A 144,179-nucleotide genomic window follows, 5' to 3' on the forward strand; every position below is an offset into this window, starting at 1 on the left:
ATATCCTATAAGAGACCATAGGGCTTCCAAATATCTCTCCTGATTAAAGGAAACAAAAGCAAAAAATAAACTATTGACACTTTATCAAAAGTGTCTTTTAAAAGCCTTCTGCACAGTCAAGGAAACAATAAAACCAAAAGACACCTATTGATTAGGGAATGACAACCTATTTGCAAATGACATATCTGATCAAAGTTAGTATCCACAATATATAAAGAACTGATACAACTCAACACCTGGAAAACAAACAAAAAATCCAGCCATTAAATGGGCAGAAGACACAAATAGACATTACCGAAGAAGACATACAGTTTGCCAACAGACATATGAAAACATGCTCAACATCACTCATCATCAGGGAAATGCATTATCAAAACTATAATAAAATATCACCTCACACCTGTCAGAATGGCTAAAATGAATAGCACAAGAACCAACAGGTGTTGCAAAGATGTGGAGAAAGGGAAACACTCTTACACTGTTGATGGGAATGTAAACTGGTGTAACCAGTATGGAAAACAGTATGGAGACTCCTCAAAGAGTATGGAGACCCCTTAAAAAGTTAACAGTTGAAATACCCTGCAATCCAGCATTTGGTGTTTACCTCAAAATATAAAAACAACAATTCAAAGGGAAACATGCATCCCTATGCCTTTTGAAACATTACATGCAGTAACCAAAGCCACCCCAGTGTCCATGGATATGAATGGATAGAGAAGATATCACACACACATACACACACACATGATTTAGCCCCCCCACCCAAAAAAAAGAAAGAAAGAAAGAAAAGAAAATCTTGCCATTTGCAACATTTATGGAACTAGACAAATACTAGATTTCACTCATTTATGGAATATAAGACACAAAACAAAAAAGCAAAAGAAAAAAAAAGAAAGTGAGATAAATGAAGGTATAGACTCTATAAAGAATAAACTAATGTTTACTAGAGGGAGGTTTGCAGGGATGAATAAACTAGGTGATGGCATTTAAGAGCACACTTGCTGGGATGAGCACAGTATGTTGTATGGAAATGTATGGAAATCAATATTGCATGGAAATTAATATTGAATTAATATATTGCACACTTGAAACTACTATTATGCTATATGTTAACTAGAACTAAAATTTCAAAAATTAATTAAAAAAAAGTTTCAGGTAACTAGATAGTCACAAAGAATGAAAGAGGTTGGGGCTAAGATGGCACAGAAGTAGGAGACACTGTTTCAACTGGTCCCCTAAAATGAACTGATTATCTACCAGAACACTCTGAACACACATGAAACCACCGTGAGATGTAGGATTATATACTTCTGGATCTCTATGGGGGCAGAAGACACCAGTGCTGAGGTAAAGCAGTGGAGTATGAATAATCAGACTGATAAACAGGATAAACAGAACAGGGAGGGAGCCACCAGAAGCAACCACTGGAAAGTAATACCCTAATTCGAGAGTGCCCTGTGGTTGGGGACCAGCATTAACTTGTAGTCTGGCTAAAAGGAGCAAAAGAGCTTAAGGGGCAACTGGTGGAATCAGGTGGTCATGGGCACAGGCTTGCTGGGTGGTCACAGGCACAGGCTTAAGCCCATGGACACAGGATAGCCACTGCCAGTGACCACCCATGCCAGAGAGAGTGAGGTGAAGCCTCCAGGGCTTGGGCCCTATCTGCTGGCATGCATGAGAGAGTCTGGGTTCTCTAGAACCACAGCCTTTTGCAATCTGCATGAGCTCTGCGGGACCAGGGCCTGATCTGTGCTCCACATGCTCCCCTGAGAGAGGTCCATGTGAGCGCTAGCTGGTGGTCTCTGGGACCCAGCCAAGAGTTTGAACTCTCCCAGCCCAGGAAGGCATGAAAATCTCAGCACCCTATCGCTGGTTGGGATCTCTCCAGTGGTCTAGACCTACCCAGACAGCAGCCCCACAAAGGCAGTCATGAAAGTCTTGTTCTTTTTAATTTGTTTAAATTTTTTAACCTATTTACCATCACAATGAGAGGTTCAACACAACAAATTCCATAATAGCCTTTTAACTTGAACTTTCCCCATACATATACCTGTGTTTTTCTTTTGCTTTTCTATTATTTTAATATTCATATAGAGATAAGCTCTAAGGTAATCCTCTTTCCCCAATCAATACTACTACTATATATAAGCCAATTTTAATCCCCCTTTACCATGGAAAAGTTGAGTCCTTTAACAAAGATATCAAGATACATCCAGGAAGAATCAAAACACCCAGCAAGAATCAAAATAACACTGAGGATTTATCACCACTCTCCAATCCTTTTCTTCTGTCAGTGTTTTTGTGTATGTGTTTTTGTTCTGGTATTATATAAATCTTACACTTGCGGTTCATTTTGACTGGGTTATCTTTTTCTTCTCATTTACTTTTGTCAGTCTTTTTGTTTGTCCGTTTTTGTTTGTATACCTTATAAATCTTACCTCTAGGGCCCATTCTAGATGGGTCTTCTCTTTTATTTCTTTTCTGCCTCTTTCTCTCTTTTTATTTTTTCTTTCTTTTTGATGGGGCCTCCCAATTGCTCCGATGGGTTCCAGGGTGCACCTTGCCTGGATCACAGTTGATACATTCAGCTACACATCCCCTCAGCCACCTCTCACCAAAATGACTAGGAGGAGGAATGCCCAAAAGAGGAAAAACTCAGAGACTGTGCCCTCTCCATCAGCTATTGGATATGGACATAACAGTATGTTGGAAGGGGAATTCAGGCTAACAATTACCCAGGCAATGGCTAGGTTGGAGAAAACCATTAATGACAACATGGAATCAATTAGGGCAGAAGTGAAAGCCACCGGGGAAAAAGGTAAAAATGCTATCAATGAGTTCCAATCTAATCTAAATTCTCTAACAGCTAGGGTAACTGAGGCAGAAGATAAAATTAGTGATTCAGAGGACAAACCGATAGAGAAAAAGGATCCAAAGGAGACCTGGAGCAAACAGCTTAGAAGCCACGAAAACAGAATTAAGGAAATAAATGATGCATGAAACATTCCAACGTCAGAATCACTGGAATCCTTGAGGAGGAGGAGAAAGAAAGACGACTAGAGGATATAATTGAACAAATTCTCCATGAAAATTTTCCCAGTCTGGGGAATGGAACCAGCGTTCATGACCTAGAGGCAGAAAGGTCTGCCCCCAAGATCATAGAATCTAGAAAGACCTCAAGACACCGGATTGTGAAACTGATGAATCATAATTTTAGACAGGAGCTCTTGAAAGCAGCTGGGGGAAGAGCTCTCTATGTACAAAGGAAGGCCCATCAGAATAACATCAGACCTGTCCGTAGAAATCCGGCAAGTCAGAAAGGGCTGGCAAGATGTATTCAGGGAACTAAATGAAAAGAACATGCAGCAAAGAATACTTTATCCTGGTGGTGGGTATTATGGAGAGCATGTATTGCATGGAGCACTGGATGTGGTGCATAAACAATGAATTCTGGAACACTGAAAAAAAAATTAATTAATTTTAAAGGATAGGATGTGGAGAAAGGGGAACCCTCTTACACTGTTGGGGGGCATGTAAGTTGGTGCAGCCACTTTGGAAAACAGTGGTGAGGTTCCTTAAAAAAAAATAAAATAGAGTTACCCTATCACCTTGCAATTGCACTACTGTGTATTTACCCCAAAGATACAGTTGTAGTGAAAAGAAGGGCCATATGTACACCAATGTTTATAGCAGTTATCAAACTGTGAAAAGAGTCAAGGTGCCCTTCAAAGGACGAAAAGATAAAGAAGATATACAATGGAATATTATGCCTGCATCAGAAAGGATGAATACCCAACTTTGGTATCCGCATGGACGGGATTAGAGGAGATTATTATGAATGAAATAAGTCAAGGAGAGAGAATGAATTATATAGTTTCACTTACTTGTGGAGCATAAGGAATATCATGGAGGACATCAGGAGAAAGAAAAGAGAACTAAAGTGTGGTAAATTGAAGGGGGAGATGAACCATGAGAGACTGTGGACTCTGAGAAATAAAATGAGGGTTTTGGAGAGGAGGGAGTTGGGGGTTTAGGCAAGCTTGGTGGTGGGTACTAAGGAGGCATATTTCGCATGAAGTATTGGGTGTGGTGCATAAACAATGAATCTTGGAACACTGAAAATATAAAATTAAATTAAATTAAATTAAATTAAATTAAAAAAAAAATGAAACCAGAACACTTCTGCAATGATGGTGCTCTATAAAGCGGTGCAACTCCTATGGAAAATAGCATAGTGGTACCTCAAAATAAATTAAAATAAAAATTCTGTATGACCTAGCACACCTCAGCATATGTCCAAAGAATTGAAGGAAGAGTCTCAAAGAGACACTTGAACACCCTTGTACACCCACATTTATAGCATCAGTTTTCATAGCCAAATGACCATATATAGATGAAAGGATAAACAAATGTGACATAGTCATTAAACGGAACATTTATTTGCTGTAATGTAAAGAAATCCTGTTACATTGTATCCCATCTATGAAATGTTAGGACATTATGCTAAGCAAATTAGGCCAGTCACTAAAAGAAAAAATACTGTATAGGTTCTACTTATAAAAGCTACCAAAATTAGTCATATTCATAAAAAAAAAAAAGGTAAAACTGTTGTTTACCAGGTCTGGGGGTAAGAAGAATAGAGGGATGTTGTGAAAGACAGTTTTTTTGTTTGTTTGTATTTTAAAATGAAAAAGTTCTGGACATCCACTGCATCACAGTGTAGATATACTTAACACTCCCCAACTATCAACTTCAAAATGGTCGTGATGCCAAACAATGTGTTTTTTACCACAGTACAAAAATGCACTGTTCCAATTATTGCTGATCCAAAAGTAAAAAGACTTATAGTGACAAAATTAAATAGAAACATTAAGATAAAGAGGGAAAAAATACCGTTTCTTTCATCTGGATTTGATTGATTTTTATCTTGAAGAGTTTGTGTTTGAAATCTTCATTACAAAAAAATTTGTCACCATCTTCCACATCTTTGCCTTTGGGATTTTTGATGAGAACTCTAGCTCTGCCACAAGCTAATGACTGTAGAGTTCTTCTTAGTTCTCTATCCTCTGAAGGAGAAAAAAAATGTTTAGAACTTTTTTGAATCACAGATTTAAACAATTACAACCAATACTTACCTACTCCAGTAGCCGCCTTAATTTCTTCTAAGCTGAACTGATCTCCTTCGTTAAACATCAACAGCACCAATGCTTGGAAAAGGGTCACCTGAAGTTCTTTTTTGCCCTGTTAGAAGCAATATTATATTAACTTATAGAAAAAAGCACTGTATTAATGACTCAGGATTTTAGCTGCATAAAATACTCTATTTGCCATATTTAAAACAGTAATATAACTTGAAAGATGTGTCCTATGGAAATCAAAATAGAGCTAAAAGTAGGTGAATATTAATAGAAAATAATTGAATTCACTATTTCCACAAATAAAACACACTTTCCACCTTAAGAGTTAGAACATATTGGATATCCAAAAAAAAAACCCAGAAAAATATTTGTCTAATTATCTATTCATCAACAGGTATTCACATTAACATAACTCTGACTAATTAATTTCCCAATTCTGTCTTTCAGTTACAATGCCCTGATAGTAATTATGAAGATTACAAAGTTGTACTCCTATTTTAGACCATTCAAAACATTAAATTGATATCAATTACATACTCAAGCATGAGACTTGAAGCTTTAAACATAAGGGAAAAACTCTTTTTTGGGGCGGGGGGGGGAAACTCTTTGACACTGGTCCTGACAACACCTTTTTGGCTATGATACCAAAAATAAATTACCAAATGGGACCGCATTATAGAAGGTTTTTACACAGGAAAGAAAATACAAGAAATTTATTCATAGTTCATTTCAACAAAATGAAATGCATCCAAAAGGATGGAAGTAAATATTTGCAAACCACTTATCTGATAAGAGATAACACCTGATCTGAGTACACATACTCAACAGGAAACAAACGAACAAACAAAAAGCCAAAATAAAAGCTAGTTAAAAACAGGTAAAGCAGAAGCCTGGGTTGATCAAGTCAATCAAGTGTCTGCCTTCAGCTTGGGTCAGAATGCCAGGGTCCTGGGATCCAGCTTTGCATCAGATTCCTGCTTCTCCCCCTCTGTCTGCCATTCCCCTTTGCTTGTTCTCTCTCAAATAAATAAATAACATCTTAAAAAAATTAAAAAAGGACCTCAGTAATCATTTCTTTTTCCAAAGAAGACACACAAATGGCCAAAAACAACATGAAAAGGTGTTCAACAACATTAGTCATTAGGGAAACTGAAAACAAAACCAAAATGGAAGTTTCTCATAAAATTAAAGACAGAACTATCATATAATACAGCAGTTCCAGGTCTGGGTTTGTATTTGAAAGAAAGTAAATCACTGTGTCAAAGAAATATGTGCACCCCTCTCCCATGTTCTTTGCAGCACTGTTTACAGCAACCATGAGACAGAAACAACCCGTGTCTATGAAAAGAATAATGGATAAAGAAAATGTGACAGATTAAATTGATACACAAATAAGATAGATATATAGAAACATAAATACAGTGTTTGCATATATTAATTACCCAGACATAGACACAATGGAATACTGATTATCAAAAAAAAAAAAAAAAAGGAAGGAAATCCTACATTTCTGATGATGATGATGGAACTGGAGAGCATGAGGGTTAAGTTAAAAAGGTAACAGAAAATCAAATACTGTATGACCTCATAATGTTTTCCAGTGTTATACCAATATACATTCCCATCAATCTCTCAGAGCACAGTCAGTGCCCAACTAACATCTCAATGCGAAGCCCCATCTGCCCATAACTGCCAACAGCTGACCTGTTCAGTTACCTTACGTCTTTCCCTGACAAAACCAACCTGTAAAATCGATAAGAGGGAACTTCCTATTCAAATGTGTAGATTAGGAATCAAGGATTCAAGTGAACTTGCCTACCTCCCAAATGATACTAACAAGGAAATAAACTGTCAACCAAGAATGTTACTTCTAGGAAGATTATTCCTTATAAATAAAGATGGCATAGATCTTCCCAAACAAAAGCAGATGGAGTTCATCACCGCTAGACCTGCCTTACGTGAAATGCTACAGGGCAATGTTGAATCTGAAATAAAACCATGCTAATTAACATCATAAAAAGATATGAATTTATGAAATGCACCTGTATAGAAAATATTTTGCCAAAGAAAATCGAGTATTTTAATGATGGTGCATAATTTAAAGTTCTAATTTAAGGGGTTGCTGGGTGGCTCAGTTAGGCAATTTTAAATACAGATGTAGCCAACATTTAGTTAGAAGCACCTAACAATGTAAAGCAAATATACTAACAACTAAAAGGAGAAAATTAAGCAGTGACAAGATAGTAGTTAAGGATTTTCATGCACCATTCTCAAAAAAAGACTGTTTATCCACATACAAAATCAGTTAGGGAATACATCTGAAAAATACTATAGACTGAAGCAAACAAAAACCCTTTTGTAGAAAAGATCACATATGGCATATAAATAATTCAAAAATAGAGGATGACAGAAATTATATCAAGTCTCTTTTCTGGCCACAATTGTATGAAATTAGAAATCAGGAACAGAAGGAAAATTCACAAATACATGGAAATCACATGACACAAACCTGAATAACTAATGAATCAAAGAAGATTTTTAAAATATTCTTAATTACTTGAAACAAATGATAGTGGAAATAAACATAACAAAACTGATGGGGTATAGCAAAAACAGCAGTTAGAGGGAACATTTTAATGGCAATAAATGTTTACATTAAGAAACAAGTATTTTCTCAAGTTAACCTAATTTTACACCAGAAGGAACTAGAGAAACAAAAACAAACTAAGCCCAAGTTAGTAGGAGGAAGTAACTTACATCAGAGCAGAAACACGTGAAAAATAATAGGAAAAAAAATAACAGTAAGAAAACTAAAAGTTGGCCCTTTGAAAAATAGGTTTGACAGACCTTTACACAGACTAATCAAGAAAAAGGACACAAATAAAATTAAAATGGAAGACAAGACTGCAATAGAAACTACAGAAATTCAAAAAATCAGAAGAGACTACTATAAACAATTCTACACCAAGACATTAGATGACCTAGAAGAAATAACTGAATTTTTAAAAATAACAACTTACCATCATAGAAACATAAAGAAATTAAAAACAAACAAACAAACAAATTTGAACACAGCAATTAGGAGCAAGGAGACTGAACAGGTAATCAAAAACCTTTCCACAAAGAAAAACCCAGAACATAGTAACTTCAACTGGGGAAAACCATTTAAAGAAGGATACCAACTCTTCTCAAACCCTTTGAAAGAACTGAAGATGAGGAAACACTACACACCTCACTTTAGTAGGCTAGCATTATTAAACTTATAATACCAATTCAGATAAGGACATCACAAGAAAACACCAATAGCCCTTGAATATATGTGCATAAATTCTCAGCTAAATACTAGGTAACTGAATTTAACAGAACCTTCAAAAGATTTCCTACCATGCTGAAATGGGATGCATCCCTGCGATACAAAGATGAGTCAAGAAATGCAAATCAATCAATGTGAGATATCACATTAACAGAATGAAAGATGCAAATCATCTCAAATGATCTCAGCAGTTGCAGAAAAAGCACTTGGAAATAGTTAATGTGAATTCATGACAAAAACTCTCAACAAAGTGAGACAATGAAGGCCTCGAAATAATGAAGGCCACAATGACAAGCCGACAGCCAACATTCAATTCAATACCAGATGTTAGAATATAGTCTTAACTCAATGGTTTCAATAGCAGGCTTATATTTTTATTTTCTCCATTTATTTCCCACCAATTTTCTTTTCTTTTGGCTTCAAAGTTAGATATCTCCATTCCTCCAACATTAAGCCCTCTACTTCTTATCAGTGTCCTCAGTCTTCTCCATTACCCTGAATTCCCTGTTTTCCAATTATCCCCTATCTTCTAATGTTTTCCTGCGGAGTTTAGACTTTGGTCCATTGACAGGAATGGATCCAGCTTTTGTGGAATCTAAATCTTCCACAATTTGTAGAACATCCTCTATGAAAATAATGAAATTAGAAATATAAAGTAATACACTAAGTATGTACAGAAAATGAGAAATAAACTATGTTTTCACTGAAAAATAAGATACTGTAATTGTGTTATCAACATTACAACTGATTATGACTTTATAATTTGCAGTCACAGCTAACTATTGATTAAACCTGTTATTGAATGTTTTTTAACTGTGTTTTTATTGGTTTTCTCCATGTACATATGCATCATCACGTTTTCAAGAAAAGTGTTATTCCCTTGATAAAATGTCTATACTGCCCAGAGCAATCTATACTTTCAATGCCATCCCCATCAAAATTCCACCGGGATTTTTCAAAGTGCTGGGACAAAAAGTCCTAAAATTGTACGGAACCAGAAAAGACCCCAAATTGCTAAGGCAACGTTGAAAAAGAAAAAAAAAAAAGACAAAACTGGGGGCATTACGTTGCCTGATTTCAAGCTTTACTACAAAGCTGTGATCACACAGACAGCATGGTCCTGGCACAAAAACAGACACACAGACCAGTGGAACAGAGCAGAGTGCCCAGATATGGACCCGCAACTCTATGGTTAACCAATCTTTGACAGAGCAGGACAAAATATCTAGTGGAAAAAAAGAGAGTCTCTTCAATAAATGGTGCTGGAAAAATTGGGCAACTCTGTGTAGAAAAATGAAACTCGACCATTCCCTTACACCATACACAAAGATAAACTCGAAAGGGATAAAAGACCTCAACATGAGGCAGGAATCTATCAAAATCCCAGAGGAGAACATTAACCTCTTTGACATCAGCCACAGAAACTTCGTTCAAGGTGTGCCTCCAAAGGCAAAGGAAACAAAAGTGAAAATGAACTTTCGGGACTTCATCAAGATCAAAAGCTTCTGCACAGCAAAGAAAACAGTCAACAAAACAAAGAGGCAACCCACGGAATGGGAGAAGATATTCACAAATAACACTATAGACAAAGGGCTGATATCCAAGATCTATATAGAACTCCTCAAACTCAACACTCAAAAAACAGATAATCTCTCAAAAAAAAAAAAAAGGCAGAAGATATGAACAGACACTTCTCCAAAGAAGACATACAAATGGCTAACAGACTACATGAAAAAATGTTCATCATCATTAGCCATCAGGGAGATTCAAGTCAAAACCACAATGTAATACCTTATGCCAGTTACAATGGCCAAAATTAAGACAGGAATCAACAAGTGTTTGAGAGGATATGGAGAAAGGAGAACCCTTTTACACTATTGGTGGGAATGCAAGTTGGTGCAGCCACTTTGGAAAAGAGTGTGGAGATTCCTTAGGAAATTAAAAATAGAGCTGCCCTATAACCCTGCAATTGCACTACTGGGTATTTACCCCAAAGATACAGATGCAGGGAAAAGGGCCATCTGTACCCCAACATCAATAGCAACGATGGCCATAATCACCAAACTGTGGAAAGAACCAAGGTGCCCTTCAACAGACACATGGATAAAGATGAAATGATCCAAAACAAAACAAAACAAAACAAAACCCCCAAAATACAAAAAATGCAAAAAAAAAAAAAACAAAAAGAAGAAGAAGAAAAAGGTATGGTCCATATATATACAATATAATACTACACCTGCCTCATAAAGGATGAATACCCAACTTTTGCATCAACATGGACGGGACTGGAGGAGATTATGCTGAGTGAAATAAATCAAGGAGAGTGTCAATTATTGCATGGTTTCACTTACTTGTGGAGCAAAAGGAATAACACGGAGGACATTAGCAGAAGGAAAGGATAAGTGAATTGGGGGAAATCCGAAGGGGAGATGAACCACGAGAGACTGTGGACTCTGAGAAACAAACTGAGGGTTTTGGAGGAGAGTTAGGTGAGACTGGTGGTGGGTATTGAGGAGCGCACATGCTGCATGTAGCACTGGGTGTGGCGCATAAACTATGAATCTTGGAACACTGAAAAAATAAAATAAAACGAAGGAAAAGTTATTTCTTTTCAATGTCTTCAAATAAAGCAGTATACAGTCATAAATTTTTAATACCTATAATTTTTCATATTATCCTGAATGCAGATAAGAGGTTTCTAGGGAGAAGGATATATTAATTATTAATTCCAGCAAAAACTGCACTAGTTTCCTTTTATCCCAACCCATGCTCATTCTGGGATAAAACTTTGAAAAAAGTACTGGGGTGTGTGCGTGAATATGGAACCCAGGAACTATGAATCTGAGAACCTTATATATACAATATTCTTTACCCTACATCAAGACAGGAAAAGAAACAATTACTTCCCAATGAACATTAATTTTCCTTGATAATTCTATTTGGGAGAGGAGTAAGAATCAGAAACCTTAACAATTTTGGAACATCATGGTATTCCCAGGCTAAATCCCTGCTTCTGAAACATGAAACATGACTCTACAGAAGTAATACATTCCTATGTAATCCGGCATCTTTTAAGTTTCAAGCGTTGTTCTTTGACCTTTTCTTAGTGAAATTTGTTCAAAAAGGTCTAACCATGCAGAAAATTATCTATATTTTCTCTATAGTAAATTAATTTATTTCATCTTTTATAAGGCAACTCTTTTAACATACTCTGAATATCTGCTCGCTAAGGATTCCCTTCAACTCTTTCCCAAGTTGATGCCAATTCCTGTATTGTGAGATCCTATGGTTTACTCACTTATTTTGATGCAGCACATTTCCTAAAGTTTCCAGAGAGACAATAAATGGGAATTATATTCGTATGATTTTTTTGTGCATCCTATGTGACAATTTCATGTATATACTGAATAATTATTTTGTTAGCACATAAATTGCACCTGGAAATCATTTTCTCTGAGACAGCAGAAGACACTTGTTTCCTGTCACATACCTATGAGTTTTAGTTTCTCATTCTCTCAAGGCTTTCAATTTTTTTTTTGCTTCTCTTCCTTATCTAAGATTCCATCATGATAAACTTTGATGGGATCTATTTTATATTTTTCAATTATATTCTCACAGGAAGTCTTTTGCAAGGTATAAATTCACATTCAATTCTGAACATTTTTATCAAACTATTTCTCTGATAAATCTTTATTTCAAACACTTCATTTTCTCTATTCTTGTTTTCTCCTATCAAATGCCCCTTGGTCAGAGTTTCTAACTTCACATCTTTTAATCCTATTTAAAAAGAAAAGCATGTGCTGGGGGGAGGGGGTTCGAGTAAGGGGGGTGGGTTATGGACATTGGGGAAGGTATGTGCTATGGCGAGTGCTGTGAAGTGTATAAACCTGGCGATTCACAGACCTGTACCCCTGGGGATAAAAATATATCATATGTTTATAAAAAAATAAAAAATAAATAAAAAATTTTTAAAAAAGAAAGAAAAGCATGCTCTTTAATATGCATAACTTAATTTCATCTTATAAAACCAGATCAAAATGTTGTAAAAAGGCAGCTTGAGAAAAGTTCCAGAAAAAAAGTCATTGAAAACTTACAATAATGTACTGTAATGAAAATTTCCTTAGGAAATTTCTATAGGAAATGAATTTTATTTACAATATTACAAGAAGCATGAAAAATAGGCTCTAGAACTTCTAGTCTCCATGTTGCTTTTAGAATCTTATTGTATATTACTCATATTTTTTTTTTCAGTTGAACTTAGAAGAACATTAAAGGTTTACTCCCTAACACAGCTCTCAAATTTGACTAAGATTACATGAACATACAAAGTAATTAAGAGGAGCTGATTTTTTTTTACATTATTAGAATATGATGAAAAGTGTTCCACAATGATGAAAGGTATTTCCCTAGTAAAGACTCCATTATGTGTAATTTGCTAGATAAGGAAATATATATATGTACATTTTTACTGGGAGAAAAGTAACTCTTCTGAAAATATAATGTATTTGCAAAATTTTGAAGTAAATATACATGTGGAATTCAGGTGGAACACAGGATTTTTATGGCCTTGAAACTATTCAGTGTAATACATGTCATAATGCCTTGTCCAAACCCTTAAAGTGCAACACAGCAACCTTAAGCACTAATATAATGTATGGATTTTGGAAGATAATGATGTGCCAATGGAGTATTACCAACTGTAATAAATATACCATTTTGATGGGGGCTGTAGATCATGGGAGACCGTAATTTCTCTTCAGTTTTGCTATGAATCTTACACTACCTGATAAAAACAATTATGTGTACATTTTAATTCAGAATTGTTTTAATGAAAGGAAAACCTGTTTTGAAAACATGTTGCTTTCTCAAAAATTTAAAGCAAAAACATACAAGTCCCAGCAGCAAGAAGACTGTTCCTGTCCAACTCAATCGGGTTTTATCATCATATAAAATACTCAGGAAAATATTACATCTTTCTTGATTCCCTTTCTAAACATATTACAAACGTTACTATTCATTATTAGTTAGTTTTTTTTCCCCATGTGATGAAATTTGATATATTAAAAATGAGGACACCTGGGTGGGTCAGTCACTTAAGGATCTGCCTTTGGCTCAAGCCATGATCCCAGAGTACTGGATCAAGTCCCACATCAGGCTCTTTGCACAGCAGGGTGTGTGCTTCTCCCTCCACCTCTGCTGCTGCTCTCCCTGCTTGTACTCTCTCTCAAATAAGTAAAATCTTAAAAAATATTAAGAAGAATCACAAGAGAGATTATTTAAAAATTGTATCTCCTATATTAACTTGTATGCTCATAATGAATCCACAGGGGCATAAAAATAAGTGCGACATGAACATTAGTGATCTCCAAAATTAGTAAAATTGGAAAAATTAGTAAAACTAAGTGTTGTATGTTTGCATCAACACAGAAAACAACATGGCAGGATACAAAGTTCTTAGTTCATTTTAGCCTTCCGAAGTGAAAAGAATATGATTAAATTTGTCATTTTAAATCATATCTCTGTACTATCTGACATGTTCTCATAGGCATAAACTGGTTTTTTCTTGTGTGTAAGCACCAAGAATAATAACAGATTCCTACGTATACATGAAAAAATTAGTTGTGATTATCCATCCTTCAATAATATTAAATATTTAGATGTAACCTGAGCATTTACATCATCTGGGTTCAACTCAACCTTCAGAGATCAAGAGACTTCACATTACCCTGAGAAATTTAAGAATCTGACTGCCATCACTCCTGGAATGTAAACTTCCCCTCCACCCCCATGCTCGGGTCAAATGTAAGTTATTACCTTCCTGTCAGGCCTTCCTTAAACTGGCAGAGGCAGAATTAAAAACAAAGTCTGTCTTCTCATCCCTTAATACTTTGATCACTAAGCCACTCAATTCATACACTTAAGGAATGGGTTTGGTCTCTTTTTTTAAAGGCTGAGAGGAACATGTTGGACATATTTATCTTTGGACTGTCAATGCCTATGACTTCTATGAAAAGACAAAAAAGTGTCATCAGGAAAGTGCTTTGGTGGATAGATATATGACTTCTTGTGACTTCTGTAACAACTTACCACAAACAGTAGCTTAAAGTGACCTAAATGTATATTCTCTCACAGTTCTGAAGGTCAGAAATTCACATGAGTATCACTGGGCAAGAATCAAGGTGCAGCAGGGCTATACTGTCTTCAGTGAGTTTATACTATCTTCTAGCCTCCAGTTCCATCTTCACATCCACTTTCTGTTCTCCTTCTCTGCGTGTGTGTGTGTGTGTGTGTGTGTGTGTGTTTGGCAGTGGAGGATAAGGGGATGAAGGAGGTATTGTGTGTGTGTGGGGCGGGGGGTTATGTGTGTAAGCTTCCTGAACCTCTCTGATAATGAAAGGTCATATGGCATTTAAGACCCAGTCAGATCACCCAGGATGACTTCCTTCATCTAAAGGTCTCTTTAGGGGGCTAAAAATAAAGGTCTCTTTAGTTCCAGAGAAGAGGAAACTGATTATCTTGAGGGCCAAATTTTCAATGTACCACCCAGGACTGGAGTTAAAAGTACTGGATAAGAAGACAGAGTTGGGAGGCGCCTGGGTGGCTCAGTGGGTTAAAGCCTCTGCTTTCAGCTCAGGTCATGATCTCAGGGTCCTGGGATCGAGCCCCGCATCGGGCTCTCTGCTCAGCAGGGTGCCTGCTTCCTCCTCTCTCTCTGCCTGCCTCTCTGCCTGCTTGTGATCTCTGTCAAATAAATAAATAAAATATTAAAAAAAAAAAAAGAGTTGGTCAACTCCTTTGCCGTCATTTCAGAAGTTCAGACAAGGAATCGCACTGGACACACAAGCAGTTCATTGCCTATTTTGTACAAAATAGTTTCCTAAGTCTTGGGCATCAAGAAGTGATCTCTGGGAACTCAATCTACATTTTACATCTTCACTTCATTTATGTCACTGCATCAGGTATGTTAATGTATTACTCTATTGCACACAATCCAAGGAGCATTGGTGCTGGTTTTTTTTTTTTTCCTTTAATCTTGAGAGGTACTTTCAATAAACACTTCATGCAACTATTTCATGACTGTTTCACACTGTGGTGATTATACTCAGTGCATGATTCTATCAGCCTTGTAAGGCCAGAGTGATAAATGGCCAGGGCTCTAATGATGGCTGATGTGATTTTGAGACATCAGAGAGCAAAGGCTCACAGAGATCCAAATGTAGACAAATTGCATGTTTTAAAAATTGATTTATACAACAATGACTCATAGGTCAACATATTCAAAATTCAAATACTCCATCGAGTGTTTTGATCACTTTTACATAAAAAAGAAAGTATATATTAAAAGAATTAATCAAGGTAAAATTTTTATAATTTAAAAGTAAAAGTAAACACTATTGTTCAAAATTATTTGCTTGCCTTTTTAAATTCAGCTTTAAGAACACAGTGTCCAAGAGTTGACTGCCACTGAAGCTTCCTGCCACTGTGTTTGCTTAAGTAGAAATTTTTGAAATTTTCCTGAAGTTTTTCCATCTGGAGGAAAGAAGTAAAGAAACATTATTGATAAAGTATATGCAAGTAAAGTCACAGTTGTAGCCCTAGACTATTATATTTACAATTATATATCACCATCACACACAGGACTATGTAAGGGACTTCTGTGGGGAAAAGACCAGGTGAGAAAAAATGGAGTCCTGACCCCTCAAGATCAACAAATGCAAAAGACCTCAAGGCACTTAATTGTGAAAATGATAATCATAACTTTAGACAAGAGCTTCTGAGGGTAGCTAGCGGGGTGAAGGAAGGTCCATCAGAATAACATCAGACCTGTCCTGTCCACAGAATCCTGACAAGCCAGGAAGTGCTGGCAAGACATATTCAGGGCACTAAATGAGAAGAGCATGCAGCCAAGAATACCTTACCCAGCAAGGCTGACATTCAAAATGGATGGAGAGATAAAGAGCTTCCAGGACTGGTAAGGTTTAAAAGAGTATGTGACCACCAAGATGGCACTACAAGAAATATAAAGGGGGGAGGTTGTCTGCTATAAAATAAGAAAGAACTGAAGAGTGACACAGAACAGAAATTTAGAGACACTCTATAGAAACAAGGACTTCATAGGTAATACAATGTCAATAAAAACATATCTTTCAATAATCACTCTCAACGTGAACAGCCTGAACACTCCCATAAAACGGCATAGGTTAGCAGACTGGATAAAACGACAGGACTCACCCACATGCTGTCCACAAGAGACCCATTTGGAAACTTGGGATACATCCAGACTGAAAATGAAGGGATGGAGAAGCATCTTTCATGCCAACAGGCCTCAAAAGAGAGCTGGGGTAGGGATTCTCATATTAGCTAAATTAGATTTTAAACTTAAGACTGTATCAGAGATACAGAAGGACACTAGTGTATCCACCAAGAAGATCCAACAACTGTAAATATTTATGCCCCCAATATGGGAGCGGTCAACTACATAAGCCAACTGTTCATCAAATAAAGGGTCATACTAATATGAATACATTAATTGTCTTAAGACGCCACTCTCAGTAACAGACAGGTCATCCAGGCAGAAAATCAATAAAGAAACAAGACCTTTCAATGACACATTGGACCAGATGGATCTCATAGATATATACAGAACATTCCACCCTAAAGCAACAGAATACTCATTCTTCTCAGGAGTGCATGGAACTTTCTCCAGTACAGACCACATACTAGGTCACAAAACAGGGGTAAACTGATAACAAAAGATTGACATTATTCCCTGTATATTCTTAGACCACAGTGTTTTGAAACTGGAACTCAACCACAAGAAACAGTTTGGAAGGAATTCACACACTTGGAAGCTAAAGAGCACCCTGCTTAAGAATGTTTGGATCAACCAGGAATTCAAAGTAGAACTTAATTCATGGAGACCAATGAGAATAAAGATACACTGGTCCAAAACCTATGGGATATGGCAAAGGTGGTCCTAAGCTACCCCAGCTTCACTCAAGAAAGAAACAAAGAAAGAAAGAAAGAAAGAAAGAAAGAAAGAAAGAAAGAAAGAACGAACATCCCGAATACAACAGCTCCCTTTCCACCTTAAAGAACTGGAAAATGAAAAACAAATTAAACCAACCCCATGCACAAGAAGGGAGATAATCAAGAGTAGAGCAGAGATCAATGATCAAAGACACAGATGAAGTGAACAGAAGGGTCATCTGCACCCCAGTGTTCATAACAGCAATGGGCACAGTCACCAAATTGTGGAAAGCGCCAAGGTGCCCTTCAACAGATGAATGGATAAAGAAGAGATGGTCTATATCTACAATGAAATACTACCCCTGCATCAGAAAGGATGAATCCCCAACTTTTGTATCAACATGGATGGGACTGGAGGAGATAATGAGTGAAATAAGTCCAACAAAGAGAGTGAATCAATTATGATATTGTTCACTTACTTGTGGAGCATAAGGAATAAGACAGAGGACACTGGGATTTGGAGAGGAGAAGGGAGTTGGGGGAAATTGGAGTGGGGAACGAACCATGAGAGACTCTGGTCTCTGAGAATCAAACTGAGGTTTTGGAGGGGAGGTGGTTGGGGAGCTGGGTGAGCTTGATGGCTGGTATTAAGGAGGGCATGTAATGCATTGAGCACTTGATGTGCTGCATAAACAATGACTCTTGGAACATTGAAAAAAATTAAGTAAAAAAAAGAAAAATGGAGTTCTGAAACAAGAAAAGTGTAATTTTTCTTCTAGTTCAATACAGTAGGTTCTATAATTTACATGTGTTCCTGAGGAAACTCACCAACATGGCAATATAATTACAAAAATTAAATACATGCAGAAAGACAGTAAAGATAATAGCAATCAGGTTGCCAGTATTAGTAAAAGGAACAACAAAAAGACAATGGGTAATTGACTTAGCAGAGAAGAGAACGCTAAAACCAAAGCTGCAAGCTGAAAATGGGTTGCACCTGGAGGCAAGTTTCCATGCTTACTAAGTGCAACAATGAGTAAAACAATGTGATTACTTTTTCCATCATATGTTTATGTGATACATGAAAAAATAGTTTGTATTAAAACACGGTAAGAAAAATATATGCCAATACCAGTAAATGCACAGCCTAAAACAAAGGAAGCCAGGCTGGTATATTTAAAATCTACATCTGACTACACAATAAGATTATTTAAACAACTGAATTACTTGAACACTGAACTTTTTAAACTGGTTGCCCTCCATTCTAAACATGAATAACTACCTTTCAAATGGAAAACATTAAGGTGACATTTACATTAGCATAAAGCATGGCATAAAAACTTAAAAGGTCACATTAAAACCAATCTGCTAGCGGCGCCTGGGTGGCTCAGTGGGTTAAGGCCTCTGCCTTCAGCTCAGGTCATGATCCCAGGGTCCTGGGATCATGCTCCGCATCGGGCTCTCTGCTCAGCAGGGAGCCTGCTTCCTCCTCTCTCTCTCTCTCTGCCTGCTTCTTTGCCTACTTGTGATCTCTGTCATATAAATAAATAAAATATTTTTTAAAAAATCTGCTATAGCATATATTATAGTCTTAAAACAGTGAATTTCTTACCTCTGGGGGTAACTGGATCTCCTTAGGAATATAGGCTGGCCAAAAACTCGTTGTCAGAATATTTACAGTTAATTCAATGTTTCCGGGTATATTGTGATTCTGCATATACTGCAAAATATAAGGATGCAATGAAATAATAAGAATCTTAAAACTCTTATATGGTTATAAATCTATAATAGGAATTCATTACTAAAAATAACCTTAATGATAAATTTCTCACTGAAATTAATAACCTGCTTTGAAAATGAAATGGACATTAGTATTCTGATAAAATGCTCTTAAGAGCATTTTGAGCATTAAGAACTGGCTGCCTAAATTAATTAAAGTGAGAAGTAACTTTCCATTGTATTTTTTAAAATAATCCATCTTACATCAAAAAAGATATGAGGCATGTTATGAAAATGATTACACACACTGCCAAAAAAAACTTAAACTAATATATGAAAGCAATGGAAAGCCAAGTATGACTAGGAAAATAAATTAAAAATAGTTATTTGAAATATGTTATGTAGTTCTTTGAATATGCAGTGGGAAGGTTAAGTGTCACTGAATTTCCTTTCAAAAAACACAAAGTTGGAGTCATAATTTGAAAATAATTTGCTTTACCAGTTTGCCTCCCTATCTATTTTTATCTTATTTTTCCTTCCCTTCCCATATGTCCATTTGTTTTGTTTCTTAAAGTACACATATGAGTGAAATCACCAGCAACAGTTTAGGGAACAAACTGAGTGTTGCTATAGAGGAGGGAAGGGGGGATGGGATAACTGGGTGATGGACTTCAAGGAAGGCACACGATGTAATGTACACCAGGTGTTATAGGCAACTAATGAACCACTGAACACTACCCCTGAAATTGGTAATACAGCATTTAAAAAAATGAATTTAAATAAAAATTTTTAAAAATAAATGATTTAATATGACTCAAGTATTAATCTTAAAAGAACCAAACCATTTAAACACTTTACATTAAAAACAAAACTCCTTTAGATGAGAAATACCTGTTTTAACTGAATCATGATATCTCTGGAAAGCTCCATGTCTTTAAACATTCCTTGAAGTTTATTAGTGAAAGCAGTTCCACATTCTGTAAAATATTTTAAAACAACCAATTATAGGTACATAAGAGACAACCACAGGCAGGGAACTCTGGGAGTCCATCTCCCTGAAATAAACACTGAGAAATATATATGTGTCAGAATCTCTCTTACCAAAATTCTGAGAGACAGGCGAAGGTTTTTGTAAAAGGTAACTGGTATAAAGGTAACATGAATACAAATATGCAGTATTTTTACCTCACTCCAATTCTACCCACTTTCCTGTGGAAGTGGATCTTGTTTCTGCGTGATAGTTTAGGCTCCCAATGTGAATACCTGGTTCCCAATAAACTGTGTTTGTTTGGATTGAATTCAGGTCTTCCAGAGTAAATGACTCACTGCAGACCATCTCCACAAAGTTCCCCAAAAAATTCAAAGACAAATAAGAAAGATTTTCATGGCTAAAATACAAGTAACAACTGGATTGCGGGGGGCGGGGCAGAAAAAGACAGTCAACAGACTGGGAGGAGAAGCCACAAGGTACAATTCTCAGGTATAAGAGGTTTGAAAAGCACAGGCAAAGTAGGGAATCTAGTGAGCCCATTAGGGCTATTTGTAGGCCCAAATCAGGAAGCATTTTAGAAAAAATGTGTCAAAAGTTCTCTCCTATTTAAATTTAGGCTCTGTGAAAACAAGAAGCAAAGATCAGTAAGACAAAATTGTACATACCTAAGAGTACAAAAAAAATAACCCAACACAGAACCAATTTTAAAAGATTAACAGTTTTGTTTTTCTTTATTTTCTTCTGTGTGTGTGTGTGTGTCTGTGTGTGTGTGTGTGTGTGTGTGTGTTTATTTTTCTCATTCCAAGAGTTATAGAAATTCCGCCAGGCACTGGTACTACTGAGGTACTGTAAAGGAGACTTTATTACCGCACACAAGAGGAAACACATTCTGAAAGAATAGTTGGAAAAAGTCCCTAAACAAGTGAACAATTTCAGCTCACAAGCAACAACAAATGCTAGACAGAGAGAATATCTGCTTTCCAGAGTTGTCTTTTATTAATAAAAATGTAAAATGGCTAACATAAGCCTAAGCTAAATGTACAAAGACTTTAGAGATCACACATTTAAAAAAAGAATAATGTTTTTATTAAAACAGGAAGAATGGCCAGTTTTTAACAAAAGCTTCAAGACATACAAAAAAGTATAGAGATATGGCAATTCATAAGAAAAAGAGAAATTAACAGAGACTGCCTGAGAGGAAGCATAGACATTAGACGTACAAAAAATTACTTTAGATCAACTATCTTATACATGTTCATGGAAACAGGTCAAATAAAATTATCCAATCTGTAGAGAAGGAAGAAAAACAAAGAAACATAAGCAGAAACTACATATATTGGCACATGGACAACTGTGTCAACATACAGTTCCTAAATTTCTAAGAGAGTGGAAAAAATAAAATGGGAAAAATAATATTTGATGTGTATATTAAATGACAGACAATAATCTACACATACAAGAAGTTCAATGAATTCCAAGCGGATTACATTCAAACAGTTCTACACCAGGGCACATTATAATAAAACAGTCTAAATACAAAGATAAAGTTAGAATCCTGAAAAGACCTAGATACAAGTGATTTGTCCATAAAAGAGACTCTCAGTAAAATTAGGGGTATTTTCAAAAAAGAGGGACAGTGGTACAATATACATATAAAGTGCTGAAACGGAAAAAATCTCAAATACAAAATCTATATTCACCAAAACAATATATCAAAAATGAAGGAGATATTAAGGAAACAAATGATGAAGGAGTTAGATTCGATTACCTCTATCCTACAAGAAATCTTACCAGACAGGAGATCAAAGCTCTAACAAGAAATAAAGAACATTGATAACATAATATTCTATATTTATAAAGATAAATATAAATGAACAGTTTTATACTTTTGGTTTGGAAGTCCTCTATCTCCTATTTGATTCAGTAACAAAAGATAGATATACACACACATACATATATATATATGCCATATTAATGTTATGTATATACATAATTCTACATATAATATGTACACATGTGTACAGTTACATGTACAATGTATACTACATGTAACTTACACATATATTATATATTGCACACATAATAAAAGGATGTACATACACATATCATATACATACACAAAACAGCACCTATCACATATTAGTATACATACAGATACATTAGACATGGTACAGACAACATACATATATAATATGTATATTTTACACATACTATGTCATAATGAAGCAGGAAGAAATTGACAAACTGAATAGACCGATAACTAGTAACGAGACTGAAGCAGTGATCAAAAACCTCCCAAAAAACAAAAGTCCAGGACCTGATGGATTCCCTCGGGAATTCAACCAAACATTCAAAGAAGAAATAATACCTATTCTCCTGAAGCTGTTTCAAAAATAGAAACTGAAGGAAAACTGCTAGACTCATTCTAGGAGGCCAGCATTACTCTGATCCCAAAACCAGGCAAAGACCCAGAAGATGTGGTATATATGCACAATGGAATACTATGCAGCCAACAAAAGAAATGAAATCTTGCCATTTGCGACGATGTGGATGGAACTAGAGGATATTATGCTTAGCGAAATAAGTCAATCGGAGAAAGACAACTATCATATGATCTCTTTGATATGAGGAAGTGGAGATGCAATGTGGGGGGGTTGGGGGCAGGTAGGAAAAGAAAAAATGAAAAGATGGGATTGGGAGGGAGACAAACCATAAAAGACTCAATCTCAAAAAACAGACTGAGGGTTGCTGGGGGGCGGGGAGGATGGGAGAGGGTGGTGGCGATATGGGCACTGGGGAGGGTATGTGCTATGATGAGTGCTGTGAAATGTGTAAACCTGGTGATTCACAGACCTGTACCCCTGGGGATAAAAATACATTATATGTTTATTAAAATAAATTAAAAATAAGATTAAATAAATAAATAAAATAAAAAGGCAAATAAAAAAAAAAGGAGGAATTCAGACCACTATCCCTGATGAATATGGATGCCAAGATTCTATACAAGATCCTAGCTCACAGGATCCAACAACACATTAAGAGGATTATCCGCTATGACCAGGTGGGATTTATCTCTGAAATGCAAGGTGGTTCAACATTTGCAAATCAAACATTGTGACAGAACACATCAATAAGAGAAGAGACAAGAACCACATGGTCCTCTCATTTGATGCAGGGGAAAAAAAAGCATCTGACAAAGTACAGCATCCTTTGCTGATTAAAACTCTTCAGAGTATAGGGACAGAGAGAACATTCTCAATTTCATTAAATCCATCTACGAATAGCGAATATCCTTCTCAATGAGGAAAAGCTGAGAGCCTTTTTCTTAAGATCAGGAACACAACAAGGATGTCCACCCTTACCACTATTGTTCAACATAGTACTAGAAGTCCTAACAACAACAGACAACGAAAAGAAATCAAAGATATTCAAATTGGCAGAGAAGAAGACAAACTATCTCTCTTTGCAGAAAACATGATACTTTAAACCAAAGACTCCACCCCCAAATTACTATAACTCATACAGCAAATCAGTAATGTGGCAGGAAACAAAGTCAATGCACAGAAATCAGTTTCTTTCTTACACACTAAAAATGAAACTGTAGAAAGAGAAACTGGAGAACTGATTCCATTTACAATAGGACCAAAATCCATAAGATACCTTGGAATAAACCTCAACCAAGAGGTAAAGGATCTATACTGGAGGACATACACTCCTGAAAGAAACTGAAGAAAATACAAAAAGATGGCAAAACATTCCATGCTTGTGGATCAGAAGAATAAGCATTGTTAAAATGTCTATGCTGTGCAGAGAAATCTATATTTTCAATGCCATCCCAATCAAAATTCCACCAGCATTTTCCAAAGTACGGAAACAATCCTAAAATAGGTATGGAACCAGAGGAGACCCTAAATCACCAAGGAACTGCTTAAAAAGAAGAACAAAGTTTGGGCATCATGTTGCCTGATTTTAAGCTATATTACACAGCTATGATCACCCAGACAGCATGGTACTGGCACAAAAACAGACACACAGACCAATGGAACAGAATAGAGGACCCAAATATGGACCCTAAGCGCTATGCTCAACTAATCTTCAAAAGAGCAGGAAGAAATAGCCAATGGACAAAAGACAGTCTCTTTAATAAATGATGCTTAGGAAACTGGATGGCCCTATACGGAAGAATGGTACTCAACCATTCTCTTACACCATACACAAAAATAAACTCATGATGGATTAGAGACCTCATTGGGACACAGGAATCCATCAAAATCCTAGAGAAGAACATAGGCAGTAACCAACATCGACCACAGCAACTTCTTTCGAGACACATGTCCAAAGGCAAGGGAAACAAAAGCAAAAACAAACTTTTGGGACTTCATCAAGATCAAAAGTTTCTGCACACCAAAGAAAACAGTCAAAAAACCAAAGAGGCAACCCACAGAATGGGAGAAGATATGTGCAAATGACACTAAAGACAAGGGGCTAGTATCCAAGATCTATAAAGAACTTCTCCAATTCAACACCCAAAAAACAATCTGATCAAAAATTGGACAGAAGACACGAACAGACACTTCTACAAAGAAGACACACAAATGGCTAACAGACACATTAAAAAAATATTCATCATCATTAGTCATCAGGGAAATTCAAATCCACCTAACTGCAGTTAGAATGGCAAAAATCGAGAAGGTAAGAAACAAGTGTTGGAGAGGATGTGGAGAAAGGGGAGCCCTCTTACACTATTGGTGGGAATGCAAGTTGGTGCAGCCACTTTGGAAAACTGTGGAGATTCCTCAAAAAATTAAAAATAGAGCTACTCTATAACCCAGCAATTGCACTACTGGTTATTTACCCCAAATATACAAAGGTATGAAAATAAGGGCCACAGGCACCTCAGTGTTTATAACAGCAAAGTCCACAATAGCCAAACTGCGGAAAGAGCTAAGATGCTCTTCAGCAGACGCATGGATAAAGAAGATGCGGTCCATATATACAATGGAATATTACTCAGCCATCAGAAAGGATGAATACCCAACTTTTGCATCAGCATGGATGGGATTGAAGAGATTATGCTAAGTGAAATAAGTCAAGTAGAGAAAGGCGATTATCATATGGTTTTACTTATTTGTGGAACGTAAGGAATAGTATGGAGGACATTAGCAGAAGGAAGGGAAAAATGAAAGGAGGGAAATCAGAGGGAGAGACAAACCATGAGAGACTTTGGACTCCAGACAACAAACTAAGGGTTTTAGAAGGGAGGAGGATGGGTGAGTCCTGTGATAGGTATTAAGGAGGGCATGGATTGCATGGAGTATTGGGTGTTATATGCAAATGATCAGTCATGAAACACTACATCAAAAATGAATGATGTACTGTATGGTTACTAAGATAATTAAAAAAAATAAATAGGTAAATTTCAACAGAAGATTTAAAAGACCCTCAAAAAACAGGAATCAAGGCTCAATCAAATAAACAAAATAAAACTCAAGAAATCAACCAAAAGAACACAAATCAAAAAACTGTAACAAATAATTTAAAATAAGTGATGTAAACATTCTCAATGAGTTAAAATGGGTAAAAACTAAACAAAATGAGAAAAAAAAATGCATGAATGAGAACATCACCAGAGAGATACTATAAAAATGAAATAAGCAAAAATACTCAATTTCAAAAATTAAATAACTGAATTCAAAAATTCCTTAGAATGGTTCAAAAAAGAAGTTATCGTGAGAAAAAGGAAAGACTCAGCAAGTACGAACACAAGATCTTTGAAATCACTGAGTCAGAGGCAAAAAAAAAAAAGGATGGAAAAGTGAAGGCAGCATAGGAGACCCATGAGATTCCATCACACCTAAAAATGTATGTAGTACAGGAATCCCAGAAGGGGAGAAAAGAGGGACAGAGAGCTTGTTTAAAGAAATAATGACTGGAAGTGGAAGTATCTAAACCTGTAGAGAAACTGAACAAGCTAATATCTAAATAGACCCAGACCAAGATGAGGCACATTATAACCAATCAGCCAGAAATCAAAGGCAAGAAAGGTGGCAATCCTAAAAGCAGCAAGAAGAGATCAATTTGTCTTACAAGAAAACTTCCCTAAAATAATAAAGGATTTTTCTTAGGAAAATTTCAGGCCAGAAAAATGTGGATGGACAATATATTCAAGTTGATGAGAGAAGGAAAAAAAAAAAACTATATCCAGCAAAATTGTCACTTAAAGCTGAAAGAGATGAAAATTGAGGAAGTAAATTACCATTAGAACTGATATATGTAAGTAATGCTAAATTGAGTGCTTTAGGATGAAATGGGAAAAAATGTGAGGCAGCAACATAGGAAAGCGTAACATAAAGTTTGAATAAATAGTAACTTATAAAACAGCAACATTGGCATATAATTGACTTGTATTATTGTATACAATTGAACGATAAACAAGGAAAAATATACAAATTAATGGGTATATAATATATAAAATGTAACTGGTGACATCAAAAACATAAATTAAAGGTAGCTAGAATGGTAAAGGAACAGAATTATTGTGTGGAACTGAAATTAAGTTGTTGTAGTTTAACAATATGTTATAGTTTTAAGGTATCTTTTGTAATTGGAATGATAACCAAAAGAAAAGGTCTACAGAATATATATACAAGTAAGACAGCAAGAAGGCAATGCAGCAGATACCGGTTTGCATGGTGCCACAAAACAGCTCTGGGAAAGTTCCAGGGTCTACCTGGGAAGTTCCAGCAACACAGTGGGGAAAAAACCCTGAGAGTCATTACACTCAAAAAGAGAAGGAAGACAGTTTCATTTTGCTTGTATCATCCCCTTCCCCAAGACAATGAAATACTCACTAGAGTATTTCACTATTTAATGCCAACAATGGAATACTCACTGGAAGGAGTTCCCCTCATCAGAAAATGATGGCAGATGAGGGACCAGATTCTGCAGCATTTCAGGGCACTGGGTAATGACCCTGCTTCATTTTTACCCAACCAGAGAGGCAAAACTGGGAATAAAGGGCTAAAAGGAGCTGGCTAGGTTCAAGGAAGAAAACGAGGTGTCATTATTAGCAAACATGGAATAGTATATATACAATTCAGAAGGATCTCTTCTGCAGAAAAACTCAGCCAATAGACATCACAGCTGTTTTGGATCTCTTTTATAACAAACATCTTCAGCTCCAGAAGAACAGGTATTCATTGACTCTAGCCATGTCTAAGTCCTTCCCTGTTCTCTTTCTTTGTCCTTTCAAAAGTCCAGAAACTATATAGCAGCAAGCCCAGGCCTTGTTTCCAACTATACCACCCCAAGCAGATCCCACAACCATACCTGCAATCAGGGCTAGACAATCTACCTAGGTACTTTTCTGTTGCCTTTTTGACACCCATTATGAACCTCCACGGCTGCATGCATGCCCAGGGATAGCGAGAGCTGCCATAGGAGAGCACACTTACAGCCCAGTTCCCACAGGTACTGGTGAACATGCTTTGCTTGAAGGTCCTTACTGTGGCCTTGGACCCCCTCCCCCATCCCATCCTGTGTGGGTCTGAAACTGGACCCTGTGTACACCCTGAAACCTGTGTAGCACAAACATCTGTAACTGGCTGCCACGGCAGAGTGCACAATACACTCCCTGGCGCCCAAACTACCTGACCTAGTTTTTAGCCAATGTACCCAAACAGTCGTTATAGCCACAGAAACCCAGTGCTTACCTACCGTGGACATCAACTTTAGGAAATGACACATCATACACCACACATGTTGATCTAACTATGACACCGAAGTTCATAGCGCAGTCCAGTGTGTTCCCACCCAAGATCTTTTCCTACTGCAACCACTCCATTAGGCCTGAAAGAGGTGGCTGCTTCATCAAAGGTACAAAAAACGATGCAAGGCTACCAGAATCCCAAATAAGGAAGGAACACGAGCGATCAAAAGAAGGCAGTAATCTCCACTAACATACCCCAAAGACATATTAATTACCTGGAAAATAATTCAAAATATTTATCCTGAGGGAGACAAGATGGCGGGAAAGTAGGAGGAGGCGCCTTTTCAACCTGTACCCTAAAGTGAGCTGATTACCTACCAAAAAACTCCGATCACCCATGAAATCAGCCTGAGATCAGAATTATACACGTCTGGATCTCTACAGGGGGCAGAAGACGCCAGTGGGCAGGTAAAGTGGAGTGGGAACATTGGACTGATATCGGAAGATAAACAAAAGGGAGAGGGAGCCACCAGAGGCGACCGAATGGAAAATAATACCCCAATACGAGAGTGCCCTGCGTCTGGGGACCAGCATTAACTTGGAGTCTGGCTGAAAGCACTCAAAAGAGCAAAGGATCGCGGGGGGAAATTGTGGGAATTGGGGCGGCTAGGGACAGGGGCTTAAGTCCCCAGACCCAGGACAGCCTCCCCTGGCGCTGAGCCAGAGAGTGCGGCGGAGAAACCAGGTCTTGGTCCCTGAGCCGCCATCGCACCCGACAATGAGTGGAGTCCGGCTCCCGTGAGGGGCTGGGAGCCACACCGGACGGCAGAAAGTGCACCTTGCCTGAGATACACGCGAACGTGTGCCTCACCCTCCCCTGAGAGGGGTGCACAAACGCCCAGCCTGGTGCTCTGGGACCCCCCCGCCGTCCCGCACCCCACAACCTCCCCTGGGAGAGGTGCGTGCAAGCCCTGCACCCTTAGACCTGGAAAGACCAGGCAGTCCCAGCCCCGGCCAGCGGGAAAATCTCAGTGTGTGATCGCTGCTTGGAACCTCTCTGGCAGTCTGGAGCTGCCCAGACAGCCACCGCTGCCTTGGTTTTGCGTACAAGCAGGAGATCCTGCATCCCCAGGGACCGCGACTCAGAACCTGCTCTGCCAGCGGCCCAGCGGCTGCAGCACCTGCAGGGGAGCAGACTGAGGCTTCTCCCTGAGAGGGAGGTCAGGGTGCAGTTTGTTTTCCTCTAAACCTCCAAAAACCATCAAAAGCTGTCAAGGCGAGAGAAAAGAAGTGAACAAACATAAAAACCTCCAGAGACCAAAAGCCTGAAAAAGCTGTTTTCCTCAGAGCCCAAGCCCTTGAGGGGGGCTGGAGGACTTAACTCAGGGAACATCACTGACTGAAAACTCACATGGCAGCCCCCTCCCCCAGAAAACAAATCAGGAAAGAAAAAAAAAAAAAAGACTACAAGAGAACAACCACCACTACACTTCATAGATACAACTTTTACTTTTAACTCATTCCCACTATTCTGGTTCATTTTTTTTTCTTTTCTTATATAGATTTATTTTTACCTATTTACCATCACAGTGAGATGTCCAGTACATCAAATTCCATAATAAACTTCTAACCTGAATTTTTTGATACATACACATGTGTTTTTCTTTTGCTCTTTTATTTTTTTAAAAAAAATTTAGTTTAGTTTAGCCCAGTTTATTCCTTTTTTATTTTTATTTTTTAATATTCATATAGAGTTAAACTTCAAGGTAATCCCCTTTCTCCAATCAATGCTACCCCTATAGGTAAACCAATTTTTAATGCCCCTTTTATCTTAGGAAAGTTGAGTTCTTTAACAAAGATATCAAGATAACATACAGGAAGAATCAAAATAACCTTCCTTGCCCACACTGAGAATCTATAACCATGCTGCCATCCTATTCTTCTGCCAGTGTCTATGTGTATTTATGTTTGTCCTGATAGTATAAAAATATTATACTTGGGGTTCTTTTTGACGAGGTTCTCACTTTTTTTGCCTATATATATATTTTTTCTCTCGTCATATACTTTTATCAGTCTTTTTGTTTGTCTGTTTTTGTTTGTATACGTCATAAATCTTACCCTGGGGCCCATTTGGGCTGAACCTTCTCTTTTATCTTCCCTTTTTTTCCTGTCTCTCTCTCTCTCTCTTTTTTCTTTTTCTTTTCTTTTTTCTCTCGTTTGGGTGGGGAATCCTGAGTGCTCAGAAGCGTTCCAGGGTGCACCTTGACTGTACCACGGTCGATACATCCAGCTACATCTGTCCAGTCATCTCTCACCAAAATGACTAGGAGGAGGAATCCCCAACAGAAGACAAATACAGACGATGGGCCTTCTGCAACAGAGCTAACGGCTATCAACATAGACAATATGTCGGAAAGAGAATTCAGGCTAACAATTATCCAGGCAATAGCTAGGCTGGAGAAAGCCGTGGATGACCAAACGGAACTGATTAAGGCAGAATTGAAAGCGACCAGGGATGATGTTCATAATGTTAGGGCAGAGCTGAAGGCCACCAGGGATGAGGTTCACAACACTCTCAATGAGTTCCAATCTAATCTAAATTCTCTAAAAGCTAGGGTAACTGAGACAGAAGATAAAATTCGTGATCTGGAGGATAAAACAGAGAGAAAGAAAGGATCAGGAGGAAGCCTGGAACAAACAGCTTAGAAGCCACGAAGACAGAATCAGGGAAATAAATGATGCCATGAAACATTCCAATGTCAGAATTATTGGAATCCCTGAAGGGGAGGAGAAAGAAAGAAGTCTAGAAGAAGATATAGTGGAACAAGTTCTTCATGAAAATTTTCCCAATCTTGAGAATGGAACAAGTGCTCATGTACTAGAAGCAGAAAGGTCTCCCCCCAAGATTATAAATTCAAAAAAAACATCCAGGCACCTCATAGTAAAATTGAGGAATCATAATTGTAGATACAATCTCTTGAAAGCCGCTAGGACAAAGAAGCTCCTTGCATACAGAGGAAAGCCCATCAGAATAACGTCAGACCTGTCCAGAGAGACCTGGCAAGCCAGAAAGGGCTGGCAAGATATATTCAGGGCACTACATGAGAAGAACATGCAGCCAAGAATACTTTATCCAGCAAGACTGACATTCAAAATGGATGGAGAGATAAAGAGTTTCCAAGACCGGCATGGCTTAAAAGACTATGCAACCACCAAGCCGACACTGCAGGAAATATTAAGGGGGGTTCTATAAAAGAGGAAAAACCCTAAGAATAGCACTGAACAGAAATATAGAGACAATCGACAGAAAGAAAGACTTCAAAGATAACACAATGTCAATAAAAACGTATCTCTCAATAATCACTCTCAATGTGAATGGCCTAAATGCGCCCATAAAACGACACAGGGTTGCAGACTGGATAAAACGACAGGACCCACCCATATGTTGTCTACAAGAGACCCATTTTGAACCTAAAGATACACCCAGACTGAAAGTGAAGGGATGGAGAAGCATCTTTCATGCCAATGGGCCTCAAAAGAAGGCCGGGGTAGTGATTCTCATATCAGATAAATTAGATTTTCAACTAAAGATGGTAGTCAGAAACACAGAAGGGCACTACATAATTCTTAAAGAGACTATCTACCAAGGTGATCTAACAATTGTAAATATCTACGCCCCCAATATGGGAGCAGCCAATTACGTAAGAAAACTATTAATCAAGATAAAGAGTCATATTGATATGAATACATTAATAGTAGGAGATCTTAACACGCCTCTCTCAGAAACAGATCATCGAAGCAGAAAATCAATAAAGAAATAAGAGCATTGAATGACACATTGGACCAGATGGACCTCATAGATATATACAGAACATTCCACCCTAAAACAACAGAATACTCATTCTTCTCAAGAGCACATGGAACCTTCTCCAGAATAGACCACATACTGGGTCACAAATCAGGGCTCAAACGATACCAAAAGACTGAGATTATTCCCTGCATATTCTCAGATCACAATGCTTTGAAACTGGAGCTCAATCACAAGGAAAAGTTCAGAAGGAACTCAAACACCTGGAAGCTAAAGACCACCTTGCTTAAGAATGCTTGGATCAACCAGGAGATCAAAGAAGAACTTAAACAATTTATGGAAACCAATGAGAATGAAGACACTTCAGTTCAAAACCTATGGGATATAGCAAAGGCGGTCCTAAGGGGGAAATACATAGCCATCCAAGCCTCCCTCAAAAAAATTGAAAAATCCAGAATACACCAGCTGTCTCTACACCTTAAAGAACTGGAGAACCAACAACAAATCAAACCAACCCGTAAGAAGGGATACAGGAGAACGTATCAATGAAACCAGAAGCTGGTTTTTTGAAAGAATCAGTAAGATCGATAAACCATTGGCCACACTAATCCAAAAGAAAAGAGAGAAAGCCCAAATTAATAAAATTATGAATGAAAAGGGAGAGATCACAACTAACACCAAGGAAGTAGAAACAATCATCAGAAGTTATCAACAGTTATACGCCAATAAGCTAAGCAACCTAGATGAAATGGATGCATTCCTGGAAAACTATAAACTCCCAAAATTGAACCAGGAAGAAACTGACAACCTGAATAGACCGATACGTAGTAACGAGATTGAAGCAGTGATCAAAAGCCTCCCAAAAAACAAGAGCCCAGGACCGGATGGATTCCCTGGGGAATTCTATCCAACTTCCAAAGAAGAAATAACACCTACTCTCCTGAAGCTGTTTCAAAAAACTGAAGCAGAAGGAAAACTTCCAGACTCTTTTTATGAAGCCAGCATTACCCTGGTCCCCAAACCAGGCAAAGACCCTACCAAAAAGGAGAATTTCAGACCAATATCACTGATGAATATGGATGCCAAGATTCTCAACAAGATCCCAGCAAACAGGATCCAACAGCACATTAAAAAGATTATCCACCATGACCAGGTGGGATTCATCCCTGGGTTACAAGGATGGTTCAACATTCGCAAATCAATCAATGTGATAGAACAAATCAATAAGACAATAGAGAAGAACCACATGGTCCTCTCAATTGATGCAGAAAAAGCACTGGACAAAATCCAACATCCGTTCCTGATTAAAATGCTTCAAAGTATAGGGATAGAGGAAACATTCCTGAACCTCATCAAATCTATCTATGAAAGACCCACAGCAAATATCATCCTCAATGGGAAAAAGCTTGCAGCCTTACCATTGAGGTCAGGAACACGGCAAGGATGCCCACTCTCACCACTCTTGTTCAACATTGTATTAGAAGTCCTAGCAACAGCAATCAGACAACAAAGAGAAATAAAAGGTATCCAAATTGGCAAGGAAGAAGTCAAACTCTCTCTCTTCGCAGATGACATGATTCTTTATATGGAAAACCCGAAAGACTCCACCCCCAAACTTCTAGAACTCATACAGCAATTCACTAACATGGCAGGATACAAAGTCAATGTACAGAAATCAGTGGCTTTCTTATACACTAACAATGAAAACACAGAAAGGCAAATTAGACAATCGATTCCATTTACTATAGCACCAAGAACCATAAGATACCTCGGAATAAACCTAACCAAAGAGGTGAAGGATCTGTACTCGAGGAACTACAGAACACTCCTAAAAGAAATTGAAGACGACACAGAAAGATGGAAGACCATTCCATGCTCTTGGATCGGAAGAATTAACTTTGTTAAAATGTCTATACTGCCTAGAGCAATCTATACTTTTAATGCTATTCTGATCAAAATTCCACTGGTATTTTTCAAAGAGCTGGAGCAAATAATCCTAAAATTTGTATGGAATCAGAAGAGACCCTGAATTGCTAAGGAAATGTTGAAAAACAAAAATAAAACTGGCGGCATCACGTTACCTGATTTCAAGCTTTACTACTAAGCTGTGATCACCAAGACAGCATGGTACTGGCATAAAAACAGACACACGGACCAGTGGAACAGAGTAGAGCGCCCAGATATGGACCCTCAACTCTATGGTCAAATAATCTTTGACAAAACAGGAAAAAATATCCAGTGGAAAAAAGACAGTCTCTTCAATAAATGGTGCTGGGAAAACTGGACAGCCATATGTAGAAGAATGAAACTCGACCATTCTCTTACACCGTACACAAAGATAAACTCGAAATGGATAAAAGACCTCAACGTGAGACAGGAATCCATCAGAATCCTCGAGGAGAACATAGGCAGTAACCTCTTTAATATCAGCCACAGCAACTTCTTTCAAGATATGTCTCCAAAGGCGAAGGAAACAAAAGCGAAAATGAACTTTTGGGACTTCATCAAGATCAAAAGCTTCTGCACAGCAAAAGAAACAGTCAACAAAACAAAGAGGCAACTCACAGAATGGGAGAAGATATTCAAAAATGACAGTACAGACAAAAGGTTGATATCCAGGATGTATGAAGAACTCCTCAAACTCAACACACACAAAACAGACAATCATATTAAAAAATGGGCAGAAGATATGAACAGACACTTCTCCAATGAGGACATACAAATGGCTACCAGACACATGAAAAAATGTTCATCATCACTAGCCATCAGGGAGATTCAAATCAAAACCACATTGAGATACCACCTTACATCAGTTAGAATGGCCAAAATTAGCAAGACAGGAAACAACGTGTGTTGGAGAGGATGTGGAGAAAGGGGAGCCCTCTTACACTGTTGGTGGGAATGCCAACTGGTGCAGCCACTTTGGAGAACAGTGTGGAGATTCCTCAGGAAATTAAAAATAGAGCTTCCCTAGGACCCTGCAATTGCACTACTGGATATTTACCCCAAGGATACAGATGTAGTGAAAAGAAGGACCATCTGTACTCCAATGTTTATAGCAGCCATGGCCACGGTCACCAAACTGTGGAAAGAACCAAGATGCCCTTCAACGGATCAATGGATAAGGAAGATGTGGTCCATATACACTATGGAGTATTATGCCTCCATCAGAAAGGACAAATACCCAACTTTTGTAGCAACATGGACAGGACTGGAAGAGATTATGCTGAGTGAAATAAGTCAAACAGAGAGAGTCAAGTATCATATGGTTTCACTTATTTGTGGAGCATAACAAATAACATGGAGGACATGGGGAGATGGAGAGGAGAAGGGAGTTGAGGGAAATTGGAAGGGGAGGAGAACCATGAGAGACTATGGACTCTGAAAACAACCTGAGTGTTTTGAAGGGGCGGGGGGTGGGAGGTTGGGGGAACCAGGCGGTGGATGTTAGGGAGGGCACGGATTGCATGGAGCACTGGGTATGGTGAAAAAACAATGAATCACACTGTTACACTGAAAAGAAATAAAAAATTTAAAAAAAAAAGAAGATATGGAAAAATACATGGAAGCAAATGAAAATGAAAACACAACAGCCCAAAATATCTGGGATGCAGCAAAAGTGATCGCAAGATGGAAGTATACTACAATACACACCTTCTTCCAAAAGTAAGACAATTCTCAAATACACAACCTAACATTACACTTAAAGGAGCCAGAAAAAGAATAGAAAATGAAGCCTAAAGCCTGCAGAAGAAGGGAGATAATAAAGATTAGAGCAGAAATAAATGATACACAAACAAAAGGTAGAAAGGAACAATAAAATTAAGAGCTGATTTCTTGAAAAAATTGATGAAATTTATAAACTTCAAGCCAATTTATCAAAGGAAAAGAGAAAGGACCCAAATAAATAAAATCATGAATGAAGGAGGAGAGATCACCACTGGCACAACAGAAATATAAACAATTATAAGAGAATACCATTTAAAATTACATACCAACAAACTGGACAATCTGGGAGACATATAAACAAACAAACAACAAAACTCTACCAATACTAAAATGGAAAGAAACACAAAATTTAAACAGACCAATAACCAGCAAAGAAACTAAATCAGTAACCAAAAATCTCCCAATAAACAAAAATACAGGGCCAGATGCCTTCCTAGGGGAATTTTATCAGATATTTAAAGAGGAGTTAATATGCCTATTTTCTCAAACTTCCAAAAAATAGAGACAGAAGGAAAACTTCCAAACTCATTCTATGAAGCCAGCCTTCCTTTGATTCCAAAACCATACAATAATGCCACTAAAAAGGAGAATTACAGGCCAGTATCCCTGATAACCATGGTCATAAAAATTCTTAACTAGATAGTAGCAAATTGAATTCAACAGTACATTAGGAGAATTATTTACCATAATCAAGTGGTATTTATTCCTGGGCTGCAGAAGTGGTTCATTATTTGCATACCAATCAATGTGATATACCACATTAATAAAAGAAAGGATAAGAACCATAAGATCCATTCAATAGGATCTTATGCAGAAGCAGCATTTCACAAAGCACAGCAACCATCCTTGGTTATAAAAACCCTCAAAAAATTAGGTTTAGTGGGAGCACACGTCAGCACCATACAGCCCAAATGAACAATCCACAGCTAAGATCATCCTCAATGGGGAAAAACTGATAGCTTTTCCTTCATAGTTAGGAACATGACAGGGATGTCCACTCTGATCACTGTTATTTAAAACAGTGCTAGAAGTTCTAGACACAAAAATCAGACAACAAAAAGATATAAAAAGCATCCAAATCAGCAAGGAATTAAGTCAAATTTTTGCTCTTCTCAGACCACATGATGCTCTATTTAGAAATCCCAAAAGACTCCACCCAAATATTGGTAGAACTGATACACACATTCAATAAAGTCTCAGGGTACAAGATCAACGTACAGAAATCTGTTGTATTTCTATACAGAAAAAATGAAGCAGCAGAAAAATCAAGGAATCAATGCCATTTACAACTGCACCAAAAACAAGATACCTAGAAACAAACCTAACTAAAGAGGTAAAAGGTCTGCTCTCAGACCTTCTCAGAACACTGATGAAAGAAACTGAGGACAGAAGACATGGAAAAGCATTCTATGTTCATGGACTGGAAGAACACTGTTAAAATGTCTATACTAACCAAAGCCATCTACATATTCAAAGCAATCCCTATCAAAGTAACAACGTTTGTTTGTTTTTTTCACAGAGCTAGAATAAACTATCCTAAAACATGAATGGAATCACAAAAAATCCCAAATAGCCAACATAACACAGAAAAGGAAGTCAAAACTGGAAGCATTATTACTCCAGACCTCACGGTCTATTACAAACCCGTGATCATCAAGACAATATGGTACTGGCACAAAAACAAACACATAGAGCAATGGAACAGAAGAAACAAACCAAAATGGACCCACAACAATCTTATCAACTAATCTTCAACAAAGCAAGAAAGAATATCCAATGGAAAAAATATACCTTCAACAAATGGTTTTGGGAAAATTGGACAGCCACTGTGTCCAGAGTACACTGTGTCACTTTCTTACACCATAAACAGAGATAAACTCATGGAACAGAATAGAAAACCCAGAGTGGACCCACAGTGATCTGGTCAACTAGTCTTCAACAAAGCAGGGAAGAATATTCCATGAAAAAAGAGAGTCTCTTCAACAAATGGTCTTGGGGAAACTGGAGAGCCACATGAAGAAGAATGAAATTGAACCATTCTCTTACACCACACACAATGATAAACTCAAAATGTATGAGAGACCTCAGTGTGAGACAGGAATCCATCAAAATCATAGAGGAGAATGCACACAGCAACCTCTTCAACATCAACTTAACAATTTCTTACCAGACACATCACCAGAGCCAAGGGAAACAGAAGCAAAAATGAACTTTCTGGACTTCATCAAGATAAAAAGCTTCTGCGCGGAAAAGGAAACAAACAAATCTAAAAAAGACAACTTACGGAATGGGAGAAGATATTTTCAAATGCCATACCTTACAAAGGGTTAGTATTCAAAATCCATAAAGAACTTATAAAACTCAACAACCAAAAAAACCGTGATAATCCAGTTAAGAAATGGGCAGAAGACCTGAACAGACAATTTTCCAACGAAGTCCTACAGATAGCTAACCAACACAGGTAAAGATGCTCAACATCACTCATCGTCAGGGAAAGAGAAATCAAAACTACGAGATACCACCTCATACTTTTCAGATTGTCAAAAATTAACAACACTGGAAATAACATATTGGTGAGTATGTGGAGAAAGGGGAACCATCTTACACTCTTGGTGGGAATGCAAACTGGTGCAGCCACTCTGGAAAACAGTATGGAGTTTCCCCAGAATTGCTCAAAGGATATAAAAACACATATTCAAAAGGGTTACATACCACCTGATGTTTACAGTCACATTATCAACAATAGCTAAACTATGGAATGATCCCTAATGTCCGTGGACAAATGAATGGATTAAAAAAATGTGATATATTGGGGTGCCTGGGTGGCTCAGTGGGTTAAAGCTTCTGCCTTCGGCTCAGGTCATGATCCCAGGGTCCTGGGATCGAGCCCCGCATCAGGCTCTCTGCTCAGCAGTGAGCCTGCTTCCTCCTCTCTCTCTCTATCTGCCTCTCTGCCTACTTGTGATCTCTGTCTGTCAAATAAATAAATAAAATCTTTAAAAAAAATGTGGTATATATATACAATGGAATATTACTTGTCAAAAAGAATACAATCTTACCATTTGCAATAACATGACTGAAGCTAGACAGTATTGTGCTAAGCAAGTTAAGTTTGTCAGAGAAAGACAAATAGCATATGATTTCACTCATATGTGGAATTCAAGAAACAAAACAGATGAACATAAGGGGAAAGAGAGACAAATCAAAATGGAGTTTTAACTCTAGAAACTCTGATGGTATCCAGAGGGGAGATGGGTAGGAGGATGTGTTAAATGGGTGTTGGGAAATAAGGAGAGCACTTCCTGTAATGAGCACTTAGTGTGTATACAAGTGATGAGTCACTAAATTCTACTCTTGAAACATATATTACCCTGCATGTTACTTCACTAGAATTAAAAAAAAAAAGGTTGAAAGAAAAGAAAATAATAAATGAGAGCTTCTAATGTTGTTTCAAACTCTTCAATAATTCTTCTGCTTGTAGGATATAAAACAGTATCACAGACAAAGTCTCCGAGGTCAAGCAAAATCTGATTCTGGTTAACTTCCTAGTTCAGCTTTTAGGACAGCTGCTATATGTTCGTCCTCTCTGATTATTCTGACTTCCCAGCTGTTCAAACTCTGTAGCATGAACTATACCTCTGCCTTCATTATCAGAATTTCTGAATTTTCATATCTCATTTCAATTATGCTTCCCTAAGAAACTGTCCTCAATTTCCTGAGTAGGTAAAGCCTTTATGCTTCTCTCGCTCTCTCTTTTTTTTTAAACTTTTATTTGCTACTGGGGCGCCTGGATGGCTCAGTGGGTTAAAGCCTCTGCCTTCAGCTCAGGTCATGATCCCAGCGTCCTGGGATCGAGCCCCGCATAGGTCTCTCTGCTCAGCAGGGAGCCTGCTTCCTCCTCTCTCTCTGCCTGCCTCTCTGCCTACTTCTGATCCTCCTCTCTCTCTGCCTGCCTCTCTGCCTACTTCTGATCTCTGTCTGTCAAATAAATAAATAAAATCTTAAAAAAAAAAACTTTTATTTGCTACTGATCCCAGCTTAATGTACAAAGTTTAACCAATATAATAAATTTGTAAATATAAAATTAAAATATCTCTCCTGTGGGATCACAAAGGTGAGAAAGCTACAAATATATGCACATATTTGAATGATCACATTAATGTAATAGCTTTGAAGGTACTAAGTAAACTGATATGTAAAACAAACTGATACACAGAGATGAAGTCACTGTTTTCCATGCAGATTCATGAAGTACAGAACCCCCAAAATGACTGAAATAAACACTATACATGTCAAGACACATACCTTGTTTAAGTTTAGACAGCATTGATTTTTCTGCATCCACTGAAGCACTCTTGCCAAGTAAAAGACGTTTGGCTAAATCTTTTTTGTAGAAGGCTTCAAAAACATCTTTCCCTGTAATATTTAAAGAAAAACACCTTAAGGCAGACTCGGAAAATATAAAATGATAATACCAGATGCCAATTAAATGACATATTATAACCAATAATATCTGAAATCATGTAAATAACAGCAAGTGAAAAACAAGTGGTCACATTACCTGATTGCATTTATATGAAATATCTCAAAGTACATAAATTTATTTGAAACAGTCAAATTGTTGGTTGCCAGAAGATGAAGGCAAGAAGAAAATGACAAATGATTGCTTAATTTGAATGAAGTTTATGACTAAAAAGTTTTAAACTAATTGTGATGTCTGTCCAACACAATGAACATACTTGCTGTCGCTGAATTTTAATTTTTTTTTTAAGTTATCACTTTTGGAGGAGGAGTCAAGATGGCAGAGAAGTAGCAGGCTGACACGACATCGGGTAGCAGGAGATCAGCTAGATAGCTTATCTAACCATTGTGAACACCTACAAATCCAACGGGAAATTGAAGAGAAGAGGAGCAACAATTCTAGAAACAGAAAATCGATCACTTTCTGAAAGGTAGGACCTGCGGAGAAGTGAATCCAAAGCGAAGGGGAGATAGACCCTGGGGGGAGGGGCCGGCTCCTGGCAAGCAGTGGAGCAACAGAGCACAAAATCGGGACTTTTAAAAGTCAGCTCCACTGGGAGACATAGCTCCAGAGGCTACACCGGAGGAAACCCAGGCAGGGTCAGCATAACCCCAGGTCCCGCAGGGTCACAGAAGGACCAGGGATGTCTGAGTGCCGCAGAGCTTGCAGGTATTAGAGCGGAGAAGCTGGCTACAGTGACAAAGCCTCGAGGAGTGAGCTCTCAGCCCGGGGTTACCTTGTGCCAGTCGCAGGCTGGGTGGGCTTGGAGCGCGGCCGGAGGCCATGGAGACGGAAGCGACCGGGCGCTTTTCTCCAGGTTCCAGCAATTGACTGCTTTCCTCAAGGCATGACCGCAGGCCAGGGAGGTGGGGTGGTTGGGCGCTTTTCTCTGAGGCACACTGAGGAGTGGAACCCCAAGCTCTCGGCTCCTCCCGGCCGAGAGATTGGGAGGCCGCCATCTTCATTCCCGTCCTCCAGAACTCTACAGAAACCGCTCAGGGAACAAAAGCTCCCGAAAGCAAACCCGAGCGGATTACTTAGCCCGGCCACTGGCAAGGGCAGTGCAATTCCGCCTGCGGCAAAGACAGTGGAGAATCTCTACAACAGGCCCCTCCCCCAGAAGATCAACAAGAAACCCAGCCAAGACCAACTTCGCTCACCAAGAACAGCGGAATTCCACAGCAGGAGAAAGCAAATCTTATCTGGACAAAATGACAAGGCGGAAAAACTCACCTCAAAAAAAAGAACAAGAGGCAGTACCGAAGGCTGGAGACCTAATCAATACGGGCTCGAAAAAGGCATAGAAGATATTAGAGAAACCCTCTCCGGAGAGATAAAAGCCCTTTCTGGAGAAATAAAAGAACTAAAATCTAACCAAGTGGAAATTTAAAAAGCTATTAATGAGGTGCAATCAAAAATGGAAGCTCTCACTGCTAGGATAAATGAGACAGAAGAAAGAATTAGTGACATAGAAGACCAAATGACAGAGAATAAAGAAGCTGAGCAAAAGACAGACAAACAAATACTGGACCACGAGGGGAGAATTTGAGAGATAAGTGACACCATAAGATGACACAACATTAGAATAATTGGAATTCCAGAAAAAGAAGACAGAGAGAGGGGAGCAGAAGGTATATTGGAGACAATTACTGGAGAGAATTTCCCTAATATGGCAAAGGGAACAAACATCAAAATCCAGGAGATGCTAAGAACGCCCCTCAAAATCAATAAAAATAGGTCCACACCTCGTCACCTAATAGTAAAATTTACAAGTCTTAGTGACAAAGAGAAAATCCTGAAAGCAGCCCGGGAAAAGAAGTCTGTAACATACAAGGGTAAAAATATTAGTTTGGCAGCGGACCTATCCACAGAGACCTGGCAGGCCAGAAAGAACTGGCATGATATATTCAGAGCACTAAATGAGAAAAACATGCAGCCAAGAATACTATATCCGGCTAGGCTATCATTGAAAATAGAAGGAGAGATAAAGAGCTTCCAGGACAAACAAAAGCTGAAAGAATTTGCAAACACCAAACCAGCTCTATAGGAAATATTGAAAGGGGTCCTCTAAGCAAAGAGAGACCCTAAAAGGAGTAGATCAGAAAGAAAAAGAAACAATATACAGTAACAGTCACCTTACAGGCAATACAATGGCACTAAATTCATATCTCTCAATAGTTACCCTGAATGTTAATGGGCTAAATGCCCCAATCAAAAGACACAGGGTATCAGAATGGATAAAAAAACAAAACCCATCAATATGCTGCCTAAAAGAAACTCATTTTAGACCCGAAGACACCTCCAGATTGAACGTGAGGGGGTGGGAAACAATGTACCATGCTAATGGACATCAGAAGAAAGCTGCGGTGGCAATCCTTATATCAGATCAATTAGATTTTAAGCCAAAGACTATAATAAGAGATGAGGAAGGACACTATATCATACTCAAAGGGTCTGTCCAACAAGAAGACCTAACAATCTTAAATATCTATGCCCCTAACATGGGAGCAGCCAACTATATAAACCAATTAATAACAAAATCAAAGAAATACATCGACAGTAATACAATAATAGCAGGGGACTTTAACACTCCCCTCACTGAAATGGACAGATCATCTAAGCAAAAGATCAACAAGGAAATAAAGGCCTTAAATGACACACTGGACCAGATGGACATCACAGATATCTTCAGAACATTCCATCCCAAAGCAACAGAATATACATTCTTCTCTAGTGCACATGGAACATTCTCCAGAATAGACCACATCCTGGGTCATAAATCAGGTCTCAAGCGGTACCAAAAGATTGAGATTATTCCCTGCATATTTTCAGACCACAATGCTTTGAAGCTAGAACTCAATCACAAGAGGAAATTTGGAAAGAACCCAAATACATGGAGACTAAACAGCATCCTTCTAAAAAATGAATGGGTCACCCAGGAAATTAAAGAAGAATTGAAAAAATTCATGGAAACAAATGATAATGAAAACACAACAGTTCAAAATCTGTGGGACACAACAAAGGCAGTCCTGAGAGGAAAATATATAGCGGTGCAAGCTTTTTGCAAGAAACAAGAAAGGTCTCAAATACACAACCTAACCCTACACCTAAAGGAGCTGGAGAGAGAACAACAAAGAAAGCCTAAACCCAGCAGGAGAAGAGAAATCATAAAGATCAGAGCAGAAATCAATGAAATAGAAACTAAAAAAACAATAGAACAAATCAACAAAACTAGGAGCTGGTTCTTTGAAAGACTTAATAAGATTGATAAACCCCTGGCCAGACTTATCAAAAAGAAAAGAGAAAGGACCCAAATAAATAAAATCATGAATGAAAGAGGAGAGATCACAACCAACACCAAAGAAATACAAACAATTATAAGAACATACTACGAGCAACTCTAAGCCAACAAATTTGACAATCTGGAAGAAATGGATACATTTCTAGAGACATATAAACTACCACAACTGAACCAGGAAGAAATAGATAACCTGAACAGACCCATAACCAGTAAGGAGATTGAAACAGTCATCAAAAATCTCCAAACAAACAACAGTCCAGGACCGGACAGCTTCCCAGGGGAATTCTACCAAACATTTAAAGAAGAATTAATTCCTATTCTCCTGAAACTGTTCCAAAAAATAGAAATGGAAGGAAAACTTCCAAACTCATTCTATGAGGCCAGCATCACCTTGATCCCAAAACCAGACAAGGATCCCACCAAAAAAGAGAATTACAGACCAATATCCCTGATGAACACAGATGCGAAAATTCTCACCAAAATACTGGACAATAGGATCCAACGGTACATTAAAAGGATTATTTACCACGACCAAGTGGGATTTATTCCAGGGCTGCAAGGTTGGTTCAACATCCACAAATCCATCAATGTGATACAATACATTAATAAAAGAAAGAGTAAGTTATCACTTTTACCACCAAAAAAAATTATTTGAATTCAGTTTCTATTGGGATCTACACATTAACTTCTTTAGAATTTTTTCCACAAATGTTATTGTTGCTTTAAACATTTATTTTTTTAAAAGATTTTATATAATTATTTGAGAGAGAGAGTGATAGAGAGAGAGAGAGCACGAGCAGGGGGAACGGGAGAAGCCGACTCTGCACTGAGCAGAAAGTCCTATGGGAGACTTCATCCCAGGAACCTGGGATCGTGACCCAAGCTGAAGGCAATCAATTAACCAACTGACCAACCCAGGTCTCCTGTTTTAAATTTTTAAATAGACAATTTAAACCAAACTACTCACCATTAATGAACCTAAATAAAATTATTACTTTATCTAATAATTCTTCAAGTTCTTCATCTGTAGCTTCTTTGTTACCTGCACGGAGTTTTGAATCCACGTACTTTGCTAAAATGTAAAACATAATTTTCTAAGTAATGCCATATTTCCAAATATATACTATGAACAAAAACCATTTCTTCAAATAAATACTTTCCTCCTGAGCCACATGCATCAATTTTCATAAAACAGAAAGTGAATAAATGAGTTGATGGATAGAAGAATGAAAGGAAAATAAAAGACAAAATAAGTGCCTTTAATATTTCTATAACATCCATGTCCAGATGTTATAATAAAGTCATTTCTTCCATCCCTTGCTCCCAATCTCTTTAAAAATCCCCCAAACTGTAAGGTATTATGTAAAACTGAGATATGTCAACCCCAAAATCTTAAAGATTTATTAAGTGTTAAATATATTCATTTTAAGGAACAAAAGAATATCAATTTGATATTTTGTTTCAACTTTCAGAAAGTATGTCAATAAAAAGAAGTGACTTAAAATATAAAATCATTAAGTTTTGTGGGAGTAAGGAAACCTTTCCCTTACTTTAAAAAATAAGAACGAGAAAAAGAAGTGGGCCTATCTATAATTTTTTAGTTTCATCTACTGATTTTTTTTTTAAAATGCTAAAATTTATAACAAGCTAAAAGATCAGAAGTTTCTAAAGCACTGGATTTCTATTAGTTAAACAAAGGAACAATGTCTTGTGCACACTAAACTTGAGAGAAATAGTTTATTAAAATCACTGATAATCTTGCAATGTTACGATAAATTAGAAAATCAAACTGAATTCTTATCATGTAACTTAAAAGAGATGAAATAAAAAATAAAATACATATTCGTAAAATTGAAAACCATACCTAGAAGCTCAGCTGGCTTGTTAGGTCTTTTATTTATAAATGTTTCAAAAGCATCTTTCATGGCAACAATAAACTTTTCATTCTTCAGAAAAGCTGTTTCAATAATAAAATCAATCTTATCTTTAAAATCCAGAAGTTCTTGCACCATTGTCTTATCTTTCACAGGATTAGTCACTACGCTGTTACCAAATTTCTGAAAAATACAATTACTTTATTATTATTACACAGCAAGTAAAACACCATTGCAAATTTAACTTCATTATAAGAAAATCTCAGAATAGCAAATATGCAGAAAACATCTAAAGAAAAAGGTATTGCTAAATAAAGACAAGATACGCTGGAAATGAAGCCAATAGAAATAAATGTAAAGTAACTGATTCTCTGAGAAGAGGATTATCAAGAAACATGTCAGAAATGGAAGTCTATGATGCCTCAACAATAAATCAGAAAAAGAATATAGGTATATTAGACTCACAGGAATAAACAGACGAAAAGTATCTGAAGAAGAAGAAAGTGAAAGGCCTTAGTGCAGAAGGGTTACTTCATGTCTGTATATTAACGAAATGATTAAGCTATCAAAACTTGTCAGTATCCATTTTTCAGAATACTGGAATACAATCACAAACCTACAAAGACCAGGGTGATATATAATGAAGAAAGAAGGTCTGAAATACAATATTAAGACAGCGACCTATCATCTCCCTTTCAACAGCTTAAATGGTCTTAAAAGCAGTAAGAGAGAAGCAACTCATCATGTACGATATTCACTAATAAACCCATTCGAAGCTATGAAAGTCAAAAGGCAACAGAATAACATATTTTGAGTGCTGGGGAAAAAACTGTCACTAAAAATTCTATATCCAGAAAAACCAATCTTTCACCATGAAGGAAAACTGGGAATATATGAGATAAATAAATACTGAGATAGTTCTCTGCTAGTAGACCTGCCCCACAAAAAACCCCAAAGCAAAGAGACAGATCAAGATGGCAGAGGAGTAGCAGAGCTTAGTTTCCTCTGGCCCTAGGAATTCAGCTGGATAGCTATCAAATCATTCAGAACACCTCATATCAGAGGTCTAAGAAAAGAACTGCTGCAATTCTACAAATAGAAAAGTGACCACTTTCTGCAAGGTAGGATGTGTGAAGAAATGAATCCAAGGCAATATATGAGAAGATTGACCTTGGAGTGAGGGAACCTCCATAAGACATCTACTGCAAAATGACAGAGGAGTGGATAAAAAAAAACCCAAACTTATAGAAGTCTGCTCCAGTGAGGGATGTCCCTGCCTGAAAGGTGCTTGCACGGCAAAGTAGTGCAGAATCCCAGGTGGGACAGTGTGGTCTCAGGATTCCAGGAGTCACAGGAAAACCAGGGGAGGGGTGCCTGAGTGTGGCAGAACTCCCAGGCATCAGAGCAGGGAACCTGGCTGCAATTAGTGCATCCAGGAGTGGGCTCGCAGCTCAGAGTACCATAAACCTTGAACCACAGCACATCTGGTGACTGCTTTCTAAGCAGGGGCCCAAAAAGCAGCAGAACTACAGGGAGGGCCCCCTCCTCCAACTTTTCTCCCCTGGAAGCGGTGACACAGGTGTGTGCTGCAGGAATTGGCAGGGTTTGGAGACTCAAATCAGGGTCGTGTGCCTAAGATAGAAACACTTGGTCACAGATTGGGTGAGCATGGAGTGCGGATGGAGACCAGGAAGACAGGTGTGACTGACAGCTTTTCCCTGAGGGCTCATTGAGGAGTAGGAGCCCTAGCTTTCCACTCCGGAGACAAAGACTGGGAGGCTGCCATTTTCATCCTCATCATCTAAAGCTGTGCAAAAGCCTACAGGGAACAAAAGCCACATAGAGCAATCTGGAGCTACCTAGCCTGGCTTCCTAGCAAGGGGTATGCAATTCCGCCCCAGGCAAAGACACTTGAGAATCCACACAACAGGCCCCTCACCCAGAAGATCAGCAAGAACATCCCACTAAGACCAAATCAGCTGATCACACAGAACTACAAATTCAAGTGCTAAGGGAAATTAGTATACAGAATTCACAGCTTTTCCCCCACAATTCTTTAGTCTTCCAATTTTAGTTTTTTCCTCTTTCATATTCAACCAATATTTTACTTTATCAACTCTTTCTTTTAATTTTCATTTTTACAGTTACATTCTATCCTTTCATTTGGTGTGTGGCTGTGCTTGTATAAATATGTATAAGGATCTATTTTTTTAATTAAATTTTCTTTTTGCAGTGTTCCAAGATTCATTAAGGTTTTCTTTCTTTACAATTTTGGGATGAAGTTTCTTCAAAATAAATAAATAAATAAATTGATTAATTAATTAAATAAACCAAGAATCTAGTGTATGATTCTGTTCTCTTCAACCGTCTGATCATATTCTTTTTTTCCTCACCATTTTTTTTTTCCCTATGAAAGCCATCTTAAATTTTCATTGTTACACTTTGGTTCTATCCTTCAAATTTTATTCTGTGTACAGTTTTCTTTCTTTAAGATTTGGGATATAGTTTCTTCATTTAACAAACCAACCAAAATACAATCAGGATCTAGCATATTGCTGTTTTGTTCACTTGTCTATTTACATTCACATTTTTTCCTTTTTTTTTTTTTACTGTATCTTTATGTATGGTTTTTTAATTTTATTTTTCATTTTCAGAGTTACAGTCTATGCATTCATTATATTTAATTTTATTTTTGTATATATATTTTTCTTTATCCACAATTTTTGTATATATATTTTTCTTTATCCACAATTTTCTAACAGATCAACCTACGCACAGGATCCAATGTATTGCTCTGTTCTGTTTTCCTGCCTGATTATATTCTCTTTCTTTTTAAAAATCTTTTTTTCCTTTGGAGGCAAAACTTCTCTGAGTTATTTAGTGTGTATTTCTCTGGGATCTTCTTGTTACTTCTTGTTACTTTGCTCTCTCATTCATCTATTCTTCTCTGGCCAGAAAGACAAAATTGAAAAACTCGGCACTAAAAAGAGAACAAGAAGGAGTACTGACTGCCAAGGACCTATTCAGAATAGAAATAAATTAAGATGTCAAAACCAGAGTTTAGAATAATGATTAAAAAGATACTAGCTGGGCTTTTAAAAAGCATAGAAGACACTAGAGAATGCATTTCTGGAGAAATAAAATAACTGAAATCTAATCAAGTCAAAATAAAAAAGGCTATTAATGGGATGCAATTAAAAAATGGAGACTCTAATTGCTAGAATATGTGACACAGAAGACAGAATTAGTGACACCAAAGAAAAAAATGATGGAGGATAAAGAAGCAAAGAAAAAGAGAGAGAAACCACTAGTGGATAACAAGGGAAGAATTTGAGACATAAGAGACACTGTAAAGTGAAACAATCTTAGAAACATTGGGAAACAAGATGGCAGAGGAATAGGAAACCCTATTTCAACCAGTCCCCTGGTTTTAGCTGGCTATTGACCAAATCATTCTGAACACCCACAAAATCAGTCTGAGACGTAAGAACAAAAACTCCAGGAGTCACAAGGAATGAAGTCTAAAGTCATGAATTTGCCATGAAATATGAGAAGATAAACAGAAGGGGGAGAGAGACAGCATAAGCTGGAGCCGGGAAGATGATGAAACACCAAAGCACAAACACCAGAACACAAAAGCACCCGACACTGGAGACCAGGCATAGACTCCCAACTGTATTGGCAGGGCAAGGACTTTAGTGCAGCCCCTGACAGGATCCAAGAGCTACAGGGGCACATGCACGAAACAGGGGCGGCTCGTGGTTTTAGAAGCGCAAAGATCTAGAACATGACCCATTCCTGATCAGCTTCTGGGAGAGTTACTGTGGGTGCATACTACAAGGGAAGCAATGATTTTTAGCAACACAAACAGAAACAGAGACTCTGTGTCCTGAGGGCTCAGTGAAGGACAGACTATAATTCTTCTGCTCTGGGCCAGAGGTTTGGGTGCAGTCATTTCTGCTCTGATTCTTCAAGAGACTAAAGAAATGCAGAACACTGTCAGTGAACAAAAGCTCAAAAAAAGTTTCCATTGAACCCACCACTACCTCAACAGGGGACAAGGCAACACTGTCCAAGTAGGGTTCCTTAGGAACCGCCCAGCAGGCCCTTTGCCTAGAGGACAGGCTGAGAAAAAAAGAGGACCACAACACTAGAGTTCCCATAAAATGTGTACATTTGCTTGGGTTGGGGTTAATTCTTCGGATCCTGTACATTCACTCAACCACCACTCAACAGAATGACTAAGGAGGAAAGACCAATAAGGAAGAACACCAGATATATGCTCTCTATCACATTTCTAATGGTTATGGAAATAAGATGTCAAAGGTAAATGTCAGAGTACAATGATGAAGTCGATATTTAGGCTTGAGAAAAATATTAGCCATAATATAGATTTCCTGTGGGAAGAAATGAGATCTAATCAGGCCAAACTAAATAATGTTATGAATGAGATGCAGTCTAAATTGCACTGAAGCAGAGAACAAATTAGTGAGCTAGATGGTAAGATGACAGAAAGAAAGGCAGCTGAAGAGGCCGGGATAAACAGATAAAAGACACTGAGAAGAGACTTTGAGATCATGAGAACATTTACCGTGAAATGTTCCAATGTCAGAATTATTGACATCCCCTGAGGGTGTGGAGAGAGAGAAAGGACTAGAAAGTATATTCGAACAAACTGTAGTGAAGCACTTCCCTGACCTGGGGGAGTAAACAATATCTTTGTCCAAGAGGCAGAAAGGACCCCTACGAAGAACAACAAGAACAGACCAACATCCTGGCATATAATAGTAAACATTCCAAATCTTAGATCCAATAAAGCTATCCTAAGAGCAGCTATGGTGAAGAGATTTCATAGGTACAGAGAGAGAAACATCAGAATAATATCAGACTTAGTCAGAGACCTGGCAAGCCAGAAATGGCTGGCAAGACAGAGAGGGGTACAAAATGGAAAGAATATGCAGACAAGGATACTTTATCCAGCAAGGCTGTCATTCAGAATGGATAGAGAGAACAGGAATTTTCAGGACTGGCAGCAACTGAAAGAATATGTAACCACCAAGCTGGCTTCCCTGCAAGAAATATTATGGGGATTGGATGAAAGAAAAGTGACCCCAAGAGCAATGTAGACAATCTATAGAAACAGGGACTTCACATGCAATATAATGGCACTAAAATGATATCTTTCAATAGACAATCTGAAGTGAAGGGCCTAAACGCTCCTACGAAATGGAACAGGGTATAGACCAGATAGAAGGACATGACTCAACCATATGCTGTCTACAAGAGACTCCTTCTGAACGTAAAGATAACTCCGTGAGGAAGTGGAGAAACACTTATCACGCCAATGGAACTCAAAGAAAGCTGGGGTAATAATCCTCTCCTATCAGACAAATAATCCTCTCATACAGGCTAAACGCTGGAGTAAGATATGCAGAGGGACACTATATCACACTTAAAGGTTTTATCCAACAGGAAGAACTAACAATTGTTAAATATGTATGCCCCAACATAGGAAAGCCAACTACATAAGCCAGCTGTTAGCCAAAATAATGAATCACATTGATAATAATACATTAATAGTAGGAGACCTCAACTCTACTCACAACAATGGACAGATCATCTAAGCAGAGATCAGCAAAGAAACAAGAGCTCTGAAGGACACTCTGGACAAGATGGACTTCGTAGATCTATACAGAACATTCCAACCTGAAACAACAGAATACTCATACTTCTCAAACACACATGGAACTTTCTCCAGAACAGACCACATACTAGGTCAGAAATAAGGTCTCAACTGGTACCAAAAGACTGAGATTACTCCCTGCATATTTTTGGACCACAAAAGATTGCATCTACAACTCAATCTCTCTCTCTCTCTCTCTCTCTCTCACACACACACACACACACACACACACACACACACACGGAAGGAATTCAAACTCTTGGAGGTGAAAGAACATCCTGCTAAGGAATGATTGGATCAACCAGGAAACCGAAGCACTAGACCAGGCATAGACTCAAGTTCTGAAGAAGAACTTAATTCATGGAAACGAATGAGAATGAAAACACATCATTCCCAAACCTATGAGATACTGAAAAGGTAGTCCTAAAAGGAAAAAACATAGGCATCCAAGCCTCACTCAAAAATCTAGGAAAATCCCCAAATCACAAACTAACCTTAAACTTAAGGGCTGGAGAAAGAACAGCAAATAAAACCTAAACCAAGCAGGAGAAGAGAAATAATACATATTTGAACAGAGATCAATGAAACAGAAACAAGAAAAACAGTGGAACAGATCAACGTAACTAGAAGTTGGTTCTCTGAAATAACTAATAATATAGATACACCTCTGGCCAGACTTATCCAAAAGACAAGAGAAAGGACCCAAATTAATAAAACCATGAAGAAAGGGGAAGAGATCATGACTAATACCATGGAAACAGGAACAATTATTAGAACTTATTACCAGCAACTGTATGCCAACAAATTAAGCAACCTGGACAAACTGGATGCTTTCCAGGGAACTTATAAACTACCAAGACTGAAACATGAAGAAACAGACAATCCAAATAGACAAACAGTAACAAAACTGAAGCAGTAATCAAAAAGTTCCCAAAATACGAGAATCCAGGGCCAGATGGTTTCCCAGGTGAATTCTACCAAACACAGAAGAAATCATACCTATTCTTCTGAAACTGTTTCAAAAAATAGAAACAGAAGGAAAACTTACAAACTCGTTCTATAAGGCCAGCATTATCCTGATCCCAAAACCAATAAAAAACTCCATCAAAAAGGAGAATTATAGACCAATATCCCTGATGAACAAGGATGCCAAAATACTCAACAAGATCCTAGCCAATAGGATCCAACAGTACATTGAAAGGATTATCCATCATGACCAGGTGGGACTTACTCCTGGGAGGCAAGCGTGGTGGTTCGACATGTGCAAATCAATCAGTGTGACAGATCACATTAATAAAAGAAAAGAGAAGAACCATATAATCATCTCAGTTGATGCAGAAGCAGCATTTAAAAAAAATACAGCACCCTTTTCTGATTAAAACTCTCCAGAGTTTTAATATATGGTATCATAGATATGATGGAATATCATAGTATAGTATCATGCATAGAGGACCTATTTCTTGATTTCATAAAAGTCATCTATGAAAAGCTCACAGTAAATATCATTCTCAATGGGGAAAAGCCCTAAGCTTTTTTAGATTAGGAACATGACAAGGATGCCCACTCTCACCACGATTGTTCAACATAATACTAGAAGTCCTAGCATCAGCAATCAGACAACAAAAAGAAATAAAATTCACATGGGCAAAGTCAAACTCTCTCTCTTCACAGATGACATGATATTTTATGTGGAAAACCCAAAGACTGCACACCCAAATTTCTAGAACTCACACAGCAGTTCAGTAATACGGCAGGATACAAAATCACTACACAGAAATCAGCTGGTTTTCTATACACTAACAATGTAACTGTGGAAAGAGAAATTGGAGAACCGACACCAGTTACAATAGCACCAAAAATCATAAGATACCTAGTAATGAACCTATCTAACACAGTAAAGGATCTATATTCTAGAAACTACAGAACACTAATGAAAGAAATTGAGGAAGAAACAAAGAAAGGAGAAAAGTTCCATGCTCATGGACTAGAAAAACAAACACTGATAGTGTCTAGCTGCCCAGGGCAATCTACACTTTCAATGCTATCCCAATTAAAATATCATTGGCATTTTGAAAGACCTGGAACAAACAATCCTAAAATTTCTATGCAACCAGAAAAGATCCCAAATCACCAAGGAAACATTAAATAAGAAAAACAAAGCTGGGGGCATCACATTGCCTGATTTCATGCTATATTACAAAGATGTGGTCACCAAGAATCCATGGTATAGGCACAAAAACAGATACATAGATCAATGGAAGAGAACAGAGAGCCCAGATATGGACCCTCAACTCTATGGTCAACTAATCTTCAACAAATTAGGAAAAATTTTCCACCGGGAAAAAAAAAGTTTCTTCAAAAAAATGGTGCTGGGAATATTGGACAGCTACATACATAAGAATAAAATTCAACCATTCTCTTACGCCATATACAAACATAAAATCAAAATGGGTGAAAGACCTCAAAGTGATACATCAATCTATCCAAATCCTTGAGGAGAACACAAATAGCAACCTCTTCAACATTAGCTACAGGACCTTCTTTCAAGACACATCTCCAAAGGCAAGGGAAACAAAAGCAAAAATGAACTTTTGGGAAGGGACTTCATCAAGATAAAAAGCTTCTGCACAACATGGAAAAAGTCAACAAAACAAAGAGGCCACCCACAGAATGGGAGAACACAGTGGCAAATGACATTATGGATAAAGTGCTGGTATCCAAGATCTACCAAGAGCTTCTCAAACTCAACACCCAAAATACAAATAATCCAGTCAAAAAATGGGCAGAAGACATGAACAGATACTTCTCCAAAGAAGACATACAAATGGCTAACAGACAACACATGAAAAAATGGTCACCATCATTTGCCATCAGGAAAATTCAAATCAAAACCACATTTGTAACCACCTTGCATTAGTTAGGATGGCAAAAATTAATGGCAGGGAATAATAAGCAATTGGTGAGGATGTGGAGAAAGAGGAACCCTCTTACACTGTTGGTGGGAATAGCAGTTGGTACAGCCGATTTGGAAAACAGTATGAAGTTTCTTCAAAAAGTTAAAAATAGAACTATCCTATGACCCAGCAATTGCACCACTGGGTATTTAGCACAAAGACTGAGACACAGAGAAAAGAAGGGCCACACACACCACAATGTTCAGCAGCAGCAATGTTCACAAGAGCCAAACTGTGGAAGGAGCTAAGATGTCCTTCAACAGATGAATGGATAAAAAAGATGGTTCACATATACAATGGTATATCACTCAGCCATCAGAATGAACATCCAGTATTTGCATTGACATGGACGGAACCAGAGGGACCATGCTAAGTGAAATAAGTCAAGCAGAGAAAAACAATTCTGTATCATTTCACTCACCTGTGGAACATAAGGAATAGCAAGAAGGACAATAGGAGAAGGAAGGGGACAACAAAGGGGGGAAGTCAGAGTGCGAGACAAACCATGAGAGACTATGGATTCTGGGAAACAATCTGAGGGTTTCCCAGGAGAGAGGAGTGGGATGATGGGATACCCGGTGATAAGCATTAAGGAGAGCACATGTTTTAATGAGTACCATGTACTTATATGCAAAAAACAAATCACAGAACCATACATTAGAAATCAATGATGTATTGTATGGGGACAAACACAATTTTAAAAAAAGGAAAAATTGGGATTCCAGGAGAAAAGGATAGAGAGAATGGGACAAAAGATAGTAGGCAGCAAATTATAGTGAAGAATGTCCTTCATCTGGGGAAGGAAAGTGTCACTCAAGTCCAGGAGGTACAAAGAACTCCCTTCAAAATCAATAAAAATATGTCAGCACCTCCACATATAATAGTGAAACTTGCAAATTTCAGAGACAAAGAGAAAATCTTGAAACTCCAGACAAGAGGTCCTTAACCTACAAGGGTAAAACATTAGACTGGCAGAAGACATATACAGACAGACCTGGCAAGCCAGAAAGACCTATCATTATATATTCAGCATGCTAAATAGAAAAATATGCAACCAACCATACTATATACAGCTAGGCTCTCATTCAAAATAGGAGACACAGAAACTACACGAAAATAAAAAACTAAAACCTTCCAGAACAAACAGAAACTGGCTTCTGAAATAGACCAGAAAGAAACAGAGATAATACACAGAAATGGACTTTAAATGTAATTGAAAGACACCAAAAACATATCCTTCAATAGTTAGCCTAAATGTAAATGAGCTAAATGTGCAAATCAAATCAGACAGGATAAACAAGCAATACCCATCAATATGCTGTCTGTGAGAGACTCATTTTATTTTTTTTTTAAGATTTTATTTATTTATTTATTTGTCAGAGAGAGAGAGAAAGGGAGAACACAAGCAGGCAGATTGGCAGACAGAGGCAGAGAGAGAAACAAGGAGCTCGATATGGGACTCGATCCCAGGACCCTGGGATCATGACCTGAGCCAAAGGCAGCGGTTTAACCAACTGAGCAACCCAGGCATCCTGAGAGACTCATTTTAAACCCAAAAATACCTCCAGACTGAACATGAAGGGCTGGAGGATAATTTACATGAAAATGGACATAAAAGAAAGCTGGACTGCCATATTCATGTCAGACAAATTAGATTTTAAACCAAAGACTGTAAAATAAAATTAGGAAGAACACTATACCACAATTAAAGGTCCTATCCAACATGAAGATCTAACAATTGTAAATATTTACATCCCTAACATGGGAACAGCCAATTATATAAACCAATTAATAACCAATTAAAGAAACACATTGGTAATAATACAATAATTAGAGGGGACTTCAACATCCTACTTACTGCAATGGACAGAGCACCTAAGCAGAATATTAAGAAGGAAGCAAGGGCTTTAAACCAGGGAACTGACACATTGGACCAGATGGACTTCAAAAATATATACAGAACATTCCATCCTAAAGCAACAGAATATACATTCTTCTTGAATGCATTTGGAATAGTCTCCAGTATAGATCATATAGAGGTCACATCTCAGATCTCAATCAGTACCAAAGGTTGGGATATTTCTTGCATATTTTCAGACCACAAGCCCTAAAAACCTGAACTCAATCACAAGAGGAAATTTGGTAAGAACTCAAATACACTGAGGATACAGAGCATTCCACTACAGAATAAATGAGTCAACCAGGAAATTAAGGGAAGAATTAAACTAATTCACAGAAACAAATGAAAATGGTAACAACTTATCAAACCCCTTGAGATTCAGCAGAGCAGTCCTAAGAGGGAAGTTTATAGTAACACAAGCCTTTCTTAAGAAACAAGAAAGGTCTCAATACACGAGCTAAAGTTACACCTAAAGAAGCTAGGGAAAAAACAGCCAACTAAAGCCTAAATCTAGTAGGAGAAGAGGAATAAAAAAGATGAGAGCAGAAAACAATGAAATGAAAATGAAAGGTATGGTAGAACAGATCAATGAAACTATCATCTCATAAGACTGACAGACCCCCTAGCCAGACATACAAAAAGAATTGAGAAAGAATTTAAAGAAACAAAATAAGTAATGAAAGAGGAGCGATCTCAATCAACACCAAAGAAACACAATTAGAAGAGAATATTATGCCAACTCTATGCCAACAAATTAGGCAATCTGGAAGAAATGGATGCGTTCCTAAAAACACACAAACTACTAAAACCAAAACAGGAAGAAACAGAAAACCTGAACAAACCCATAACAAGGAAATTGAAGCAGGAATCAAAAATCTCCCAACAAAAAAGAATGCAGGGCCAGATGGCTTCTCAGGGGAATCTACCAAATTATTAAAAAAGAGTCAATGCCTATTCTTCTAAGGCTGTTTAAAAAAATAGAAATGAAGAAGGAGGAGGGGCAAGATGGCAGAGAAAAAAGGAGACCTTGTTTCAATCAGTCCCCTGAAGTGAGCTAAATATTGACCAGAACTCTCTGAACACCCATAAAATCAGCCTGAGATGTGAGATTATACACTTCTGTATCTTTATGGGGGAAGTCTATCATCAGTGGAGAGGTAAAGCAAAGTGGGAGTGCTTAGACTGATATTAGATGATAAACAGAAGGGGGAGGGAGCCACCAGAAGTGGCCCACTGGAAAGTAATACCCCAATACGAAAGTGCTCTGTGCTTGGGAACCAGCATTAGCTTGGATCTGGTTAAAAGAAAAGAAAAAAAGCATAAACAAAAACAAAAACAGTAAACAACAACAACAACCCCCACCCCCGCCAAAAAAAAAAAAAAATCTTAAGGGACAACTGGTTTGGAATCAGGCAGCCACGATTACGACCTTAAGCCCAGGGTTCCAGGACATTCACAGTCGGGCCCATCCATGCCTGAGAGAGCCTGGAGGGGCTCCAGTCCATGGTCCCTGAGCCCATGGCTTTCTGCTGCTTGCACCACAAGTTGGGTTGGGCATGCCCATGTCCATACCTGAGAGAACCCATGTGTAACCTCCTGCCAGAGGTCCCTGGACCCTCCACCTTCCACAACCTGTGCTGCTGCTGCCGCCGCCACCACCATGTGTGAGCACACCTGGCATGGGCCTGGACTCCAGACAGCAGTCCCGGAAATGGCAGCCACCAGAATCAGGCTCCCTGGGCCAATATCATTCACGGATTTAGTGCCACGGGGGTGCAGAGACAAGCAGGGGCCTTGGGTGACCACTGAGACAGTGGCTGGGGGTGTGCACCACCTGTGAGAGGTTGCAGCATTCAGCAGAGTTCGCAGAGGAGAGTCTGTGTGATCTGGACCATCCAGAGCAGAGCAGACTGAGGGCTCTCTCTGGGCAAAGGACTGGGTCAGTTCACTTGGCTGGCTCTAACCCTCTGAAAAGCTTCAAAACCTGCCAAAGGACAAAAACCTCCAGAGAACAAAAGCCTGGAAAAACAGTTTCCACAAAGCGCAGTCCCTTGATCAGGGACAGGATGATTTAGCCCATGCAAGACTGAATGGAAAACAATGAGGCAGTCCTCTTGCTCAGAGAAGAAACCAAAAGAACAAGAGGACAATAACCAGAGGGTCCCCATACAACTGTAAAACCCCAGCACCAGGGGAAAATAATATATTAAACCCTGGGTACTGCCCCCAAACCTGTATATTTCATAGATACAACTCTTGTTTTCTATTGTTTTGTTCTTAAATTCATTATCATGCTGCTTCTTTTATTTTTTTTAACCTACTTACCATACAACTAGATGTTTAATACAACATATCACATAACTTTTAAAGTTCAACTTTATTCATACATATACCTGGGTTTCTGTGTCCTTTTTTTCTTTTCATTTTTTTATTAATACATAGACAGATATAAGCCTCAATGTAATCCTTCTTCCCTATTCAATACTACCCCTATATATAAACTACTTTTAAATTCCCTGTATCTATGGAAGGTTGAGTCTTTTAACAAAAATAACAAAATATACCCAGGAAGAGCCAAAATAACCTTCCTTGCCCACATCGAAGGTTTATAACCACCTTCCCATCTTATTCATCTGTCAGTATCTGTGCATTTGTTTTTCTTCTATATATGTCTTACACTTGGGGTTCATTTTGGTTGGGTTTTCTTTTTCTTTTCTTTTTTTTTTTGGTCTTTTACTTTTGTCAGTCTTTTTGTTTGTTCATTTTTGTTTATGTACTTTATAAATCCTACTTTTGGGGCTCACTTGGCTGGGTTTTCTCTTTTTTTAAATCTCTCTTTCAGTCTCCTTTTCTCTTTTCTCTTTCTTTTTGGTACTGACTTCCGATTGCTTCAAAACTTTCCAGGGTGCACCTTGCCTGGATCATGGTTGATATATTCAGCTGTATATCCCTTCAACTACTTGTCACCAAAATGACTAGGAGGAGGAGGAACACCCAAGAGAGGAAAAATTCACAGACTGTGCCCTCTCAAACAGAACTACTGGATACAGACATAAACAATATGTCAGAAAGGGAATTCAAGGCAACAATTATCCAGGCAATGGTTAGGTTGGAAAAACCATTACTGGCAACATAGAATCTCTAATGGCAGAAGGGAGACTAAAATGAGTGAGAAGTGAGTCTAAAAAATGCTATCAATGAGATCCAGTCTAATCTAAATACTATAGCATCTAGGGTAACCAAGGCAGAAGATCAAATTAGTGATCTATATATAAGACAAACTGACAGAAAAGAAGGATCAGGAGGAGGCATGGAACAGACAGTGTAGAAGCCATGAATACAGAATTAGGGAAACAAATGATGCCATGAACTTTCCAATGTCCAAATTATTGGGATCCCTGAGAGGGTGGAAAAAGAGAGGAGACTAGAAGAAGAAGACAGCTGAACAAATTCTGGATAAAAAAATTCCCCAATCAAGGGAATGGAACAACTGTTTGTGTGCTAAAGGCAGACAGGACACTACTCCCCAAGATCAACAAGTCTAGAAAAACCTCCAGACACTAATTGTGAAATTCATGAATCATAATTTCAGACAGGAGGTCCTAAGGGCAGCCAGGTGGAAGAGATTCCTTACATACAGAGGAGGGTCCATCAGAATAACATCAGACCTGTCCACAGAAACCTGGGAAGCCAGAAAGGGCTGGCAAGACATATTCAGGGCACCAAATGAGAAGAACATTCTATAGTATAGAATACTATATCCAGCAAGGCTGACATTCAAAATGAATGAAGAGGTAAAGAGCTTCCAAGACCAGAAGGCTTAAAAGACGATGTTGACCACCAAGCCAGCACTATAAGAAATATTAAGGGGGAGAGATTCTATAAAAGAAAGAACCCAAGAGTGACATAGAACAGACATTTATAGAGATGATCTATAGAAACAAGGACTTCACGGCAACATGATGTCAAATAAAAACGTCTTTCAGTAATCACTCTGAAAGCATTTTACAGAAATGAATCTGTAAAACAGCACAGGGTTGCAGACTGGATAAAACAACAGGACCCATCCATATGCTGTCTAAAAGAAACTCCTTTGGAACCTAAAGATACATCCAGACTGAAAGTGAAGGGACAGAGAACCATCTTTAATACCAGTGGGCCTCAAAAGAAAGCTAGGGTACTGATTCTTATATTAGATAAATTAGATTTTAAGCTAAAGACTGTAGTTAGAGATATAGAAGGATACTACATCATTCTTAAGGGGGTTATCCACCAAAAAACATCCAACATTTGTAAATATTTATGCCCCCAATATGGGAACATCCAACTACATAGGCCAATTATTAATCAAAGTATACAGTCATATTGATATGAATGTTAATTGTAGGGGATCTTGATACGCCACTCAGTAATAGATCATCCAAGCAATCAATAAGGAAACAGGAGCACTGAATGACACATTGGAAAGGGAAATTAGAGAATCAATTCCATTTACTATAGCACCGAGAACCATAAGATACCTGGGAATAAACCTAACCAAAGAGGTAAAGGTAAAGGTACTCAAGGAACTACAGAACACTCATGTAAGAAATTGAAGATGACACAAAAAAGATGGAAAATCATTCCCTGCCCATGGATGAGAAGAATAAACATTACTAAAATGTCTATACTGCCCAGAGCAATCTCTACTTTCAATGCCATCCCCATCAAAATTCCACTGACGTTTTTCAAAGTCAGGGAACAAACAATCCTAAAATTTGTATGGAACCAGAAAAGATCACGAATTGCTAAGGAAATGTTGAAAAAGAAAAACAAAACTGGGGCCATCATGTTGCCTGATTTCAAGCTTTACTACTAAGCTGTGATCACCCAGACAGCATGGTACTGGCACAAAAACAGACACACAGACCAGTGGAGTAGAGTGCCTAGATATGGACCCACAACTCTAAGGTCAACTAATCTTCGACAAAGCAGGACAAAATATCCAGTGGAAAAAAGACAGTCTCTTCAATAAATGGTGCTGGAAAAATTGGACAGCTATGGGTAGAAGAATGAAACTTGACCATTCTCTTACACCATTCACAAAGATATACTCGAAATGGATAAAAGACATCAGTGTGAGGGGGGAATCTATCAAAATCCTAGAGGAGAGCAGAGACAGTAACACCTTCGACATCGGCCACAGCAACATCTTTCAAGATAGGTCTCCAAAGGCAAAGAAAACAAAAGCAAAAATGAACTTTTGGGACTTCATCAAGATCAAAAGCTTCTGCATAGCAATGGAAACATTGAACAAAACAAAGAAGCACCCCAAGGAGTGGGAGAAGATATTCACAAATGACCGTACAGACAAGGGCTGATATGAAAGATCTATAAAGAACTCCTCAAACTCAACACCCAAAATAGAGATAATCCAGTCAAAAAATGGGCAAGATATGAACAGACACTTCTCCAATGAAGACATACAAATGGCTAAGATACTACATGGAAAAATGTTCACCATCATTAGCCATCAGGGAGACTCAAATCAAAACCACATTGAGATACCACCTTACACCAGTTAGAATGCCCAAAATTCACAAGACAGAAATCAGCAAGTGTTGGAGAGGATATGGAGAAAAGGGAACTCTCTTATACTGTTGGTGGGAATGCAAGTTGGTGCAGCCACTTTGGAAAACAGTGCAGAGATTCCTTATGAAATTAAAAATAGAGCTGCCTTATAACCCTGCAATTGCACTACTGGGTATTTACCCCAAAGATATAGATGTAGTGAAAAGAAGGGCCATCTGTACTCCAATGTTCATAGCAGCGATGGCCACAGTCGCCAAACTTGTGGAGAGACTTGGTGGAGAGAACCAAGATGCCCTTCAACGGACAAACGGATAAAGAAGATATGGTCCATATACACGATGGAGTATTATGCCTCCATCAGAAAGGATGAATACCCAACTTTTGTATCAACATGGATGGGACTAGAGGAGATTATGCTGAGTGAAATAAGTCAAGCAGAGAGAGTCAATTATCATATGGTTTTACTTACTTGTGAAGCATAAGGACTAATTCGAAGGACACTGGAAGAAGGAGAGGAGAAGTAAGTTGGGGGAAATAAGGGGAGAAGAACCATAAGAGACTGTGGACTCTGAGAAACAAACAGGTTTTTGGAGGGGAGCAGGGTTGGGGGTTAAGAGAGCCTTGTGTTGGGTATTATGGAGGGCACATATTGCATGGAGCACTGGGTGTGGTACATAAGTAATGAATTCTGGAACATTGAAAAAATAAAAAAAATAAAAAATAAAAAGAACAGGTGTTGGTGAGTATGTGAAGACAGGGGAACCCTTTTACTGCCGGAATGCAAACTGGTGCAGTCACTCTGAACAACAAACAATATGGATATTCCTTCAAGTTTAAATACAGAAAAACCCTATGACTCAGCAATTGTGCTACTAGATATTTATACACACACACACACACACACACACACACACAAAATTATTATTACTCAGCCATCAAGTCGAATGAAACCTTTCCATTGCCAGGACTTGGATGGAGTTAGAGTATTTTATGGTAAGTGACATTAATTTGGTCTGAGAAAGACAAATACCAAATGATTTCACACACATGTGGAATTTAAGAAAGAGATGAATCTATGGGAAGGGGAAATAATGATAGGTGGAAGCAAACCATTAAGATACTGTTAACCATAGAGAACACACTGAGGGTTGATGGGAGGGACCCGGCTGGGCTAAACTGGTGATAGGTATTAAGGACAGCACTTGCTATGATAAGCACTGGGTGTTATATGTAAGTGATGAAGCACATATTCTACTCCTGAAACCATATTACACTATACGTTAACTAACTAGAATTTAAATAAAAATTGAAAAAAAATCAAGTGAAAAGAATAAAAAAAAATTCACAAGATACAAAGTCAACATACAACAATCTGTTGCATTTCTATAGCCTAACAATGACCACAAGATTCAAAGTCAACATATAATAATCTGTTGAATTTCTATGGTCTAACAATGATTTGTGTCAAGGAACAATTAGGAAAACAATGTATACTAGCCATTTATACTAGCATAAAGAACAATAAAATACTTTGCAATAAATTTAATCTAGGATGTGAAGTATGTATACATTGAAAACTCTAAAACACTCTAAAAAACTCTAAAACACTGATCAAAGAAGTTGAAGATATATCCTTTCCTTACTATGTGATTCCTTACTATGTGATACACACTTCTGAGTGTGTATCAAAGGAAATGAAATCACTATCTCTAAAATAGATATGTATCCATGTTTACTGCAACATTATTCATAGTAGCCAAGAAATGAAACACCCTACATGTCCACTAATTAAGAAAATGTTGTATATAGGGAGATAACTGGATATTATTCAATCTTTAAAAAACCTTGGGCCATTTTTGGAAAAAAAAAATGGATGAGTGTGGAAAACATTTTATTAAGGGACATAAGCCAGACATATAAAAAATAATACTTTATGGTATCAACTATATGTAAAACATAACTAGAAAGCGGAGCTTACAGAAATAGAGAGAATATGATATCCAGAGGTTGGGGCTGGAGGAAATGAAGAGATGTTGGTCAAAACAGTAAACAATTTTACAACAAAAATTAGATAATTTAGATGGATTAAGGACCCATTTTTGACAAGCTCAAAATATACCAAACTAGTAAAAAGAAGCAAACAATCTAGATGGAATTATAACAAGTAAAGAAAAGTTAAGAAAAACCTGCAAGCAAAGAAAAGCACAGATCCAGATGTGTTTTACCAGCCAAACCTAAAAAAGATTAACAGGAAAATGAATACCAATCTTCCTGAACTCTTTCAATAAACAGAAGGTCACACAGAACCAAGACTTTTAAAAAATATGGTAGAGCCCTGTGGAAAACACTCTAATGATTGCTCAACTACAATATAATACAGCAATTCCACTTCTTAGAATGTGGCACAACAATTTCATTTCTGGATGTATACTGAAAATAAGAGATTACTCAAACAATGGCATATATGAAAGTTTGTATCAGAACTACTTCCAATCTTGGATGGCAGCAGACCAGGGGTACCCTAGACTCCCACAGTCACAGGAACACAACTAGGTAACTATGAAATCATCCTAAATCCCCCAGAAATCAATCTGAGGACTGAGATAAAAAACTCCATAACTAAAGGGAAAGAAGAGGCCACACTAAACATGGATGGTGAGAAGTAGAGAGATGTGGTTTGATGGAGAAGGGGAACACGTGCTACAGAGGGGAGGGAGCCCTCGTAGCTGAGAAGAGGGAGAGAGAGAGGTAACTACAGGTGATCACAAAAGGAGAACACTTCCCCAAAGCCACTGAAATCAAAAGGGGTTAAAGGCTAGACTTTTTTTAATTTTTTACTTTTTTGTTAACATATAATGTATTATTAGCCCCAGGGGTACAGGTCTGTGAATAGCCAGGTTTACACACTTCATAGCACATACATCCCCTATGTCCATAACCCCACCACCCTCTCCCTAGGCCCCCTCCCCCGGCAACCCTCAGTTTGTTTTGTGAGATTAAGAGTCTCTTAAGGCTTGTCTCCCTCCCTATCTCATCTTGTTTCATTTATTCTTTTCCTACCCCCCCCCAAGCCCCTCACATTGCCTCTCAACTTGCTCCTATCAGGGGAATCATATGATAATTGTCTTTCTCTGATTGACTTATTGGAACTAGAGGGTACTATGCTTAGCGAAATAAAAGCTAGATATTTAAAGGTCAGTGGGCTAGGCTGAGATAGAGCTCTCAGGGCACAACCCTGCTCCTGAATAGGAAGCAAGCAAACAACTCAGGTACAGATGGTGTGAAAACAAGATCAGAATCACAGCTGGGGCACACAGCAGATTATTCACTCTCCTTGGAGTGTGTCCCTGAGAGGAACAGACACCTCCCCAGGAATAAAGGAACTGACTGGCACCATTTTCCTCCTCCACCCTTCAGGATAAACACAGAACAATCTGTGGGAAGCATCCCAGAAGCCTACACTGGCTGCCTAAGCTTGCTTAATTGCAGTTGTACCTCAAGGAACTCTGAAAAAACCACCCCTCTCAGTCAAGCTTGCCTCAGTCCCAGCATGGTACACCTACACCCCCACAAAAGCCTAGCACAAACTCCTGCCCACACCATGTCTCCCAGAGAGTTCTTCAGAGCCTCAGTTCTGATAGACGTGGTATCAGGTCTCATTTCACAAGTAGACCGGAGCACACTTAATTAAAACTTGCTACATTCTGGCCAGGGTACAAACACTGCACATGGCAGGCAAGAAGAATGTCTGCAGACAAGTGGCCTGAGAAACAGATGACTCAAAACACAGCAGCAGAGTGCACACAGCACACAGAAGAGACACTCCCTGAAGCACGAGGCCCTGAACCATACAGGACCTCTTCCATACAGGACACTACTATTAGGAGTTAGAGTCATACATGGCTTTCTAACACAGAGAAGAAGGTAGAAACACAGACAAATTGCAAAGATGGAAGAATTTATCCCACATGAAAGAACAAGTAAAGTCACAGCCAGAGATCTAAGTGAAACAGATATTAAGTGACATGCCTGATATCCACTAAAAGCAACAATCATAATGATACTCACGGGGACTCAGCAAAGATCATAAGATTTCAGGGAGACATTTTCTATAGAGGGAAAAAAAAGTGTTTAGAATGAGTCAGAAATAAAAGGTGCACAAAAATGGGATTAGAAACAAGCTTGATCCAATGAACAGAGTCTAGAAAGATTAGACAAGCAAATTAGTGACCTAGAAGAAAAGTTATGGAAATTAGTGAAGGTGAATAAAAGAGAGAAAAAAATAATTAAGGAACATAAGAATAGATTTAAAGAACTCAGTGACTTCATCAAATGTAGTAACATTCACATCATAGAGTCCTTGAAGGAGAGAGAGAAAAGTGGGGGTAGAAAATTTATTTGAGACAATCATAGCTGAAAGCATTTCTAATCTCGGGAAGAAAACAGACACTGAGATCTAGGAGGCACAGAGCACTCCCTTCAAAAATCAACAAAAGCAGGCCAATACCAAAACATACAGTAATTAAAACTGCAAAACAGAGTGATAGAGAAAAAAAATCTTAAAAGCAGCAAGACAAACATCCTTAACTTTGAAGGAAAAGCCACCATAAGTCTAGCAGAAGATCCATCCACAGAAACTTGGCAGGCCAGAAGAGAGTGGCATTGTATAGTCAACATGCTGAACAGGAAAAATCTGCAGCCAAAAGCACACCATCCAGCAATCCTGTCATGTAGAATAGGAGAGTAAAGAGTTTCCCAGACAAACAAAAATGAAAGGAGATCATGACCACTAAATCAGCCCTGCAAGAAATATTGAAGGGAATTCTTTGAGAACAAAGAAGAGACTGAGGGTGACAAAGACAAGAAAGGATCACAGAAAATCCCCAGAAACAACAAAAATAAATGGCACTAAATACATGAATATCAATAATTGCTTTGAATGCAAATGCTCTGAGTGGTCTAATCAAAAGACACAGGGTGACAGAATGGATATAAAACATAAAACCCATCTGTATGCTGCCTACCAAAGACTCATTTTAGACCTAACGGCATTCTGCAAGTTGAAAATGAGGGGACAGAGAAATATCTATCATGCAAATGATGCCAAAAGAAAGCTGGAGTAGCAATACTTATGCCAGACAAAACAGACTTTAAAACGAAGAGTGTTAACAAGAGACAAAGAAGAGCACTGTATAATCATAAAAGGGGACAATCCAACAAGAATACCTAACTATTGTAAATACTTAACAAGAGACAAAGAAGAGCACTGTATAATCATAAAAGGGGACAATCCAACAAGAATATCTAACTATTGTAAATACTTATGAGCCCAACATGAGAGCACCCAAGTACATAAAACAATTAATAACAAATGTAAAGGAACTCATTGATAATAATACAATAATAGTAAGGACTTTAACACTCTGCTTTTGTCAACTAACAGATCACCTAAGCAAAAAGTCAAACAGGAAACGATGGCTTTGAACACTGGACCAGATGGGCTCCGTAAATATATTCAGAACATTCCACCCCAAAGCAACAGAATACACACTGTTTTCAAGTGCACACGAGACATTCTCCACAACAGATCACATATTAGGCCACAGAACAAGAATCAATAAGTACAAAAAGTGTGAGATCATATGATACATATTTTCTGACCACAATACTATGGAACTTGAGGCCAAAGAAAAAGTCTGGAAGGACCACAAATATACAAAAGTTAAACAATATCCTTAAAAAAAAAAAATTAAAGAGTGAATGGGTCAACCAGTCAATCAGGAAATCAAAAAAGAAATAAAAAGTACATCGAAATAAAACACAAGAGTTCAAAACCATTGGGATGCAGCAAAGGGGTCTTACAAGGAAAGTACATAGCAATTCAAACCTACCTCACGAAGCAAAAAAGTCTCAAATATACAACCTAACCTTATATCTAAAACACCTAGAAAAAGGAGAACAAATGAAGTCCAAAGCCAGTAGAAGAAAAGGGAAGGAAATAATAAAGATTAGGCCAGAAATCAATGACATGGAAAATTAATTAATCAATTAATTAATTTAAGAAAAAAAAACTGTTCAAGCCAGGGACTAGTTCTCTGAAAAAATTAATAAAATTGATAAATGTCTAACTAGGCCTATCAAAAAGAAAAGAGAACGTACCCAAATAAGTAAAATCACAAATGAGAGAAGAGAAATAACATGCAAGACCACAGAAATAGAAACAATTACAGGAGAGTATTAGAAAAACGCATTGGACAACCTGGAAGAAAAGGACATATAAACTACCAACACTTAAGAGTAAAAAATTGAAAACTTGAGAAGCCTGATAACCCAGTAAAGAAACTGAATGAGCAATCAAAACATCTTTTCAAGAAATAAAACATCCAAGAACACATGGCTTCACAGGTACATTTACCAAAAACTTAAAGAGTTAACACTTATTTTTCTCAAACTATTCCAAAAAATAGAAAAGGAAGGAAGACTTCCAAATTCATTCTATGTGGCCAGATAAAGATTCCACTCAAAAAGAGAAGTATAGGCCAATATTCCTGATGAACATGGATGCAAAAATTCTCAATAAAATACTAGAAAACTTAATCCCAACAACACATTCACCATGATCAAGTGGGATTTATTCCTGAGCTGCAGGGGTGGTTCAATGTCACAAATCAATCAACATGATATGCCACATCAGTAAAAGGATAAGAACCACATGATCACTTCGCTAGACACAGAAAAAGCATTTGACAAAGTACAACATCCATTCATGATAAAAACCACCAACCAAAGTGGGTTTTTAGAGGGAACATGCCTCAACACAATAAAGGTCAATTATGAAAAACCCACAGCTAATATTCTCAAGGGAGAAAACTGACAGCTTTTCTTCAACAAGATAGGGATGTCTCCTCTCACCACTGTAATTTAATACAGTACTGGAAGTCCTAGCCACAACAATAACACAAACAAAGAAGTCAAAGACAAGCAAATTGGCAATGAAGAAGTCAAACTTTCACTCTTTGCAGATGACATAATACTCTAGCTACAAAACCTGAAGGATTCCACCAAAAAACTGCTAGAAAGGATATACAAAATTCACTAAGGTTGCAGGATACAAAATTGACATACAGAAATCTGTATGACATACAGAAATCTGGAATAGTGAAGCAACATAAAGAGAAATTAAGGGAAGGCCGCCATTTATAATGGCACTCAAAAACAGCAAGATACCTAGGAATAACCTCACCAAAGAGGAAAATGATCTACACTCTGAAAACTGAAATTGAAGAGGACACAGTGAAATGGAAAAAAAGAAATTCCATGCTCATGGACTGGAAGAGCAAATATTGTTAAAATGTCTATTCTACCCAAAGCAATCTATACATGTAATGCAATCCCTATCAAAATACCACCAGCATTTTCCAAAGAGCTGGGACAAACCTTAAATTTGTATGGAATCACAAAAGACCCCAAATGCGCAAAGCAGGCTTGAAAAAGAAAAGCTGGTGGCACCATTGTTCTGGACTTCAGACTATACTACAAAGATGTAATGATTAATACAGTGCGGTACTGGCACAAAAAACAGAGGCATAGCTCTAAATGGAACAGAACAGAAAACCCAGACATGAAATCACAATTATATGGTGAATTAACCTTCAACAAAGAAGGAAATACTGAATTAGTGTCTTCAACAAATGGGTGTTGGGAAAATTGGACAGCAACGTGGAAAAGAATGGAACTGGACCACTTTCCTACACCATACACAAAAATATAATAAAAATGGATGAACGACCTAAATGTGAGACATGAAACCATCAAGATCCTGGGAAAGAACACAAGCAATAACTTCTTTGACAGCAGTCTTAGCAACTGTCTTCTAGATAGGTCTCCTGAGGCAAGGTAAGAAAAGTAAAAATAAATTATTGGGGCTTCACCAAAATAGAAAGCTTCTGCATAGCAAAGGAAACAATCAACAAAACTAAAAAGCAACCTATGGAATGGGAGAAGATATCTGCAAATGACGTATCTGATAAAGAGTTAGTATCCACAATATATAAAGAACTTAAAACTCCACACCAAAAAAATGAATATTCTAATTAAAAATGGGCAGAAACATGAATAGACATTTTTCCAAAGATACCCAGATGGCTAACAGACACATGAAAAGACACTCAACTCACCCATCAACAGGGAAATTACAAATCAACACCACAATGGGACCACATCATACTGGTCAGAGTGGCTAAAATTAAGTAGCCAGGAAACAACACATGTTGACAAAGATGCAGAGAGAGAGGAATCCTCTTCCACTGTTGGTGGGAATGCAAACTGGTGCAGCCACTCTGGAAAACAGTACAGAGGTTCCTCTAGATGTTAAAAATAAAGCTACTCTACGACCCAGCAATTGAACTACTTGGTATTTACCCAAACCATACAAAAACACTCATTCAGAGTGATACATGCACCCTGATGTTTGTTTACATTGTTTACATTGCTTACAATAGCCAAACTATGCAAACAGCCCACATGTCCACTGACTTTGAAAGGAAAAAGATGATGTGATACACATGTGCGTGCGCGCACACACCCACACCCACACACATGCATGCATACACACACACACACACACACACACACACACACACACACACAGGAATATTACTCAGCCATAAAAAAGCATGTAATCTTGCATTTGCAATGACATGGATGGAGTTACAGCAAAATAAGTCAGAGAAAGGAAATACCATATGATTTCACTCATATATAGGATTTAAGAAACAAAACAAATGAGTAAAAGGCAAAAATGAGAGAGAGAGGTAAACCTGGAAAAAGACTCTTAAATCTCGAGTAACAGAACAAGATGGCAATCAGAGGAAAGACGGGTGGAGGATGAGTTGAATAGGTGATGGTGATTAAGAAGTGTACTTGGGAAGAGAATGGGGTGTTATATGGAAGTGCTCAATTGCTAAAATGTACACCTGAAACTAATATTACACTGTATGTTAACTAACTGGAATTTAAGTTAAAGTTTTAAAAGAAAAACTATTCCCAATACCTGTCCACAAAAAGTCGGGAACCAAAAGGTGGGAATGATCCAAATGTGTGTCCACTTATAAACTGACAAGCACAATGTGGTGCAGATACACAACAGAACATAAATCAGCCACTAAAAATAATGAGTGTCAAAACATAATGAACATCTTAAGTAAAGGAATCCAGAAAAAAGCCCACATACTGTATGATTCAATTTCTAGGAAATACCCAGAACAGACAAATCAAAATAGACAGAAAGTTGATGAGTAGTTGCTGGGGAATCTGGGAAGAAAATAAGGAGAGTGACTTAAAATGGGTGTTGGGTTTCTCTAGCAGATAATGAACAAACTCCAGAGCTAAATGGTGATTTTTGTGGAAACCAGCACCCATTAAGCAGCCACTCCTTTTATCTTCCCATCCCAACCTCTGGCAATTACTAAGCTACTTTCTGTCTATCTGTCTCTATGTATGCTGTCTGTATGTATATACTAAATGTCACTAAACTGCATACTTTAAATGGTGAACACAGTAAATTTTATGTTATTTGTTATTCACCATTTACAAAACTTTATTAATTATTCATTGAAAAACACTGAACTGCTGAGAAGACTGGGCTGGTGAAGGACTCCCTTTGATCTTTAGGATAAGAAAGCTGCCCTCCCTCTCTGCTTCCCCAAAACATTTTATGTTTACAGTCTCTTTCAATAATTGTTGTTATTAAACAAAAGACTAAAACTGTGAGGTGGTAAAATAAATATAAGGTAGGAAAGCACAATAAAATGTTAACCAATAAATAATGTCCCCATCCTTCCCCTTCAAAAAGCAAATATTATTGGGGCAGGGTGGGGCTTTATAAACAGAGACAAAAGGAGTTTTAAGAAAGTTTAAAATACGGGTACTTTGTGAATTTCAAGTTAGTAAACATTTCTTAGATAAGAAGATAAAAATTTCTAGAGTAAAACTACAATACATTATTGGAGTGGGAAAACAAGCCATAAATAATCTAAATTATTTTTCAATTATATCTTCTTTAGTACCTTTATATAATCAATCCAGTGTTGGAGAAGAACTTGAACTCCACAGTCTACCCTACTAAACAGTTGATAAAGTAGAGATAAATCCTCAATCCTGTTTTCATCAAGAAGATAGTATAAGCCTGATTATTAGAAACATGAAGACAAAGTCAGCAATATAAATATCCACCTCAAATATATATTAAATGATTATTTTGAGATTATTACATTAAGATACTCAATTAAAAATAGTACACTCCTAAACCATACAAATGACAGTAATAGCAGTAAGTTTCTTTTAAGCAATAATTAGATGGATAATGAAAAAAAAATTATGCCTCTGGACTATTTTTTTTTATTCTCATAACTGTTAGCTTTGTAAACCACTGCATATTTCAAATTATTGCCCCCAAATATGTTATATATTAAAAAATAATACAGTAAACAAGTTTGTAGTACCGACCCTAGTGTGCAGGGAAAATGAGAAATTTTAAATTCTAATTTAAAAATTAGTAATTAGAAACATTAAATATCAATTAACTACCAGGTACTGATTTTTACATGAGAAGAGAACTAAGTTAGAGATGATCAAGTCCAGAAAGGATGCTATACAGTGTATCCAAATATATGAACAAGTCTAATCACTGAATAAATAAATAAACGTAAAAAATAATCCAAGAATGCAAAGGATATACAGGAATATATTTGTTTCTGCAAAGTAATTTGTTCAGCATCAGAATATATTAACATCACCTCATCACGAATAAACTGAATAAACCCTCACTGTCCAAAGAAACTTTCTGTTTCTTGGAACTATATGTACCATAGTTAACATATATCAGTAAGGTAAGATCAATAATATAAGGCTTTAGAATTTTATCAGCATTCCTCAACTTCAAAGATCTAAAAACTCTATTTTACTTTAGTTCACTTCTCACTTCCCACTGTGCTGTTGATAAACTCCTACCTTTCTAATCAATCCACACTATCAGGATAAAGTTTTAGTATGGTTTGTGTGAAGTGTTAAGTCTTTTGGTATTTTAAATTTAAATTTAGTAAAAAAAAAAAAAAAACATAAGATGAGAAAGGATATGATGACATGTTAGATTACAGATTTTCATAGACTTTTCTGATTATCAAAGTAAAAACTAATGTTCAACTGAAATTTTTCAATCATTAAAAAGTCACTGGTTGTTGTAAAATGCATGGGGTGATGACTATCCAATTTCATTAATGTATGTATTAAAACAGGTTAATTTTATGGTATAAAAATTATGTCTCATTTTTTATAAGAGGACAGATGTTGGCAGTGAAATACTTTTTGAATCTAGAAATAGGATCCTTAAAAATAGGAAATCCTTCCTTAAAGATAGGAAATGCTTAAAAATCTTTAAAAATAAGAAAATCTAAATGTTCGCATTTGGGGCCTCAATTTACTCTTACAAATTTCTACTTTCAATTTACATCATAAGGAATGTTAGTGTTTGTTTCCTTTGCAAAGGGAACATGGTGTGTAAGCAATTTATTCCATAAATGAAACAGTAATCTGATAAATTGATTAAATTGTCTTCTAAACAAAACCAAATAAAGCTGACAATAAGGACCCCCCCTTTTTTTAAGATAACAAATTTCTGGTTTATTTCAATTGTACACACATACTCAAGACTTCTCTGGATTTATTCTCTACTCACCCTATAAACAAAGACACCCCTTTTTTAGTAGAAACCCACCTGTTTTTGTTTTTTTTTCCTTGTGGTTTCTTCAAAAATGTGTTTAAAAACATTAGTACCTAATTCTATAAAACTGTTTGAGTGCCTTTTAAAGTTCCTGGATTACTATTCTGAGTGGGCAAATGTTATATATTCTACTGGAAAACACAAGTTAAGTCCTCCTATTTTGGTAAATCTAAGAAATAAAGGAGCAAAATGGTGTGAGGCTAGTAAACCATCCATGGTATCAGCTTCCAGTGCTAAAGCAGTTAGGAAATTCAATTTATTTTATTCACAGAACACAAACCATTAGTGCAAAACAAGACAAAGCACTAATTAAAAATTTAAAAAAGGAAAATGCTAATCGAAGCTCATATAGTTGTATGTTTGTGTGTGTAAAGGTTTATGCGGTGCCAATAACCTTGGGTTTTTTTTTCTATTCACAAATCCATTATAAAATCTAGTCAATCCTTTATGTAGTTTTTTAACTTTGCTTTAGGGCGCCTGGGTGGCTCAGTGCTTTAAAACCTCTGCCTTCAGCTCAGGTCATGATCCCAGGGTCCTAGGATGGAGCCCTGCAGCATCGGGCTCTCTGCTCAGCAGGGAGCTTGCTTCCTCCTCTCTCTGCCTGCCTCTCTGCCTACTTGTGATCTCTGTCTGTCAAATAAATAAAATCTTAAAAAAAAAATTTTTTTTAAAAACCATAACAACTTAAGGTTTTAGGTAACTGTGACTTCAGTAAAGTGTAAAAGTTGGTGTTGAATGAAAGAGCATTTTCAGAGTGTGTGCAAAGAGCTGAGTTTCAGGATCATCAGAACTGATAAATATGCTTAGATTATGCTCAAGTTACTTAGGAAAATGAATGCTAAATAAAATTTTTATCTCTTTTACTAAAACTATTTTTTTTAATTTCAGGAGAAGTCTTCCAAGTTCCCTTATAAATATAAATCAAATTAATTCTTCTAACTGTAATTCTGAGTCAAATTGAATTTGACTTACAAACTAAATTTTCCAAATATATTTATGGCCAGGTCAGAAAGCTGCCCAACATCACTGCTCCCCCAATCACTGTGGGATCAGAGCGAGGTGCCAAATAGCTTGTATGCAGCCCTGCTAATACTGCCATGAGAAGCTCCAGGGGAAGCCACGCATCCTGGGCCAGTCTGCAAGCTTCAAATCTGCAGTTCCGAGGCGCTTGAGAAAGGCACTGCCCAGCGTAGAGGGCTAAAGATGCCCCTGAGACATAGCAAGCAATTCAAGTAGGTTGCTTATTTTTAATAAATCTCTTTTTGATGATGTGAATATACATCTAACACGGAAAAAAACTCAGTATTTGTGTTTTCCCTACTCTATTTTATATTTCTCTTATCAAAAAAAATAGTTAAATTTTAGTTTATCTGTTTACCAGTCACTTCAAGTGATAAGTAAACATAATAACTAAGTATGTAGGATAAGAGTAAAACTTATATAACAGTTTGGATTAACAATTGAAATCAAGTCCTTGCCCAATGATAAAATTACCTTAATTAATGCAATAGTCTCTCTTCTTAACCATAAAGCCAGGTCTCCCTCTCTCTCTACAAAGTCACTAGAATATTCTCCTACATGCTCTTTCTGCTCAAAAATATTTGTCATATCTACAATATAGCCGAACTGTTCAAGAAGCCAATGTGATCAACTACATCTGCTCTCTCCAGATTAAAACCAGCATCCATGGTTCCCTAATAAAAATCTTTTCAGGATACTTCAGCAAAACTGACCCTCCCTTTTTACCTTAATTATGCCTAAATCTTTTTCTTGGTCAGAGGTCAGTAGGCAGACTCTCCTTGTCTTTAAAAAAACAAACAACAAAAAACATCTATTTAGTTATTTAGGCAATAGCATGCCCATTCACCAGGGGAGAAGATCAGAGGGAAAGACCCTTCAAGCAGACTCCTTGTGTTGAGCCTGGAAGTGTGAACCGTGAGTGGGACAGGACAGAGGCAAGGATCTCTGGACCCTGAAATCACAACCTGAGCCTAAACCAAGAGTCCCACAAAACTTAACCAGCTAAGCCACCCAGTGACCTCCAGACTCTCCTTCTTTCAATGTTGTGCATCTTTTCAACATTAGCTTTTAGTTTATGTGCATTCATTTGATAAGGCTTTCCAAAGAAGCATTCGCCCTGTATCAAGACCACTACTTTTGCACCAGGAAGAAAACACTCAATACATATTTATTGAACAAATGATAATCTTATGGGAAGAATGGGAAAATACCAGAAGGAAAACAAAACATGTGCTCCAGAGAACCTGTAATCTAAGGTTTTAAAACACCAGAAAAATGTATTATATTATTAAATTACATTAAAAAGTGTAATACATTTTTCAAACGCCAGCCAAAAAAAAACCCTCCACCACATTACTATTTTGAGCAAAGAGCCCGATGTGGGGCTTGATCCCAGGACCCTGGGATCATGACCCAAGCTGAAGGCAGAGGCTTTAACCCACTGAGCCACCCAGGCTCAGTGGGTTAGTATTCTTAACTTTAAAATACCCCACTAAACTTACATGACACAAACTGCTTTTGCAAATGAGAAAAAAAAATTATATCTGATTTCATATATATCACTTCCAAAGAAGATGTATAACACAGAACACAATAATTAAATTTAAAAATTAAAAAAATAAAATTATTTTTCCTTAATACTATTTTGTTAGACATATCTGTTCATTTACCTTTCTGAAGAACTGCTGATAAATGTTCACCTAGAAGCTGCTCTTCTACAATAACAATTAGTAGCTTCCTGTTTAAAAACAAAATTTTAGATTACTAAAAGATTCTCATACTGAAGAGTTAAAACTACTCCCCAAGAGGGTAGTGCCTTTGTTCTCAATTTTGACGTCTTAAGTTGTTACTCATGTACCATTACCATAAATTGCTATTTTTGATGGTCTTAATCATCTTCAATAAGATTGAATTTTATTGCATGAACTTCTCCTGATTTTAAAAATCACCTGTAATTATCATTACCTAATTGGAGGAAATTAGGTAATAAGAGACATTGAGTTTACATAAAAATATTCTTTCATCTGTAATTCAACAAGATCAACAACAAATCTTCCTACTTTGGTTCCCCAAAAACTTGAAAAATAAACTTAACAAAGAAATTTATTAGGCATTCCCATTACTTTGATACAAATGAAGAAATGGGGGAGGAACTAAGCAAAAAAAGGAAAGAAATTTATGATTTCATCTTATCATATGATAATTATTAATCTCTAAATAGTAGTGATCTTAAAGTTTAATAAATATATAATCATACATGTAATTACATAATACATAATTCTTACTGTGTGTTAAGGTGTAGGTAGGTTCTAACTCTGTCTACCTCTTCTTCTAAGAGCTTCTGGATATGATAAAGACACCCAGGAATCTGAAAAAATATTTTAAGTTTCCTATTTCTAAGAATTTAAGAATTAAAGCAAAAAAGTTACAAATAAAAACAAGCAAGCAGGCAAACATAAATATCCCTGTCTTAAATCAGTTTAGTTTCATAAAGACACAGGTGCATACTCCGTTCATTTCTATATAATCAGAATCCCAAGAATTATACAATAGAGTATAATTTGTAATTGGAAACGCTGTGGTTTGAAACTAAATATACGTACAACAAAACCATAAAATACTCAAGCAAAGGGCTGCCAGAAATGAAAAGAGAAACTGAAAATTTGACAACAGCTGGTAACATCAGTAGCTGGATATAGCTATATATATCTTATATATATAATATATCTTATATATTTATATATTATATATACATTATTTATCTTATATATAAGATATATATATATAAGAAAATAATGGATAGATGGATAAATAATGGATAGAGCGCCAAGATAAAAAGATAAATAATGGATAGAGCACCAAGACAAAAACCAGCAAGGACAGAGAAGACTTTAACAACACTAAGGAAGAACTAACAGGCCTTTGCAAAACACCCCCCAAAAGTAGAATACACATCCTACTTAAGCACACATGGAGCATCCAGCAAGACAAACCACCTCAAACCACAAAACAAGCAAATGTATTTAAAAAGAATGGAATCATACAAATCACACCCAAAAATCATACCATGTGTGCTCATTTACTCACAACTGGAGTGAAAATGGGATATTTCGAGAAATTCCCAAATTTGAGAAATTAAACACACACGCAAATATGTGGAAATTAAACATGACATTTCTCAACAACTAATATGTCAAAGAAGAAATCAAGAGGGAAACTAGGAAGTACTTTAACGTGATTGAAAATAAAGCCAGAATGTACTGAAAATTAAGGATTACAGCTAACATATTATTACAGGGCAATTTATAGTTGCAAATAATTAGATTTGAAATGGAGAGATCTCAAAACAATAACCTAACTTTTTTTAACCCAATTTTCTACCTAAAGACACTAGGAAAAGATCAAACTAAACCTGAAGCAAGCAAAAAATAATAGTGTGGCATTTAATGAAATAGAAATGAGAAAATCAACTGGAAAAAAACAACAAAAAAAAAACCCCCCAAAAAACAAGAGCTGGTTCTTTGAAAAGGTCAACAAAACTGACAAAATTTTAGCACAACTGATGGAGAAGAAAAGAAAAAAAAAAGTGTCAGTAAGAAAAATATGTCAAAATATATACAGGAATTATAAACATCTCATTGGAGTTGGAGAACCATCTCCACAAGGATTTAATGATCTGTTCTACAGATAATGAAAGAATTTATAATTGTCATCTTGATTTCAAGTACCTCCTTCTTTTGCACTATCTTCCTTCCCTCTGCTGCATAGAACTGGCTTGTTTCTTCTAAGAATTTATTCTCAAATGACTCTTCGTAAATCTAAGATGGAATATATTAAAAAAAAAACAAACAAACCTCAGTTAAAAACCTATCTTTAAAATATCAGATTAGAAATTAGTTTTCAATTAACTAAACTTAAAGAATTACTTACCTGTAGATCAGAAAGCATAGTTAAAAGCCTTTGAATCAGACATCGATCAATCATTTCACCATTTCTTTCTTTTTCAATCAAGAGAAGAATTCCATCTATGATCCTGCTGTGAACATTCTGATCACAAATTATATATGATTTAAATAATTCAAGGCCCATGTCCCTGAAACAATGACAACAAAATAAAAACCTGCCTAAATAAATAATATTTTGAGACCCTGTAAATTTGTTCTTTTTTTTTTTGCCATCAGTTATACTTTCTTATATATATTGCACTTCCCCACACGCAAAAGAAAATATACTGTGATGTAAAGTTCATTCTATCTACAGTTGGCTGAATTCTTCTATTTTGTTTTTAATGGTCTGAAATCAATCAAAATAAATAGATTTCAGAGTATATTAAGCATACTGGATGTCATGCATAATTCCATAATTAAAAAAAAACATAAAATAAAATTTAGGATGACTCCAAAGCTGCTACAATCACCCTATTTTAGATTTTTCAGCCTTCATTAACACAATTTAATATCAATTTACTGACTTTCTAGTGTTTTAATAATAAAGTATATGAAATATGATGTTATCCTAGAATATATCTTAGAATTTGTATATTTCTGAAATAAGATAGTTTATTAACACTGAGATCAATTAAAATTTGACATATAATCTGTGCTACTGTGTAATCAAATACAATTTCAAAACATTTTTGTTTCATGATAAACATAGAGAAATACAGATTTTTGAAATTATTTTTGAAAGTTTATAAATTTATCTTACTAGGTCTTCTTTCAGTTAGGAGATAAAAAAGTGATCACAAATTACATACAACAATTTTTCAAGTAATTAATTGTATCCTTACCAAGTGGAAGACAACATCGAAATTTGAGAAACATAAGTTCTATCTAGGAACAGAAAAATGTTCCTAATCATGCTCTGTCAGAAATAAAACAAAGGTAAAACATTATGTCTGAAAAATTTTGGGGTTAAATTATTAATTCTTAAGAAAAGCACATTATTTATAAACATCACTATCAATCTATAAATCAAACCTGGTCAGTAGTGTATTTATTTATCTCAGAAAGAGAACCTTTCAAATTTTTCGCTTTTTTTTCTACATTGCTAGTTGTTAAATAATAAAGGTTAATGGAGATATATAAATAAAACTTACTCACATAGCTTACTCATGTAAAAACTAAGAAACAATAGAAGATTAGAGGACAGAAAATAAAAGAGCTAGTTATGGATAATAAAACAAGAAGAAATATGAGGAATTAACAGGAATACCTACCTAGGACCAAGACTATGTACAAATATAAGATCTTATGCTTTGTATTTGGAGACACATAGAGTAACAAGAGAATTCTTTACTCTAAATATAATTGTTGTGTATAAATTAATTGTAACGTGAGCATATACAGCAATACCAGTTGTCAAATATTCTTGTCTCAAGACGCCTTTATATTTTTAAAGAGTCTTGATGAAACCAGAGAATTTTCACTATCGTGTTATATGCTAATATATGCTGTACTAGAAAAATAAAATGAGAAAACACTAAGGATTAAATTTGGTGATAAATTTAGTAACAAAAGTTCAGTGAATTTGTTAAGAATAAGTTTTTAGTCATTTCAATTTTAAAACAGTAATTGCCAAAGGATATGAGCTTTCACTTATGAATAAACTTTAAAGATCTAATGTAAAGCAAGGTGGTGAAAATAAACACCCTCTATAATGAAAAACACTTGAAAGTTAATGAAATCCTTAAATGTTCCAGTAATTATGTGAGGTGATGAAGGCGTTAGCTAGTGCTACTGCTGTGATCATTTTGCAGTATATAAATGTAACAAATCATCACACTGTATGTCTTAAACTTGCACAAGGCTATGTCTCAATTATATCTCAAAAAATGTGTAAAGAATTCATCATGTAAAAAAAGAAACAGAGCATTAATAATTTAAATACACCTTTATGTATAATGCAAGCTTGCTTTCATAAACAGATGGGGAAAACCAAATGAGAAACAAGAGAAAACCAGAGAGGTATAAAGAGAGAAGATCCTGAAAAGTACGAAAAGAGTGACAAATATCTTAAACAACAACTAAGAATTTTTCCAGGAAGTATTTTCCAGCTTATCTGGTCCAATACTGCATGGAGTAACAAACATACATAGCATGCTTGTTTCCCCTTACATACAATCCTTCAAACTGGATCCAAAACCCAGAAAGATGGCCTAAATATGGTCTTTCACTTTTGTGGCAAGTTCACCATCTCTATAAATAATGTGATTAAATTTATAAGATTTTAAAATATGCTTGTACAATCTTAACTTTGGCAATGATTGTATTCACAGATAATTTGATTTTAGAAAATATGTACTTTTTTGCTTTAATTAAAACATTTATGGCATCTCTTTGCTGATGCCCCTTGGAGCTCTGCGCAGAGTGTTTGGAAGTGTTACGGGAAGGGGTAATTACGCTGTCCAGAGAATCTTGTCATGTAACAGTGCTGCGTGAGATTAAGGAGATTGATAGTTGCGTGGTTCACAGCCTTGATTTTGAGCCAAGACTCATGATCACTTTTCTAAGTAAGTGTGAAGATTAGAAAGCTGTGATGTGGTAGCCATCTATATGACTAAGAAGGATATGAGTGAGAATTGGAAATGAGTGAGAATGGATTTAACAACTCCAAACAATCAGTTAAACAGTTTAAGTTCACATCCCTCTCCCTTTGAATTCCTGTAAGATAAGCTCCTCAAGAGGGACAGAGCATTAGCTTTTTCTTCTCCTTATGGAGGCAGCCAAAGATTTTGCTGTCAGAGTAAGTGTTCTGTCTCAGGGGCAGGAACAACCAAGAGTAAGAGGAACTTTTGGCGATGATACGTTTGTTCATTATTGATTGTGGTGGTAGCTTCCCAGGGGTATAAATATGTCAAAACTTATTAAACTGTAGGCTCAAGTAAGTATCTGTGGCCTATCATGTATCAGTTATGCCCCAATAAAGATGTTTTCAAAAAGAACCATAAAAAAGCAATCAGATAAATACTTTCATGTCATAATTCATGTGGGCTATCCCTTTTATATTTTAAAAAATACAAATTCTTATCACTATTTTAAAGAATATGAAGAGTTTATTCTAGCTGTCCTTATGTAAGAAACTGGGAAAAATGCTTTCCATCAGTGAAGATTTAAATTCACAGTTTTGTTTTCACACATTAAATAAAAATTTGAAACTTGTAATAATAGTATTAACACATTATATTATCTCATAGTTTATTATGCCAAAATTGAAAAGGGACCACAATTTGCATCAGATTTTCATCCTCAAAACACATAAATATCTTATGTCAAAATATTTAAAACAGTTTATCTGTCTAATTTAGTATAATTCCCTTTGTTATAGCTCCAATTCCTTTATAGCACATTACCTTGTATATTCAAACCTCAGATGATAAATTACTAATTTCAGATAGTACTTACTTAGTGAAACCCAATCTGGCATGTATTTTGTGACATTCATTTAATCTCAAATTAATGCTAAATACTACTATATCTAAAATATAATTACCTCTCTGAAAAAAAAAATTTCCAAACTGTAGGCAAACCAGTAAATTACAGTTGAAATTTTAAAGAACTAAGAATAGACTTCTACCATAAAATCCTTTCCAAATTTTCTTTTAAATAAAGCATGAGTCACTACACTTTGGATTATTTCTTTTATAGACAATCTAACACATTCCATAATAATTCTCTTAAATAAAAATACAATTTCTACAAACTACCATTTGTCTGCCATGATTTTGCCAGCATTTATCCATTTTCTCTAGAAAAGGGCCAGTATCCAAAGAACACATGAAGTAATGTTAAGAAAAAGCTTATATTCTAAAACTGACACACATTCTGCAAAAGGAAGATACAACTTCCAAAAGACAGTATTTGGTAAAACTGATTAATGCTAACCGTAAGTCCAAGCATCTCTACATCTTACACAAACAATATTAATCCCATATGCCAAATTAATTATTCCACTCAACAGATACTGACATGGAAATTGGACAAAATAGGAAAAACAACTCAAAGGGGGAAAAAAGGATACTCTCTGAACTGATGAATTTCTGCTTTGATGTGCTGTTCATAAAGCTGCTTCAACTGTTTATATAAGTTTGCAGATAAATTACAGGAGCAAAGATTTTCAACACTCTGAAAATTAAAAATATATATGTGTAAGTTGAAAAAACAAAATACAGTTTAAATTACTGCTTCTACCTTTATTGATAATATTGAATACTGAGTATGAACTTCATATGAATTTATAAATGAATGGGAATTTAATGACTATTAAATAATAAAAAAGATATTTCAGCATTTATAATTCAGAAAATGTATTTAAAATTTTTCCATCCAAATCAGTATATATAAACCCATTCTTAAGCAGTCATTCTAAGTACCCAGTCACCATAATTAACTCTTTAAAATTTAAAATAATTCCCTCACATTAGTTGGTTAAACCATAAGTTAAACCACATCTTACCTTTCAGAATATTTAAAAGGTCATAATCTTTGTATAAAATTTATTTTTTTCTTTGTATAAAATTTAAAAATAAATGAATTTAAGATAATGAATAATTACACCCATACACAATTTTATCAAGTGTGGCTTAAAAGGCCTGTATAAACAATTAAAAAACCACTTTATTTATATTAAAATACACTCCACTGACCTCTGGAGTGACGTCACCAAAAATGGTGGAAAACTCTAACTCGTCATTAAATTTAAAAAAATTAGGCCAGCAAAACTATCAGATCAATTTTTTCAGAGCTCTGCAATCTCACCAAAACCCTTAAAATCAAAGGAACATTTAACAAAGAAAAAACCTGCTACATTTCAGTAATAGAGCCTTTTGGTGTTAACTTACCCACCTAGCATCGTGAAAACCTAGTACCAGTATGGTTTACTAGTTACAGTAAGGAAGAAATACAGACCTTGTTTGTAATGAACTATAAGTGTATTTTGACTCTGGAGTTTGCCTTTACACTTTCTGCCTTGAGTCTTCAAGCAAAAGGACTAAACTGGGGACTTTGTCGAAAAGTGTAAAGGTGAATATACTGACTCAGTCATCTAAGGCAAGAGATAACAAACAGGATAAGCAGCACTCAAGAGAAATCTTAGGAAGAATCAGAGGTTGGGAAAGAAGTACAAAAACATCAGTGTTTTGAAAATTCCTGTGTATGCCAGAAAAATCAAGAAGGCCGTACATATCCTAGAACATTCTTAGAAAAGAGCTGAAGAGACCCTAATTTCCCTTTGGGCTTACATTTAGGATATACCCAAATATAATGAAAGAAATCTAAGAGTTGTGAATAGCAGGGCTAACCAATAAAGAAATGCCCCAATACAAATGTAATCTTCAAGAACAGAGAAAATTTTTGTTTTGTTTTGTTTTGGCTGTAATATTTAGTATATCTCAATAAAATAAGTAGCTAACCACTAAGCTAATAGAACAAGGACCACACATGACAAAGAAAAAAAGTCCATAAAAATGATTAAAAGCAAACAAACAAAACAAAACAAAAAAAGAAAGCAATAGCAACAAACTGTGGAAAAGGGCAGGAGCTACTTTCCGGAGTTGTCATAATACAACTGGACGTTTTGAATTAAAAAGAAAAAAAAAAATCTCTGGGGGAGGGCGTAAGATGGCAGAGAACTAGGGCACCTTAACTAGCCTCCTTCCTCAAACACAGCTAAATAAATATCAACTCGTTCTGAACACCCCAGAACTCAACTGGAAGTCTTCAAAAACAAAGCTGCACAACTACAAATAGAGGAAACAACCTCTGGAAGCTTCTTACAACAAGCTGACAAAAACACACCTAGAATCTAGCTTTATTTATTTTTGAAATTTTAAAAAAAAATTAATTACATTTTACTTTTTTTCCCCTCCAAAATGACAAGATGGAAGAATTCAGCCTAAAAGAAAGAACTGGAAGAAATGTTGGCCAGGGATTTAATCAATACAGATATAAGTAAAATGTCCAAATTAGAATTTAAAACAACAACTGTAAGGATACTAGCTGGGCTTCAAAAAGGCATAGAAGACACCAGAGAATCCCTCACTCTAGAGATTTAAAGAGCTATAATCTATTCAAGCCAAAATTAAAAATGCAAAGACTGAGATGCAATCCCAAATGGATGATGCCATCACAATGATGGATGAGTCAGACCAATGAATCTGTGATACAGAAGATAAAATTATGAAATATGAGATGAAAAGAAGAGGAAAACAAAGAATCATGAAGGTAGATGTACAGAACAAACTCAGCGGCTTTCTAAAATGGAGTAATATCCATATCATAGGTGTCCCAGAAGGTGCAAAAGAGAAAAAGAGGCAGAAGGTTAATTTGAGCAAAAATATTTTTTTTGAGAGAGCAGAGACAGTGCACAAACAAGGGGTAGCAGGGCGGGTAGAGGCAGGAGGCAGGTTAGAGGGAGAAGGAGAGAGAGAATCTTAAACAGGCTAAGCGTAGCAGCACAGAGTCCAGTGTGGGGCTTAATCTTATTACCATGAGATTATCACCTGGGCCAAAATCAAGAGTCAGACACTTAACCAGCTGAGCCACTCAGGCATCCCTAGGTGACCAAATTATAGCTGAAAACTTTCCTAATCTGGGGAAGGACATAGACATCAAAATCCAAGAAGCACTGTGAACTCACATTAAATTCTACAAAAGCCAATCACTGCCATGGCAGTCATAGTCAAATTCACAGAATACAAGAGTCCTGAGAGCAGCAAGGGAAAATAGTCCTTAATTTATAAGGGAAGCCATATCATGGGGCGCCTGGGTGACTCAGTGGGTTAAAGCTCTGCCTTTGGCTTGGGTCATGATCCCAGGGTCCTGGGATCGAGCCCCACATCGGGCTCTCTGCTCCGCAGGGAGCCTGCTTCCTCCTCTCTCTCTCTCTCTCTCTCTCTGCCTGCCTATCTGACTACTTGTGATCTCTGTCAAAAAAATAAATAAAATCTTTTAAAAAAATAAAATAAAAAAATAAGGGAAGCCAAATCAGATTCACAGCATATCTGCCCACAGAAACATGCCAAGTTAGAAAAAAGTGGAAGGATATATTCAACCTACTGAATGGGAAAAACATGCAGCCAAGAATATTTTATCCAGTAAGCTTGTCAATTAGGATATAAAGAGATAAAATTTCCTGACAAATGAAAATAAAAGGAGTCTGTGAACCCTAAGACAGCCCCACAAGAAATAGTAAAGGGGACTGTTTGAGTGGGGGAAAAAAGACCAAATGTAACAAAGACTAGCTAGAAAGGAACAGAGGACATCACCAGAAACACCAACTCTTCAGGTAAGACAATAACCTTAAATTCATATCTTTCAATGATTACTCTGAATGTAAATGGATTTTGTGCTCTGATTGAAAGACAAAGGGTATCAAAATGGTTTCAGGGAGAGACAAGATGGCAGGGAAGTAGGAGGAGGTGCCATTTCAACCTGTACCCTAAAGTGAGCTGATTACCTACCAAAGAACTCCAATCACCCATGGAATCAGCCTGAGATCAGAATTATACACGTCTGGATCTCTACGGGGGGCAGAAGACGCCAGTGGGCAGGTAAAGTGGAGTGGGAACGTCGGACTGATATCGGAAGATAAACAAAAGGGGGAGGGAGCCACCAGAGGCGACCGATTGGAAAATAATACCCCAATACGAGAGTGCCCTGCATTGGGGACCAGCATTAACTTGGAGTCTTGTTGAAAGCACTCAAAAGAGCAAAGGATCGCGCGGGGAAATTGTGGGAATTGGGGCGGCTAGGGACAGGGGCTTAAGTCCCCAGACGCAGGACAGCCTTCCCTGGCGCTGAGCCAGAGAGAGTGCGGCGGAGAAACCAGGTCTTTGTCCCTGAGCCGCCAGTGCGCCCAAGAACGGGTGGAGTCCGGCTCCATTGAGGGGCTGGGAGCCACAACAGACGGCAGAACGCACACCTTACTGGAGATGTGCGTGTGCCTCACCCTCCCCTGAGAGAGGTGCAGAACGCCCAGCCTGGTGTTCTCGGACCCACGCAGCGATAGAGCCGATAGAGCTGGAGAGGCCACGCCCCAAACCCTCCCCTGGGAGAGGTGCGCGCAAGCACGGCGTTCTTAGCCCCAGCCAGCGGGAAAATCTCAGTGTGCGATCGCTGCTTGGAACCTCTCTGGCGGTCTGGAGCTGCCCAGACAGCCACCGCTGCCTTGGTTTTGCGTACAAGCAGGAGATCCTGCGTCCCCATGGACCGCGACTCAGAACCTGCTCTGCTAGTGGCCCAGCGGCTGCAGCACCTGCAGGGGAGCAGACTGAGGCTTCTCTCTGAGAGGGAGGTTGGGGTGCAGTTTTCTTTCCTCTAAACCTCCAAAAACCATCAAAAGCTGTCAAGGCGAGAGAAAAGAAGTGAACAAACATAAAAACCTCCAGAGAACAAAAACCTGAAAAAACTGTTTTTCTCAGAGCCCACCCCCTTGAGGGGGTCGGGAGGACTTAACTCAGGGAACATCATTGACTGAAAACCCACGTGGCAGCCCCCTCCCCCAGAAAACAAATCAGGAAAGAAAAAAAAAAAAAAAAGACTACAAGAGAACAACCACCACTACTTCATAGATACAACTTTTATTTTGAATTCTTTCCCACTATTCTGGTTCTTTTTTTTTTTCTTTTGTTATATAGATAATTTTTTAACCTATTTACCATCACAGTGAGATGTCCAGTACATCAAATTCCATAATAAACTTCTAACCTGAATTTTTTGATACATACACATGTGTTTTTCTTTTGCTTTTCTATTTTCTTAATTTTTAAAAAAATTTTTAGTTTAGTTTAGTCCAGTTATTCCTTTTTTATTTTTATTTTCTAATATTCATATAGAGTTAAACTTCAAGGTAACCCCCTTTCTCCAAGCAATGCTACCCCTATAGGTGAACCAATTTTTAATCCCCGTTTTTCTTAGGAAAGTTGAGTCCTTTAACAAAGATATCAACATACATCCAGGAAGAATCAAAATAACCTTCCTCGCCCACACCGAGAATCTATAACCATGCTCCCATCTTTTTCTTCTGCCAGTGTCTCTGTGTATTTATGTTTGTCCTGATAGTATATAAATCTTATACTTGGGGTTCTTCTTGACAAGGCTCCTCCTTTTTTTGTTTATATATATATATATATATTTTTTCTCTCGTCATATACTTTTATCAGTCTTTTTGTTTGTCTGTTTTTCTTTGTATACATCATAAATCTTACCCTGGGGCCCATTTGGGCTGAACCTTCTCTTTTATCTTCCCTTTTTTTCCTGTCTCTCTCTCTCTCTCTTTTTTCTTTATCTTTTCTTTTTTCTCTCGTTTGGGTGGGGAATCCTGAGTGCTCAGGAGCGTTCCAGGGTGCACCTTGACTGCACCACGGTCGATACATCCAGCTACATCTGTCCAGTCATCTCTCACCAAAATGACTAGGAGGAGGAATCCCCAACAGAAGACAAATACAGACGATGGGCCTTCTGCAACAGAGCTAACGGCTATCAACATAGACAATATGTCGGAAAGAGAATTCAGGCTAACAATTATCCAGGCAATAGCTAGGCTGGAGAAAGCCATGGATGACCAAACGGAATTGATTAGGGCAGAACTGAAAGCGACCAGGGAGGATGTTCATAATGTTAGGGCAGAGCTGAAGGCCACCAGGGATGAGGTTCACAACACTCTCAATGAGTTCCAATCTAATCTAAATTCTCTAAAAGCTAGGGTAACTGAGACAGAAGATAGAATTAGTGATCTGGAGGACAAACAGATAGAGAGAAAGGAGCAGGAGGAAGCCTGGAACAAACAGCTTAGAAGCCACGAAAACAGAATCAGGGAAATAAATGATGCCATGAAACGTTCCAACGTCAGAATTATTGGAATCCCTGAAGGGGAGGAGAAAGAAAGAAGTCTAGAAGATATAGTGGAACAAGTTCTTCATGAAAATTTTCCCAATCTTGCGAATGGAACAAGTGTTCATGTACTAGAAGTAGAAAGGTCCCCCCCCCAAGATTATAAATTCAAAAAAAACATCCAGGCACCTCATAGTAAAATTGAGGAATCATAATTGTAGATACAATCTCTTGAAAGCCGCTAGGACAAAGAAGCTCCTTACGTACAGAGGAAAGCCCATCAGAATAACGTCAGACCTGTCCACAGAGACCTGGCAAGCCAGAAAGGGCTGGCAAGATATATTCAGGGCACTACATGAGAAGAACATGCAGCCAAGAATACTTTATCCAGCAAGACTGACATTCAAAATGGATGGAGAGATAAAGAGTTTCCAAGACCAGCATGGCTTAAAAGACTATGCAACCACCAAGCCGACACTGCAGGAAATATTAAGGGGGGTTCTATAAAAGAGGAAAAACCCTAAGAATAGCACTGAACAGAAATATAGAGACAATCGACAGAAAGAAAGACTTCAAAGATAACACAATGTCAATAAAAACATATCTCTCAATAATCACTCTCAATGTGAATGGCCTAAATGCGCCCATAAAACGACACAGGGTTGCAGATTGGATAAAACGACAGGACCCACCCATATGTTGTCTACAAGAGACCCATTTTGAACCTAAAGATACACCCAGACTGAAAGTGAAGGGATGGAGAAGCATCTTTCATGCCAATGGGCCTCAAAAGAAGGCCGGGGTAGCGATTCTCATATCAGATAAATTAGATTTTAAACTAAAGATGGTAGTCAGAGATACAGAAGGACACTACATCATTCTTAAAGGGACTATCCACCAAGATGATCTAACAATTGTAAATATCTATGCCCCCAATATGGGAGCAGCCAATTACATAAGAAAACTGTTAATCAAGATAAAGAGTCATATTGATATGAATACATTAATAGTAGGAGATCTTAACACGCCTCTCTCAGAAACAGATCATCGAAGCAGAAAATCAATAAAGAAATAAGAGCATTGAATGACACATTGGACCAGATGGACCTCATAGATATATACAGAACATTCCACTCTAAAACAACAGAATACTCATTCTTCTCAAGTGCACATGGAAACTTCTCCAGAATAGACCACATGCTGGGTCACAAATCAGGGCTCAACCGATACCAAAAGACTGAGATGATTCCCTGCATATTCTCAGATCACAATGCTTTGAAACTGGAGCTCAATCACAAGGAAAAGTTCAGAAGGAACTCAAATACCTGGAAGCTAAAGACCACCTTGCTTAAGAATGCTTGGATCAACCAGGAGATCAAAGAAGAACTTAAACAATTTATGGAAACCAATGAGAATGAAGACACTTCAGTTCAAAACCTATGGGATATAGCAAAGGCGGTCCTAAGGGGGAAATACATAGCCATCCAAGCCTCCCTCAAAAAAATTGAAAAATCCAGAATACACCAGCTGTCTCTACACCTTAAAGAACTAGAGAATCAACAACAAATCAAACCAACTCCACACGTAAGAAGGGAAATAATCAAGATTAGAGCAGAGATCAATGAGGTAGAAACCAGAGATACAGTAGAACGTATCAATGAAACTAGAAGCTGGTTTTTTGAAAGCATCAGTAAGATCGATAAACCATTGGCCACACTAATCCAAAAGAAAAGAGAGAAAGCCCAAATTAATAAAATTAAGAATGAAAAGGGAGAGATCACAACTAACACCAAGGAAGTAGAAACAATCATCAGAAGCTATTATCAACAGTTATATGCCAGTAAGCTAAGCAACCTACATGAAATGGATGCATTCCTGGAAAACTATAAACTCCCAAAATTGAACCAGGAAGAAATTGACAACCTGAATAGACCGATATCTAGTAACAAGATTGAAGCAGTGATCAAAAACCTCCCAAAAAACAAGAGCCCAGGACCTGACAGATTCCCTGGGGAATTCTATCAAACTTTCAAAGAAATAATAATACCTATTCTCCTGAAGCTGTTTCAAAAAATTGAAGCAGAAGGAAAACTTCCAGACTCTTTTTATGAAACCAGCATTACCCTGATTCCCAAACCAGGCAATGACCCTACCAAAAAGGAGAATTTCAGACCGATATCACTGATGAATATGGATGCTAAGATTCTCAACAAGATCCTAGCAAATAGGATCCAACAGCACATTAAAAAGATTATCCACCATGACCCGGTGGGATTCATCCCTGGGTTACAAGGATGGTTCAACATTCGCAAATCAATCAATGTGATAGCACAAATCAATACGAGAAGAGAGAAGAACCACATGATCCTCTCAATTGATGCAGAAAAAGCTTTTGACAAAATCCAGCATCCGTTCCTGATTAAAACGCTTCAAAGTATAGGGATAGAGGGAACATTCCTGAACTTCATCAAATCTATCTATGAAAAACCCACAGCAAATATCATCCTCAATGGGAAAAAGCTTACAGCCTTCCCGTTGAGATAAGGAACACGACAAAGATGCCCACTCTCACCACTCTTGTTCAACATAGTATTAGAAGTTCTAGCAAGAGCAATCAGACAACAAAGAGAAATAAAAGGTATCCAAATTGGCAAGGAAGAAGTCAAACTCTCTCTCTTCGCAGATGACATGATTCTTTATATGGAAAACCCGAAAGATTCCACCCCCGAACTACTAGAACTCATACAGCAATTCAGTAATGTAGCAGGATACAAAGTCAATGTCCAGAAATCAGTGGCTTTCTTATACACTAACAATGAAAACACAGAAAGGCAAATTAGACAATCGATTCCATTTACTATAGCACCAAGAACCATAAGATACCTCGGAATAAACCTAACCAAAGAGGTGAAAGATCTGTACTCGAGGAACTACAGAACACTCCTAAAAGAAATTGAAGAAGACACAAAAAGATGGAAGACCATTCCATGCTCTTGGATCGGAAGAATAAACATCGTTAAAATGTCTATACTGCCCAGCGCAATCTATACTTTTAATGCCATTCCGATCAAAATTCCACCAGTGTTTTTCAAAGAGCTGGAGCAAATAATACTAAAATTTGTATGGAATCAGAAGAGACCCCGAATTGCTAAGGAAATGTTGAAAAACAAAAATAAAACTGGCGGCATCCCGTTACCTGATTTCAAGCTTTACTACAAAGCTGTGATCACCAAGACAGCATGGTACTGGCATAAAAACAGACACATGGACCAGTGGAACAGAGTAGAGAGCCCAGATATGGACCCTCAACTCTATGGTCAAATAATCTTTGACAAAACAGGAAAAAATATCCAGTGGAAAAAAGACAGTCTCTTCAATAAATGGTGCTGGGAAAACTGGACAGCTATATGTAGAAGAATGAAACTTGACCATTCTCTTACACTGTACACAATGATAACCTAGAAATGGATAAAAGACTCAACGTGAGACAAGAATCCATCAGAATCCTCGAGGAGAACATAGGGAGTAACCTCTTTGATATCAGCCACAGCAACTTCTTTCAAGATATGTCTCCAAAGGCAAAGGAAACAAAGGCAAAGATGAACTTTGGGGACTTCATCAAGATCAAAAGCTTCTGCATAGCAAAAGAAACAGTCAACAAAACAAAGAGGCAACCCAGGGAATGGGAGAAGATATTTGCAAATGATAGTACAGATAAAAGGTTGATATCCAGGATCTATAAAGAACTCCTCAAACTCAACACACACAAAACAGATAATCATATTAAAAAATGGGGAGAAGATATGAACAGACACTTCTCCAATGAGGACATACAAATGGCTACCAGACACACGAAAAAATGTTCATCATCACTAGCCATCAGGGAGATTCAAATCAAAACCACATTGAGATACCACCTTACACCAGTTAGAATGGCCAAAATTAGCAAGACAGGAAACAACGTGTGTTGGAGAGGATGTGGAGAAAGGGAACCCTCTTACACTGTTGGTGGGAATGCAAACTGGTGCAGCCACTTTGGAGAACAGTGTGGAGATTCCTCAGGAAATTAAAAATAGAGCTTCCCTAGGACCCTGCAATTGCACTGCTGGGTATTTACCCCAAAGATACAGATGTAGTGAAAAGAAGGGCCATCTGTACCCCAATGTTTATAGCAGCAATGTCCACAGTCGCCAAACTGTGGAAAGAACCAAGATGCCCTTCAACGGATGAATGGATAAGGAAGATGTGGTCCATATACACTATGGAGTATTATGCCTCCATCAGAAAGGACGAATACCCAACTTTTGTAGCAACATGGAAGGGACTGGAAGAGATTATGCTGAGTGAAATAAGTCAAACAGAGAAAGTCAAGTATCACATGGTTTCACTTATTTGTGGAGCATAACAAATAATATAGAGGACAAGGGTAGATGGAGAGGAGAAGGGAGTTGAGGGAAATGGGAAGGGGAGGTGAACCATGAGAGACTATGGACTCTGAAAAACAACCTGAGGGTTTTGAAGGGGCGGGGGTGGGAGGGTGGGGGAACCAGGTGGTGGGTATTGGGGAGGGCACGGATTGCATGGAGCACTGGGTGGGGTGAAAAAACAATGAATACTGTTACGCTGAAAATAAATAAAAAATTTAATTTAAAAAAAATGGTTTCAGAATCAGATACCAAGGGTATCAGAATCAGAAACCAAGATTCATCTATGTGCTGTCTACAAGGGACTAATTTTAGACCTAAAGACACCTGCAGATAGAAGGTGAGGGTGGGGATGGAGAACTACCTATGATGCAAATGGACTTCAAAAGAGATCCAGAATAGCCACACTCTTTTCAGACAAACCAGTTTTTAAAGACTATAAGAGGAGATGAAGCTGGGTATTATAATGTAATTAGGGGCTTATCCATCAATAGATGCAACAATGGTAAATATATATGCCCCAACTTGGGAACAACCAAATACATAAATCAATTAATAACAAAGATAAACAAATGCATTGATAATAATACCATAATATCAGGGGACTTGAACATCCCACTCACAGCAGTGGACAGCTCATCTAAGCAGAAAGCGAACAGGCAAACAATGGCTTTTATTCTTTCTAAGTACAACATGGGGCTGAAACTCATGACACTGAGATCATGACCTGAGCTGAGATCAAGAGTCAGACACTTAAACAACTGAGCCAACCAGGCACCCCAACAACTAGGAAATTCAAGAAGAAATAAACAAGTACATGGAAGCAAATGAAAGAAAACATGGTAGTACAAAACCTTTGGGAGGCAGCAAAGGCAGTACTAAGAGGGAAACATAAAAGAGACCTACCTCAAATACAGAACCTAAACTTATACCAAAAGGAACTAGAAAAGGAAGAGAAAATAAAGCCTATATAGGCATCAGAAGAAGGGAAATAAAATTAGGCCAGAAATAAATGACAGAGTAACAACAAAAGACAGAACACATTAATGAAATTAAGAACCGATTCTACGAAATAAATAATAAAATTGATAAAACTCTAGCCAGTTTTAGCAAAAGGAAAAGAGAAAGGACCCAAATAAATAAAATCAGGAATGAAAGGGGAGAGAACACAACCACACCACAAAAATACAAACATTATAAGATATTATGAGCAAATTATATGGCAACAAGCTTGGCAACCTGGAAAAATGGACAAGTTCCTAGAAACATACACCCTACTGGGACCCCTGGGAGGCTCAGTCAATTAAATGGCTGACTTTAGCTCCGGTCATAATCTCAGGCTCCTGGAATTGGGTCCCACATCAGGCTCCTTGCTTAGTGGAGAGCTTGTTTCTCCCTCTGCCTGCTCTGTCTGGTGCTCCATCTGTTTGTGCTCTCTCTCTCTGATAAATAAATAAATGAAATCTTTAAAAAAGGAGAAAGGAAGGAAGGAAGGAATGAACAAACTACCAAAACTGAAACCAAAAGAAATAGAAAATTTGAACAGATCCATAACCAGTAAAGAAATTGAATCAGTAATCCTGATTCAATCTCCCAACAAACAAAAGTCAAGAGCCAGATGGCCTATAAGGGAATTCTACTAGATACTTAAAGAAAAAGTAATACTTATTCTTTTGAAAAAGGAAAACCTCCAAATTCCTTCTAAGAGACCAGCATTACTTTGATTTCAAAACCAAAGACCTCATGCAAAAGGAGAATTACAGGTTAATATCCCTAATGAACACAGATGCAAAATTTCTCAAGAAGTTACTAGCAAACTGAATTTAACAGAACATTAAAAGAATTATACAGTATTACCAAGTAGAATTTATTCCTGGGATGGAGAAGTGGTTCAATCAACAGCTTACACCACCTTCCATTAAGGAAAGGATTAGAATCATATGGTCCTCTCAGTTCATGCAGAAAGAGCATTTGATAAAATACAGCATCCACTCTTTAACAAGTCTTCAACAAAATAGATGTAGATGGAACACATCTTGACACATTAAGATAAGGCCATATACAAAAGACCCACCACTATTATCATTATCAATGGGGAAAAACTGAGAGCCCTTCCTCTACACTCAAGAACAAGACAAGGATGTAACATAGTACTGGAAGCAATATGACAAGAAAAACAGAAAAAAAAAAAGAGAGAGAGAGAAAGAAATAGAAGAGAAAGAAAGAGAGAGAGAGAGAGAAAGGGAGGGAAGGAATGAAGGAGGGAGGGAGGAAGGAAGGGAGGAAGAAAAAAGGAGAAAGAAAGAAAGAAAGAAAGAAAGAAATCAATCCAAAACAGCAAGGAAGAAGCCAAAGTTTTTTTATTTGCAGATGACATGATACTCTAGTAGAAAACCCAAAACTCCACTCAAAAGTTGCCAGAAGTAATACATAAATTCAGCAGTCACTGGACATAAAATCAATGCACAGAAATCTGTTGTATTTCCCTACACCAATAATGAAGCAGCAGAAAAAGAAATCAAGGAATCAATCCCATTTGCAATTGCACCAAAAACAGTAAGGTATATTACCAAAGAAGTAAAAGAAGTTAAAGATATGTACTCCAAAAACTATAAACGCTTATGAAAGAAACTGGAGAAGACACAAATAAATGGAAAAGCAACCCAGATTCATGGATTGGAAGAATAAACTTTGTTAAAATATTTGTAGTACCAAGAAAAAAAAAAAAGTCTGTAGTACCCAAAGCAATCTAGACATTTAATGCAATCCCTATCAAAACATCACCAGCATTTTTCACAGAGATGAAACAATCCTAAAATTTATATGGAACCACAAAAGATCTTGAATATCAAAAGCAATTCTGAAAAACATAAACAAAACTGGAGGCATCATGATTCCAGTTTCCAAGCTATATTAACAAAGCTATAGTCATCAAGACAATAGGGTATTACAAAACAAAACAAAACAAAAAACAGTATGGTATAGTCACAAAAACAGAGAAACACATCAATGGAACAGAAGACAAAACCTACAAAAGGACCATAACTCTGTGGCTAACTAATCATCACCAAAGCAGGAAAGAATATCCAATGGAAAAAAAGTCGTGTCAACAACTGGTATTGAGAAAACTAGACAGCCATGCGCAGAAGAATGACACTAGAGTACTTTCTTACACCATAAGCAAAGATGAATTCAAAACTGATGAAAGACCTAAATGTGAAACAGGAAACCAATCAAAACCAGGTAGCAACCTTTTTGACCCCAGCCACAACAACTTCTTACTATACAGGTCTCCAGAGGCAAGGGAAACAAAAGCAAAAATGAACTACTAGGACTTAAATCTATAAGGAACTTATCAAACTCAAAGCCCCCAAAACAAATAATCTAGTGAAGAAATGGGAAGACATGAATAGACACTTTTCCTAAGAAGATATGCAGATGGCTCCAGAAACATGAAAAGATATGCACATCACTCATTATCAGGGGAATACAGATCAAAACCACAAGGAGATACCACCTCACACCTGTCAGGATGGTTAAAATTAGCAAAAGAAACAACAGGGGTTGGCAAGGATGTGGAGAAAGGGGAGTCCTCTTGGACCGCTGGTGGGAATCAAAACTGGTGCAACCACTCTGAAAGGCAGCATGGAGGGTCCTTAAAAAGTTAAAAATAGAACTAACCTATAATCTAGCAATTGCACTCCTAAGTATTAACCAGGAGATACAAAAATACAGATTCAAAGGGGTACATGCACTCTGTTGTTTATAGATGCATTATAAAAAATAGCCATGGATAAAGAAGAGTGTTATATTTATAATAGAAAATTATTGTCATCCAAAAAAATTTAAAAAAAAGAAAAAGTAGAGAAAGGAAAAAAATCTTGCCATTTGCAGCAATGTGGATAGAGCTAGAGAGTGAAAAAGTCAGGTAGAGAAAGACACATGCCACATGAATTCATTTATATGTGTAATTTAGGAAAGAAAACAGAGGAATATATGTGAAAGGAAATAGGGAAACAAACGTTAAGAGACACTTAACAATAAAAATCAAACTATATCTCTCTCCCATTTCAACAAAAAGCTTTTCTAGACTCTTTTTAAAATAAGAAAAATGTACACAAGACTCTGCTAAATTAAACTGAATTATAATAACTTGAAGAATGAGAATATATACATAAAAGCAGAGTGTACCCAGCATAAATGTAGCTAAATAAATCCATCAGATACAAATACAGAAATTGAACTGCATGATTATAAACTATGAAGGATTCCATTACAATGCATGATGACAAAAGATCCAAGCAAATAGAATATAATTATTAATATAAATCCTGACTCCATTATGATTAATGAGTACTTACATTCAAAAATGACACATACCTGATAGAGTTCTTCCAAGCTATATTTAACAGAGATATTGTTCTGGATAGCATGTACAGCTTCTTTTAATTTTTGCCATGTTCCTTCAGTGTAGTTTTCTAGTATCAGAGGTTTATCTAAAAAATTAACACAAGATTATGGAGCAAAATATTTGGAGGACAATGTCAAATACTATAAAATGTAGTATCATCATACATTTAAGACAAATTTACTTTAAACACGTATGTTGAGACCATTCAGTGGGTAAAAATAGTCCGTTCAACAAGTGGTACTAGGACAACAAGATACACACATTCAAAAGAATGAAGAAAAACTGATATCCTAATATATTCAAAAAATAATTCAAAATCAAAGGCCTAAATATAAATATGAAAGCATAATCTATAAGGCTTTCAGTAGAAAACACAGGGGTAAGTCTTCATGACCTTGGATCTTGCTATAGGTTCATACATGACACCTAAGGTATGAACATTAGATAATTTATTGGAGAGCTCATTAAGTTAAAATGTAAAATTTCTGTGTATCAAAGGAAAATCAAGAAAGCAAAAACACAACCCTCAGCATATGAGAAAATATTTGCTAATCATATAAGTGGTAAGTATCAAGTATATAGAATAAAAAACTTTTGCAACTCATCTACAAAAAAAAATAAACCCAATTAATAACTAGGCAAAGGATTTAAACAGACATTTTCAAGAATATATACAAATGGCTAAGGAGCTTACGAAAAGTTGCTCAACATAATAAGTAAATAGATACATTTGAGTCAAAACTATGACATATCATTTCACACCTACTAGGAGGATATAACAAATTTTTGACAGGATGCAGGGAAATTGGAATCCCTGCACATTTCTGGTAGGAATATAAAATTATGTGGACAATGTGGAAAAGTTTAGCAGTTCTTTAATTAAACATAAAATCACCATATGATCCCACAATTCTCTTCTTGGTATCTATCCAAAAGAACTAAATACTGGCATTCATACAGAATCTTATATGTAAATGTTCAAAGCAGGGTACATGTCCATACAATGGAATTTTATTTAAACCATAAAAATGAAGCATTCACACATGTCACACCATGACTGAACTTCAAAAGCACTATACTACATGAAAGAAAGTAGACAGAAAAGGCCACTTATATAATGATTTCATTTATATGAAACATCCAGACTATGTAAATCCACAGGGACAGAAAGCAAACTGCTGACTGCCAGGTAGAGGACAGAAAGGAAGGGAAAAGGGATGGACAGGAAAATGATAATGCTTATGACTATGGGGTTTCATCTTTGGGTGATTAAAATAAACTGATCAAATGAAAATGATTAAAATTATTTAGTTCAGAATTGGGGGCATCCAGGTTGCTCAGTCAGTTAAGCATCTGACTATTGGTTTTGGCTCAGGTCATGATCTCTGAGTCCTGAGTCAAGCCCCAAGTCAAGTTCCATGCTCAGTATGGAGTCTGCTTGTCCCTCTTACTCTGTCTCTCCCCCTATTCTCTCTCTCAAATAAATAAATAAAATCTTTAAAAAATGTTTCAGGATTAGACTGAGGTGGTAGTTGTGCAGTATTGTCATTTACTAAGTATACAACTGTACACTTTAAAGCAGTTAATGTCTAATCTTATGCTTTGTGAATTTCACCTCAGTAAAAATATAAGCACAGAATGAAAAGAGTCTCAACAAAAACTCTAAAAGTTTCATGCTTAAATTACTAGACAAAAATAATGTTCCAATTAAACATAAATTTCTACTTAAGAAGTTGTTAAAGCCTAATAAAGAGAATCTACAATAAGAAAAACAGTAATACAAAATTAAATACAAATTAACTGAGCCAGCAAAACACCAAAATCCAAGATTTGGAAGGGAAACTATTTATGCACATAGTTAAGTGTCATATTACATATTTACATTCTCTATATATCCTATATAGATGTAATTTATAATATATGTATTACATGCATACATTTTCATATAAATTAGGCCACCCTAGAAGGCAAACATCAAACCAGAAATTTGCATTTTTAAGGAAAATTAGTATTTTTATTTCAAAATTCTTTGGTGGTTTGTTAGGCAAAGAATAACAACTTCAAAATTAGGTCTCTTTCCTTCTTTCTCTCTCTCTCTCTTCTCTTTTTATTTATGTATTTATGTATTTATTTATTTATTTGACAGAGATCACAAGTAGGCACAGAGGCAGGCAGAGAGAGAGAGAGGAGGAAGCAGGCTCCCTGCTGAGCAGAGAGCCTGATGTGGGGCTTGATCGCAGGACTCTGGGATCATGACCTGAGCCGAAGGCAGAGGCTTTAACCCACTGAGCCACCCAGGTGCGCCTCTCCCTCTCTCTCTCTCTCTTTCTACTTTCTTTCTTTTCTTTAAGTAGGCTCCACTTTCAGCATGGAGGCCTGAACTGAAGACACTGAGACCAGGACCTGAGCTGAGATCACCAGCTGAACGCCCATCTGACTGAGATATCCAGGCACCTAGGGTTTCTTTTTTTATAACACGTTCACACTCTCACTCCCAATAAATTTACTATTATTATACATTCCTGAAGGAATGATTTTTAAAGCATGAAAAACATTATTGATTATGCTATGAAAAAAGGAATATGAAGTGTTTCTTCAAATCCATGTGTTTATATAAAAAAGTCATGAAAAAATATTGAATGTCATATATTTGATAATGATGATCAAGAGAAATATTGCAATGGTCCATCTCACTGCACCAAAATATATTCTAAATTTATTTTTAGTGTTGTAAAATCTGAAACAGAATGGCATATTTTTTATATCCTTCATGTAGGAATATGGAATTAGTCAAAAAATTATAAGATATTCAATATAGCTAAGCTCTAAGTATGAAAATACAAATTAAATAAATTACTAATATTGAGAGGCACCTGGGAGGCTCAGTGGGTTAAGCCTCTGCCTTCAGCTCAGGTCATGATCTCAGGGTCCTGGGATGGAGCCCCACATAGGTCTCTCTGCTCAGCAGGGAGCCTGCTTCCCCACCTCTCTACCTGCCTGCCTCTTTGCCTACTTGTGATCTCTGTCAAATAAAATAAACGAATAAATAATTATTAATACTGACTAAAAAAAACCAATATGCATAGACCAGGACGTTCCAGTCACTAACATTTATCCTATAAAATACTAAAATATATTAAAAAATACTGGAATTTCAAATCATCAATCATTCAATAATGCATGACTATAACATGAACTCCCAAAACTCATGTTATTTGAAATATTATTTAGTTCTTAAGGAATGCTTTTTACACTTCAACAATCTATCGTCAAACTTCTGCATAATAAATCCAGCACACACTAGGTTCTGGATAAAAAACAAAGGGAAAAATCAGAGGGGAAAATGTTAAAAATATTGATTTTAAAAGAAAATTTGGCATGTTAAATAGAAATTTTGTGATATTTGAAGTTTTACTTACAATGAAGAGCAGTACTTGTGCAGGAAAGAACTGAATGTAGGAGTTATTAAAAAATATTAATTAAAATAGAGAATGTTAAATTGGTTCCTGGTAATTAAAGATATCATGAGATTGGCATATGTCCTTTACACTCTGTAAGCTAAAAATGAGCAAGCAAATGTTGGTTTTTAAAATACAAAAAATGTTGGTTTTTAAAATATACCAAATGTTGGTACCAAAAATGTTGGTTTTTAAAATTCAAACATACCCACATATGGATTTCATTTTACAAATGAATTGATTCAATAATTCTGTTGTTTCTAATTTTTTATATTAATATTTCCTCAGAATTTTTTAAAATATTTTATTTATTTGCCCGAGAGAGAGAGACAGTACACACAAGCAGGCAGAGAGGCAGGCAGAGGCAGTGAAAGAAGCAGGCTCCCCACCGAGCAAGGAGCCCGATGCAGGACTCGATCCCAGGACCCCAGGATCATGACCTGAGCCGAAGGCAGCGGCCCAACAAACTGAGCCACCCAGGTGTCCCCTCAGAATTTTTTAAATGCTAAAATGCATCTACTCTGAGGAATGGATTTTCTTATGATTTCATTGTTTATATCCAAGTGCATACTTTTTCACCAACACTCTATAAATTATCAGAAATTTAAATTGTTGCCTTTTTACTATCTATGTGAGATCACTTTTCGGTTATATGAAAGATCCACTCACTGAGAAGACAGGACACAATATAATCTACAAAGTTGTCACAGTTGAGAAAGGTATTTCAAAGTCAAACAGAGAACTTAAAATGTAGTTTAGAGGGAAACAAAGAAATGAACCATGGAGTGGTCTTCGAAAGGGCAAATGTTACTCTGTAGTTATATCATGGCTGGGACTCAGGGCTTCAGAATGCAAAAATAATGTTCCTAAATCTTGTAAAAATTAACTGTGCCACAGAAAATATAACTGTATTTCTCCGAATTTAAAATAGAAAAGCAGCAACAGGGTATGAGGAGTTAAAACTGAAATCTTAATCAAATGATCATTATGTTACCTTTAAAGTTTTTGATTACTAGTTTTTTGACAGACCCAGTGCCAAGCTTGATACTGGCAAAACTAGACAGAGTCACGGGGGCTTCAGTCAAATCATCTGTGTGATGGTCTGCAGCCACAGAGAAAACTACCAAGTTTCTGTTTTTAAGCTGTTCTTGTTCCTGAGAGGCAGAAGCAGATGAAGATGATGATGAGTCTTCCTCAGCCATTTTCACATTAAGTCCTGTAAAGTACAAAAAAAAAAAAATTAAAATCAAAGAAATCGAGTTTATAATTCTGTCTACTAAGATTTAAGAAGCTGAATAAAGGAGGAAGATAAAGATCAGAAACAGATAAACAAGGGGTGCCTGGGTGGCTCCTTCTGTTAAGTATCTGCATTTGGCTCAAGTGGCAATTCCAGGGTCCTGCTCAGCAGGGAGTCAGTATCCCCCTTTCTCTCTGCACCCAACCCCTGCCCATGCATAAATAAATGAAATCTTTTAAAAAGAGAGATAAACAAGAAAAGCATTTAAGGTGCTCCTGACCCTCACAGCTATATTTTAATTTTTTTCCCCTTAATAATACACGGAAGCAGATGAAGAAAGACCATCACCAAGTATATATAATCTCTAGTGAAATGGACAACACTAACTGCCAGATCAGGAGGGTGAAATACTTTGAAAACATGAAAATAAAAAGAATGAAAAAATGAATAATTATAAAAAAAAAAAAAAGGAAAATGACCAAGAGCAAAGGAAAACAAAACAAAACTGAAACAAGAAGAGAGTTTCAGTGATAACATAGCAGCAAATGAGAAAATGATCCTGAAGTTCTGTAGAGTAGGGTAAATTTGGGAAGGAAACACTAAAGATTAGAAAATAAGAGAAAGTGGGAATCAGAGGGGGGAAAAAGAAAAGACATAAAACAGAGAAACTCAGGGACAGAAAATGGAAATACAGAGTGAAAGAAAGAAAAAAAATATGCAAGGCACCTATAGCAGTACATTTCACAACCTGCTGCAACAAAGAACTAGCGTGAGGAGAAAAATAAGACAAACACAAACCACAGAAATAGCTAAAAGAGGTATCAATCAGATATGAAGAAATGCAGTACTGAAAGTTAGAAAAGGCAGAACGTAATGCATTTGTTACTGTATTTTGGAATATAACAGTAAACAAAAGAGTCTCTGGACTTTCATGAAACATCCATTATAAAGGTTCAGAAAATCTAGCAAGTCTCAAACTGAAGATGCAAAATGAGAAAATACATAAGTAAAAGGTAGTGCATGGGAAGAAAGAGGTGAGTTTAATGAGAGTTTAAAGGAGAAAAAAAAGTAGAGGCAATAAGAGAGAAAGGGTATATAAGAAAAGGAAGGGGAAAACCAGAGAGAACGTAAAAGAAAAAGCAAGGCAAATAATATTTACTTACATAATGAGAAAAGCATAAATAAACGATGATAGAAATGAATATATGGATAAACATGAGAGAGATTTAAGGGATGAAAGGGTAGCAACACTAGACAGAAACAAATATACACGGCAACAGAAACCCAACAAGGCATTTTTTAAAAGCACCAATGAAGAAACAAAGACATCATGACAAAGAAAATGACAACACAAAAGACTCAGAAAAAGAAATGAAAGGAAGGAAAGAAAGTCAGAAGAGGAAATTAGGGGCAGGAAGGAAGCATAAGAAAGCTTAAAGTCAAAGACATTCCAGGAGAGAGGATATAAAAAGATTATATTGCCTAGGGACTAAGAAATAGAGATGAGAGAGTCCGCACATACAGTCTGAACAATACAGAGATACAAGGCAAAATTTCTATCTGTGAAGAACTCTTTCCCTAAAGATAGAACTAGGGAAAGAATGAGTGAAAAGAAAACAAGGAAAAAAACCTCAAGAACTGGAGAGGACAAATTTATGAAAAGACTAATGCCTTTAACAGAAAGAAACAAAGATCAATACTATTACTTAGAACCATTTAAAAAACAAACAAACCAAAAACAAAACAAAACAAAAAACACCAGGAGACAGAAAAATGGAACAGATGAACATAATAAATGAATAGACAAAAAGATTCAAAATTATATTAATAGAAAAAGCATACAAACAAAAATCAAAAGTAACAAGATGAAAAACATGAGAGAAATCACAAGAAAAGATGGAAAAGAAGAAAAATATTAAGAGAAATATCTTAAAAGCGTCCAAGTTAAACAGCACTGAACCACAGAAGAGACGGACAAACATTAAGACTCAAAGTCAAAATAGGTGTTACGAAAACGAAACCAAAAAATACATCAAATACATAAAAGAAATATATAAAAACGTAAAAGCCTGACAAAAATAGCATGTTAAGTGGAAAACTAAAAAGAAGACTGAAGGAGCGTCAATAGAGAAAAAGTTCACACACACCATCGGTGTTTTACGAAATTAACCTATTTAGAAGTCTGATCATCGCTGAGAGCTAAAATAGCAACATGTTATTCTTAAGATTAAGGCGCAATGACCTAGTAATAATTTACACATTTTGTTTTGTTTTTGGTTACTTGCCTCTCTGAAAGATGGAAAAGTACCTCAGAAGCGACCGTTGACTACCCCCACGGCCTCACGGTCTCGCGATGCGAGACCTGAACTAGTCTTCACCGGAAATGACCGCGTCCAAATTCCTATTATGACCGAGAGTTAGCAAGCGAAGTTACGCCGTGGGTTCAGCAAGGAGAAAGAGAGAAGGAGCTAGAGCCATGTTCATGGAAATCTGTCCTACAATTACAAGATCCTTAACAGTTTGGGAATAAATAAATAAGTAAGGAAAGAAAAGAGGGAGGGAGGAAAGAAGGAAGGGAGGGAGGGAGAGAAATTGGGCCAGATCATTGAGCCCCCAAATGCATGCATTTAAATTACTTGAATGTGGGACTTCAATGTATCAATTCTACATATCCTTTCCATGGGGAAGGAGGAGTTAAGCCTCTCATCCGCTATGTTTTTAACCAATATATAAAACCTGTCAAAAGTCATTAGTGATGATGTAGGGGAAAATTACCAAGCAGCTTAATTAAAGGTATAAAGTTCTTCATCCTCTTACAAAAAGAACAATTATTTCTTACAAAAAGAACAATTTTATCTTTGTGCTGCACGTCCTGGTAATTTTGTTAAGTTAATCTCTACATAGACCATATTAAATAGTATGGTTAAACTGAACATTGTAAATTTTGGTGTGGATGTGCAGATGAAAACAAATTTCATTTATACTTTTAATTTCATTTTGCTATAAATCATAGTTAATAATTGGAGTTACTTTCTCCCCATATGCGTGTTTTAGTGCCTGCCAGTAACTGCTTCTCTCACCATTTTATATAGTTTGGCTTGCTAAGTCCTTTAAATCACTGAAAATTAATATAGTTAAACAAATCATGTGCAGGTACATGTCCACTTATGACATATTTAGCAAAAAATATTTGAATCACTATATTGTATACCTGAAATTAATAGTACACTGTCATGTTAATGAACTGGAATCTAATAACTTGAAAAAATATTTGACTATCTCATTTCCATATAACAGGTGAAACATACCCGTTATCCTTTTTATTAACCTTAAAAATTCTAAAAATTATTTGCATCCCTTCAGCCTGGTCTCCTTTGTAGTTGCAGAAAGAAACAGTATATTTAAAAAAAAAAAAAAAAAGCTAATAAGTAACAGTGCCAAGTACGACATAAGTACTTCATTACAGTAATTTCATTTAATTCTCTTACTAATTTTAGAAGATGTAGAAACACTACTTAGTCCAATTCTCCAATAGGCAAGAGAAGTTCAAGAAAGTTAAGTAGCTTACTTTTGTATATAGCCAAGGGAAGAGATTTTACTATTCTTATAGTACTGCAGGAACCATTTATTCATTCATTTATTTATTTATTTGTTTTATTTTTACTCATAGTGCTGAGCAATTGTGACACCAAAGGCATTACCAAAAATATGATATTTATGAGGGTCAGAACTTTTGCCTCTTTTATTCCCATCTATTTTCCCATCTATAATCCCCTTAGAATCTAACTTAGCACAATAAATATTTGCTAAATGAAGTGAATCATGTTTTCAGCCTTGGGGAAGATGAAATGAAATACTGATCCTCATGATTCACAAATAGTAAGCAAAGGTCAGATTGAAAAACTTCTGACTTTTGCACTGAGTCTACTTCAATCCTGACTCTTGAATCTCTAAATCATGAATATTAAGGCCCATTAACAAGGATGCGTCAGCCTTCTTTATGCCTTGGATAACAGAGATGTGTTCTCCAGAAAGAAGAATTTAGCAGTTAAAATAAAGGTTACAGTGACTCAATAGAGTATCCTGGGGTCAGTGGTACACATGTTTCTATTCTTGGACAATTGTGTCTATGTTTTCAACAATCTTCCTTAAGGAAGAACAATATATTGCTCTAATGAGTGAATTTCATTTCTCCTCTGAAATCCAAGTCAAAGAGTGACTAAAATTTCAGCACTGTCAATATGACTTAAACTCTCTCTTTCCTCAGAATCTAAACAAAAGAAAGACAATACCACCTTCCTCTTCTTTATTCACTAATTTGTATAAATGTTAACACTCTCTCTTCCCAGGTTGGGTAGAAGGTCAGGAAGAAAGGTAAAAACAAATAAAAAAACTATAAGAAAATCCAAAATATGTATTTTTTTTCATCTTCTAAGTTTAACAGATCTTGGTAGGATACAAAATGATTTTGAACATGATGCAACTGGAGTATCTTGTCCTAACAACCTAAGTTAGGTAGAAACTTGATTTTTTTTTTCCTTCTCATATCCCAACACTTCTACATATCTCCAAAATCCCTACAATTGATTTTTTAAATCCTCTGAGAATCTTACCAGAGTTCATATGTCTGATATATACTGCTGACATTATGAAAATATCTTCCTTCCCTGCTCTGTAAGATGAACTGAAACTGAATTATTTGACAATCTAGAAATGAGATATTTTGATACAAACTTTTCTAAAAGTCCCTTGCAAACACTCATTCATTAATCTTCCTCCATTCTCTAGTCTTAGACTACCGGGCCACAAAAGAATCTTATTTAACAGTACTAATACAGGTTCTCAGTTTTACTTAGCTAAGGTGGGAAAAGACCTTATTTGGACTATCAGCTACTTACAAGTTGTTCAAGAGTCCAAAGTAGGCTGTCATCATAGTCTTTATAAATGTTGCCTTGTAAATGGTCATTGGGTATCTCTATCAAGAGTACCTTCGGGTGCCTGGGTGTCTCAGTGGGTTAAAGCCTCTGCCTTCGGCTCGGGTCATGATCCCAGGGTCCTGGGATCGAGCCCCGCATCGGGCTCTCTGCTCGGCAGGGAGCCTGCTTCCCCCTCTCTCTCCGCCTGCCTCTCTGCCTACTTGTGATCTCTGTCTGTCAAATAAATAAACAAATTCTTTAAAAAAAAAAAAGAGTACCTTCAAAATAGTTTAATTTTTATCCAATTTGAAGAATTATTCTTTTTTTTAACTTTATTTTATTTTTTCACTGTTCCAGAATTCATTGTTTATGCACCACACTCAGTTCTCCATGCAATACATGCCCTCCCTAATACCCACCACCAGTCTCACCCAACCCCACCCCCGCCCCTCCAAAACCCTCAATTTGTTTCTCAGAGTCGACAGTCTCTCATGGTTCGCCTCCCCCTCCAATTTCCCCCAACTCCCTCTCCTCTCCTTCACCCAATGCCTTCTGTGTTATTCCTTATGCTCCGCAAGTAAGTGAGACCATATGATAATTGACTCTCTCTGCTTGATTTATTTCACTCAGCATAGTCTCCTCCAGTCCCGTCCATGTTGATACAAAAGTTAAGTATTCATCCTTTCTGATTGAGACATAATACTCCATTGTATATATGGACTATATCTTCTTTATCCATTCATCCATAGAAGGGTATCTTGGCTCTTTCCACAGTTTGGTGACTGTGGCCATTGCTGCTATGAACACTGGGGTATAGATGGCCCTTCTTTTTAGTACACCTGTATCGTGGTGGTAAATACCCAGTAGTACAATTGCGGGTCATAGGGTAGCTCCAATTTAAATTGAATTACTTTTAATAAGTATGGAGTTTTTGTTTGGGATGATGAAGTAACTCTAGAAATACACAGTGGTAACTGTTGTAAAATATTGTGGATGCACTTATCGCTATGGAATTTTACATTTAAAAATGGTGACATCGGGGTGCCTGGGTGGCTCAGTGGGTTGAAGCCTTTGCCTTCTGCTCGGGTCATGATCCCAGGGTCCTGCGATCGAGGCCCATGTCAGGCTCTTGGCTCAGCGGGGAGCCTGCTTCCTCCTCTCTTTCTGCCTGCCTCTCTGCCTACTTGTGATCTCTGTCTGCCAAATAGATAGATAGAATCTTAAAAAAAAAAATGGTGACATCAATATCCCTGTTTTGTTGTCCTACATATCAAGAATCATGCACACAAGTGCTTCTGTAGGAGATAGGAGATCCAGCACCAAATGCCAAGAGACACAAAAGGAATTTTACAGACCTCAGTTTCAGGTAATGCATACTTTTATCTCAGATCTGCCAATAGACCCTGCCCTGAGAACTGCTTCAGCTACAGTTCAGGTCAAAACACTGTCTTAGGCCATCATCTACAGATAAGAGAACGTTTGTAGAAGTCCAGAAAAGAAGCTTCACCACATAACGAAAATAAAACAAAACAAAACAACAACAACAACAACAAAACCAACAAGACAAAACCAAGTTTGGGTGCATTGGAGAGAGTAAAGGGAACAGGTTGACTACTCCTATCCCTTCTCCACCAAGACCACTCAGCTTAGGGACAAGAAATATCTTACCAACCCACGATTTCCCCCACAATGACCCCTCAGCTTCCCCAACTATATGGGATGTTGCCAAAGAGGCTTAGTTCTCCCTCATCCAGTCAAGAGTATTGATTCATTAGTTGCATAATGAGAGTGGAAAAGGATTGGTAGAAGGCTCTGAAGGCTTTGAAAAGATGAAGATTCTATTAACTACATCATAGACTCCATCAAGAAGACATATTCAAAAAAAAAAAAAAAAGAAGACATATTCATGGGTGATGACTCAGTCACAAATTCGTCAGTGGGACTGGTCCATGTAAACCACCAAGGCTATACATGTCTCAACCTCTCTCCCCTACACACACACACACACACACACCACTCAATGACAACTTCTTTTGTGTGCTCCTGATGAAAATAACATAATTTTCAGACACTGAGTGAGCACATGCAGAAAGCTGGCCTGATTCTATAGACCTCAGAGAGACCACTAAGATGAATTTAGCATAATACTTTTGGGAAAGCAAAAGGAAAGTTGTCAACCTAAGGTCTGATGACAGGAAGGGTCATGAAAAGGCATATAAGCTTAAGAATTCTAACAGGAAATTAGGGGTGGCAAGGTGGCAGCAGAGTAGGGGACCTTATCAAAGCCTATCAAACCATTCCAAACACCCATGAATTCAACTTGAAATGTAAGAAGAATTATCTGGATCTCTACAAGCAGGAAAATGACTATCTTTTGCAAAATAATCTCCAGAGGGAAATTACTGGAAGATAGATGGAGGGTCCTCCATAATATGGCCCCCAGAAAGTGATATAACACCAGAGCAAAAAATCGGGATCCTTGGAAATCTGTTCTAGTAAGACACCCTTTTCTAAAAAGGGTACAGGGGTGAATAGGGCAGACTTCTAGGTGCACAATTCCTCGTGGTCTCAGGATCACAGAAGACACAGAAAGAATGGGGGAAACTGAACCGATGGAGTGCCTAACCAGTGGAGCGGGAGACTGCCTATGGTCAGCGAGCCCACAAGGAACTCTCAGCTCCAGTCACCATAAACCATGATGAGCTAGGCTGGTAGGGAGAGTGTCCTCTGCCTGACCACCCTAGAAGCACACTAGAAGATGCAGAGGATTAGGCATCCCTGGGGAGCTATAAAATGGCTTCTGCCCATGACAGGGCAACAGCTCTCAGGGTGTTGTGGCCCATGACACTGGGGTGGTATCCCACTGTGCACTGGAAGCAGAGGAAGAGGATACATGTGTGGGCCCACAGCCACTAGCAATTGCAAAGTCAGAAAGAGCAGAGATGCTCGTGGGTCCCCATTACTACCCCCTCCCCCCAACCCCAGAGGTGCAGTGGCCGGAAACCATGGGATTCCGCAGTTTGGCACACAAAGAGGCTGTGCCCATTACAGGGCAAGAGCTCTCAGGGCAGTATAACCCTCAAAAGGACACTGGGGGGGGGGGGGACCAGGTGTGACCTGAGAGCTACAGAAGAGGGTGCACACATGAGCCCACAGCTACTACCAATTGCACCAGTTAAAATTGCTTGTGGTCCCAGGAAGACTCCTGGAAGAGCTGCAGAATGGTGGAATAGTGCAAGTCTGTGGAGTTTGGTACACGCAGAAATGGAGATAGTTTGACCTAGAGGGTTTATTAAAGAAAGGGGACCTTGACCTTGTGGCTTAGGGCCAGAGATTCTGGCACAGCCATATTTGCTCTGACTCTCTAAAGACAAGTGGAAATATCCCAGGGAACACAAGCCACACAGTCACCCAGCTCACATTAAGCCCATCTCCCTGACAAGGAGTGGGACAATTCTAGCCAGGCAAAGATGCCTGAGAAGCACCACAACAGGCCCCTCCCCCAGAAGACAGACTGGAAGAAGAGGTGAGTGAAAAAGCCTCTTTCCTACAGGACTATAAAACTCCAGCGCCAGGTGAAAATAATATGGAGCTACAACTGTTTCTTTACAACTCACTTATATTTCAGTCTAAAATTTTGTATCTCTCTTTTACTTTCTTATTCTTTTTTTTTAACCCTGCTCCTGTATCAAATAGATTCTTATTTCCCAACTTGTGTGTGTGTGTGTTTAAGATTTTATTATTATTATTTTTTATTTGGCAGAGAGATAGAGAGAGAGATCATAAGCAGTCAGAGAGGCAGGCAGAGGGAAAGGGAGAAGCACGCTCTCCACTGAGCAGGGAGACTAATGTGGATTAGGACCCTGGGATCATGACCCGGGCCAAAGGCAACTGCTTAACCAACTGAGCCACCCAGGCACCCCCCAGCTTATTTTTTTTTAAAGATTTTATTTATTTATTTGACAGATAGAGATCACAAGTAGGCAGTGAGGCAGGCAGAGAGAGAGGAAGGGAAGCAGGCTCCCCGCAGAGCAGAGAGCCCGATGTGGGGCTCGATCCCAGGAGCCTGGGATCATGATCTGAGCCGAAGGCAGAGGCTTTAACCCACTGAGCCACCCAGGTGCCCCCCCAGCTTATGTTTTTAAGTTGCTTTTCAACTAATAATTTTTCATGCAACATTGTGTATATTTATGCTGCATACTAGCCCATTTTTTATTTTATTCAATTATATATAAATTCTGATTTCTTTGCAATTTTGGAGAGTAATGTCTTCTAAAACACAGACCAAAAATCAGTCAGGAACAGGCAGGTCACCCTGCATTGTCCACCCTGAGAGAGTATAATATCTCTCTGCCCACTCCCCACTCCCCACCGCCATATTTTTAAAAAATTGTTTTGGATAATGTTGGCTTTGTTGCATATCTATGGTAGCTTCCAACCACTTTGTATTCTTTCCAGGGTCTATTTTGCTTGGGTCATGGCTAATATTTTGGACTCTGTTCATTTGTTCAACTATCCCTCGACAGAATGAGTAGGAGGAGGAGCTCTCAACAAAGAAAAGCACCTGAGACAATGTCCTCTGCACAGATCTAATGGATATGCATATAAACAAGATGTCAGAAATAGACTTCAGGGTAGCAATCATAAAGTCAACAGTGAGGATTGAAAAGAGCAATAGTGACAGTATAGAATCTTTAAGGGCTGAAATGGGATCTAATCAGGCTGAACTTAAAAATGCTATGAGTCTAAAAAAAATGCTATGAGTCTAAAGTCTAAAGTTGATACTCTAGCACTATGGTAAATAAGGAAGAAGACAGAATTAATGATCTAGAAGATAAGCTGATGGAAAGGAAGAAAGGTCAGGAAAACAGAGATAAGTACCTACTACCCCATGAAAGTACATTAATGATGCCATGAAATGTTCCAATGTCAGAATTATTGGGATCTCTAATGGGGTGGAAAGAGAGGACTAGAAGGCATATTTGAGCAAATCATAGCTGAGAACTTACCTAATCTGGGGAAGGAAACAAGCATCTATGTCCAAGAGGCAGAGAGGGCCCCTCCCAAAATCAATGAAAATAGACCAACACCCCAACATATAATACTGAAGCTTGCAAATCTTACAGCCAAAGACTCTATCCTGAGAATACCTAGGGAGAGCAAGCTTCTTACATAAGGAGGGAGGAACATCAAAATAACATCAGACTTATCCAAAGAGACATGGCAAGCCAGAAAGGGTCTCATAAGACAGATTCAGTGTACTAGTGAAAAGAACATGCAACCAAGATATTTAATCCAGCAAGGCTGTCATACAGAATGGATGGAGAGGTAAAGAGCTTCCAGGAAAGGCAGACAAATGAAATAATATGTGACCACCAAGCCAGCCCAACAAGAAATATCAAAGGGGTTACTTAGCCAAAGAAAGACCCTGAAAGTCATATAGACCAGAAAGAAACAGAGAATCTATAGAAACAGGGACTTCACAGGCAATAAAGTGGTATTAAATTCATACCTTTCTTTTTTTTTTTAAGATTTCATTTTTTTAAATTTATTTGACAGAGAGATCACAAGTAGGCAGAGAGACAGTCAGGGAAAGAGAGGGAAGCAGGCTCCCTGTCGAGCAGAGAGCCCAATGTGGTGCTCGATCCCAGGGCCCTGGGATCACAACCCAAGCCGAAGGCAGAGGCTTAACCCACTGAGCCACCCAGGTTCCCCAAATTCATATCTTTCAATAGTCACTCTAAATGTAAGTGGGCTAAATGCTCCCATCAAGAGAAAGAGGGTTATACATTGCATGAAAAAGCAGAACACAACCATATGCTGTCTACATGAGACTTGTTTTGAACCTAAAGACATCTCTAGACTGAAAGTGAGGGGATGGGGAATAATTTACAATGCTAATGGACCTCAAAAGAAAGCTGGGGTAGCAATCCTCAAATCAGAAAAATTAGATTATAATCCAAAGTCTGTAGTAAGAGATGTAGAGGGACACTATATTTTATTTAAAGTGTCTATCCAACAAGAAGATCTAATAATTGCAAATATCTATGCCCCAACATGGGGGCAGCCAATTACATAAACCAACATAACCAAATAAAGAAACATATTGATAACAATGCATTAATAGTAGGAGCCTTCAACACTCCTCATAGCAATGGACAGATCATCTAAGCAAAATATCAACAAAGAAACAAGAGCTTTGGATGACACACTGGACCAGATGGTCCTTGAAGGTAGATGTAGAACTATCCACCCTAAAACAACAGAATACTCCTCCTTCTCGAGTGCCCATGGAATGTTCACCAGAACAGATCACAGATTGGGTCAGAAGTCAGGTCTCAACCAATACCAAAAGACTGAGATTATCCCCTACATATTTTCAGATCACAATGCGTTGAAACTAGAAATCAACCACAAGAAAAAATTTGGAAGGAACTCAAACAATTGGAGGTTAAAGAGCATCCTGCTACAGAATGATTGGGTCAACAAGGAAATTTAAAAAGAGCTTAAGCCATTCACAGAAACCAATGAAAATGAAAACACATTGGTCCAAAACCTATGAGATACTGCCAAGGCAGTGCTAAAGGGGAAATACATAGCTATCTCAGCCTCTCTCAAAATACTAGGAAAATTGCAAATGCACAAGCTAACTTTTCACCCAAAGGAAATGGAGAAAGAGTAGAAAATGAAGCCAAGCAGGAGAAATGAAATAATAAAGATTAGAGCAGAGATCAGTGAAATGGAAACCAGAGAAAGTGTAGAACAGATCAATAAAATTAGAAGGTGGTTTTCTTGAAAGAATTAATAAGCCTGATAAACCTCTGGCCAGACTTACCCAAAAGAAAACAGAAAGGTTCCAAATTCATAAAATCATGAATGAAAGGTGAGAAATCATGACTAATTCCAAGGAAAAAGAAAATTATTAGAATTTACTACTAGCAGCTATATGTCAACAAACTTGTCAGTCTGGAGGAAATGGATGCATTCCTGGAAACTTACAAACTACCAAGACTGAAGAAGGAAGAAATTGACCAACTGAAGATATGAAAATAACCAGCAAGGTAATTGAAGCAGTAATCAAAAACCTCCCAAAATATAAAAGTCCAGGGCCAGAAGGCCTTCAAGGGCAATTCTACCAAATAGCTAAAGAAGTCATAATCTATTCTACCGAAGCTGTTTCAAGAAACAGAAACAGAAGGAAAACTTCCAGACCTGTTCTATGAGGCCAGCATTACCCCAATCCCAAAACCAGACAAAGACTCCATCAATTTCACTCCATCAAAGGACAATTACAGACCAATATCCCTGATGAACATGGATGCCAAAATGCTCAACAAGATCCTAGCCATTAGGATCCAATAGTACATAAGAAGGATTATCCATCGATGTGGAGAAAGGGCAACCCTCTTACACTGTTGGTGGGAATTCAAGTTGGTACAGTCACTTTGGAAAACAGTGTGGAGATTCCTTAAGAAATTAAAAATAGAGCTGCCCTATGACCCTGCAATTGCAGTGCTGGGTATTTACCCCAAAGATACAGACATAGTGAACAGAAGGGCCATCTATACCCCAATGTTCATAGCAGCAATGGCCACAGTTGCCAAATTTTGGGAAGAGCCAAGATGCCCTTTAACAGATGAATGGATAAAGAAGATCTGGTCCATAGATACTACGGAGTATTATGCCTCCATCAGAAAGGATGAATACCCAGCTTTTGTATCAATATGGATGGGACTGGAGGAGATTATGTTGAGTGAAATAAGTCAAGCAGAGAGAGTCAATCATCATATGGTTTCACTTATTTCTGGAGCATAAGGAATAACCCAGAGGTCATTGGGTGAAGGAGAGGACAGGGGGTTGGGAGAAATCAAAGTGGGGGATGAACCATGAGAGACTGTGGACTCTGGCAAACAAACTGAGCATTTTGGAGGGGAGGGAGGTGGGCAGTTGGGTGAAGCAGGTGGTGGGTATTAAGGAGGGCACATATTGCATGGAGCACTGGGTGTGGTGCATAAACAATGAATCTTGGAACACTGAAAAATTAAAGTAAATTTTTAAAAAAGAAGAAGGAGGAGGTGGTGATGGAGGAGGAGGAGAGGGAGAAGGAAAAAGAGAAGAAGAAAATGAATGATTATCCATTAGAACAAGGCATGGTTTATTCCTGGGATGCAAGGTTGGTTCAACATTCGTAAATCAACCAATGTGATGGATCACAGTAATAAAAGAAAAGAACTGTATGATCCTCTCAATTGATGTACAGAACGCATTTGACTATTTCAGCATCCTTTCCTGATTAAAACTCTTCAGAGTGTAGGGATAGAGGGAACATACCTCAATATGATAAAAGTTATCTATGAAAAGCCCACAGAGAACATCATTGGGCTAAATGGGGGGAAACTGAGAGCTTTTCCCTTAAGAGGAAGAACAGGAGAGGGGTGTCCATTCTCACCATTATTGTTCAACACAGCCCTAGAAGTCCTAGCCTCAGCAATCAGACAAAAAAGAAATAAAAGGTAACCAAATTGGCAAAGAAGAAGTCAAACTCTGTCTCATTGCAGATCACATGATACCTTATGTGGAAAACGCCAAAGACTCCACCCTCAAATTACTAGAACTCATACAGCAACATGGCAGCACACAAAATGAATGCACAGAAATCAGCTGCTTTTCTACACACTAACAATGTAACCAAACAAAGAGAAATTAAGGCATCAATTCCATTTACAACAGCACCAAAACCCATAGGATACCTAGGAATAAACCTAAGCAAAGAGGTAAAGGATCTGTATTCTCAAAACTACAGAACGCTTATGAAAGAAATTGAGGAAGACACAAAAATATGGAAAAAAAAAAGTTCCATGCTCAGAGATTGGAAGAACAAACACTGCAAAAATATCTATGCTGTCTGGAGCAATCTACCCATTCAGAGTAATCCCTATTAAAATGCCATTGTCATTTTTCACAGAGCTGGCTCAAACAATCCTAAAATTTTGTATAGAACCAGAAAAGACACCGAATCACCAAGGGATTGTTGAAAAAGAAAACTGGGGGCATCATGATGCCTGACTTCAGGCTATATTACAAAGCTCTGACATCATAGTATTGGAACAAAAACAGACACATAGATCAATGGAACAGAATAGAGACTCCAGAAATGGACTCTCAACTCTACGGTCAATTGATCTTTGACAAATCTGGAAAGAATATCCAATGGAAAAAAAAAGCAGTCTCTTCAATAAGTGGTGTTGGGAAATTGGACAACTACACTCAGAATCAAACTGGACCATTCTATTACACTACATACAAAGATAAACTCAAAGGAAGTAGAAATCCTCAATGTGAGACAGGAATACATCAAAATTGTAGAGGAGAACACAGCCATGTCTCCCCTTTGACGTTAGCCACAGCAACTTCTTTCAGACACATCTCAAAAGGCTAGGGAAGCAAAAGCAAAAATGAACTTTTGGGACTTCATCAAGTTAAAAGGCTTCTGCACAGCAAAGGAAACAGTCAACAGAACTAAGAAGCAGCCCACAGAATGGGAGAAGATATTTGCAAATGATATTGCAGATAAAGGGCTAGTGTCCAAGATCTATGAAGAACTTCTCCAACTCAACACCCAAAAAACAAATAATCCAGTCAAAAATTGGACAGAAGACATGAACAGGCACTTCTCCAAAGAAGACATATAAATGGCTAACAACACATGAAAAAATACTCCACGTCACTAGCCACCAGGGAAATTCAAACCAAAACCAAAATGAGATATCACCTTACAACCAGTTAGAATGGCAAAAATTAGCAAGGCAGGAAACAACAAGTGTTGGAGAAGATGTGGAGAAATCAGAACCCTCCTACACTGTTGGTGGGAATGCAAGTTGGTACAACCATGTTACAAGACAGTTTGGAGGTTCCTCAAGACGTTAAAAACAGAGCCACCCTACATTTGAGAAATTGCACTACTGGGTATTTACCCCAAAGATACAAAAGTAGTGAAAAGAAGGGGCACATGCACCCCAATGTTCACAGCAGCAATGTCCACAACAGCCAAACTATTGAAGGAGTCAAAAAAGTCTTTCAACAGATGAATGGATAAAAATGTGGTTTATACATATAGCAGAATACTACTCAGCCATCAGAAAGAATGAAGGCCCACCATTTGCACTAGCATGCATGGAAGTGAAGGTGATTATACTTAGTGAAATAAGTCAAGTAGAGAAAGATAATTATCATATGGTTTCACTCATATGTGGAACATAAGTAATAGCACAGAGGACCATAGGGAAAGGGAGGGGGAAACTGAATCAGAAGAGTTCAGAGAAGGAGACAAACCATGAGAGACTCTTGACACCTGGGAACAAACTGAGGGTTACAGAAGGGAAGGGGTCAAAGGATGGGGTAGCCGGGGGATGGGGACTAAGTAGGGCACGTGTCATGATGAGCACTGGGTGTTATGAGCAATTAATGAATCATTGAACAACACATTAAAAACAAATGATGCACTATATGTTTGCTAATTGGACACTAAAAAAAAATACTAATGGAGGGAGCAAGAAGTATGGAGAAATGTAGCCATACAAGGCCCAACAAGACCTCAGAAATCCTAGCATGACTCATCTCTCTACTGAATGCAGTTAGTAAGAGTCAAAGAAGTGCATATTTCCAGTGGAAATAAAACAGTGCAAATCTTTGAGGAACATGAGCCATAAATATCCATGACAAACCAGAAAATCATAATGAATTTTTGTAAGCAACCTAAAGACATGGAAATAAGTGGGTATAACCGTGAAGAATTCAAAAATCTCTCTTGAGGGAAAGTGAATATGCTGCATAATAGCCACAAAGGCAATGCAACAAATCAAAAATTACATAATAAAGATAAAAGTCAGGGCGCCTTGGTGGCTCAGTTTGTTAAGCATCTGCCTTTGGCTCAAGTCATAGCCTAAGGGTTTTTAAGTGAAGCCTCACATCAGACTTTTGGATCAGCAGGGAGTCAGCTTCTTCCTCTGCCTCTCCCCACCACTGACTTTTGCCCTCTCTCTTGCTCTCTGTCAAATAAATAAATAAAAATCTTAAAAAAAAAATAGGCAAGATGGCAGAGGAGTAGGGGACTCCATTTCAACCTATCCCCTGACCTCAGCTGGATATCTATTTACAAACCATTCTGAACACCCAGAAAATCAGCCTGAGATGTAAGAGTGTATATCTGGATCTCTGCCAGCAGAAAAGAGCTGCCTCTCACAAGGCAGAAGGGCAGAGTGGTGATTCTCCTGGCACGTACTGGAAGATAAACAGAAGGGGGAGGGAGCCGCCATAAACTGACTTCTGGAAAGTGATATAATACCAGAGCACAAAAGTGTCCTGGGCCTGGTACTGGGCACAGACTCACAGAGAGGTAGCCATGTTGAAAGAGCTCTGGCATATAATAGCAAAACTTGCAAGTCTTGAGCCAAGAGCAGCACCCAGACAGGAACCAGGAGATACTGGTACCTGCATGAGCCCAAGGCCACTTGCAGTTTTAGAAGCACAAAGGGCAGGGAAATGCCCGGGCTCCTGGGAGGATCTCTGAGAGAGTCACAGGGGGCACACATTTTGGGAGAGTGCGGTTTGCAGTGATGCATACAGAAACGGAGACTGTGTGTCCTTCAGAGTTTAGTGAAGAGAGCACACTGCAATTTCTCTGCCCTGGGACAGAGGTTTGGGTGTGTCCATTTTTGCTCTGACCCTCAGAAGAGGGTCCTAAAGCTGCCAGAGAACAAAAGCTCAAAAGACCAGTTTCCACTGAGCCCATCACCCACCCCCACACCACCCCCCCACCAGGGGGGCCGGGCAACTCCACCCAAGGAGGGTTGCCTGAGAAACAGCATGGCAAGGACCTCCCCCAGAAGACAGGCTGGAGGAACAAGAGGATGACAACCCTAGGGACCCTATAAAACTATAAAATTCCCACACCACGGAAGAAATGTATATTGAGCTCCAGGTGTTGGCTCATGGCTTGACAGCCCTCTTTTTATTCTTGCTCTTTTGCTTCTTCTCTGTGTTTTTCTTTTTACCTTTTTCTCATTTCAACTAGATGTTTAACATATCAACTTATATTTCATAGTAGTTTTTTTAACTTATACTTTTTCAGACCCGTACTTTTTTATAGCTATATGCTTCATTGTAGTCCTTTTTCCCCTATTCAACAAGAATCAATTTTGAACCATAGTGTCCTCTAACAAACAGACCAAAATACACCCAGGAACAACTTAAACACCCTACTTTGTCCCCACTGAGAGATTATATCCCTCCTTTCCCTAACTCCCCCCCCACCTCTTTTTAAATTTCTAAATTTTTAAGATTTTCTAATTTTGTGTGTTTTCCTCCTTGTGATTCATTTTGGCCTTGTTTTTTTTGGTGGTGGCTTCTGACTGCTCTGGATTTTCCAAGATGCATCTTACTTGGGTCGTGGTTGATATTTTGGATTCTGTACATTTCCTCAACCATATCTCAAAAGAATGACTAGGAGGAGGAACTCGAACAAAGAAAAGAACCACAGACAGTGTCTTCTGCCAGGGATATGGATATGGATATAAGCAACATGTCAGAGATAGACTTAAGGGTAGCAATTGTGAAGTCCATAGCTAGGCTTGAGAAGTGTATTAGCAACATAGGATCTCTAAGGGCAGAAATGAGATCTCATTAGGCTGAACTTGAAAATGCTATGAATCAGATGCAGTCTAAACTGGATATTCTAACAGCCAGGGTAAATGAGGCAGAAGAACAAATTAGTGAGCTAGAAGACAAGCTGATAGAACGGAAAGAAGGCAAGGAGCATGAGGACAGCCAGCTAGAAGCCCATGAGAACATGCTTAGAGAGATCAATATCTCCATGAAACATTCCAAAGTAAGAATTATTGGGATCCCTGAGGAGGTGGAGAGAGGGAGAGGACTAGAAGGTATATTTGAGCAAATCTATAGCTGAGAACTTCCCTAACCTGGGGAAGGAAAAAGGCATTCATGTACTAGAGGCAGAGAGGGTCCCTCCCAAAAGCACTAAAAATAGACCAACACCCTGCATATAATAGTAAAACTTGCTAGTCTTGAGCCAAGGAAGCTATCCTGAAAGCAGTGGGGGGAAGCGATTTCTTATGTACAGAGGGAGGAACATCAGAGTAACATCAGTCCTGACCACAGAGACCTGGCAAGCCAGAAAGGGCTGGCAAGACATAATCAGGGTAAGAACATGCAGCCAAGAATACTTTATCTGGAAATGCTGTCATTCAGAACAGAAAGAGAGGCAAAGAGCTTCCAGGACTGGCAGAAACTGGAAGAATGTGTGACCACATTGCCAGCCATGCAAGAAATACTAAGGCAGATTCCATAAAAGAAGGAAGACCTCAAGAGTAATACAGGCCAGAAATTTACAGAGAAAAATCTATAGAAACAGGGACTTGACGTTCAATACAATGGCACGAAATTCATATCTTTTAATAGTTACTCTCAATGTCAATAGCCTAAATGCTCCTGTGAAATGGGCACAGTGTTTCAGATTGGATAAAAAGACATGACCCATCCATATGCTGTCTACACCAGACTCATTTTGAGCCTAAATGAGTTCCTACATCCAAACTGAAATTGAAGGGATGGAGAACGATTTTTCATGCCAATGGACCTCAAAATAAAGCTGGGGTAGGAATCTTCATATGAGACAAATCATTAAACTAAAGACTACAGTAAGAGATGCAGAAGGACACTGTATCATATACTTAAAGGGTCTATCCAACAAGAAGATCTAACACTTATAAATATCTATGTCCCCAATATGGGAGCAGCCAACTACATAAACCAACTATTAAGCAAAAATAAGAATCATATTGATAATAATACTTTAAAAGTAGGGGGCCTCAACACACCACTCTCAGCAATGGACAGATCATCAAAGCAGAAGATCAACAAAGAAACAAGAGCTTTGAATGACACATTGGGCCTGATGAACTTTATAGATAGTTATAGAACATTCTACCCTAAAACAACAGAATACTCATTCTTCTCAAACACACATAGAAGATTCTCCAGAACAGACCACATACTGGGTCAGAAATCAGGTCTCAACTGATACCAAAAGATTGAGATTATTCCCTGCATCTTATGAGACCACAATGCTTTGAAACTGGACCTCAATCAGAGGAAAAAATTTGGAAGGAATTCAAACACTTGAAAGTTAAGGAACCTTCTGCTGAAGAATAATTGGGTCAGCCAGGAAATTAAAGAACTTAAACAATTCATGGAAACCAGTGATAATGAAAACACACTGGTCCAAAACCTATGGGATACTGCAAAGTTGGTCTTGAAGGGGGAAATAGGTAGCCATCCAAGCCTCACTCAAAAAAGTAGAAAAATCCCAAATTCACAAGATAAACCTACACCTAAAAGAGTTGGGGAAAGAACAGCAAATAACACCTAACCCAAGCAGGAGAAGAAAAATAATCATGATTAAAGCAGAGATCAATGAAATAGAAACCAGAACAGTAGAGCAGGTGAACAAAACTAGAAGCTGATTCTTTGAAAAGAACTAATAGTATCAATACACCTCTGGCCAAACTTACCCAAAAGAAGAGGGAAAAAAACCCAAATCGATAACATCATGAATGAAAGGGAAGCAATCACAACTACCACTAAGGAAATAGAAACAGTCATTAGAAATTATTACCAGCAACTGTATACAAACAAATTAAGCAACGTGGAAGAAATGGATGTCTTCCTGGAAACTTATGAACTACCAAGACTGAAACAAGAAGAAACAGACAATCTGAATAAACCAAGAACCAGTAAAGAAATTGATCCAATAAGCCAAAACCTCCCAAAATACAAGAGTCTAGGTCCAGATGTCTCCCCAGGGGATTTTTACCAAACATTTAAAGAATAAATCATACCTGTTCTTCTGAAATGGAAACAGAAAGAAAACTTCCAAACTTGTTCTTTAAGGCCAGCATTACCCTGATCCTAAAACCAGGCAAAGACTCCATCAAAAAGGAGAATTATAGACCCAAATCCCTGATGAACATGGACACCACAATAGGATCCAAGAGAACATTAAAATGATTATCCATCACAACCAGGTGGGGTTTATTCCTGTGATGCAAGATGGTGCAACATTGACAAGTCATTCAACATGATAGATCACATTAATAAAAGAAGAGAGAAGAAACATATGATCCTCTCAATTGATGCAGAAAAAGCATTTGACAAAATACAGCATCTTTTCCTGATTTAAAGTCTTCAGAATCTAGGGATAGAGGGAACATTCCTCAAAAGCATTAAAACCATCTATGAAAAGCCCACAGTGAATATTATTCTCAATGGGAAAAAGCTGATAGCTTTCCCTTAAGGTGAGGAACACGTCAGGGATGCCCACTCTCCCCACTATGGTTCAGTGTACCACCAGAAGTCCTAGCAACAGCAATCAGGCAACGAAAAGAAATAAAATGTATTCAAACTGGCAAAGAAATCAAACACTCTCTCTTTGCAGATAACGTGATACTTTATGTGGAAAACCCAAAAGACTCCACCCCCAAATTACTAGAACTCATACAGCAATTCAGTAATGTGGCAGGATACAAAATCAATGCACAGAAATCAGTTGCATTCCTTTAACACTAACAATAAGACAGAAAAAAGAGAAATTAAGGAATCGATTCCATTTACCATTGCACCAAGAACCGTAAAAGGTCTAGGAATGAATCTAACCAAAGAGGTAAAGGATCAATACTCTAGGAACTACAGACCACTCATGAAAAAAACTGAAGAAGACACAAAAAGATGGAAAAACTTCCCATGCTCATGGATCAGAAGAATAAACATTGTTAAAATGTCTATGTTACCCAGAGCAATCTATACTTTCAGTGCCATCCCGATCAAAATACCATCAGCATTGTCAAAGTGCTGGAACAAACAATCCTAAAATTTGTATGGAACCAGAAAAGACCCCGAGTCACCAATGAAATGTTGAAGAATAAAAACAAAGCTGGGGTCATCATGTTGCCTGACTTCAAGCTAGATTACGAAGCTGTGATCACCAAGACATCATGGTATTGGCACAAAAACAGACACATAGATCAATGGAACAAAATAGAGAACCCAGATATGGACCTTAACCTCTATGCTCAACTAATCTTTGACAAAGCAGGAAAAAATATCCAATGGACAAAAGACAGTGTCCTCAATAATTGGTACTGGGAAACTTAGACAGCTACACTCAGAAGAGTGAAACTGGACCATTCTTTTACACCATACACAAAGATAAATTCTAAATGGATGAAAGACCTCAATGGGAGAAAGGAATCCATCAAAATCCTAGAGGAAAACCTAGGCATGTGGCCTCTTCCACATCAGTCACAGCAACTTCTTTCAAGACACATCTTTGGGGCGCCTGGGTGGCTCGGTGGGTTAAGGCCTCTGCTTTCGGCTCAGGTCATGATCCCAGGGTCCTGGGATCGAGCCCCGCGTCGGGCTCTCTGCTCAGCAGGGAGCCTGCTTCCCTTTCTCTCTCTCTACCTGCCTCTCTGCCTACTTGTGATCTCTCTCTGTCAAATAAATAAATAAAATCTTAAAAAAAAAAAAAAAGACACATCTTTAAAGGCAAGGGAAACAAGTGAAAAATGGACTTTCCGGACTTCATCAAGATAAAAACCTTCTGCATAGCAATGGAAACCATCAACAAAACAAAGAGACAGCCCATGGAATGGGAGAAGATATTTGCAAATGACATTGCAGACAAAGGGCTGATATCCAAGATCTATAAAGAACTACTCCAACTCAACATCCAAGCAACAAATACTCTGGTCAAAAACTGGACAGAAGACATGTACAGACACTTCTCCAAAGAAGACATACAAATAGCTAACAGACACATGAATAAAATGTTCCACATCACTAGCCATCAGAGAAATTCAAATCAAAGCTGCAAGGAGTTAGAATAGCAAAAATTAGCAAGGTGGGAAACAATAAGTGTTGGAGACAGTGCAGAGAAAGGGGAACCATTTTACACTGTAGGTGGGAATGCAATTTGGTACAGCCACGTTGGAAAATAGTATGGAGGTTCCTCAAGATGTTAAAAATAGAGCTAACCTACAACGCAGCAATTGCACTACTGGTTATTTACCCCAAAGATACAAAGGTAGTGAAAAGAAGGGCCACATGCACACCAATGTTCATAGCAGCACTGTCCACAATAGCCAAAATGTAGAAGGAGCCAAGATGTCCATCAATTGTGGAATGGATAAAGATGTGGTCCAACATTGGAAAGCAGATTGGAGATTCCTTAAGAAATTAAAAATAGAGATGCCCAACTGGGTATTTACCCCAAAATTGCGTGACTGGGTATTTACCCCAAAGACACAGATGTAGTGAAAAGAAGGGCCATCTGTATCCCAATGTTCATAGCAGCAAAGGCCACAGTCACCAAACTGTGGAAAGAACCAATATGTCCTCCAACGGAAAATGGATAAGGAAGATGCGGTCCATATACACTATGGAGTATTATGCCTCCATCAGAAAGGACGAATACCCAACTTTTGTATCAACATGGATGGGACTGGAAGAGATTATGTTGAGTGAAATAAGTCAAGCAGAGAGAGTCAATTATCATGTGGTTTTACTTATTTGTGGAGCATAAGAAATAACATGGAGGACATGGGGAGATGGAGAGGAAAAGGGAGTTGGGGGAAATTGGAGGGGGAGACAAACCATGAGAGACTATGGACTCTGTAAAACAATCTGAGGGTTTTGAAGGGGCAGGAGGTAGAAGGTTGGGTGAGCCTGGTGGTGTATATTATGGAGGATACGTATTGCATGGAACACTGGGTGTGGTACATAAACAATGAATTGTGGTACACTGAAAAGAAATAAAAAATAAATTAAAAAAATATATGTGGTCCATATATACAATAGAATATTACTCAGCCTTCAGTGAGGATGAATACTCATCATTTGCATTGACATGGATGGACATGAGGGTATTATGCTAAGTGCAATAAGTCAAGCCGGGAAAGTCAATTATCATATGGTTCATTCATACCTGGAACATATCCATGAGAGACTCTAGACTCCAGGAAACAAACTTAGGGTTTCAGAAGGGAGGGGCATAGGGGAATGGGGTACCACGTGATAGGAATTAAGGAGGGTATATGTTGTGATGAACATTGGGTGTTATATACAACTAATGAGTCATTGAACACTATATCAAATATAATGATATATGTTGGCTAACAGAAATAAATAAATAAATAAACAAACAAACAAGCAAACCAAAGGAAGGTAATACAGGGTTTACTCCAGGCTACTGATTTTGGGGAAAAGGCCACTGACATGACAAAAACGTTGTTACAGAAATTGTTCCTAGATTCAGACTCCCTTGGTCCTTCCACAAATTCAAAAGTTAGCCCTACAAAACTGAATACCCCTTGATATCTTGACTGCAATTAAACAAGTCCTGGAATTAGGTGACTGTCTCCTAATGGGACCTAGTGCTTATGTGGCTCTTACATTCATCCATGACTTCCCCAAGGGTGGATAGCCTGGTGCACTCTGGATTTAACGTGGATACATGGATGCATAGATGCATTATTATCTATAATTATTATTATTATTATTATTATTATCAAATAATTTGATTTGCTTGGGAATGATTGCCAACATGTATTTTGAGGAGCAGAGATAAAGGAAGTGTGTGTGTGTATGTGTGTGTGTGCAAGCACACACATGTGAAGGTATGCATCCTATGCATGTTGGCATATTAAGATTGAAGTGGAGCAAATTGCAGGACAGCATGTGTAGTGTGATCTTATATCTGTGTAATATGTTAATGGTCACTCTTCATGATAGTTGCTTCAGAGAACACCATTGTGAAGGATTCCTTTTTCATTTCGTAAAGTCAAATTCACATCTAAAATTTTTAAATTTATACGTAATGTATGGAATACTTGGAATGCTAAAAAAATCTCTTTGTGGTTCAGTGCTTTACTCATCTAGGACAATGATTCCAACATTTAAGAAATCTTTATTTAAGAAATATGCTTAGGGGACACCTGGGTGGCTCAGTGGGTTGGGCCTCTGCCTTCGGCTCGGGTCATGATCTCAGGGTCCTGGGATCAGGTCCCGCATCGGGCTCTCTGCTTGGCGGGGAGCCTGCTTCCCCCCCTTCTCTCTCTCTGCCTGCTTCTCTGCCTACTTGTGATCTCTCTCTGTCCCTGAATAAATAAAAATCTTTAAAATAAAAAAATTTTAAAAATTTTAAAAATTAAAAAAAAAGAAATATTCTTAGCTGTTGACCTTTTGTCAGTTTGTAACACTTTTCAAATAACCTATTCTCTGACATGAAGCTCCTGAGAGGTGTTCTAATTGGAAAGTACTACAAGTCCACATTTATAAAAAGTTAGCCGTTCTATATTAAAATAAAATTTTAAAAACCACAAAATCACTTATGAGTAAAAGAAGTTGAATATATTCTTCTTCACTTAATGCAAGCTTAAGAAAAAACATTACTTATTATCTCTTTTGATCAAAGTATGGCTGAGATGCACTTAAACGAGTAAGATACATTGTTCTATGAGTCGTCCATTATTCATTTATCATAACTTTAAAACTTAAAATTGGACTGACTTGTAAAATCAGTTGTTTAGTTAGTAGAGAAGGCATATGTTTAAACTCTAAAATATCAACCATACCTAAAATAATAATTGTTATAACAATACTTATTATTATTATTTAAAGATTTTATTTATTTATTTGACAGAGCTCACAAGTAGGCAGAGAGGCAGGCAGAGAGAGAGGAGGAAGCAGGCTCCCCGCTGAGCAGAGAGCCCGATGCGGGGCTCGATCCTAGGACCCTGGGACCATGACCCCAGCGGAAGGCAGAGGCTTTAACCCACTGAGCCACCGAGGCGCCCCTTACACCCGAAATTATTAAAGAAAAGAGTAGTCCATAAAGGCCCATACAATCTTAGTTACAGTGCAAATGAAAATGTGAGTGTCAGTAAACAGTGTTTGCCTCATTTTCCTACAGGGAAATTGCTATTCAACCATTGAGTTTGCCTGAGGATAAATCTCCAATCTGCTTTGTTTGAATTCAAATGTTGTTTTTCTTGAAGTAATTAACAATGAGCAGTACTACACACCCTCTGAAAAGCTCTTACCTACAGCTACCAGCTTAGTGAATGCCTAATTGAGCAGCAAGCCTTCTGTACTTCTGTATTTCCATTACTGTTTCTTTGTGAGGCAAAAAAAAAAAAAAAAAAAAAAAAAAAGTCATCATGCTTACAGCCAAAACCCCTGGGAAACAAGGGCAAAAGGAAATGTAGATAAAAGTCAAGGTTCTCGGTGAGGCGGGAAGCCCAGAGTGGTGGCGAAAAGGTGAAAAGGCAGAGGTTGTGGGTTCCCTAACCCGCTACCCCTCCTTGCTGACTCCGGGACACCAAGGCCAGGGTTGCTGGGCTCCCCCAGTGTGGGAACGGAGAGGGGCAGTGCAGGGCGCCGGGTTGGGGGGCAGGGAGCAGAGGACTCCTGTAACGGCCAGCAAGCTGAAGGTGGAGGTATATGTGAAGTTTTCTGGGCAACTTAGTGTGGAAACCACTGGTCACCTTGCCCCCATTTCTGCCTGTTCTGGGTCAGCAAGACGGAGTGCCCAAATGAGCAAGGTAGCCCAGCAGAACAGTAGTCCAGGAATAAGTGTAATTGATACGTAGGCTCATGCCAGTGGCTTACAGCAGGTTCCTCAGCTGGGGCCTGCTGACTCCCCGGGGTGTGGGGGCATGAGCCAAAGCCCTGTCTCCAAGCAAGCAAAGCAAAAAAGAGTAGAGCCGTGGATCCCAAGAGCGAGAGTATTGGTCAACGCAGAGAAAGGAACAACATGGCTGTGAAACAGAGCCGGTTGAAAAACCAAGCAGAAAGCACAGGATACACTGCAGAGTGAATCAGCTCAAAGAAGGGAATGAACGGTTGGACACAAAAATTAAATTGCTGACTAAGGAATTAACTACTGAAAGATTTGTTTCTTCAGCACGCACACAACCTTGCAGATAACATGCAACGCACTAGCACTGAAAATACAACAACTTCTGACGACACAGCACAGTAGACCTCAACCCTTCCAAACTTCACAACCCGTGGCTTGAACATTTAAAGGTTCCTTTAACCTACACCACTCCTATCAATGACCGAACATTGTTGCGTTCCATTATTCAAAGATCCATGGAAGGCTGTCTTCTAGGATTAGCACTGAAGAGTCCATTAGCTAAAGATGTTAGCCATGTAACTTGAATATCTAGTTTTAAACGATATGGCTATTTGGGGGGGGGGGTGGCGGGGTGGGGGATAAAACAAACTTTTAAGGTGCCTGGGATAAACAAAACAAAACGGAAAAAGCCCTGGACCTTGATGTTCTTAATAAATCCTCACTTCCCAAGAAATGCTTCTTTTGAAGGTTAATAAAAGAAATGGGGAAATGGCAGGTCCTGCAGAAGGGTCTTGGTTTTACTGGACAAGAGTAATGACTAAGAAAAGTTGAATGCCAACTATATTAACCTATTTGTGACTTTCCCCCTAAAATATGTATTAAAAACAAACAAACAAACAAACAAGCAAACAAACAAAAAACCTGAGGGCTGTAGAAATCAATCACGGTGTAATCTAGAGTGATTTTATGTGTAACATAAACCCTGTTTTAGCCTGGTTAGTACGGTTTTCCCCCAACAAGTATAAGCTATTCAGGAGCAGTGCCAGGGTCATTAAATTCCATTGCGTTTTAAAGGCCGAAGACAGCCAGTTGGCTTAAAAATAGAAATAATTAGGAGGCAAGTTGGTTTCTTAAAAAATAAAAGTAAAGCATATTAGGCCTATGTTTTCAGGATACCTTTGGTGGAGGCTGAGAAAATTAAGGCCATCAAACCTCAAGTTTAGCTGATGTGGGAAACAGAGGCAGAAGAAAATCATTAAAATTCCTTACCTACTGACAAGCCCTTGAAACAGACAGAGTGGCTCTCCCCTGGGGACTTAACTGCCCTCACCTTGAGGTTTTGCTAAGGACAATCCTAGCCTGACCGACCCCCTACCCCAACAGTTCTGACCAGGGTCCTGTAAGTCTACTTTAACAATTCCTTTATCTCTAAACCTCCAAGATAGTGTCGAGAATCACTCCCAAGCATATGGCCCACTGATATACATCTAAAGGGCCTCACGAGAAGATTTTTATTATTAGTAATAAATAACCTTTCTCCCAACAATAGCTAGCCCCTCCAGGTCCTGGAGACCTTGCTTCCGAAAGTGCTTGGAGACTTACATCATCCATAATCCCCTTTGTCCTCACCCACCACCGAGTCCACCCCTACTCTGCCTTTAAAAACTCTGACTGTAATCTGGTTCAGGGTCCAAGTCCCTACTCCGCTGTCGGGTATACTTGGGCCCAAGCTTAAGCTTGTCAAATAAACCCTCGTGTGATTGCATTGGTGCTTGTCTCCTTGGTGGTCTCTCGGACGCGAAAACTGAAAACTGAAAACTCGGGCATAACAATTGGACTGTCATTATTTTGTTTTCTAACCGCCAGAAAACCCCAGGAGTTTAGAGAAACTTGTGTTGCTGTAGACGCTGGTCAAGTAAGTAAATCTTTTTAAAATACCATCTGGCAGCCAAGTTAATAAACAAATGCCTTAACAGTTTACCGACTAAGATGTGGGCGGTTTCTCCTGCCCAAATATCAGCAATGGGACCATGATTTTTAAAGGCAAAGATTTCTCCTGAAGGATCATTTACATTTGATTTTAACCAAGTGGTTATTAGAAAAATATGTCATCAACTCTCTCCCGTCTCTCCAAATAATAGTCTAAGAAAACTTGAAAGTGTAAGGTTTAACTTTTAATTTATTTCACTTAAGTACATCTTTTCATATTGTTTCTGTGATGTTTCTTTTGCTGGTTAGTGGGCTCGTCTAGACTTTTTTGAACCTCTGCTTCTGTTTGTTCACACTTTAGAAAGAAAATACTGATAAAACTCAGGATATTGACATTTTGTTGAGACCAAAAAATAGCAGTCGCTAAAGTTAGAGATCGCTGGGGTCTGGTTTAAATCAGTGTTGGTGGTCTTGATTGTCCTTGTTGATTTCTTTTTTCTTTTCTTTTCTTTTCTTTTCTTTTCTTTTCTTTTCTTTTCTTTTCTTTTCTTTTCTTTCTCCTCTCCCTCCTCCTCCTCTTCCTACTTTTTTTTTTTCTTTTTCCTTTTTTTGTTAGGGCAATCATAGGTCAGACTTGTTGGTTTTCGTGTGTGTGTGTGTGTGTGTGTGTGTGTGTGTGTATGTGTGTGTGTGTGTGCTGGTGACAAGAGACTGAGTCACGTCTGATTAAAACGTTTGTGTTACCAGGTACCATTTGCGAACATGGTCACTTAGTTTTTGGCCATATTGTTTCTTATTAGGACCTGGAACAGTGTAACCGGGATGTGACTCAAATTGAACTCTCAGTTTGGTGCAAGAGTACGGTCTGCACTCTTCTGGGCAGGCAAAAATACCACCATGGACTGCAACTCAGCAAAGCCATTACCAAGACCATGAGCCTCTTCTGCATGTGACCAAAACCCAGTGTTGTTCCACGAGAGCCACTGTCCCAGGAGGGTTACCTCCCTGGACAGCCAGGAGACAGGATCGAGGTTTCTCTTAGGGTATAACGCTGGCTTACTTTGGCTGGAGTAGCAATCAATTTCTAGGTTGATAGATGTTTTGAATAGGAGGTAACCCACAGAATCCTACTGAATCTTTAATAGCTGGTTGATGTTATATAATTAACCTATTTAGAGGTACAGTTAGATCCCTTGACACTTTAAGTGCCTGCAAAGGTGTTACAGACATTGTAACCTCTTGTTTCCTAAAAAAATGTCTTTCAGAAATTGATGTCCCTATGGAATTTATGATTACCAATTATACGAATTGACTTAACTATCTTGGAGAAGCAGCTTTAGGGGAATCATCTGGGGTGTACACTCATAAAATTGAAACTTGGAAAAATTGATTCAGGCTGTCCTGTTACGTGTGCAAATCAGAACTTCAGCATAAACCACCAAGTATCCATAGAACAAAAATGTTAACCATTGTTTGTCTTACTGAAGTGTTTGGGAATGCAGGTTTGCAGTTTGATAGATTTATCAGCATCAAATTGAGGGAAACCAGGCATGGGCAATGGGTATGTTTAGAGCTTTGGGAATTGTAAGATGACTTTTGTAACTTCTGTTCTGTAGGTCACGTATGAACTGTTAGGATTTGATCTGCCTTTGCCGGCAGGTCCAGTGGTTTAAGAATTAGGCTTTAGTGTAAATGTCTGTTTGCATCTGAGTCATCCGAGGTGGGTGCTTTCTGGCTTGTGTTAGCAACAGGTGGTGAGATCAGAGCAGTTCTTCTGCTGTCTGGCCCTTTGCCGTGACAGGAATGTGGGCTCAGATACTTTGGACATTCTTACTAAGAAGTAGAAGGATAGTAATGAGATGTGACCAGATGTTTGAAATTTAGGTCACAAGTGTGAAGTTCTGAAGTTTACATTAAAAAGCCATTTGTGCAATTTAATATTTGGTATTAAAAGAAATCAGCCTTTGATGTTTCCTCAGTCCCCATTAGAGGCCTTGAAACTTTGTACCTGAAAAACCCAGTTAGCACCCCGAGTGCTTTTTGATGCCTTAGAGAAATAGGAAGGACTTTTTCATTTGACAAATGCTAGGGGGGAGAAAGTCCATTCTCTAGCTGTTAGAGCTGCCTCTCAGGGAAAGGTCCTTACCTTGTTCTTTTTGTTCCTGGCTTTCGTCAGTTTGTGAGAGTACTCTATTTTTTTTTTTTAATATAATTGTATTCCCTTCAATGAATTTGAAATTTAAAAAAACAAAAAACAAAAAAAAAAGCCTTGGAAATTAAAAAAAAAAAAAAGGAAATGTCCTTATAACCTGTAGCCCGTTGACAAACAGTTGAGGCAGGCTGAGTGTAACATTCTCCCGGGAAGCTCCTGTCTGAATGTTAATGCCTTGCCAAAGGAAAAACAACCTCCACTCAACAAGGGCAAGGCCTCCGGTATCTGATGAGTCTTCCTTAAGCATATGAAAGTCCTTTGGGAACTTCCCTTGTCTTTACTTTCCCCAGCCCCAAAGTATATAATCAGTGGCCCCTCACAATCCCAAGGCAGCTGCAGCTCTTCCTGCCCATGGGTCCTGTTCCCGTGCTTTAATAAAATTCATCCTGATGCACCAAAGTCCTCTCAAGAATTCTTTCTTGGCTGTCAGCTCCCGACCTCACCCACATTGCAAAACTATATCAGCATCATTTGAGTTGCCGAAAGCCAGCATAGGATTGGGCAAAGGACACAAAACCTGTTAGTGCCTTGCCCAACCGCACTGCCAGGATAACTTGAGAAACAAACGCTGGGACGTGGTCTCCTCAGATGTTAGCAATTGCGCAAAGAGGTGTGGCAGCAAAGCTTTGTGTGTCAAGGTCAGTGCATTGAAACAATTTGTCCACTACAGAAATGGTTTTCCAACCGGAGAATCGCATTTTATGAAAGCCACAACCTTACAAAATCACGTTTTATGAAAGCCACAACCTTACAAAGTTACATTCATGCTTGCAAATACATTGGTGACTTTATACAAAGGCTAATTGAAATAGCACTGGTGGGGGTTTTGGGGGTAGAGGGTAGAGTGGGGGAATCCCTGTCTTTTAAAAGGCTTCTCTACAACTTGAGGATAAAAGCAGGTGTGAAAAACACTGCCTTTGGTAATAATAGGGGTTGCTTCAGAGTTTATGATTTTCTCTTTGAGGCCCTCTGGATAGATCTTGCCTGATGAGTTGGTGAGGATGTTGAAAATAAATGCAAATGTGCAAAGGATTAAGTAAATTCTAAGGCCCCTCCAACTGGGGGAGGGAGGAAAGGTCTTACATTTATGATCCAGAGTTTCTTGGGGCTGTCCACCTCTGCACTCCAGGAAGAACAAATTCAATGGTCTTTTTTTTTTTTCCCCCAATAGGTTGGTGTGATGAAATAAAAGGATCCAAGAGGGGGCAGTGGACAATTTTATTAATACCCACATGTTAAACAATATTTGAAACTTTTCTGAATCCTTGCTAGAGAATTTCGACGGTGGAATGAGAACACGTGCCGTATAATAAGTACATCCCCTAAATTAATAGATTGCAGATTTTTTTTAAATAGCTGTATGTTTGTTCATTTCCCAGAAAAGGAATTTATCTTGCCCTAATGAGTGAAAGCAACGTTACACAGTCCAAGGTATTTTAGCTGATACTAAGAGGACTTATGGTAGGCCTAACATGTTAATACAACACCAATACTAAACATTCTCACTCTTACTGTGTCTCATATTTTGACAAAGACAATCCTTAAACTCTGGAAGTGGGTTTGAATGTCAGTGCTTAACACTTCAAAACACTTAATCATGCCAAACATTAGGTATAAACTGGAGTTAGCTGATTATCTTTGTCTAAAGGAGTTTTCTCCTATCTCTTGTGCCAAGCAAGTGTTTGCAGCTTAAAGCCAGGTGCCTAGGCTAAACTCCTACGCATCAGGGGACTTCTTGGCACTATCTTTGCTGATGTTTACATTTCAAAGAGAGGGCTCCAAGGCCATTAAGAGGTACCTTTGTGGGTTGCTGGTGCTGCCAAGGGGCTTATTTAGCTTAGAAAGATTTACATAGGTCTCAACAGAAGAGCAGAGAAAGGATTTAAGAGATTTCTAAAGGGAATGCTCTAAGGAACAGGAGGGGCAAGAGTGGCTTTCCTTTTTGTCAATAAAGGAAACAGCAATTTTATTTTTCTGAAGTCTCACAAAAAATTACTGGACAAACATGAAGAACAGCTCATTTAAACACCAGCCAAGAACCACTCCAGTCGTTTCCACCATACATTCCTGTTGTTTTGTTAATCTTTCTTGTTGACTCTACCGGTTTTGTGTGATCTCAACCAAAATACTAGCCAAATTTTCTGGTCATTTGAATCAGCACAGAGATTTCCAAAAAATTAAAGAAAACAAAACCCTACATTGCCTAGAATTTCCAAAGGAGGAAGAGTAATGAGCAGACATTTGCTCTAGCAGAAAATAAAGCAGAGGCTAACAACTATTTTTTTTTTTAAGGTTTTTGCTTGTTTTGTTTGTTTCTTTCCGTTTTTAAGATTGTAATTACTTGTTTGAGAAAGAGAGCACTCTTTAGGCAGAGGAAGAGGGAGAAGCGGACTCCCCACCCAGCAGGGAGCTTGACGAGGCCTCCATCCCAGGAGATCTGAGCCCAAGGCAGATGCTTAACCTACTGAGCCACCCAGGCACCCCCTAAGAACTAATCTAATTATCGTCGCACACCTTCATTTTATGATTAAACCTTAAAAGACCAAGTAATCCCAAATTTTGCTGAGCCTTTTTGTGAGCGTCTATGGAAATTTCATGCATGGCTGGTAGAAATATGAAATGGTACACAAGCTCTGGACAAATCTTAGGAAGTTTCTCACAAAGTTACCCATACAGCTACCCGGTGACCCAGAAATTTCACCCCTGGGTGTTGCCCAAGTGAACAGAAAATATGGCTCACTCAGACATTTGAGCTCGACTGTTCACAGCAGTTTTATTAACAGAACCCTCAAACTGAAAGTCGTCCAAAGTTCACATAAACTGTGGTAGATACATATGAACTTAAAGCTGAGTGAAAGAAACAATATGTACTGTTTGGTTCTCTTTACCTGAAGCTCAAGCTCAGGCAAAAGTAATCTCTCAAGGACAGAAGTTATGTCACTGATGGAGGAAATGGAGTGCACAGGGAAGTTTTAGGGTCAGTGGAAGTTTTAGGGTCAAATATTCTATAACGTCACTGGGGTGGTAGTTACACAGTTACAAGCATTTGTTCAAACTTGTCAACCTAGAAATTTAAGATCTGCACACGGTATCTCACCTAACATCATACCTGACTTTTTGTTTTTAAGGAACCCACTATGAAATCAAATATTACCTAATTAAAATATTAGAACCCTCTGTTGAATTAAGCAAGGGTTGGAAACAGATCTATGTACACATGGAAAACGAACGTATGGGCGAGTGACATTTTATACCATAGGGAAAAGTATTATTATTACAAGCAATAGTTAATACATGCCTATCTATTTAAATAAACCAAGGTTGGATATCTACATTACTCTTCCACTAAAATATTTTCTAGATGGAATAATTACTTTCATGTTAATAATAACTAACAGTTAGTGCTTTACTAATGCCGACCTCTGTTCTTAGTATTTTATAGACGTTTGCTCTTTGGATCCTTATATACCTTAACTTATTTACCCTTCATAACATGCCAGTGAAGTAGGTTTTCTTGTTGTTACATTATTATAGTCACTGTTGTTGTCATCATATCATCGTCGTCGTCGTCGTCGTCGTCGTCGTCGTCGTCATCATCTTATGGCGAGAACATTGAGGGCCACGCAGGTAAAATAAACCATCCAACGTTTGGCCTGGGAAGTCGCAGAGAAGGGAGTCAAATCCAGATTACATCTAGAGGCCGTGCTCTAGTTGTAGTCCTTTTTCTGTCTAAACATTTCTTAAAAGGTCTTATATATAGCAGACATCCATTATGAAATGCAAGAGTACTGGCTATCAATATTTGCTTAAAAACAAACAAACAAAGGAACAAACAATCAAAACACAAAAAGCCCTGCTAAAAATACACATAAGCAGCAATTCCTTTCCCGGATGTATACTCCTCAGAAAGGCATGTAAATATTCTCTCGTGTACATGTATATAAATGTACAAAGAACACTACTATCCGTGATGACTAAAACCAGGAAATGTCTATTCTCATGTCCATCAAAAGTACAATGAAATGCACGCAGAAATTTCTAAAACTAATAAACTGAATGTCAGTGAAATTACATTAAGTAAAACAATCCAGACATGGTATTTTACATTTCCATTTATTTCAAGTACAAGAAAAGGAAAGTTAACCCATGGTGATGAAGGTCAGAGCAGTTCATTTCTGGAGAACATGTGGAAAGAGAGGTTTTGAACATAAGACACTTGTAAGTATATATACGTATTTGTATACATATTATGTAGACAAACATTTTTAAAAATATAGAGTACTTCAGGAAGTTGTTTAAGAGATATTGCAACATATATTTCTCATTTAGTTCGCATAAATGTCAGATTAAGCAATACCGTTTCCACAACAAATTAGTCTGCCTAGTTAACTCTCTCTCCCTCCCTCTCTCTCTTTTTAAAACCTTTAAAACATGGCATTTAGTTCTAATATGTCCTACTGTAGTGTTTGAGCTTTATTATTTGGGGCATTGTTTTTTAAAAGTTTTGGAATATATGTGTTGCAAAGTTAATTTTGGCATACGATGTATATTTTAACCATCAATTTATCTTTATTTTGCAAAGTGATGGTTTTCCTTGCAAACTGCCAATTTTCTGCATTAGCCCATATGTAAATGTTATAATGGCTTTGATTTAGCTTTTCATTAACATCTACATTAGCATAGCCACATGGGGGGGGGCCCACCTCCCATGCCACTGCCTCTATAATTTGAATAGTTTATATTCTCAACATTCTCTCTACCTTTCGTGTATGTGTGTGTGTGTGTGTGTGCGTGTGTGTGTAAGTTAGGAGGTGATGTGAAACGAGTACTTGGTTAGAAGAAAATTTCAGAAAAAGAGGGCAAAATATGGGGGTCACATAGATATAAAAATGAACACGAGGTAAATAAAAATTTTCTTTTACGAGACAGGTGTTATAAAGGGTTCAAAGTGGACCTCAAAGAGCACAGACACCTGTAGAGGAGAGGAATAGAATTGCAGATGTCACCCAAACCGGCAGGGATGGGAGATAATATAACGTACAGAGGAAGACATAATTTACATCTCTAGTAGTTAAAATTATCTGAGGAGTACAAAGACAGGCCAAGTAGCTCAGAGATCTACAGAATGATTGCTGCAAAGGATTGCTTCAAAGCATAGGAAGTTTTTCGTCAAAGTACATCTTGTCTGTGTTTCTCACTACTATACATTTTTTGTTGTATTTAAAATAAAGAGCGAGAATTCTATTAACACTGCCGATGATGATCAGATTATTAGTATATACTTGCAGCTATTCAGTTTATTTAGAAGCCAATTTGTGGAACAACTAAAATTAGACATGACAGTTGTTCTGTTAGAAGAAAAACAGGGGGTCTTGGAACTCAAGCAGTTTCAGTATTGTTAAGGTGCTCTCTTGTCAAGGTAAGCAGCCATAAACCCAGACTGAATCTATTCAAAACGTCCTGTAGTTCTTTATATGCTAGGCAAGTTTACACGCTTTATTTTGAAATTAAGTGGCACATGAAATAATAGCAAAATTAATGTGAATAGGGCCTTTGTTAGCCAGAGTAAGAAAATCACTATGGAAAATAAGCACCAGAAAGTCCCGGCTGTTACTTAGGGTAAAAGTCTGCGGACAGCTGTGTAGCCAACGTTTCTGGACTGTCACGGAGGCTTGTGGAGCTGCGGTGGTGCTCCTGTTGCGGCAGGGAGCGGACTACGTTCGCGGCTTGTGAGGAGTTTAATCGGTCCTCTGTCCCTGAGTGTGCAGCCCTAGTACGGCCGCCCCTGCACGTGAAGGGGTACGACCTCTCATCCACGTGTCCCTGCCTGCACAGCATGGAGGAGGAAGCTGCAGGTAGCAATTTATCGCTGTTCTGTGGCACGGTCTTCCGACGAGGTCGATATTTATAGCCTGGGTATTTCTCTCGGTGCATGGCCTGTATTCTCTGTGCCTCCTCGAAGAATGGCCGTTTTTCGGCTTCTGTAAGCATTTTCCACTGGTACCCCAGCTGCTTGCTGATCTCTGAGTTTTGCATTCGGGGATTCTCTAGAGCCACCTTGCGCCTTTGATCACGCGACCACACCATGAATGCGTTCATGGGTCGTCTGATGCGGCTCTGGCCGCTGTCCGGACCGTTTCCTCCAGTTTCGCACCGATAATTTGAGGTAGGATTGTTCGTCCAAAGTTCTGAAGAGGTTCTTCCAAAGGCGAGGATATTTCCCTGTTGTACCGCTGCACAGTGATTATCGCTGTTCATTACTCCGAACATAGCAGAGGCATAAAATTATAGGGGTGAAAACAAAAAAGGTGGGTGAGTGTGGCGGGGGAGGAGGGAGTGGGAAGCAAAGTTCGAAGCTGTAAGCGTTCGGAAAATTATCTAGACTCTGGTGCTGCGACTTTTGTTTCTAAAATACTCTTTTCTCCGCCCAGCACCTGCCTCAAACCCGCCCCCTGACCCTGCGCCAAAGTCCAACCTACCCGTTCTCAAGCAAAACTTCCAAATAAGGTCATACACGCTGCCTTGCGTGCGCTACATCTAATCCGCAGCGCTGAGTCTCTATGCCCCTCTTTAGGAATTGAAACGTTGCTGTCATTAACTTATTTTATTACCCCTTTAAATAAAGGAGGAATGTGCAGCAAACATCGTGAGTTATCAAAAGTGAAAGTTATGTTTAAAATAACAAACTTTAAAGATAACCTAATTCTAATAGCTATTAAAACACCTCACGATACTGAATTCATCATCATCGTGTTTCTTCACTTCTACTTAAACTAGAATTCAAAATTCTATGCCAGTTTTCCATTGCCAAGTAACTACTAATTCTATTTTGTTATCCATGCTGATGACTAACAGGATGCCAATATATGTTTACAGCTAATATTTAACGGCCCATCTGTGCAGTAACTAAATTTTGATATAAAAATCGTTCCACTAAAACAGGAAAGAAAACAAACAACAAATAAGGCAGCAACAACGACAACAAAAGCAGATGACTTTGGAACTCAAGCAGTTCCAGTAGTGTTAAGGTAACATTCAAGAGACCAATTTGTTTTCCATAGACTGTACACAGGTATACCTGACTCACTGTCTTCTGCACTTTCACATAACCGATAACCAAAACAACAAAACAAAAAAAGATTTTACAAATCTAAATTAAGTTTCTGAATCCGAACCACCAACTTAATTATGGTTTATATTTTACTTCAGCCTTAGCACAAAACTAAAAAGTCATATTTTACCAAGTGAAATAAGTGAGTACCTCCTCCAAATGAATTCTGAGGCCAGACTTGGAAATTATCTCAGAATATGTTCATGGGGGAAATATATTCATATGAACTTTCCCTGTGCAAATCTTAAAAGAGAATTTGCAAAATGGGAGTAGCAACCATGCATTGTACAGGACACAGCCTGTTAAAAAAACAAGGTCTCACGAAGACTGAGTAAGAACAATGCCAGAATCCCTAGGGAAATCAAATGGTTCTTTCCTTACAAGCTATAATTCACATCGCCAGATGTCATCTGTGCAATAACTGTTACAATGCATTTATACTAAAAACTCCAAGCAAAAATTAACTTCATTCAGTCAAAATATGTGTATGGACCCCATAATTTGTTTCTCCGTCATCTAGTAGAGTTCAGTATTCAAGATCTAAATAAAATGGTAGTACATTGTTACCTGACCCAACTTAAAAAAAGGTATCTTAACACAGAATCAAATTTTTAAATGACACTCACACACAAAAGCAGATTTTGTAAAGCTGGAAATCATTTAACATATGAGAAAAGAATATGCTATGTCAAAATTGAAATTGAAAGGTAAAAATGTGACTCACACTGTAACATGGATGAACCTTGAAAATATCACCCCATCTGAAACAAAGGAAGAAGACAACAACAGGTCCCATACTGAATGATTTTGTTTATGTGAAATATTCAGAAGAGGCAAATACATAGACGCAGGAAACAGATTACTGGTTGTCAAGGTCTGGATGAAGGGGAGGATGCATCAGGAGGGGCCACTAAGGGGTGCAGGGTTTTCTTCTGAGATCATGAAATTTTCTGGAACTAGACATAGAAGGTGGTTGCACAACATTGTGAGCGTACTTAAGGCTGCAGAACCGTACACTTTAGTTAGTCAGAAAAAATAAAGAAATGAGCTTTATGTTATGTATATTTAACCATGCCCCACCCCTCTCCAAAGAAAGGCAGATAGGACCTCATGATGATATCTATATATCATGATAGAAAATAATGTATCTATATCCCCCTCTTCAGGGAAGGGAGGGTGAGCAGTCAATAAGCTTTCAGTGAAAAAGAAGAGATTTAACTGTTTTTCAACCTCCAGCTCCTAGAATAGGGCCTGGCATATACTTGAACTGTTTGGATACATGAAGTATTTCTCCCATGCGTTAATAACTGCCAAAAGGGCTGAAAATAACCCCATGTGTGGAGGGGAAAAGTGAACTAGTAATCCATGACAACCCGAGAACAAACAGGGCCTGCATCTTTAACAATTTTTCTTGTGACAATGGAGGGAACCAGACAGAGGGAGTCAGCCTTCAATTAATTATCCTGAGGCAGATAGATCAGTGAAACTGATCATGTTTAAAGGAATCCAAGTCTATATGGCCCGTTTTCATTAAAGTCTTGGAACAAGGAAATAACTGAGCATTAATTTATATCTAACACATTAAAACAATGTTTCACTTTAACTCTTCAAGTCCAAGACCATATTTGTTTTAAGAACGCAGCAAGATTTATAAACAAACAAAACATTTGACTCCAGAGTCCCAAAGTGAATTAGATATTAATGAAATTCTTAAAAATCCTCAACTTAGTATTACTCTATTCAATCTTGTCATTTATTTCATAGTGTCCCCTGACACACAAGCATTATAAAATTTGCTGCTCTGCAGTTTATCTTCTTTTCCTTTTATTGTTTGTCTTTGGTATCCTATCTACCAGTAGGCTTTAAAAAACAGCTCATAGGCAAACTGTAAGGGGAATGCACACGTAAGTCCGTTGACATTAGCAAACTACAACTGGTACAAGGTTTGGTGGTTATTGTATGACCCCATATACAGCATTTGTATTTTGATGGGGATGCCGTGATAAAATTAGATGAAATAAATTAAGTAATATTTCTGTAATTTTCACTGTATCCATTCCTTATTTTGAAGATGCACTGATTTTTTATCTTTTTCTTTTTTTATTTCTTTTCAGCGTTAACAGTATTCATTGTTTTTGCACCACACCCAGGAAGATGCACTGATTTTTGTTATTTCTTTTGTTTTGTGCGATGGTGAGAAAATCTCTATAAATTATCAGTATAAAATTTTGTGGGTTCTATTGTGTAAATTTTTGTTGAAATGTGCTTCTGCTCACCACGGAAAATGAAATTAGGGCTCCAAAGTTGTATTTAACCAATGAGAATGAAGTGTGTAGTTTTGTCCCCAAAGCAATTGCCTTCAATCAAATAATCTAACTTATTCTTCGGTTTTCCTTCATTTTTATCCTAATTTGAAAAGTTACCAGACCCTTAGGAAATTACCAGAATCTAATCTCTGCCAAGCATTTTTCTAATTGAGTATGGCAATGCCACCAAAAGATAAAATGAGTTTGTAGTTTGGTAACCCTTGTTTTTTGTTAAACTCATTTGGATTTAACACTGACAGGAAGATAGCACTTCCTACCTCTTAAAATTGCTTGTAGGTCTTATTGATAAAACAATATTGAACTACTGTTGAGAATAAGTTGTTCTTATTCATCATTAATGAATAAGAAATAAGAAAGATTGCATATATATAAGACAAGAATCTGTTAACCTGGGTGGTTATGTTGGTTAAGCATCTGTCTTCAGCTCAGGTCATCCTGAGATCAACCCTCACTGGGACTCCCTGCCCAGTGGGGAGTCTGCTTCTCCCTCTGCTGCTCCCTCTGCTTGTGCTCTCTCCCTGGTGCGCTCTCTCAAATAAATAAAACTAACTAACTAAATAAATAAATAAATAAGTAAAATCCCTAAAGAAAAGGGGGAAAAAAAGAATGCCTCAGCCTTTCATTAATCCGATTTGGGGGATGGAAATTGTGTTCCACTTAGACAGGAGCTCGGGGGCATATATGTTTGCTCTCTGCTGTGAAGACTCAGTACTGTAAGAACCGTTAAATATTGCATTTCTTCACAGTAACTGAGAGTATTGGTCTTGGTTCCAACATTAAAATGAGTTGCAACATCAAAAATGCACTGAAAGAGTGCTTGCTTGGGCAGCACATACACTGAAATTGGAATGCTACAGATGCACAGATCAGCTGGGTCCTGTGCGAGGATAAAGCTCAAAAACGCACTCCAAGAAACATTAGGGTAAATTATTGATGTCACATTTCAGAGGTAAAGGCTGACTCCCTCTGCCCGGTAAGGGTCTGGTAACTCTTAGTTACCAGACTTTATCCTAGTTACAGCTTACTGAACTCTACTAGATGACGGAGAAACAAATTATGGGGTCCATACACATATTTTGACTGAATGAAGTTAATTTTTGCTTGGAGTTTTTAGTATAAATGCATTGTAACAGTTATTGCACAGATGACATCTGGCGATGTGAATTATAGCTTGTAAGGAAAGAACCATTTGATTTCCCTAGGGATTCTGGCATTGTTCTTACTCAGTCTTCGTGAGACCTTGTTTTTTTAACAGGCTGTGTCCTGTACAATGCATGGTTGCTACTCCCATTTTGCAAATTCTCTTTTAAGATTTGCACAGGGAAAGTTCATATGAATATATTTCCCCCATGAACATATTCTGAGATAATTTCCAAGTCTGGCCTCAGAATTCATTTGGAGGAGGTACTCACTTATTTCACTTGGTAAAATATGACTTTTTAGTTTTGTGCTAAGGCTGAAGTAAAATATAAACCATAATTAAGTTGGTGGTTCGGATTCAGAAACTTAATTTAGATTTGTAAAATCTTTTTTTGTTTTGTTGTTTTGGTTATCGGTTATGTGAAAGTGCAGAAGACAGTGAGTCAGGTATACCTGTGTACAGTCTATGGAAAACAAATTGGTCTCTTGAATGTTACCTTAACACTACTGGAACTGCTTGAGTTCCAAAGTCATCTGCTTTTGTTGTCGTTGTTGCTGCCTTATTTGTTGTTTGTTTTCTTTCCTGTTTTAGTGGAACGATTTTTATATCAAAATTTAGTTACTGCACAGATGGGCCGTTAAATATTAGCTGTAAACATATATTGGCATCCTGTTAGTCATCAGCATGGATAACAAAATAGAATTAGTAGTTACTTGGCAATGGAAAACTGGCATAGAATTTTGAATTCTAGTTTAAGTAGAAGTGAAGAAACACGATGATGATGAATTCAGTATCGTGAGGTGTTTTAATAGCTATTAGAATTAGGTTATCTTTAAAGTTTGTTATTTTAAACATAACTTTCACTTTTGATAACTCACGATGTTTGCTGCACATTCCTCCTTTATTTAAAGGGGTAATAAAATAAGTTAATGACAGCAACGTTTCAATTCCTAAAGAGGGGCATAGAGACTCAGCGCTGCGGATTAGATGTAGCGCACGCAAGGCAGCGTGTATGACCTTATTTGGAAGTTTTGCTTGAGAACGGGTAGGTTGGACTTTGGCGCAGGGTCAGGGGGCGGGTTTGAGGCAGGTGCTGGGCGGAGAAAAGAGTATTTTAGAAACAAAAGTCGCAGCACCAGAGTCTAGATAATTTTCCGAACGCTTACAGCTTCGAACTTTGCTTCCCACTCCCTCCTCCCCCGCCACACTCACCCACCTTTTTTGTTTTCACCCCTATAATTTTATGCCTCTGCTATGTTCGGAGTAATGAACAGCGATAATCACTGTGCAGCGGTACAACAGGGAAATATCCTCGCCTTTGGAAGAACCTCTTCAGAACTTTGGACGAACAATCCTACCTCAAATTATCGGTGCGAAACTGGAGGAAACGGTCCGGACAGCGGCCAGAGCCGCATCAGACGACCCATGAACGCATTCATGGTGTGGTCGCGTGATCAAAGGCGCAAGGTGGCTCTAGAGAATCCCCGAATGCAAAACTCAGAGATCAGCAAGCAGCTGGGGTACCAGTGGAAAATGCTTACAGAAGCCGAAAAACGGCCATTCTTCGAGGAGGCACAGAGAATACAGGCCATGCACCGAGAGAAATACCCAGGCTATAAATATCGACCTCGTCGGAAGACCGTGCCACAGAACAGCGATAAATTGCTACCTGCAGCTTCCTCCTCCATGCTGTGCAGGCAGGGACACGTGGATGAGAGGTCGTACCCCTTCACGTGCAGGGGCGGCCGTACTAGGGCTGCACACTCAGGGACAGAGGACCGATTAAACTCCTCACAAGCCGCGAACGTAGTCCGCTCCCTGCCGCAACAGGAGCACCACCGCAGCTCCACAAGCCTCCGTGACAGTCCAGAAACGTTGGCTACACAGCTGTCCGCAGACTTTTACCCTAAGTAACAGCCGGGACTTTCTGGTGCTTATTTTCCATAGTGATTTTCTTACTCTGGCTAACAAAGGCCCTATTCACATTAATTTTGCTATTATTTCATGTGCCACTTAATTTCAAAATAAAGCGTGTAAACTTGCCTAGCATATAAAGAACTACAGGACGTTTTGAATAGATTCAGTCTGGGTTTATGGCTGCTTACCTTGACAAGAGAGCACCTTAACAATACTGAAACTGCTTGAGTTCCAAGACCCCCTGTTTTTCTTCTAACAGAACAACTGTCATGTCTAATTTTAGTTGTTCCACAAATTGGCTTCTAAATAAACTGAATAGCTGCAAGTATATACTAATAATCTGATCATCATCGGCAGTGTTAATAGAATTCTCGCTCTTTATTTTAAATACAACAAAAAATGTATAGTAGTGAGAAACACAGACAAGATGTACTTTGACGAAAAACTTCCTATGCTTTGAAGCAATCCTTTGCAGCAATCATTCTGTAGATCTCTGAGCTACTTGGCCTGTCTTTGTACTCCTCAGATAATTTTAACTACTAGAGATGTAAATTATGTCTTCCTCTGTACGTTA

General features: G+C 37.9%; 3 protein-coding genes and 1 pseudogene across 4 annotated transcripts; 2 read left to right on the top strand and 2 right to left on the bottom strand.

The window, feature by feature from the left end:
* Positions 1-4,893: 4,893 nt before the first annotated feature.
* On the bottom strand, positions 4,894-101,304 carry LOC308337759 (cullin-4B-like; the record flags this gene model as incomplete). Its single annotated transcript, XM_080795941.1, has 16 exons — positions 4,894-5,066; positions 5,136-5,241; positions 15,868-15,981; positions 19,034-19,141; positions 20,032-20,117; positions 39,682-39,792; positions 44,167-44,271; positions 45,064-45,256; positions 71,249-71,367; positions 75,651-75,718; positions 76,266-76,348; positions 77,709-77,798; positions 77,911-78,073; positions 78,770-78,843; positions 96,614-96,729; positions 101,097-101,304. Coding segments are annotated over 16 exons (1,917 nt in total), but the record flags the coding sequence as incomplete, so codon positions are not given.
* Positions 101,305-126,921: 25,617 nt separating this feature from the next.
* On the top strand, positions 126,922-127,370 carry LOC308337819 (CCAAT/enhancer-binding protein gamma-like; annotated as a pseudogene). The gene has a single exon. The product of its transcript is annotated as a CCAAT/enhancer-binding protein gamma-like (transcript).
* A 9,349-nt stretch (positions 127,371-136,719) lies between these two features.
* Positions 136,720-137,367, bottom strand: LOC308337780 (sex-determining region Y protein; the record flags this gene model as incomplete). The annotated part of the gene is made up of 1 exon (XM_080795982.1): positions 136,720-137,367. The coding sequence occupies one exon, from the start codon at positions 137,365-137,367 to the stop codon at positions 136,720-136,722; it is 648 nt and encodes a 215-aa protein (XP_080652108.1).
* A 5,587-nt stretch (positions 137,368-142,954) lies between these two features.
* Positions 142,955-143,602, top strand: LOC308337781 (sex-determining region Y protein; the record flags this gene model as incomplete). Its single annotated transcript, XM_080795983.1, has 1 exon — positions 142,955-143,602. The coding sequence occupies one exon, from the start codon at positions 142,955-142,957 to the stop codon at positions 143,600-143,602; it is 648 nt and encodes a 215-aa protein (XP_080652109.1).
* Between the last annotated feature and the right edge of the window lie 577 nt (positions 143,603-144,179).

Source organism: Martes martes (genome assembly GCF_963455335.1).
Source record: "Martes martes genome assembly, chromosome: Y".
NCBI classification, from domain to species: domain Eukaryota; kingdom Metazoa; phylum Chordata; class Mammalia; order Carnivora; family Mustelidae; genus Martes; species Martes martes.